We start from the raw sequence: 144,179 nt of genomic DNA, 5'->3' as shown, positions 1-144,179 counted from the left end.
ACTTGCACTAGTGAAAGTATGAACCCTAGGCCTTGTTTCCTAGCATTGCAATACCGTTTACGCTCACTTTTATCGCTTGCTACCTTGCTGTTTTTATATTTTCAGATTACAAAAACCTATATCTACCATCCATATTGCACTTGTATCACCATCTCTTCTCCGAACTAGTGCACCTATACAATTTACCATTGTATTGGGTGTGTTGGGGACACAAGAGACTCTTTGTTATTTGGTTGCAGGGTTGCTTGAGAGAGACCATCTTCATCCTATGCTTCCCACGGATTGATAAACCTTAGGTCATCCACTTGAGGGAAATTTGCTACTGTCCGACAAACCTCTGCACTTGGAGGCCCAACAACGTCTACAAGAAGAAGGTTGCGTAGTAGACATCAAGCAGTTTCTGGCGCCGTTGCCGGGGAGGTGAGTGCTTGAAGGTATATCTTTAGATCTTGCAATCGAATATTTTTGTTTCTTGTTTTCACTAGTTTAGTTTATAAAAGAAAACTACAAAAAAATGGAATTGAGTTTGTCTCATATGCTTCATCTTTTTAATATCTTTCGTGAGTATGATAGAAAGGAAAATTGTGCTAAAGTGTTAGAAGAAGAATGCATTAAAATGTTTGGCACTAAATCTTTGAATGATGAGCATGATTGCAATGTTGTTAGTATGAACTCCTTGAATATCCATAGTACTAGTGATGATTGCACTAGTTATGATGAAAATGTCTCTTATAAACATGTCAATTTTTGTGGAGTGTATTGGGTTTGCAAGTACACACCAAATAGAGAAGATAGATATTGCAAGAGGCATAAGCATTTAGAAACTAAATGGTTGCAAGAAAGGCTAGATGCGTGTGCTGGAAATTTAAACTTTCTTAGCCATACTTGTGAACTTTGCAATGAACAGGGTCATTTAGCTATCCGATGCAAATTGTTTCATGATCTAATCGTGTCCAAAAATTGTGATGACTTGATTTCCCTTGCACATTATAATGAACTCAGTTTGCTTATGGGTTACGAAGAAATGAAACGTATGTTGGAAATATGCCCTAGAGGCAATAATAAATAGGTTATTATTATATTTCCTTGTTCATGATAATCGTTTATTATCCATGCTAGAATTGTATTGATAGGAAACTCAGATACATGTGTGGATACATAGACAACACCATGTCCCTAGTAAGCCTCTAGTTGACTAGCTCGTTGATCAATAGATGGTTACGGTTTCCTGACCATGGACATTGGATGTCGTTGATAACGGGATCACATCATTAGGAGAATGATGTGATGGACAAGACCCCAATCCTAAGCCTAGCACAAGATCGTGTAGTTCGTTTGCTCAGAGATTTTCTAATGTCAAGTATCATTTCCTTAGAGCATGAGATTGTGCAACTCCTGGATACGGTAGGAATGCTTTGGGTGTACCAAACGTCACAACGTAACTGGGTGGCTATAAAGGTGCACTATAGGTATCTCCGAAAGTGTCTGTTGGGTTGGCACGAATCGAGACTGGGATTTGTCACTCCGTGTAAACGGAGAGGTATCTCTGGGCCCACTCGGTAGGACATCATCATAATGTGCACAATGTGACCAAGGAGTTGATCACGGGATGATATGTTACGGAACGAGTAAAGAGACTTGCCGGTAACGAGATTGAACAAGGTATTGGGATACCGACGATCGAATCTCGGGCAAGTAACATACCGATAGACAAAGGGAATTGTATACGGGATTGATTGAATCCTCGACATCGTGGTTCATCCGATGAGATCATCGAGGAGCATGTGGGAGCCAACATGGGTATCCAGATCCCGCTATTGGTTATTGACCGGAGAGTCGTCTCGGTCATGTCTGCGTGTCTCCCGAACCCGTAGGGTCTACACACTTAAGGTTCGGTGACGCTAGGGTTGTAGAGATATTAGTATGCGGTAACCCGAAAGTTGTTCGGAGTCCCGGATGAGATCCCGGACGTCACGAGGAGTTCCGGAATGGTCCGGAGGTAAAGATTTATATATGGGAAGTCTTATTTTGGTCGTCGGAAAAGTTTCGCACTTTATCGGTATTGTACCGGGAGTGCCGAAAGGGGTCCGGGGGTCCACCGAGGGGGTCCACCAGCCCTGGGGGGCCACATGGGCTGTAGGGGTACGCCTTGGCCTATATGGGCCAAGGGCACCAGCCCCAAGAGGCCCATGCGCCAAGAGATAAGAAAAAAAGGAGAGTCCTAAAGGGGGAAGGCACCTCCAAGGTGCCTTGGGGGGGAAGGACTCCTCCCTGGCCGCACCCTTCCTTGGAGGAAGGGCCAAGGCTGCGCCCCCCCCCCCTCTCCCTTGGCCCTATATATAGTGGGGGGAAGGGAGGGCAGCAATACCTAAGCCCTGGCGCCTCCCTCTCCCTCCCGTGACACCTCTTCCTCCCCGCTTGCACTTGGCGAAGCCCTGCCGGGATCCCGCTACTTCCACCACCACGCCGTCGTGCTGCTGGATCTCCATCAACCTCTCCTCCCCCCTTGCTGGATCAAGAAGGAGGAGACGTCGCTGCTCCGTACGTGTGTTGAACGCGGAGGTGCCGTCCGTTCGGCGCTAGGATCATCGGTGATTTGGATCACGACGAGTATGACTCCATCAACCCCGTTCTCTTGAACGCTTCCGCTCGCGATCTACAAGGGTATGTAGATGCACTCCTTCCCTCTCGTTGCTAGTAAACTCCATAGATTGATCTTGGTGATGCGTAGAAAATTTTGAATTTCTGCTACGTTCCCCAACAGTGGTATCAGAGCTAGGTCTATGCGTAGTTTCTATGCACGAGTAGAACACAAAGCAGTTGTGGGCTTAGATGTTGCCAATTCTTCTTGCCGCTACTAGTCTTATCTTGTTTCGGCGGCATTGTGGGATGAAGCGGCCCGGACCGACCTTACACGTACGCTTACGTGAGACAGGTTCCACCGACTGACATGCACCAGTTGCATAAGGTGGCTAGCGGGTGTCTGTCTCTCCCACTTTAGTCGGAACGGATTCGATGAAAAGGGTCCTTATGAAGGGTAAATAGAAATTGGCATATCACGTTGTGGTTTTTGCGTAGGTAAGAAACGTTCTTGCTAGAAACCCATAGCAGCCACGTAAAACATGCAACAACAATTAGAGGACGTCTAACTTGTCTTTGCAGGGTATGCTATGTGATGTGATATGGCCAAAAGGATGTGATGAATGATATATGTGATGTATGAGATTGATCATGTTCTTGTAATATGAATCACGACTTGCATGTCGATGAGTATGACAACCGGCAGGAGCCATAGGAGTTGTCTTTATTTTTTTGTATGACCTGCGTATCATTGAATAACGCCATGTAAATTACTTTACTTTATTGCTAAGCGCGTTAGCCATAGAAGTAGAAGTAATCGTTGGCGTGACAACTTCATGAAGACACAATGATGGAGATCATGATGATGGAGATCATGGTGTCATGCCGGTGACAAAGATGATCATGGTGCCCCGAAGATGGAGATCAAAGGAGCAAAATGATATTGGCCATATCATGTCACTATTTGATTGCATGTGATGTTTATCATGTTTACATCTTATTTGCTTAGTACGACGGTAGTAAGTAAGATGATCCCTCACTAAAATTTCAAGAGACGTGTTCCCCCTAACTGTGCACCGTTGCGAAGGTTCGTTGTTTCGAAGCACCACGTGATGATCGGGTGTGATAGATTCTAACGTTCGAATACAACGGGTGTTGTCGAGCCTAGCATGTACAGACATGGCCTCGGAACACATGCGAAACACTTAGGTTGACTTGACGAGCCTAGCATGTACAGACATGGCCTCGGAACACAAGAGACCGAAAGGTCGAACATGAGTCGTATAGTAGATACGATCAACATGGAGATGTTCACCGATGATGACTAGTCCGTCTCACGTGATGATCGGACACGGCCTAGTTTGACTCGGATCATGTATCACTTAGATGACTAGAGGGATGTCTATCTGAGTGGGAGTTCAATAATCAGATGAACTTCATTATCATGAACATAGTCAAAAGGTCTTTGCAAATTATGTCATGCGCTTTAGTTCTACTGGTTAAGATATGTTCCTAGAGAAAATTTAGTTGAAAGTTGGTAGTAGCAATTATGCGGACTGGGTCCGTAAACTGAGGATTGTCCTCATTGCTGCACAGAAGGCTTGTGTCCTTAATGCACCGCTCGGTGTGCTGAACCTCAGCGTCGTCTGTAGATGTTGCGAAACATCTGACATACACGTTTTGATAACTACGTGATAGTTCAGTGCGTAATGCTAACGGTTTAGAATTGTGGCACCAAAGACGTTTTGAAACGTCGCAGAACATATGAGATGTTCCGAAGACTGAAATTGGGATTTCAGACTAGTGCCCACGTCAAGAGGTATGAGACCTCTGACATGTTTCTTAAGCCTGCAGACTAAGGGAGAAAAGCTCAATCGTTGAGCATGTGCTCAGATTGTCTGAGTACCACAATCGCTTGAATCTAGTGGGAGTTAATCTTCCAGATGAGATAGTGATGGTTCTCCATAGTCACTGCCACCAAGCTATTAGAGCTTCGTGATGAACTATAACATATCAGGGATAGATATGATGATCCTTGAGCAGCTCGCGATGTTTGACACCGCGAAAGTAGAAATCAAGTAGGAGCATCAATTGTTGATGGTTAGTAAAACCACGAGTTTCAAGAAGGGCAAGGGAAGAAGGGATACTTCATGAAACAGCAAATCATTTGCTGCTCTAGCGAAGAATCCCAAGGTTAAACCCAAACCCGAGACTAAGTGCTCCTGTAATGAGGGGAACGGTCACTGAAGCAGGACTACCCTAGATACTTGGTAGATGAGAAGGCAGGCAAGGTCGACAGAGGTATATTGGATATACATTTTATGAATGTGTACTTTACTAGTACTCCTAGCAGCACCAGGGTATTAGATACCGGTTCGGTCGCTAAGTGTTAGTAACTCGAAATAAAAGCTGCAGAATAAACGGAGACTAGCTAAAGGTGAGATGACGATATGTGTTGGAAGTGTTTCCAAGGTTGATGTGATCAAGCGTCGCATGCTCCCTCTACCATCGAGATTGGTGTTAAACCTAAATAATTGTTATTTGGTGTTTGCGTTGAGCATAAACATGATTGGATTATGTTTATCGCAATACGGTTATTCATTTAAGGAGAATAATGGTTACTCTGTTTATTTGAATAATACCTTCAATGGTCTTGCACCTAAAATGAATCTCGATCGCAGTGATACACATGTTCGTGCCAAAAGATATAAATAGTAATGATAGTACCACATACTTGTGGCACTGCCATTTGAGTCATATTGGTATAGAACACATGAAGAAGCTCCATGTAGATGGATCTTTGGACTCACTCGTTTTTGAAAAGATTGAGACATGCGAACCATGTCTATTGGTATATATGCATGAAGAAACTCCATGCAGATGGATCGTTTGGACTCACTTGATTTTGAATCACTTGAGACATGCAAATCATACCACATGGGCAAGATGACAGAAAGGCCTCATTTTCAGTAAGATGGAACAAGAGAGCAACTTGTTGGAAGTAATACATTTTGATGTATGCAGTCCAATGAGTGCTGAGGCATGCATTGGATATCGTTATGTTCTTACTTCGCAGATGATTTGAGTAGATGCTGAGGATATTTACTTGATGAAACACAAGTCTGAATTATTGAAAGGTTCAAGTAATTTCAGAGTGAAGTTGAAGATCGTCGTGACAAGAGGATAAAATGTCTATGATATGATCATAGAGATATCTGAGTTACGAGTTTGGCACACAATTAAGACATTGTGGAAAGTGTTTCACAATTAATACCGCCTGGAACACCACAGTGTGATGGTGTGTCCGAACATCATAACTGCACCCTATTGGATATGGTGCATACCATGATGTCTCTTATCGAATTACCACTATCGTTTATGGGTTAGGCATTAGAGATAACCGCATTCACTTTAAAAGGGGCACCGCGCAATTCCGTTGAGACGACACCGTTTAGAGAAACCTAAGTTGTCGTTTCTTAAAAGTTTGGGGCTGCGATGCTTATGTGGAAAAGTTTCAGGCTGATAAGCTCGAACCCAAAGCGGATAAATGCATCTTCATAGAATACCCAAAACAGTTGGGTATACCTCCTATTTCAGATCTGGAAGCAAAAGTAATTGCTTCTAGAAACGAGTCCTTTCTCGAGGAAAAGTTTCTCTCGAAAGAATTGAGTGGGAGGATGGTGGAGACTTGATAAGGTTATTGAACCGTCACTTCAACTAGTGTGTAGCAGGGCACAGGAAGTTGTTCCTGTGGCACCTACACCAATTGAAGTGGAAGCTTATGATAGTGATCATGAAACTTCGGATCAAGTCACTACCAAACCTCGTAGGTCGACAAGGATATGTACTACTCCTGAGTGGTACGGTAATCCTGTCTTAGATATCATGTTGTTAGACAATACTGAACCTACGAGCTATGGAGAAGCGATGGTGGGCCCATATTCCGACAAATGGTTAGAAGCCATGAAATCCGAGATAGGATCTATGTATCAGAACAAAGCATGGACTTTGGTGAACTTGCCCGATGATCGGCAAGCCATTGAGATAAATGGATCTTTAAGAAGAAGACGGACGTGGACGGTAATGTTACCGTCTATGAAGCTCGACTTGTGGCAAAGAGTATTTTCACAAATTAAAGGAGTTGACTACGATGAGATTTTCTCATCCGTAGCGATGCTTAAGTCCGTCGGAATCATGTTAGCATTAGCTGCATTTATGAAATCTGGCAGATGGATGTCAAAACAAGTTTCCTTACCAGTTTTCGTAAGGAAAGGTTGTATGTGATACAATAGGAAAGGTTTTGTCGATCCTAAGGATGCTAAAAGGTATGCTAGCTCCAGCGATCCTTCCATGGACTAGAGCAGGCATCTCGGAGTCAGAATATAAGCTTTGATGGAGTGATCAAAGTTTTTGGGTTTATACAAAGTTTGTTAGAAACTTGTATTTACAATAAAGTGAGTGGGAGCGCTGCAACATTTCTGATAAGTATATGAATGACATATTGTTGATCCGAAATGATGTAAAATTTCTGGAAAGCATAAAGGGTTGTTTGAAAGGAGTTTTTCAAAGGAAGACCTGGATAAAGCTGCTTACATATTGGGCATCAAGATCTATAGAGATAGATCAAGACGCCCGATGATACTTTCAAAGAACGCACACCTTGACATGGTTTTGAAAGAGTTCAAAATAGATCAGCAAAGAAGGAGTTCTTGGCTGTGTTACAAGGAGTGAGTATTGAGTAAGACTCAAGACCTGACCACAGCAGAAGAGAGAGAAAGGACGAAGGTCGTCCCCTATGCTTCAGACGTAGGCTCTACAGTATGCTATGCTGTGTACCGCACATGAAGTGTGCCTTGCCATGAGTTGGTCAAGGGGTACAATAGTGATCCGGGAATGGATCACATGACAGCGGTCGAACTTATCCTTAGTATCTAGTGGACTAAGGAATTTTCTCGATTATGGAGGTGAAAAGGAGTTCGTCGTAAAGGGTTACGTCGATGCGAACTTTGACACTAATCTGGATGACTCTGAGTAGTAAACCGGATTCGTATAGTAGAGCAATTATTTGAAATGGCTCCAAATAGCGTGTGGTAGCATCCACAAGATGACATAGATATTCGTAAAGCACACACAGATCTGAAAAGTTCAGACCTGTTGACTAATAACCTCTCTCACAAGCATAACATGATCAAACCAGAACACATTGAGTGTTAATCACATAGTGATGTGAACTAGATTGTTGACTCTAGTGAACTCTTTGATGTTGGTCACATGGTGATGTGACCTATGAGTGTTAATCACATGGGGATGTGAACTAGATTATTGACTCTAGTGCAAGTGGGAGACTGTTGGAAATATGCCCTAGAGGCAATAATAAATAGGTTATTATTATATTTCCTTGTTCATGATAATCGTTTATTATCCATGCTAGAATTGTATTGATAGGAAACTCAGATACATGTGTGGATACATAGACAACACCATGTCCCTAGTAAGCCTCTAGTTGACTAGCTCGTTGATCAATAGATGGTTACGGTTTCCTGACCATGGACATTGGATGTCGTTGATAACGGGATCACATCATTAGGACAATGATGTGATGGACAAGACCCCAATCCTAAGCCTAGCACAAGATCGTGTAGTTCGTTTGCTCAGAGCTTTTCTAATGTCAAGTATCATTTCCTTAGACCATGAGATTGTGCAACTCCCGGATACCGTAGGAATGCTTTGGGTGTACCAAACGTCACAACGTAACTGGGTGGCTATAAAGGTGCACTACAGGTATCTCCGAAAGTGTCTGTTGGGTTGGCACGAATCGAGACTGGGATTTGTCACTCCGTGTAAACGGAGAGGTATCTCTGGGCCCACTCGGTAGGACATCATCATAATGTGCACAATGTGACCAAGGAGTTGATCACGGGATGATGTGCTACAGAACGAGTAAAGAGACTTGCCGGTAACGAGATTGAACAAGGTATCGGGATACCGACGATCGAATCTCGGGCAAGTAACATACCGATAGACAAAGGGAATTGTATACGGGATTGATTGAATCCTCGACATCGTGGTTCATCCGATGAGATCATCGAGGAGCATGTGGGAGCCAACATGGGTATCCAGATCCCGCTGTTGGTTATTGACCGGAGAGTCGTCTCGGTCATGTCTGCGTGTCTCCCGAACCCATAGGGTCTACACACTTAAGGTTCGGTGATGCTAGGGTTGTAGAGATATTAGTATGCGGTAACCCGAAAGTTGTTCGGAGTCCCGGATGAGATCCCGGACGTCACGAGGAGTTCCGGAATGGTCCGGAGGTAAAGATTTATATATGGGAAGTCTTATTTTGGTCGCCGGAAAAGTTTCGCACTTTATCGGTATTGTACCGGGAGTGCCGAAAGGGGTCCGGGGGTCCACCAGCCCCGGGGGGCCACATGGGCTGTAGGGGTGCGCCTTGGCCTATATGGGCCAAGGGCACCAGCCCCAAGAGGCCCATGCGCCAAGAGATAAGAAAAAAAGGAGAGTCCTAAAGGGGGAAGGCACCTCCGAGGTGCCTTGGGGGGGAAGGACTCCTCCCTGGCCGCACCCTTCCTTGGAGGAAGGGCCAAGGCTGCGCCCCCCCTCTCCCTTGGCCCTATATATAGTAGGGGGAAGGGAGGACAGCAATACCTAAGCCCTGGCGCCTCCCTCTCCCTCCCGTGACACCTCTTCCTCCCCGCTTGCGCTTGGCGAAGCCCTGGCGGGATCCCGCTACTTCCACCACCACGCCGTCGTGCTGCTGGATCTCCATCAACCTCTCCTCCCCCCTTGCTGGATCAAGAAGGAGGAGACGTCGCTGCTCCGTACGTGTGTTGAACGCGGAGGTGCCGTCCGTTCGGCGCTAGGATCATCGGTGATTTGGATCACGACGAGTACGATTCCATCAACCCCGTTCTCTTGAACGCTTCCGCTCGCGATCTACAAGGGTATGTAGATGCACTCCTTCCCTCTCGTTGTTAGTAAACTCCATAGATTGATCTTGGTGATGCGTAGAAAATTTTGAATTTCTGCTACGTTCCCCAACAACGTATAACTAAGCATCTTCCAGAATTTGCCCGTTATAAACTTCTTGGTTTTGATCTAGAGGAAATCTATATGTATTGTGCGGTGAATTGCATTGAAAATCCTTATATTGCCAATTACATAAAGAAAATAAAGCAAATAGAAGATGAAGAGAATACTCATGAAAGGGAAGAGACTTCCCAATATCCCCCTATTATTTCTTATGATGAATCAGGTAACGAGGAGGAGCCTTCTATTCAACCAATCTCGTTAATAAGGAGCTCCAAAAATAGGATTGAACCCACACATGATGTGGTGAAGAAGAAGAAAAGAAAAAGGAAGAGAGGTAAAAAGGTATCCCTCCCAAATAATGTTGCTCCTATTATTGTTTTGCCTCATGAAAATGAATCAAAAATAATTGTGGAAGATGATGCACTTGATGATGATCTCGCTATGCCTATTGCTTGTTGTGATGATTATGATTGGGAAGATAATGATACTTCTTATGATCTTGAAAATCTTTTTGGCACTTGCTTGGAAGAATATGATAATTGCTATACTATTGGTGTTATCCATACTATTAATGATGAGAGTGATTATGCTTATGATATGAAAAGGCCCAAGCTTGGGGATGCTATGTTTAATGAAGATGATGTTTTTGAGAATATATTTTCTGCAATTAATGTTTGTCCCAAGCTTGGGGATTCTACGTTTAATGAAGATGATATTTTTAGTCTCCCAAGTTTTGATATGCAAATTTATAATAATGATAACATGCCTCCTACTTATGATGATTATATTGATGAACGTGGGTTTGGAAGAGTGTCAACTTTAGGAAGTTATGATCCCACTATTTTGGAGGATGTTGAATCTTATAATATTTATGAAATTGGATTTGGAGAGGTCGTGACTTTATTTAGTGATGATTCCACTATCTCGGAAGAGGTTTCAATCGATTATGATGAGAACAAAGTTGCTACTTTGATGATTATTGTGATGAAACTTATGCTATAAAAAGTAGTGATGATTATATTTATAAAACTTGTCATGATTATGATTACCCTTTTTCCTGAACATTACTCTTTTAATGTTGAAACAATTTATAGTATTCAAGTCTCTTATGATACTGCCATTATCCCGAATGAGAAGAATTTTGCTTATATGAAGAGTAGTAAATTTTCTATGCTTGTAGATCATGAAAAGAATGCTTTAGGTGCTGGTTATATTGTTGAATTCATTCATGATGCTACTGAAAAATATTATGAGGGAGGAATATATGCTTGTAGGAATTGCAATAATATCAAGTTTCCTCTCTATGTGCTTAAAATTTTAAAGTTATGCGTGTTTTACCTTCCTATGCAAGTTGATTCTTGTTCCCATAAGTTGTTTGCTCACAAAATCCCTATGCATAGTAAGTGGGTTAGGATTAAATGCGCTAGTCATATGCTTCATGATGCTCCCATTATATTTCAATTCTTATCTCTTATGTGAGCATCATTGTCATCATCATGCCTAGCTAGAAAAGGCATTAAAGAAAAGCGCTTGTTGGGAGGCAACCCAATTTTATTTTACTTTCTTGATTTTTGGTTCTGTTTAGGAATAAATAATCCATCTAGCTTCTGGTTATATGTGTTTTCATGTTTTAATTAGTGTTTGTGCCAAGTAGAACCTTTGGGAAGACTTGGGTGAAGTCTTTATGATCATGCTGTAAAAAACAGAAACTTTAGCGCTCACGAGATTAGCTTCAACTTTTTACTGGAGAGTGCTATTTAGTTGATTCTTTTTGAAGATGATTACTAGAAAAATTCCTAAGTTCCACAAATTTATTTTAGAATTTTTGTAGTTCCAGAAGTTTGCGTTAGTTAGAGATTACTACAGACTGTTCTGTTTTTGACAGATTCTGTTTTTCGTGTGTTCTTTGCTTATTTTGTTGAATCTATGGCTAGTAAAATAGTTTATAAACCATAGAGAAGTTGGAATACATTAGTTTAAACACCAATATAAATAAAGAATGAGTTCATTACAGTAGCTTGAAGTGGTGTTTTTTCTTTCGCTAACGATGCTTACGAGTTTTCTGTTGAGTTTTGTGTTGTGAAGTTTTCAAGATTTGGGTAAAGATTCGATGGACTATGGAATAAGGAGTGGCAAGAGCCTAAGCTTGGGGATGCCCAAGGCACCCCAAGGTAATATTCAAGGACAACCAAGAGCCTAAGCTTGGGGATGCCCCGGATGGCATCCCCTCTTTCGTCTTCGTTCATTGGTAACTTTACTTGGAGCTATATTTTTATTCACCACATGATATGTGTTTTGCTTGGAGCGTCATTTTATTTTCTTTTGATTTGCTTGATGTATGAAAAAAATACCAAGATCTGAAATTCTTAAATGAGAGAGAGTCTTGACATAGTTACATAATTATTCAACTACTCTTTGATCTTCACTTATATCTTTTGGAGTAGTTTGTCATTTGCTCTAGTGCTTCACTTATATCTTTTAGAATACAATGGTAGTTTTATTTTGAAGAAATAGATGAACTCTCGTGCTTCACTTATATTATTTTGGGAGTCCTAAACAGCATGGTAATTTGCTTTGGTTATGAATTTAGTCCTAATATGATGGGCATCCAAGATGGGTATAATAAAAACTTTCATATAAAGTGCATTGAATACTATGAGAAGATTGATTCCTTATGATTGTTTTGAGATATGAAGATGGTGATATTAGAGTCATGCTAGTTGAGTCGTTGTGAATTTGAGAAATAATTGTGTTAAAGTTTGTGATTCCCGTAGCATGCACGTATGGTGAACCGTTATGTGATGAAGTCGGAGCATGATTTATTTATTGATTGTCTTCCTTATGAGTGGCGGTCGGGCACGAGCGATGGTCTTTTCCTACCAATCTATCCCCCTAGGAGCATGCGCGTAATACTTTGCTTTGATAACTTGTAGATTTTTGCAATAAGTATGTGAGTTCTTTATGACTAATGTTGAGTCCATGGATTATACGCACTCTCATCCTTCCACCATTGCTAGCCTCTCTAATACCGCGCACCTTTCGCCGGTATCATACACCTACCATATATCTTCCTCAAAACAGCCACCATACCTACCTATCATGGCATTTCCATAGCCATTCCGAGATATATTGCCATGCAACTTACCACCGTTCGGTTTATTATGACACGCTTCATCATTGTCATATTGCTTTGCATGATCATGTAGATGACATCGTATTTGTGGCAAAGCCACCGTTCATAATTCTTTCATACATGTCACTCATGAGTCATTGCACATCCCGGTACACCGCCGGAGGCATTCATATAGAGTCATATTTTGTTCTAAGTATCGAGTTGTAATTATTGAGTTGTAAGTAAATAAAAGTGTGATGATCATCATTATTAGAGCATTGTCCCAGTGAGGAAAGGATGATGGAGACTATGATTCCCCCACAAGTCGGGATGAGACTCCGGACGAAAAATAAAAAAAGAGAAAAAAGAGGCCAAAAAAAAGAGAAAGTCCAAAAAAAACACAAAAAAAAGAGAGAAAAAGAGAGAAGGGACAATGCTACTCTCCTTTTACCACAATTGTGTTTCAAAGTAGCACCATGATCTTAAATGTTAGAGAGTCTCCTATGTTGTCACTTTCATATACTAGTGGGAATCTTTCATTATAGAACTTGGCTTGTATATTCCAATGATGCGCTTCCTCAAAATGCCCTAGGTCTTCGTGAGCAAGCAAGTTGGATGCACACCAACTTAGTTTCTTTTTGAGCTTTCATACACTTATAGCTCTAGTGCATCCATTGCATGGCAATCCCTACTCACTCACATTGATATCTATTGATGGGCATCTCCATAGCCCGTTGATACGCCTAGTTGATGTGAGACTATCTTCTCCCTTTTTGTCTTCTCCACAACCACCATTCTATTCCACATATAGTGCTATGTCCATGGCTCACGCTCATGTATTGCGTGAAGATTGAAAAAGTTTGAGAACATCAAAAGTATGAAACAATTGCTTGGCTTGTCATCGGGCTTGTGCATGATTTAAATATTTTGTGTGATGAAGATAGAGCATAGCCAGACTATATGATTTTGTAGGGATAGCTTGCTTTGGCCATGTTATTTTGAGAAGACATGATTGCTTTGTTAGTATGCTTGAAGTATTATTGTTTTCATGTCAATATTAAACTTTTGTTTTGAATCTTATGGATCTGAATATTCTTGCCCCAATAAAGAAGATTACATGGATAAATATGTTAGGTAGCATTCCACATCAAAAATTCTGTTTTTATCATTTACCTACTCGAGGACGAGCAGGAATTAAGCTTGGGGATGCTGATACGTCTACAACGTATTTATAATTTTTGATTGTTCCATGCTATTATATTATCTGTTTTGGATGCTTATGGGCCTTATTATGAAATTTTATATTACTTTTTGGGACTAAACTATTGACCCAGATCCCAGTGCCAGTTCTTGTTTTTTCCCTTGTTTCAGTGTTTCGAAGAAAAGGAATATCAAACGGAGCCGAAACGGAATGAACCCTTCTGGAGAAGTTATTTTTTGGAAGGAAAGCAACCTGATAGACTTGGAGTGCACGTCAGGAAAGAAACGAGGGAGCCACGAGGTAGGGGGGCGCGCCCTCCACCCTCGTGGGCCCCTCGTGGCTCCCCTGACGTACTTCTTCCTCCTATATATACCCATATACCCTAAAACCTTCGGGGAACATATAGATCGGGAGTTCCGCCGCCGCAAGCCTCTGTAGCCACCAAAAACCAATCGGGACCCTGTTCCGGCACCCTGCCAGAGGGGGGATCCCTCACCGGTGGCCATCTTCATCATCCCGGCGCTCTCCATGACGAGGAGGGAGTAGTTCACCCTCGGGGCTGAGGGTATGTACCAGTAGCTATGTGTTTGATCTCTCTCTCTCGTGTTCTTGATTTGGCACGATCTTGATGTATCGCGAGCTTTGCTATTATAGTTGGATTTTATGTTGCTTCTCCCCCTCTACTCTCTTGTAATGGATTGAGTTTTCCCTTTGAAGTAATCTTATCGGATTGAGTCTTTAATGATTTGAGAGCACTTGATGTATGTCTTGCCGTGCGTATCTGTGGTGACAATGGGATATCACGTGATTCACTTGATGTATGTTTTGGTGATCAACTTGCGGGTTCCGCCCATGAACCTATGCATAGGGGTTGGCACACGTTTTCGTCTTGATTCTCCGGTAGAAACTTTGGGCCACTCTTTGAGGTTCTATGTGTTGGTTGAATAGATGAATCTAAGATTGTGTGATGCATATCGTATAATCATACCCACGGATACTTGAGGTGACATTGGAGTATCTAGGTGACATTAGGGTTTTGGTTGATTTGTGTCTTAAGGTGTTATTCTAGTACGAACTCTAGGGCTGTTTGTGGCACTTATAGGAATAGCCCAACGGATTGATTGGAAAGAATAACTTTGAGGTGGTTTCGTACCCTACCATAATCTCTTCGTTTGTTCTCCTCTATTAGTGACTTTGGAGTGACTCTTTGTTGCATGTTGAGGGATAGTTATATGATCCAATTATGTTATTATTGTTGAGAGAACTTGTACTAGTGAAAGTATGAACCCTAGGCCTTGTTTGCTAGCATTGCAATACCGTTTACGCTCACTTTTATCGCTTGCTACCTTGCTGTTTTTATATTTTCAGATTACAAAAACCTATATCTACCATCCATATTGCACTTGTATCACCATCTCTTCGCCGAACTAGTGCACCTATACAATTTACCATTGTATTGGGTGTGTTGGGGACACAAGAGACTCTTTGTTATTTGGTTGCAGGGTTGCTTGAGAGAGACCATCTTCATCCTACGCCTCCCACGGATTGATAAACCTTAGGTCATCCACTTGAGGGAAATTTGCTACTGTCCTAAAAACCTCTGCACTTGGAGGCCCAACAACGTCTACAAGAAGAAGTTTGCGTAGTAGACATCACGTAGCTTGTATGATTTCGCCTTTATATGTTGCAACTCCTTGAACATATCGGCACCTCCTTTCTTCTGGTGGAAATGAATGATTCAAGAACATTCGATGTATTCGTGAACATTTTGTGCAGTTCCCATTGAAATCAAGCTGGGCACCCCTGTTTGCATAAATACAAAAAAGTGATTAGTATAAAGCAACCCGTACTATGAATTGACACTTTAAACAGTCAACCTACATGATCCATGCAGAGCACACATTTAAAAAAATTGAACTCACCGGAAGGAATCGCAAAACAACATTGTACTGGCCATCACAACAACAAAGATGGAGATCCGTGAGTCCTTCTAAGCTGAAGTTAGTTTGTTCTTGTGGGCAATAATGTAAACATCCTTCAACTGCTCCCTTCTTAAGAAGAGAGGCTTGGCTTCTTTATCCTGGCATAATCGGAACTAGGCACTTCACGTACTCCGTATTCTTGTTCAGAGGAGGATGATGATGTTGTGCAAAGACAAGAGGACAACTAAATGCTAGCATCCCTGTTTGCTCGAAAAAAAAGGAAAGGAAATATTTAAAACAACACAGATGAAGCACTTCTCAAGGATAGTACCACTTTCTCATAACAGTATCTAAACAGTAGCACAACACCAATAGAGATGACAAAGCTCAATCATATGGATGAAATCCGTGGGTGAGTACCAACCTTTGTCAGGAGGCTTATTGTGTAGAGCATACAGATCAAGCACTTCTCCGGAACCATCTGTTGTTATCTACTGTGGTTGCCATGCTTACTATATACTCCTCGATTAGTTTAATGTTTCCAACAACTTCTTGTGCAGTTCCAGTAAAATATATGGTATCTTCAAAGATGATCCCTATTTGCACAAGTAGAGATAATTACATATTACATTAAGAGTGGCATCAAATCAGTGGCAAAACAATTGCTCGTTCCAGCCATAGCAATAAATTAAGATGCAAAACTATATCATTACTTGTGTCATCACAGTTCCAGTGCTTCATTACAGCACCGGGAGTTGATTTTTGTTTTTCTTCTGCTTGTTCTTCCCCTTCATCACTTGGTTCAATAACAGACAAGCTTCGCCTTCAATGTAAGATTTGGCATGTCAATTAGGGACACAAGTACATCACTAAACAACGACGTTAATTTTCAGATGAAAGTAGCAAATTACAGGCCAACAGTTGTGAAATATCCTTATCTTACCTCAATGGGATATTACGGTGCACATACAGATTGGAAGTCTTGTCTCCATTTGTGCAGTTCCCTAAAATCAAGCAACATTAGCATACAAGTAGCACAACATATGAAAGCACACTGCACAATCATGTGAAAGAAGGCTAGTACTGACCTCTCATGACGCGGAATTCAAACAACTCACAAGAAGAAGATCTGAACCAAATTTGCCAACCCGGATAGGAAGTAAGATCTCCTCTTGTGCAGTTCCACTAAGATCAAGCAATCAAGCAACGTTGTCGGTGTGACATTTTAGTTGAACTGCACAAAACACTCTTAAAACAAAAGTGTTTTGTACAATGCAACAAAAGGTCACAATAGCAACGAGGTGAAGTAGATAACCCTGTTTACACAGAGGTGCAAAGGAAACAACTAGTTGACAATACCGGTGGATGACACAGAAGCCAACAAAAAGAAGCATCTAACTTATCTAAATGGGAAAGAAAGCAAGACAGTAGCATTTCTCAAACTGTGGCATTGATTAATATTAACAGAGAGATTATATTAACAATAAAATTCGTTAAACATGTAATTTGCTTTTAACTATGGCATTGCATCAATTTTCCAGCGGCATTATTAGAGGGTGTTTGTTTACAGGGACATTTTGGTGTAGGGACTAAAAGAAGTCCGTGTTAGTCCCATCTAAACCAAACAGGAGGGACTTTTAGGGACTAAAGAAAGAAGACCCCGAGGGAGAGTCTTTTTGGGACTTTTTCCAACAGTTGCCCCTGCCCCGCATCGCAGCTTGTCTCTATTAGTTCATTACTAGGGGTAACATGGTCTTTTAGCATGTCATTTAATAACCTCTAGTCCATGTTTAGTCCCTGGAACCAAGCAGGTAGGGACTAGGGAGTTTTTAACCAAACAGTGCCTTAGATTAACAACCGCTAAAGACTTGCACGGGACAGTGGATGCACCATCACCATGTGCATCTACCGATGTATGAAGGGGTGATGCACAGTCTGTTGCAACAAAGAACAAAAACAACCAAGGAGCATATTTGTGTTGGTCCCAGTTTTGTTATCTTTAGACACCTTTCCCTATGTGAGCGCAGCAAATCTAGTCCCGCTCAAACTCTACATCATTGTCCCCCAAAACAAAAGATCAGTTCGTTACAGATGTGCGTACTGCGTTTGTCATTGTTTCCCCTTTTTGACCAACGTAGGTGCTGGATAGCCAGTCTGTACTAGTACTTTCCCCCCTTCCTTTCCTCTTTGAACCACGTCCTAGATTCATGCTATACAACTTTCCCCACTACTTTCCTGTTTGATCCAACACCTAGATTCGAGTGCAGAAGTGGAAAAAGCCCACATGCAGCTAGAGCAATGCATGTGGAATAAGTAAATTATACCTTAAGGTTCTTGGGGTGTGGTTTGGTGGGTGACCGGAGGCCGTTCGGCCCACACTATGTACGGCGGCGAGGAAGAAGGGGTCAGAGGCCCTCCCGCGCCGCCGCTGGGTGAAAGAGAACAGCTGCGCTGGTAGTGGATTCCCTCCCTTGCCGACGGCGGCAGCGTTAAGCCTCCTTCCCTTTCCGGCGGACGGATCCTGACGGCACTTTGACCAGCAGTGAGGGGAGAGAGAGAGGCCAACGAAGTCTTGTTTAGATCTGGAGAGGGTGAGAGAGTGTGAAGATATCAAACCCTAGAAAACAAGCGCCGAGGCTGTATCGTGTATATATATACTGGAGAGAGAGTGTGAAGAGTGCAAACCCTAGAAAACAAGCACCGAGGCTACAGCGTATACATGATGAGGTGATTATACGGTCACTATGAGATCGTATAGCTCCGTATCCATCTGTTTTGACCAGTCAAAGAATACTCCTGGCACCGCCCCAGATCACTTTCTCTCTCTATCATGCGGGGCCTACCTGTCATTGGGTGGAAGAAAGAAGTCGAACAAAAACAAAATTATGCTCATCTGTAGTTATCGAACCGGAGACCTCAAGTTTGATGAGCGAACAGGCTAACCAGCTACACCACCCCCACGTTATGTTTAACGAGAGGAAAATAACCTTTAATACATTCCTGCATTCGTGTGACAAGCATGCCGTGTTTTTTTTGTGTGGGAGTCATTGGGATTTAAATCATAATCGTGTCATGTGGCTTTGGTGGTAAGGTCTTTTGGGATTTAAAGCAGTGTTGGTAGTACAGAAATAATGCAGCCTTAGTCACCTTACTTTTCTCCACGTAGTACGTTGGGTGCCACCAGTCAGAGGGTGAAACAAACAAATGAATAAGAAAAATTAAAAGCGTCAGCGGTGTATCTTACCTCACACATCTCGCTAATGCTCGTGAACACTGTTCAATTGATCCCTCTGTTCGCTAACGTACTATTTTAAGTGAATCCTTATTATAACATGCACACAATTTTGGGCACTTGTATTCGACCTAAGTCAGTGTGCCACCGTATCTCGTACTACTCCCTCCGTCTAGGTGTAATAAGTCACATTAGAAGGTGCAGCGGGACCAAGGTGCAAGCAGATTTTTTTTCGAAACAAGGTGCAATTAGATTGGAGGAGAGGAGAAACTTGACCAGTCCTTCCTCCAATCAAAGCCCTGATTTTTGTCTCTAAACGCAACAATTAATCACAACAACTAAGAGATGACGTTTTAGCTACCATGAAGGGCCACGTATTAACTCGCATGCATCAACGCGTAGTTGCGCTCCATGCATTGGGTTTACGAGGGAGATAACAACGCAGAGTAAGGAGCGTTTGGTTACATTGCTAGGTTGGTCATAGTGGTGAGTAACTTGGACTAGTAACATGCATATGTTACTAGTCTATGTTACTACTTTCATAGTAGGTAGTAACATATGGATGGTAGCATGCAAGTCTTCATTAATTGAGATATAGGACTGCTGGATGTCCCACACTTTCGGCGAAAGGAGGTACTACTAGATTACAATTTTCTCCATTCTCAACGGAGGAGTGCGAGAGCAGTGAAAACACGCATGCTCAGTGATTACATGGCCCACCTCACACTATCAACATATTTTTCGGACACCGTGCGACACATAACTCTTTACATAGTACTAGTATAGTACGTACTATAATTTATCAGCAAGATAAATTTGTACAATGCGATGAAGCTTCCAGCTTCTGTTTCATGTATCTTGCGTCCAAGGTTGCCCGTTGCAACATTTCATCAAATACAAAGGAGACTAACATGCATGCTATTGCATCTCAATGATTGACAGATCATAGCCAATATGTACTCCCTCTGTTCCAAAATAAGTGTCTCAACTTTATGCAAACTTTAGTACAAAGTTGTACTACTACTAAAGTTGACACTTATTTTGGAACAGAGACAATTAAAGAAAAAAACGATCCATGCAGTCCCTAGCCCTTGAACCGTAAACCCTAACCAGGCTTTAATTGCAGGCAACATTGGAGCTTCCGAAGAAATTAAGTTTGCAACCCTTTGACCATCGGATCATTTTGTGCAGTTTCACCAAATCGAGATGAGCATCCCTGTGGCAAAGTAATTGAAGAAGCGCAATTAGAATAAGATTACTGGGACTAGTTGATGAGACATAAACTCATCACAAATACAGTACGTAGAAGCCAGTAGAGGTATGTGCGGGGCAAAGAAGTAGAGAAATATCCACATGGAGTGATGTGGGCAGCTGGAGCAGTGGTGCAAGCCGGCTGTAAAGGGAGTTGTACCTGAGGGATGTCAAGACGTAGCTCAACCTAGAGGAGGGCGGCGGGAGGAGGAAACTGCCCACGTCGCGGCAGTGAGCAATGGACGAAGGCAACCTCACCAGCTTTATGATAGAGAACGGCGGGGAACCTTGATCGGGACGTGCCGACAGTGTGTTTTCACCGTTGGCGACGACGACCGTATCTACACTAAGCATCCACCCCTTGCCCCGGTGGACGTGATCCTCCGGGATGTTAGAGATGTGGCCACAGTCGTTTGTGCGAGAGAGTGTGAAGACTGAAGAGAGCAACCCCAGCAAGCAACCGTGTAGGCTCGTCCTGCCTATGTATATAGTGGAGCGGTTTCCTTTTATCTCCATATGAACCTATTTATATTGCGTACGTGCCACTGAAGAAAAAAAACTTTATTTATAAATGGCGCGGCACCTACTACTCGTTCTCCTATAAACCTTGCGCTTGGCATCTCCAAAATACTCCATTAACCTTGCGATTGGCTCTTCGCCTCTTCGGGAAGTCGAGCAATAATGGTACTGCAGTATATATCGTTCTGGCTATATGAGACCGAATGAATTGCTGCTCGTCCACCACGTGGGCAAGGGTCGAGGGGCGAGCGAGAGTGTGTACTATTACGTCCGTTTCAATATGGACTACATACGGAGCAAAATGAGTGAATCTGCACTCTAAAATACGTCTATATACATCAGTGTTTGGAGTATGTACTAGTAGTTCATATTGAAATCTACTAAAGGACATATATTCCAAACAATATGATAATCTCTCTAACCAAGGTAGGGACGAGGAGTAAACGGAGGGAGTAGTAAAATTTTCTCCTCGTCCTGCGAGCCACCGCGCGCGTGGGTGAGGGAGCGGGCGTAAGGCGTACTAAGCAAGCTTCTCTTCATTCTGCGAGTTGACGGGACACATCAAAAGTACTCCATTGTATAGAGCCTTGCCTCTAAGGTAGGCCCCACATGGTTTGCCTCTTTTTTAACATAATGCGTCAAGTCGCAATGTGTTTGTTCACCCGTGGTAGACGATCCTCCATCAAGTGGACAACCAGTACACGTGTCATATTACCACATGGGTTGCCTTTTCATACAGAAATGAGCTCCACCATGCGCGTGGGTGAGGGAGCGGGCGTAAGGCGTACTAAGCAAGCTTCTCTTCATTTTGCGAGTTGACGGGACACATCAAAAGTACTCCAGAGTATAGAGCCTTGCCTCTAAGGTAGGCCCCACATGGTTTGCCTCTTTTTTAACATAATGCGTCAAGTCGCAATGTGTTTGTTCACCCGTGGTAGACGATCCTCCATCAAGTGGACAACCAGTACACGTGTCAAATTACCACATGGGCTGCCTTTTCATACAGAAATGAGCTCCACCGTGTACCCGCGCGGGTGTGGTTGGGAAAGAGACGGGAGTACGTGCGCCGTGCGTGCACCTCTTCTCTTCGTGCACATCCCCCACCTACGTGGGTGTGTGTGAGAGAGATACAAACCTAGACAGATGACGTGTGCGTTCGTTAGTGTTTTTTGTTTTGTGGGGGGGGTGATTTCGTGAATGTATTTGTGGGAATATGTGTCGATGACATCTCAAACAAAATTTTGCATGCAATGTGTGTGAAATAGAGGCATATCCATATCATATAGAGATGGCCAGAGAGGGCGATCCACTAGAAGAGAGGGAGGGGTCATAGATATCGATAGAGTCGAAGAGAGGATCAAGTGGGTGGGTGTGAGATGGATGAAGAGAGCCATCGAAATTGTGTGTGTGCAAGTCAAAGACATAGGGCGACTGACCTACCAGAACGTCAGAGGGCACATGGCAAGTTTGTGTGTGGCAGGGAGACATGACTAGAGCGCTCGATGTATCGGTGTGTGTGGGGGGGAGGGGGGAGGCAGAGGCCTAACTAAAGAGGAAGAACAACTCGTATATGTGTTGAGAAGGAGAGACCCAGCTATGTTTTGAGGGAGATGAGTCGACATCCATACATAACTGAAGGACGGGAAATAGGTTCGGATAGAGAGAGAGGAGAGAGGGAGGGAGAGGGGTAGAGTGCTGGATGGGTGATGGAGTTGCTTCTCGAAGATGGTGGGAGAGGCCTACTAGACAAACTGAGGGTAGAACTGCAATTTATCAATAAGAGTGGGGTTGTGTTTCTGTGTGTGCCTGTGCGTGATAGATCTGTCGGGACGCATGCATGGATGATGAAGGGGAACCATGTGTTTGCTAAGAAAACATAACTAGATCGGTAGATCAATTGTTGTTTGTCGGAGGAAGGGAGAGACATAACTAATGAGGTAGATCGATCGACGCGTGGGGAAAAACGAGTTATAAGGACCTACCTAGCTATATGTATAATGGGAGATCGGTCGGTGTACATCCATTTGTTAGAGGCAAATAAGGCCCAACGAGACGGATAGACAGAGAGAATGGAGCTAGGAGGTGGTGCGAGAGGCCGAGCTACTAGCTAGATAGGGGGAGGAGTGTGCGGTTGTGAGATCGATGAAAAGAGGGGTGAGAGTTTACATGTGTGTGGGACCGTATGAGTGACACGAGGCATGGACACAGAAAGGAGGAGATGGAAGGTGCGTGTGTACGTATGTTGTAGGCAGACGCTGGGAGGTTTATCGATCGGTGTGTGTCGGAAAGGAGTTGTGGAGACTGTGGGAGAACGACCTAAAGAAAAAAAAATGAATGTGCGTGATGGATAGAATGTTGAGGGAGGGGGAGGGCGAGGAGGGTGTGTGCATGCATGAGAGAAAGTTAGTGCTAGCTACAAAGGTTAGAGGATTGTGTGGGTGTAAGAGACTAACAAAGATCATAATTTGGTATGAAAGTGGATTCATATATTTGAATAGGAGATCATAGTGTTATAAACATATGCATGCATGAATATAGCGGTGATACATGTGCTGTGGTTTTGCACATGTTATACCATAATGTGATAATGCATGGCGTTTGCAACTCACAGCTAAATGTCGAACAATCTAAACCATACTATATATCGAACAATCTCACATTTTATTTGAATTTGTGATAATGTGTGCGTTTGCAGCTTACAACTAAATATCGAACAATCTAAACAATACTATATATCGAACAATCTCACATTTTATTTGAATTTGTGGTAATGTGTGGTGTTTGCAACTCACATCTAAATACTTGTAGGCGTAGGGGGCGGGGCCCCATACATTATGTGATAAACACATTATACATATGAGACATGGTTTAGATTATGAAGATCTAGCTAGAGCTTGAAATGTACTGTGATTTGAAATCAACATAAAGTGGATTCAAAAAATCGAGTTCGAGGTTCATATAGTACACATAGTTCATATCTAACTCGAGAGTAATCATGTGGTGTGCTGTGAAGATAATACACAAACGATGGTTTAAGTTGACAATAATGATGATTGTAGATCTTATTAAAATAGAGAAACGAATTCAAATGATTTGACTTCACAACAATCATTATTGTAGATCTTATTCAAATAGAGAAACGAATTCAAATTTAGTTCATATTGAAGCGGTAGTATATACGTTTGGAATGCACTAAAATGATCATTTGAGTAGCAGCTTGCATGCATTATACACGTAGCGAAATATTTTAATTGAACATAACATGAATTCAAAGTTTTGAATGACATTTGTAGTGTGAATTGATTTGGTACAGTACATGGGACTAGACTCTCTTGTGTGCTGCGAATTGATTTCTTTTTGTTTTTTCGTCGACGGAAGTGCGAATTGATTTGGTACAGTACACGTTGGGCTTGTCCGGAAATTTCAACCCGCGTCTTGTTACCCCGAAATATTTAAGATATATCTTTGTCTCGTTGTGCTCCCACAACTCCCTCCATCTCAACCCGCGCCTTGCTATTCCAAAATTACAACGCGAGCGAAAACTCCCACCTCCTGTGAAATCCCGACACGCGAAATGCCCGTGATACCCCTGAACCAAAAGAACCGTCTAGCTCAAATCGGTGGGGGTAATTTCATAACTTACCCCACATTTCGGACAACCGCGTCCCTAAGCCATGGTTCCCCACTCCCATCCCATCCGCCCACCCATTCGTACACTGAGGCCGCAAAAACCCGAGAAGCCCCACACCCTCCTCCGTCCGCCACCCAGCCGGAGCATCTTCCCCGACGACGTCGTCCACAGCAACACCTCGACGTCCCTCATCCACCGTACCGGATGAGGACCCGTCGCCGATCTCGTCGTCCTGCCGGTTCAGCCACCCCGTCCTCCACCTCCAAGGAGCTGCCCCGACGTTCCCCTCGTCTTTCGTGCAACCTCCATTCCCACATCGCCGTCTTCACCTGCACCACTGGAAGAGCATCATCATCACCGTTTCCTCAGATGAAGCTGAGGCCTAATCGGCGCCACCAAAGAGGTTGTAGACTAATCGCCGCATTTTCTTCTTGATTCGATCTCATGGTGCTGCCGGCGCTCGGTCCCGAGCCTCCACGGCGCGGCTCCGTCCACGGTGGCGTCGCCGGCCACTTCCTCCACGGCATCGCTCCCTCAGCGGCGACGTCCACATCAGTAGGAGCTGCTGCTTCTTTAGCTCTCACTCACGCTGCTGCTCTCCTCTTGCTCTCGGTCCCCTGGTTGGTCTGCTCTTGCTATTGCTCTTGCTCTTGCTTGCGATGCTGCTCCAATTTAGCTACACTTCAGTTGACTGAATCGACTTTTGGGTCAGTCGATTTTCAGGGGGTGGGGGGCTCGCTGGAGTTAAGGAAGAACCAGCCCCAGCGGGGAGGGGCTCGCCGGAGAGGTACCCCACTATCTATCTTAGGGTTCAGGGTGGGGGCGGTGGTCGCCGACGGTGGTGGGGCGATGGCGTGGGGATCGCCAGAGAAAAAGCTCGGCACGGGGGGGCCTAGAGGGATGGCCGGGGCGGCGGCGGACCGGCGGTGGTGAGTGGTTTCGGCGCGGGCGAGGCGGCGCACCGCCCGCCGCGGGCAGATGGGGCGGCTTTTTGGGCGGTGGTGGCTGGCGGCTCAGGGTAGCCTCACCTGATGCTGCTACACGACCAGCTGCCCCGGCTCTCACACGCGTTGCTACTGCTTTTCTGCTACTAGCTACTGCGTTCAGTTTCGACAGTAAAATTCAGTTTCGACAGTAAAATTTAGTTTCGACAGCAAAATTTAGTTTCGACAGTTAAGTTCAGTTTCGACAGTTAAATTCAGTTTTGGCAGTTAAGTTCAGAGATGAGCGGCTGATGTATTTTACATCTAGCACTTTGTCGTTATGTATTTTACGTAATCTATTGGAGATGCTATTAGAATTCCACTCAGGTTAACGCTGTCTCTCCCGTCTTGCTTCAGCCTCGGCGTTGTACAACTCACCGGAGCTGCTCCAACGACGAAACCCTCCATCACAGCGGAGCAGTAACCCGGGCTCCATCTCAAGATGCCTAAGATCTTCTTCCCCTCCTCCGACCGAGCAACCCAATCACACCGAGATCGACATGGCTTCGCCAAAGAGGTTGTATACTTGTTGCATCTCTTTTTTACTCTACATGTTATATATATTGTCCACTGAGCACACGCCGTAACATGAAATACGATTAGTTTCTCCTACTATATGACAAGCAGTGAGGTACCAGACAACTTAGCTATCCGTGATGCACTCTCTTGAACGCCATCATTATTTATCTCTACGTGTTTGAGCTGTGCATTTGTCGATGGGCCTGGGAGTTGAGCTAGTAGGGCAGTGGCCTGGGTCCAAAGTAGTAGAAGTAGGCAAGTAGCACAAAAACATTTTTTTGAGTGTAGCTTTTCCTTGCTCAAGCCTGCCTACTAGAATCGCCAGTGCTTGAAAGGAAAAGTGAAGGAAAAACATAGGAATTGGAAAGTTTCCTATGGTACTACTATTCATGCATTTGGTTCAAAGGAATGGAGCAAAGGAAAACTATAGGATTTGTTCCTTTAGTGTCTCCTTGAAAGAAAAACTGTACGGATTTTAATTTCCACTTGTCCTCCTCTTCAAATTCCTATTCATGAAGCACAAGACTAAGAGATAGTAGCATAATAGCATTATAACCGTACATTTTCTTGTGGTTTGACTTAATCTCACCATGCTTCTTTGCATCCTGTGATCTTCCAATTCTTGTGAAACAAACACCCAGATTGGCAGAAATCCTGTGTTTTTAAATTCTCTGTTTTGCACGTGCATTCCGATCCTATTACTGTGTATTTCCTATCCCTGTGTTGTTAGAATCCTCCAATTCAAACGAGCCCTTACAGAATTACTTCTCTTACAGATAGTTGTCAAATAAAACCTTGTGTGGTTTGTCCCGCTCCTGCTGCGTCGTCGTCCTCCCAAGCTCAGCTGCTCCAACGACAGAAGGGTCCAGCACAGCAAGGATCCGGCCTCCAGACTGTCTTTCACCGCCTCAGATCTTCTTCCCCACCGCCGGCAGCCATGACAACTGCATTACCATCATCAGCCGAGCAGATGACCTCAAGGACTACAGGGTCCGCTAGAGAGGTCCCACTTTTCGTGTCTGCTTACGTTATGCATCGCTTAATATTACATGCTACTTTATCGTCCTGTTCATCGATTAGAATCTGAGTCAACTCCAAACTAATGGTCAAACTTGAGTTTTTAAATGGTTGTGGGGTATGTATCAGGGCCGCAATCAATAGTATCTATCTACTATCTGGTTAATCTCTGGTGTCTACTATGAGTTTCATGTTGGGTGGGAAACAAACAGTAAAGAAGCAATTATCTGTATTTTTTAACCAAAGCCATTATCTGCCTGCTATCATTGGTTTTGGGTCTATCCACAGGTTGCTACCATCACTCTGGATTTCTGCATGCACTCCTTACGTAATCTCACTATATTTTATTCCTATGCATGTCAGTTATTGTACACAATGGAACTGAACATGTAGAGCAAAAGAGACGAACCTTGTGTGGCAATAAAATTTCATGCAGACATCGCTCCATGGTAGGCTCAAAGGCAGTCCCCCCTCCACCCATTTCGGATTGTAATCGAGAGGAAGATATCTGTTCTGAGGGGGATTCAGAAGGAGAAGACCACTCCTATTTACCCCCTGAGGTCTTCGCTCTAACTTGGCATGCTGATGTTGGTTATATCATGCATATGGTGCCTTGCATTTCTTACTTTATACATCAAATATGTCAACTGCTTAGTATAGACATGCTTTGTGTGAAAGCCATCTGTTTAGTTTATTCATCGTTTATGTGAATTATGCAACGCCATCTTGTTTAGCTAGGCATCATATATGTGAATTTTGCAATGCCATCCTGCTTAGCCAGTCATCTTATATGTGAATTATATCAGGCCATCCTTTTTTTCCGTTACGTATTACATTTGTCAACAATGTTAGTACATTCAACTACTCTTCGTGTGCATCAGCCATTTGACACGGTGATGGAAAATTCTGGAGTGAAAACAAGGTCTTAAGAGCAGACTATGCTATCTGACGAAGCGCATATCTCGCTGGTTACGGATAGTTCCTCAAAGGAGGATTCAAAGACAGATGACCAGTCCTATCCCCCCCCGAGGTGTATGCTCTAACTTGGCAGGGTTATGTTTCTCATATCGTGCGTATGGTGTCTTGCATTGCTATGTCATTTGATTAGTTTAGACATGCTTTGTGTGAATGCCACCTGTTTAGTGTCTAATCACCATATATGTGAATTATGCATTGCCATCTTGTTGCAAGACATTATATATGTGAATTATGCAATGCTATCTTGTTGCAAAGGCATTATATATGTGAATTATGAAATGCCATGCTGTTGAGCCAATCATCATGTATGTGAATTATATCATGCTATCATTTTTTTGTATTACGTGTTCCATTTTTCGACAACGTTTGTATATTCAACTACTCTTCCTGTGCATCATCCATTTGAAGCGGTGATGGAAGTATTTGGAGTGGAAACAAGGTATTCAGAGTAGACAATGCTACCTGCTGAAGCAGACATCTTGCTGGATACAGAGAGCTCCTCAGAGGAGGATTCAGAGACTGATGACCAGTCCTATTTCCCCCCTGAGGTCTATGCTCAAACTTGGCAAGGTTATATTACCCATGTCATGCATGTTGTCTTGCATTGCTTAGTTTTTACATCATATATGGATTGCCATCTGCTTACTTGCTTACTATATAAATCATATATTTGAATTATATCATGCCATCATGTTTACATACACATCATCTATCTGAATTATGGCATGGCAACCCATTTAATAAAGACATCATATAGTTATATCATCTCATCTTGTTTAGTGTTTATAGTCATCATATTTTGAATTATGTCATTCTATCCGGGAATTATATCATGCTATCATGTTTCCATAGGCGGCATGCATGTGAATTATGGCATGCCAACTTATTTAATAAACACATTATATAGTTATATCATGTCATCTTGTTTACATAGTCATCATATTTTGAACTATGTATTTCCATCTTTTTTAGTTAGCCATCATAATGTGAAATTGTGTCATGTTATCCTGTTTAGTTAGCCATCATATATGTGAAATTGTGTCATGCTATCCTGTTTGGTTAGACAACATAAATGTGAATTATTTCATGCCCTCTTTTATTCCCCACTATCCATTGCACCTGTCTATCATAAAATGTCGGTACATTCAATTACTTTTGTTGTTCATCAGCCATTTGAATTGGAGAGGGTGATGGCAGTATCTAAGGGAGTAACAACACGGTCTTCAGAAAAGATAGTGCTACCAGTTGATGTAGATAGAACCACGGTTTTACTTGCCCAAGAACCAGCCCCACCACACTTAACCCAGACTCTCGCAGATTGTACCCCTACCCAGTTGGACAGAGAACCAGCTGCACCCCTTCTAACCCCAACCCCAGCAGATAGTAACCCAGTTCTAGTTGACACAACACCATCTCCACCACAAAGCACCCAAACACGAGTAGTTAGTAAGGGAACTGCAGTGCCCAAAGCACGAGGACCACCACTCCGAATCCCAACTCAACGCTTAAAGGAGAAGAAGAATTGTTCTCAGGTCAGGCTCTGTAGCTATGGTTCATACTCCTTTGCTCTTGCATCACTGTATTTACTCAGACCAACTATTTTCAAATTTGAAGGATGGAATTGAAACTCCAATGGAACAACAGGTATGTTTTAAACCTATTTCTTTAACTGGTTTGCTGTTGTAACTTGCTCTATGTTGATTTCAGTTTCAATTGAATAAACAGTTATGTTCTCATGTCATGCACATTACAAGTGTTGTTATTGCTCTATAGTTTCCCACACTTATATTCTGTCTATTCTGCTTTGTCTTGAACAAATATTATTTGAACTGTGTCTCTATCTTGATTTGGCAACAAAAACTAGAATGATATAGACCATAAAGTGACCATGGTACATAGATATATGTTTGTTTCATGCTGTTATCTTGTGCACTTTACTACTGAACTGATTTACCAAAATGAGTTTCATAAACAACATGGTAAACCTGTGATGTGTCTGCTTGTTTCTCTTTTAGAATGCGGACAAAATATTGGAGAACAGTACCCCGTAATGCAATGGTGAAGGAAGTAATGCAGATAAGGTTCAAGATAGTGAGACATCCCTGTTGGTCTCCAAGAAAGCTAATAAAAACTACCTTGACAACAGTGAGAGAACCCAAAAGTCCTATCTTGATGTAGTGTTTGAGTTACTGGCCACTACTGCTGGCACAAGCTCTTCGAACTTGCTGTCTGAATCAGTTCATGTTCTTGAGTCTCAGCTTCAAGTTGAAAGACATCGATCAGATGTGTTGCGACAGGAAGCTGAAGAACTGCGGAAGTCCCTGCAGAATTCAGATGCATACTTTTTGGTGCAACAGCAAGCGCTGGAGGATTTAAGCACCAAACAAGAGAAAGTTAATAAGCTTGCTAAGCATCTTGCCAGCATTATGGGTACCCAGGATATTGTTTCTAGAGATGTTCTGAAGTGGTTTCAGTTCTGGACTTGTTTTGCTGCGGCGTTTATTTGCACTGGTCGCCAACTTTGACAACCAGTGTATATGATATGCTGCTTTGTTCCCTATATTTGCATTGGTGGCGAACTTTGATGCCCAGTGGATGTAATATGTGTAATAGTCGTGATAGCCTAGCGTAAGTTGCTTGCTTATTTATTTCCTTGTTGTCTTGTTTATTTGTTTGCTTTTAGTCAGTGTTGTTCTTTTTCCGCGGTTTGCTAGTGGCCGCAATAACCTATTTTTTTAAAACTAGGCCACAATAACCATGGGCTACATATTTACTGTAGTGACACTGGGCCTTCTACGGGCCATAGAAACAATGGGCCTTCTACGGGCCATATCATCAATGGGCCTTCTACGGGTTGTATCATCAATGGTCCTTCTACGGGTCGTATGATAGATTGCCCAAACATGGGCCAATAACACACAGCATTATGGTCGTAAACGGGCTAGAGTTGGAATCGTCCGTTCATGGGCCAACCATAACGGGCCATCGTTAATCGGCCGTATTTGATGACGTTATGAAAACGGCCCAACGTATTAACGGGCCACAAACAGGCCGACTGTAACCACGGGCTGAATTTGGCCCACTAGCAGAAAATGACAGTAACGGGCCGTAAGTAACCGAATGCTGGAAATGAGCCCAAGAATAAATGGGCCCTGAGAAGGCCAAAAGATAACATGGGCTGGAAACAGCCCAACGGTATAATGGGCCGTTAATGGGTATAAAGTGATACACTGTTCATTACGGGCTAGCTTCACCTCGGGCCGTTAATGGGCCATGTGTTACAAAGGGCCTCATATGGGCCGAACGACTTCATGGGCTATACATGGGCCGGAAGTTAAAACAGGCTGGAATCATATTGGACGGCCCAGATGACGCTACTAGGCCTAATTCGGATAGGTCGTAACGGGCCCTGGGTTAGCGGGCTGTAAATGGGCTATATGCGAACAGGCCGTTAACAGGCTTTCCGTGGGCCGGCCCGCCACCTTTTGACCAAGTCAAACGGGCCGGCCTTTTCACAGGAATGGGCCTCTGTTGGGCTCTGCCACGTGTCTATGTATCATAGGCGCCTTCGGTCCAATGAGTGGATGACATCTGTCCCAACGGTGAGCCGACACGTGTTTCCTCCAGCCAATGATGATTTTACACATGGAAAATCCCCATTGGTCGGGGCTGTTAATGGGTTATCGAATCCAAAACCCGACCCGATAGTGTAACGGCGAGCCATTATGGTGGATGCCACGTGTCGGTCACCCTTGACAAAAGCACTTCTATGACGCATGATTTATTGTCATGGAAGTGGACAGTTCCGTGATGATATTTTTGGTAATGTCATGGAACACTTCTACGACAGCACAGGTATGACTATCTTGATTCTGTCATAAAATTGTCATGGATGTACATGCATGACAGAAAACGTGACCTACTATGACAAACACGTATCATCACGGAAGTGTTTTTTTTTGTAGTGTATCTCACGAGCGAAGCACAAATTGTAGCATAGTAATCAAACAACCAAACGACGAAAGTAGCAAGAGTAGCAAATGAAACCAACCAATAAAAAGCAAAACACACTCTCTCTCTCTCTCTCTCGAAGCCTATGATCTATACACTTTCTCCCCCTTTGGCAATAAGTTACCAAAAAGTTCGAAAACATATAGTGTTATATGACACTCTGGGCACGATCTCCGGGAGCTGCTGAAGAGGTCTTCTGGCTTGTTGCTCCGGTGTGCGTAGATGGCGTGGAGAGGAGGGCATCTGCAAATGCCTTGGCAGAAGTCTGTGGAGCCGGAGGAGTTGACACTTGAGGTACAACTGTGGCGGTGGCTGCAGGTGCTGAAGTGGTAGTCCTGGAGTCTCTAGCAACCAGCACAGCTGATGATCTTTGTGCCCTTGGCACTCTCTGGAATGTGTTTGTCGTGGGTCTATCATCCCTGTCCTCAGCATCCTCTTGAAGCTTCTCCACAATGGTCTGTATCTCAGTGACCTTCACATCTAGGTCATAGAATTTTGTCTCAGTGATCCTCTCAAGACTTTCCTGATTTTGAGTCAAGGTGGCCAAGCTCTTCTCGATTATCACGGTGGACTCAAGCAGATAATTGAGTTGATCTTGCTTGGTCTTGAGATTTGCAATTGAAGCATCTAGGGAACTTGCTGCCTTTGCTGCTTTTGCAGCCTTTGCTTTCTCTATCTTCTCCTAGGCATGTGCACAAGTAGGATGTGAAGCATCCATGACAACCTCATTGTCCTAAAAGTCTGGCCTCAGCGGAAGGTGCTCTCTGTCCAGTAGATATGTCCCAGTTCCCATGAGGGGCATATCCACAAGATCTCTTCTGGTCTGCAGCTATTCTCTTCACAGTCTCTACAATCAAGCTCATCACCTTGAATTTCTGTGGAACATCAAACAAGTGAAGCAAGTTGATGGAGTGACCCTGACTTGGGCAATAGGGTGTGCCTCAATATGGTATTCATGGTGGTCAAACCAGCAAGCAAGTAATATATAGAGCCAAACTTATGTGTGTCCAATGCTGCATCTGGGATTGGCTTGTACATGTTAGCCATGGAGTTGTGAACCTTTCTAGGCTTACTGTACACATCAAGATCATCTTCAGTGTCCTTTGGGGCATTGATCAACTTGTCCCATTATAAGATTGTTGACTGATATTTGGTTCCTTCTGTAATCCATCTGGGTAGAAGTGAGATGTGGAGTAGAACTGCATTATCATCTCATCATTCCACTTTGTCAACTTCTGTCCCACAAATGCATCAACACCATTCATCCTGAAGCTCTCATGCACATGAGGAAAGTAGTCTTCATTGGAGTCAATGTACTTCCAGTCAACCCATTTCATGTCACACACAATGGGCTTCTAGTCCAATAGGACAGTCTCATAGAAGTCTTGTTGTTCCTTGGTGTGAAAGCGATAATCCACAGCAGTTGTCCTCCTGGTGGCATAAGGATCAGTCTTCCTCCATAGTCTCAGACCTGCATCCTTTCTTAACTTCATATTCTCTGGCACAGGATAATCATCATTGTGGTTAGGGATCTTGGGCTTGAGCTTTCTCAACACTAGTGGCTCTTCCTCTTCTTGAACTTCAGGCACTGGGGCCTTGTTCTTTTCAGCAGCTGAGATGTTCCTTGTTGATCTCTTTGGTGCCGTTGGCTTGGGGGGTTGAGCTTGAGCTAAAGGCTTGGGGGCAGACTTGGGCTTAGAAGGAGCAGCCCCAGTCTTGATGGCATCCCCCATCAGCTTCTGAGTTTTGGCAGGAGGTGCAGCAGGCTCTTCCTCCTCATCATCGTCATCTTCTTCCATCATGGAAGGTTTTCCAAGAGCCTTAGCAGTAGTAGTTCTTGCCCTCTTCTTCTTTTTACCACCTCCTGCAGCCTCATCATCAGACTGTTCCAAAGTGAACTTCATTGTTTCTTCAGTTGGCACTTTTTTGGGTTTGGACATAGGATTCCTCTTTGCAGGAGCCTTCTTGGGAAGGCCTGGCTTTGTGGCAGCAGCAGCAGCATACTCCTTCTTGAGTACTTTCTTCTTGGAGGTCACTCCCTCCTCAACCACAAAATCTTCATCCTTAGACAAATTGCTGGGAGTGCTCCTGCTCCTCTCATCATAGCTACTAGAGGGACTAGTGCCCTCACTGAGGTTGAGCTACTCTTCAGACCTATTCTAACTGCCACTGCCCTCTGACATAGCTGCAACTGACCCTGTGAATAGTTGGGTATAGATAGAGTAGATGAGCATCACAAAGTACAGCTTATTTTTGCAAAAATTGAGACAAAAACTCAACTTTAGTTTTCTGCAGAAAGCATTTCCGAGCTACCGATTTGACAAACTCGGTGACACCGAAGCACTAACAGAGTCTAAACATACAGTTTTGGTCAGACCGAAATGCCGTTTAGTGACTCCGAGATGCTAGGGTTTCACAGAGAAAGTGATTTCGGTGGCATCGAGGTGAAAACCTAGATGAACTTACTAATCTCAGTGATACTGAATTTGGAAGGTCGGTCTGACCAAAAATCATTAAAAGGTTTTCGAAGTTAATCCCTTGACGGATCGGTGGCTTCGAGTGCTCCTCACCCGAAGGGTCCGAAAGTGACTTGTTCAAACTTTGTGACGTAGCATGAATAGAGTTCGAGACGAGAAAAGGCATAGATAGCTAGAGGGAGTACTTAGGCATTCTTGTTCATCCATTTGGCAAAAGAAAACCAAACAATCAAAACAACAAATGGATGTCCTCGAATGGAGAAAATTATGCAACCAACATGCTCACACAATAAGATAGCAAATAAATCATGTGACAAAGCATGCACATACGCTCTAGCATCTATCAAGCAATTGGCGATGACTAGGTCATCTATATATGAGTATATTGACTGAGGAGTCAAATGAGAACATTTGATCGTAGGTCATACTCATCATTTAAGCACAAGTGGGGTTACCACTTTTACATAAAGCATTGTTGTGTTCACATCATTAGAGTTGCTTTAGCTTAATTTTAGAGTAAAGCTCCCCCTAGATGTGATATCCCCCCTTAGAGGGATGAACTAACCTTGGGTTTTGTCGATGATGACTCCATGTAGGTGTTGAAGATGTGGATGCTCAATGTTGATGTAGATCATTTGGAGCAATCCAGTGGAGTGTTGCACTTTCAATATCTACACGGGTTAGTCCCACAAGGAACATACAAGGATATCCATAGACACTACTAGGGAAAAGCCTAGCAGTAGCGCCGGTTTTAGGTATAGCAGTGGCGCGGGTCACCGTGCTACTGATACGGTGCTACAGCTAAAGTCTAGCAGTAGCGTGTGTTTACCCGCGCTACTGCTATACCTACTTAGCAGCAGCGCTTTTGGTAGAAAGCGCTACTGGTAGTTACTAGCAGCGCACCTATCTACCAGCGCTACTACTATTGTTACGTATTTCTTTTTTGTTATATGTCTTATTCATACACCATTATACAAGTTTTTATACAATATCAATTTAGAGATTGTTTTTACATCATAATGAGTTATTACATCATTGGGTGAAAGAACCGTGGATTAGTTTCAAGTGCATGGATCCAAAGTAACCAATGGTCACTTTGGATCCATCGGTTTGAAACTAATCCGCGGTTCTTTCACCCAATGACATAATAACTTATCATCATCATAATATCATTAACAACTTATCATCATAATATATCATTGTCATATAACTCATCATCATCATCATTTTCGTCCATGAGACATCATATAACAACTTGGTCACTAGTTATAATAACAACTCCTCCTCATCATCATAATAGTACTCATAATCACTACTCCTACTCAGCATCACCATCAATTCTAAGACATTGTAGCACATAATAAAAGCTTCTCATCATCACCATAGTCATATATAATCAACACTAACTAATTGTTCTTAATACCTAGGACCTACTCCTCTCTCCTAGGTAAAATACCACAAAATAGATAAACCGGTCCTTCTCCATAATGGAGAATGGACATAAACCTATCTCCAACTTGTGGCTTGCGCACATTCATTTTGTCTCCAATTAGTTGCGTGTGCGCATTCATCACTCTGCTCCATTCTTTGATTTTGAGCCTTCCATCATTTGAAGAAATCGAGTATGCAGTATGGTAAGCCTTCGAAGGAGTTGGTCGTAAGCTAACCATATGCATATCACCTTCGGTAAATAGCATGTCAGGCACAACCTGCTTCGGGAGCCTCTGTTCAAAAATGTAATAGGAACATATATAGTTAGCAATGTAGTTTACTTAAGACTAATGTATGCAATGAAGTTACCATCATTAACAAAATCTTACCAAGTTTTTGGCAATGAAGTTACCATCAAGCAATTTATGGACTAGTGGCACGTATCTAGTATAATTTCGGCTGATAGAATGATTGGTTTTGAAGGCCTCAACATCTTCTATGAATGAGACAAGATAACCTTTCTCCTCACAATTAAGCTTGGAGTCATAGCCGTAGTATGTGTTGTCTACTACCTTTCGAGTATTTCTTGAAGATAAGAAATAAGTTGACAATTATAAATAAATAAGTTTAGTACCAACGAACACCAAATATTTTAAATTAACAACATAAATAACTGAACTTAACAAATTAGTTTGACAAACTCACATCTCGGCAAAATTGGAGGCATATCCACATCCACCCAGATGTCGATATTATCATCATCATCATCATAATCTTCGGGACGAATATCAAATCTTATTTGCATTCCCTCCTCAAATCCACATGCCTTGCAGAAAGCTTCCCAATTAGAGCAACCGAAATGGGAGTGATTGACCGCATTGTACAGCTTAACCAGAAACTCATAACCATGTTTAGTTCTTAAGTGAGCCCTCCTCGTCTCCACATTCTCAAAGTCATCTAAACCTAAACCAAGCTTCTCAAATACATATGGTCTAGCATGGCACGAGATGTACTAATCGAATTGAAAAAAATCCAGAAATTACATGTTGAACAAAAGAAGCACAAGTGATGATATTAATTACGATGAAATGCTTGTCGTTGCGTACCGTACAAACATCAAAGGTCTCTTCCAGCTTCACGGTGAAAAACCTATCATTTTGCAGGTGAGTAAACCTGTCGCACAAACCCCGGTCATCGTAGCAGTACCGGCACTCCGGGATCCCATCGTCATCAGACATCTCCTGTGTTCAAAATTCAAAGATTCTAACTCGGCCGCAAAACCCAAAATGGCGTAGAATGCTCTTTCCGGCATTTCCAACACACTCGATATTTCCTATATTACAGCACAAGCCATGCCAAAATTCAATAAAAAATCCGGCATCACCTTTGCTAAAAAAGGACATATCGAGCGCCTGAAATTTGCCGAAACGGAAATTAATCAACACTCCGGCAAAACATAGGCCACTTATCGATGGTCATTGCATTTTAATGGTTGAAAATATGAACAAAAACATTTCAAAATATCTTATAATAATCCTAACATAACTAAATTTGCCAATATATGTCTCTCTCTAAACTAGTTTTATTAAGCACTTACTAAATAAACTAGTTTTATTAACTACTTACTAAATAAACTAGTTCTGTTAAGAACTTACTATAAATAAACTAGTTCTATTAAGCACTTACTAAATAAACTAGTTCTATTAAGCACTTAATATAAATAAACTAGTTATATTAATCACTTACTAAATAAACTATTTCTATTAAACACTTGCTAAAAATTCTACTACCCTAGTTCTAACCTAAATTTTCTTACTTATATTTTATTCAAAACACCTAAAATATTCTATTAGAAAACCTACATTCTACAATGTCTACATTCTAAAATCTATATTTAAATTACCTACAATTTGCAAGAATAGAGACAAGGGAGGGAGGGAGGGTATGAACGAGGGAGGAAGGAGGGGTAGGAAGGAGGGAGGGAGGAGGGGGAGGAAGGAGGGAGGAGGCGGGAAGGAGGGGGAGAGAGGAGGGAGGTAGGAGGAGCTACCTCGCTGGTGGTGACGGTGGGGTGGGGGGCGACGGCGGTGGGATGGAGGAGGGAGGGGATGGAGGAGGAAGCTAGGGAGGGAAGGGGCGATGGCGGCGGGATGGAGGTGGGAGGGGATGTAGGAGGGAGGGAGGGGGCGACGGCGGCATCACACTACAAAAAAATACACTTCCGTGATGATACGTGTTTGTCACAGTAGGTCACGTTTTCTGTCATGGATGTACATCCATGACAAATTTATGACAGAATCAAGATAGTCATACCTGTGCTATCGTAGAAGTGTTCCATGACATTACCAAAATTATCACCACGGAAGTGTCCACTTCCATGACGATAAATCATGCGTCACAGAAGTGCTTTCGTCAAGGGTGACCGACACGTGGCATCCACCGTAACGGAACGTCGTTAAGCTATCGGGTCCGGTTTTGGATCTGATAACCCATTAACAGCCTCAACCAATGGGGATTTTCCACGTGTAAAATCATCATTGGCTGGAGGAAACACGTGTCGACTCACCATTGGGACAGATGTCATCCACTCATTGGACCCAAATCGCATATGATACGTCGACACGTGGCACGACCCAACAGTGGCCCATACAATTTAAATGGACCGGCCCAACTAAAGGCCCACAAGATATTGCGGACCATAATGGGACGGCCCAGCTAAAGGCCCACAAGATTTTAGGGGCCATAATGGGCCCGCCTAGGTAAAGGCCCACAAGATTTTTGCGCGCCATAATGGGCTGGCCCAGGTGAAGGCCCGCAAGGTTTTTGTGAACCATAATGGGCCGGCCCAGCTAAAGGCCCACGAGATTTCACCGGCATTAATGGGCCGGCCTAGCTTTAGGCCCACAAGATTTTGAGGACCCTAGTAGGCCGGCCCATTAACTGGCTGCCATGTTTTGGGCCAAATGTCGGCCCATATTTGATCCGGTCCATTAATGGCCTGCCACGTTCCGGGCCTAATAATGGCCCATATGAGATCTGACCCATTAAAAGCCTACCATGTTCCGGGCCTAATAATGGCCCATATGAGATCCGACCCGTTAAAAGCCTACCACGTTCTGGGCCAAATTACGGCCCAGATCAGTTCCGGCCCTTTAAGAGGCTTTGGGCTAAATTATGGCCCATATCAGATTCGGCCCGTCAACTGAACGCTACGCTTTTGGGCCCATTTGCTAAAGGCCCATTTAGTAATTCGGCCTGATATTAGTTTCGGCCTGTTAAGGGCCCGTTTAACATTTTGGCCCTATATTAATTCCGGCCTGTTAAAAGCCCGTCATATAGTTGGGCCTAACTACGGCACGGTTTGCATCCGGCCTGCTCGCAGCCGATAATCTGATTGGGCCAAACAAGGACCGAGACAATTTTGGCGTGTTATAAGCCCATGATTTGATTGGCACATTCATGGGCCGGGGTCTATTTCGGCCTGCTGCCGGCCCGTGAGCTGTTCGGCACGTTTCAGGCCCAACCTACTTTTCAGCCTCCTAAAGGCCCATTGAGTTTGCTTGGGAAAATAGGGCCGGCGATTTACTCAGCCTATTAAAGGCCCGAATCTACTAGTGTGTCAGTTTACATTTAGGCCTGTTAATGGACCAAGATGACGGGGCCCATGATGCGGATCATACATGGTGATTTGCACGACGGCCCGATTATGTACCGTAATTTTATGGTTTGGCCGGTTTACTACGAAGACAGGATATATATACAGTAAAATAACTGCAGCATCGTGAATAAAAAAAGCCTAGACTATACAATAAAGAAATTACGGCATATTATATCCACTGGGCATCAAAGTTCGCCACTATGATAATAAAGCACAAGCAGACAGCAGATTACATACACTGGGCATCAAAGATCGCCACCAGTGCAACTAAACACGCCGACAAAATAATATACAAAACCGACAGCCCTTCAATAGAGTTCAAGAAAGGATAGCCCTGCTCGGGAGCTGCAGCGCAAGCAGCTAAGCAAGCTGGTGAGACTGCACTTGTTTGACACTTATATCCTCCTCACTCTGAAAGATAAACAAGCAGACAGATGACAGGTTTTGCACATACAAGTATCAGTGCTGACAATTCATCACATTTCTTACTGACGAATAAAGTGACACAGTTTAAAATAGCATTAACACAATATGGTATTGTTCAGGTCAAGACATGGCAGGAAATGACATTGTGAAGGAGTTGGCAGCTTCACGACACCACTGGATTACAGATCAAGAACTCATAAGTATCAATGGTTAGTGTGCTGTCAATTTATCCCATTTCAGATTGGCAAAATAAGATCACTTGCTCTGTATAGTTTAATTTACATGGTATGAAGAAGGAACTTGGTTGTACAACTGAAAACATAAATTGAGAAGGACAAACTTTTGTTTATGAACTAGAGTACATAATAAACTTTAAACATGCAATTTGATGCAAACACCAAAAATAAACAGCTGTTGCAGTCATGCCTAACCAAATATACACAACAAAGTTTGAAGGCTTGAGAAGGACAAACTTACATTATTGGTGAAGGCAAGCTGTCCATGCTGATGGGGGGGCAATTCAAGAAGTTTACCGCGGAATCTTCTTCATAAGCATTGCCTTTATTCTACATTTTGTTAAGAGTAAATATAGATGTGACAATATAAGAAAAAATGGAGAATATTTCAGATAAGATGAAGAGTGATGCTACATAACCAAGTAGCTATAAATGTAAGTAAAGCGATACAGGAAAAAGGTACAGCCAAGAGCAATGCAAAGCTAAACTTCTTCAGTACCATCGGTGTTATCCAACCTTATGGTAAGAGTAAATATAGATCTTATGTGTAGAAAATGGAGGGCAAAGGAAAATAAGCTGCAGAGTGATGGTACATGAACAACTACCTGTCAATATAAGTACACTGATAAAGGACAGCAGGTACTTACAAGAACAATGCAGAGCTAAAAAATTCATTGGCATTGGATATATGCTACACTAATGTAACCATTCATACAGATCAGATAATTTGGAGCGAACAATCGATAAGCAAGCTATCATGCATACTGCTGTCACATAATGAACCAGGTATGTATGCAAGTATAGTGATACAGGACAACAGGTACTAACAAGAGCAAAGCAGCGGGCAGCATATTTGCGATATCATGTCGTTCTTTTCAAACCGGAATTCTTTTTCGAGCAGATTTCCTGCAAAAAAGATCCGTAAGGCACATGCGAAAAAGTAGAAGTTCAAATTGTCATGCGATATCATAGACAGTACGTCATCCTCGGAACGAGACCAGTGCATAACAAGTTTTTTCCATTCAATGTCTTCTAAATTTAGCACAGGAGACTTCACCAGAAATTCGTTTATAGACTTGCCATCAAAGTGTGATTTCCTCAGGTAACACCAATACTGCTGCAATGCTTCCTTGAAAAGCGCAAGCAAGCTTTGCTCGTCATGACTATCCAGATTGACCCTCGCCTACTTACAACAATGTAATGTAAATCATTGATGTGTTCAATCAGCAAAAAACAGGAAAATAATCACCATGAATAATAGCACTTACACGTAAGTGGGACAGGAAGATGTGAAAATGGTGTTTGTCTTCACTATAATCTTCCAATGATGGGAATATATGCACGTAGTCCCTAACAACATTGAAAGCATTGTCTTTTAAACTGGGAATAACTGGAATGGGGTTCCAATCTGCAGGAATTGGCCGTCTATGCAGTTGGGATAGGTCTTCGGCCGGTGGACTTGCTGTACTTTTTGTTGGAGTGGGATTTTTTCGTGGTACGGCTGGTGCTATGGCAACTGAAATCGGCATACCTTTTGCTGGAGTGCAGGTCCTGTGTGGTGGGGCTAGTGGTGTGGCCAGTGAAGTATGGGTATAGTCTGCTGGAGTTGGTCCTACGTTTTGTGTCACTGGTTGTACAACCAATATAAGTGGGGTGCTGTCTGATTTCTCCGGCACAACCACGTTTTTCAACGACTTTGCTGGTGCTCCTTCAGGTTCGGCAATCACCCTCTTCCTTTTTGATGTCTGATGCACAAGAACAACATTTGAGTGGAAAAACATGGTATGATGACAGATGGAATATGTATTGATAATGGATGGGCATGGCATCTCGACATATATGCAGGGCCGGTGCTGAGATTTCGGGGGACCCGGGGCGAAAATAAAACATGGGCCCTAGGGGCCGGTGTGAAACTAAAACCTGGGCCCCTTAATGTATATGTACAAAAATAGTCATTATATGTAAATATATTGATATCCTATGGCAAAGTTACAAAGCCACACAACATACAAGATGAACTAATATAATCTTTCTAATTATTATGGCATACTCACAAATCAATAATTTTTTAGGATAGTCTATCCTTAGGTAATGTACAATCATTTGATTTTTTTTACGGGTAACAATCATTTGATTATCAATGGTCATGTTGTAACAATGAACTAAAAGTGTGTCTGAAAAATGTTGACAACAAATTTTGGGGACATGACCAAAGGAAAACCTATGATTGAAGTGCTCAGACAAGAAAATGAGGCAAGTGATGCAGAAAAAATCATTATGAATATTTGGACCTATGTTATCCAAGACATGTATAAAAGTCAGATGTTCTTATGCAAAAAATGAGTCAACCATGAGTAAGTTACTACTGCTAGTACAACGCTCACTTGCGCTGGTTAATACCAACTTGACAGTAAACGGTACAGTAAACAATAGACACCGAATACATTAATCTAGCTAGCTAGATATTTGAAGATAAATTGTAGTCTTACCTTCCGTCAGTCAGCTGGGCAACCACCGAACCAGGCAGCGGCAGCAGCGACTACAGGCAGAAGCTTTGCCATGCGAGGCCACCTGTCTGCGCAGATGACAACAACAAGACCATCGCAAGTTCATAATCCTGATGCCAGCGCGACGGGTGGAAAGCCGAAGGACGCACGCAAGGAAAGATAGGTAATCGCTGTAGCAGCACGAGGAACAGAAGAGGAAGAACGGACCAGCGATCATGCTGCAGCGGCGGCATCGTGAATAGTCAGAGGAGGGAATATGCCCTAATTAATCGCGACCTAATTTTCAACGTGGCCTCGGACGTGCGACCTCTCAGCAGCTGCGCTAATACAGAGCACTTTGGCCCAAGCCCAGTACAGAGGACGACATCCTGGGGGCTCCCTCGGACTCGGGGGCCCGGGGCGGCCGCCCCCCTGCCCCCCTCAGGGCCGGGCCTGCATATATGATGAGTAAACTAAGCAGATGGCGGTGCAACAAAGTAGAAGAAATGCAAGACAACATATGCAAGATACGCGCAATCAATAAAACCTTGCCAAATTAGAGCAGGCACCTTGATGGGTGAACATGACAGGCCATCTGCCTTTGACTCCTCGAGGTTAGAATAGTCATTAGGATCATATTCTGAACAAGAATCTACAGGTGGGGAGCGTATGAGTTTCATTGCATCCAGAATGGCACTCAATGCCTTGGTGCCAATTTTGTAAGTCATTGCAGTTTTCCACAATATTCTTTTGATGCGCGGATTCTGATATTCACTGTAATTACGTATAATATCTGAGAACAATGAAAATATAAATAGTTGTGAGATTATCTTTATAATGCAGAGGATATTCTAATATAGGGGCGCCCCTGTAAACACTTGTGTGCTATCACTGGATTCTGATGAGAGAGCTCATGTGTGCTGTAATATGGTGCATGCACTTATATAATCTGGCACAATTACACAAAAAAATAGGCTCCAGAAGTAAGGATAGTTGGCAGATGATAGGTTCAAAATATATTGTATAGAGAGTTTATTGCCAAACCATGATAACAAGAGCACACAGCAACTAGGCAGATCATAGTGTACATAAAAGGGGTACACCATAACCACGATATATAAATCGCGAAAGTGGAACTGGCTTGAAAATACGGTGTTGTACTGCCGCTAGTAATTGAAAGCCTATCGATCAAGTACATGCCAGCTCTATCCTTCAGGGTAGTTTGCATTGCCCTATGTTTAATTACCAGAACGATGCGTGTTATCAAACCATCTTAGGGCTAGTGCACTGTCTTGTGTGGGCGGTACTTGCTAGTACTTTTGTTTGATAGTGAATCACGCGAACCCTCTCCGAGTTATGGAAACAGATGTATCCTCACCAGCTTTTGATGTAATATATGGCATGCTTACATGTAAGTTTGAACTGTTTATCATAACAGCAGGGCTTATTTGATGATTCTTGGTGTTAGTAGGCTAGCTACTGTGCGAGCTATAGTACTTGCAAAACACTCACCGAAGAGAAATGTTGGGGCTAATGAGCTCGTGGTACGCTTATACTGATTCGTCGTCGATCGGCCAATAGCCCAAGCTCCTAAAATTGTAGGCTTAGCGATCGATCGGACAATAGTCGACATGGATACATTCAGGCCTCATTTGGTTCATAGGTTAGGAAAATCGTAGCAAAAGTACAAAGACGTACAACACAAAATCATAGCAGTACAGAGACGTCCCTCCGTTTCAAAATAGATAAGTCAACTTTGTACTACTAACTTTGAAACGGACGGAGTACAGATCCTAGGCGGGCTAGTTTGGCCTAGTGGGTTTTAGTGATATGACGTGGTACAGTGCCGTCCAGTCTTCGCGTGTGGTAGCAGTACTGCGGGTAGAGTAAGTTTTCTTGAAGAAGCGGAATTCAACGAACTCATGATGGTTCCTTCGTCCGACTAACTTACAGTGGGAAAGGTTGAGCCTGCGCTACGGCCGGGGTGGACCAGGATAATTTTGTGCATGGCAGGTGGACCAGGATGGTCGACGTCCCACATGTCGGCGAATGAAAGTATTCTTTCCGATATAGTGGACGAGCAACGAGTATTCATTGTTTATTTTTGATGAAACCTATTGTCTCCACTGTTACGACGGAGGAGAGTGAAACAAGGCAGCCCAGTGAACTTGGCATGTGCACCACTCCCTCCTTCCTCATGTAATACTACCATAGTGTTGACTATAAGGTTACAACTTTTTCTCACTTTCTCTCTATCTATTTCCTCTCAAATGTTTTTTACCTTTCTTTTTTTAGACACAATTGTTTTTTATGCCTCTTTTTTTAGAATTAGTTTTTTTATACCTAGGAGCACGTGTAGAGACGAGCTCCTGCAGATCCCACTCCTTGACTTTGTCAATGCCTCTCTCTCCTCCACATAAGCGGGCTTGTCGAGAAGACAAGAGATGATCTCTTAGCACAATATGTTTCACCATGTTTTTAGGAATAACTAGTTATTGAAGATAAGGCTAAGTGATGATCCATTGTACACGTGTTTTTTGTCATCTCTAAATTACATGCAAAACTTATGATAAGACTATCTTATCAACCATTGTACATGCCCTTTATAGCCCAGAATTTTACTGGTAGTACTTGCTATGAATGCGGGCAGCTGGCCTCTGAGGGGGAGCGCGCGCGGGGAGGTGGTGGGGTGGGGGAGGGGTTCTGGTGGGCCAGGGCGGTAAGAAGCGGGCTTGGAAGCAGTGCAGACTCCCGCATGGCCCACCTCACATTATCACCACATATTTCTTGGAGTCCGTGCATGGCGGGCGGGCGATCTCTTCTCCCTCCCCCGTCTCTCTCCTCTCAGCCGACGCCCGCCGAGCGATTAGATTTCGGCTATCGACGGTTTATTCAATTGCAGTCCCACATGTCAGTGAAAATGCAACACAACGCGTGTCCCCTCTGGTGAGCGGCGTGCGAGCCGGACTGTCGAGGGTGCGACGTAAATGCGACGCGTACGAGTTGTAAGTGTGCCGCCTTTTCCTTTTGAACTTGCAAAGCGTAACATTTTCGTGCGATCAATTGATAGAAATCCAGAACAAAATGACGAGGGCGCGGTGCTTTCCCGCGCGTTAGGCGGGCTAATTTGAGTGATATGACGTGCTACAGTGCCGTCCACTTGCTCCATTTTTCTGTAAGCAAGAGTCTACACTCTTACATGGGAGGAGTACGAAACATGGCGGATCTGATTTTGATCGAGGGATAACTGTTCTCTGCGAAATAATGGAGCACTGTTAGCGATTATAGCATGATAGTTAGGGCATCTCCAGCGCTGGCCCTTCAAATTTACACCGGCATCTGTCCGAGGACACTGGTGGATGCCATCCAATGCTGCCCGCATACCTTTCGACAACTATATGAACTAACCGGACGAAATTCGTGCAAACAAAGCAAATTTCAAATTGACCAGATGAAATTCATTACATTTCGAGAACTTTTCCTATAAACTGGACGAAATTCATTACATATTTCGCACAAACCATACTAAAACCTACTGTAAACCTAATCTAAATGAACGTCGGGCCCCGACCACCATGTACGGCCCTGAACCCGAGAAAGTCGGCCATTGCCTTTGCCTCCTCCTTATCCGCCTCGATAACCTCCTCCTCCGGAGCACAAGGTTATGTAGATTTCCGCCTCCACGTCGCCGTCAAGCGGCTAATCGGCCGCCGATTTTTATCCCACCAAGCTTGGCGTCAACTGAGTGGAGGAGCGGTGGCCTTCCTGGGACCAGAGCGGTGGCGACCTACCGTGTACTACTCTTCCTTGCTGCCAGTTGCGCCCGCGCATGCACGCCGGCTTCGTGGTCGTCGCGGCGGAGGGCGGCTGGGGGGGAGCCGGCGATCTCCTTCGTCTTCTTCTGCGAGAGTATGTCCAAGAGAGCTTTGGAGCGCGCCCGGAGCAGAGCCACCGATGTCCTTCGTCTGCTCCTGCGATAGTACGTCCAAGAGAGCTTTGGAGTGCCCGGAGGCCATGGTTGGAGTGGTGCCAATAGAAGGAAGGGACCGGAGGAGAATGAGTGTGGGTATTTGTCTATGGCTGGGAGTTGGGGCTCAAGTTAATATAGCGGGCGAATGGCAATGAGCCGCGGCAGATGGATGGACGGCTGGCACCGGAGTAGGTTCATCGGTAGCCGTGGTGTAACGCGGAGCAATCGCTTGCACCGGGATGCCGCGCGGGTGGCGCTCTCTCAGCCGTCGCACTGCTGCAATGCTGGCGCCAGTGAGAGGATCGCATCGGGCGTGAATGCGGACGCTGCTTCAGTGACTTAACTGCATGTGCTTTGTCTCACTGACATGTGGGCCCAACGGGCATCAGGCCCGCATGTCAGTGACACACCAACTGCACCTGTAGTTAAGGCCGGTGAATGCGGCATTGACGTTCTGGAGAGATGGTGATCGTTTCAGGCGGGAAGCGCGCGCTAGCGATGGAAGGGGTTTCGGTAGGCCAGGGCGGTCAGACGCTTGCATGGTGGTAAAATGTGAACTCATGGATGACGAGCCTTTGAAGCGTATGCGGCACGTATTGACAACCAGGCGTCCATGCAACCGCTCTTGTCACCAGCTAGCATTCGACGACCACCATTAGACACCACACAACCATACATAACTTACGAATAATGGACGAATCGATCAGACACACACTCGTGTGCAGTGGCACTATGATTGGTTGCTCACGATGGTACATACTCCGCACCATAGTACCCTCTCTAGCTAGGTTGTTTTATAGATTGTCATTGTGATGGACGATATACATGAGCAAGGCGCCGAGTCACGAGTATGACCGTTGGTGTTGATCCAGGTGAATACATGCTCGGTGTTCGCGGAGGCCTCCAGCAAACATCTAAACAGTAATGTCACATACGCATAATTTGGGTTTTTATTTCTTTCTCCACTGACAGGTAGGCCCACATAGATAGATAGATAAAGAACACGAGCTGATGAGGCGCATGCAGACTATTTGACTGGTCAACCAGACAAATACGGAGCTATACGCTGAGCCAGTGACCGTATAATCACCATATCTCGTATACAATGATCAAAGTGAGCTATCAAGACAAGTTCAATGACCGCCAATGCATTTTACTCGGTAATAAATGACCAGGATTGAAGGGGAATCCAAATTTCCTTCGTCTTCTGTCCTTGAGCTCTTGACAAACCAATGCACTTTACGGTTGTCCGGCCACTCCACCCCAGAGCTGTCACCAAGCGTCGTTCATGCCACCGTGCCGCCCACTAACCAGTAAGGAAGCGATGGCATCCCGCCGCGCCGAGTTCCTCGCCGCCCATGACCGCACACAGAATGGTAGGCCAGCGGTGGCATCCCGCCGTGTCGTGTTCATCGTCGCTCGCGACCTCACACCTATGTGGGCGGAATTTGAAGCTGCCAAGGCCGAATGGGCGGTAGAGCAAGAGGCGGCCAAAGCCGCACAGAGGGAGCAGAAAAGTCAGAAAGCACTCAAGAAAAGAGAGGCCCGCCGCCGCAAGAAAGAAGAGGACGCACGCGCTGCTGCGGAGAGGTCGGCGGAGATCCAAGCACGGTGGGGTGTCGCCGACAAAGCCGGGAAGGAGGACGACGGCGTCTGGCCAGCATGTGATAAGTAGTAGTACTAGTAGTTAGTGTGTGTGTCTCTGTCGCCTGTACGTTTGTTTAATTAATTACGAGCATGTAACAGTACTACTAGTTACTACTGTAGTTTTTAGAGCAAATTACCAGTACATTAGGCTAGACTCAATGGAAAAATTCCTATCCTATGCATCAAATGGCATATCTTTCTCTATAGGAATTGAGATGCATGTCATCTCACTTCCTATGATTTTCATATTCCTATGAACAATACAAAGTGCGACCCGGAGAGAAAGACACGTCTAGTTGGAAGGTCTCGGGGCATACACGTAAACAAATATAAAACCTAATATGTGCCTCCAATTAATATAGTAGTGGTAGAGTACTTAGTCACGTACTCCATAACATCACCGGGCATTGCACGTACAACATTTAGTGGTAGTAAGAGACAAATGCCTATATGCCACACATGTTCATACTATTTGTGCCTTTCTACTTCACTTACCGAGCTACATTACACAGGTTCGCACGTCCACTCCTGGGTACATGTCCGTCTCGTAGTTCCAGTCCCATGTGTTCTTCATATAGATGGAACGATCCTTGCATGACACGTGCACCTTGATGCTAGATGTGTCGCGTGTTGGCAAAAGGATGAACAAAGCTCACGTAAAAAAATAGAGTGGAAGAACATAGATTCCCGATGACCGAGAAGGAGCAAGGAACCTCGGGGTGGAGCGTGTGCACTCATAATATTTTATATTATTCAGCGATATAAAATCAACCAATCATCTCCACAGTGGACTGGAAGAGTACGAAACACGGCAGCCCAGTGTAGTTACATCATACTAGTACATGGCTAACCCACGCTATCACCATATTTCTTAGCTTCCGTGCGACACCTATCTCTAGTAATCCAGCAGCCCGTATCGCTTCTCCCTCCTCGTCTCTCTCAAAGGCCCTGTTTGGATACTCTAACTCAGTTAAAGGTTAGAGTTAGATTCTAATCCTGAACTAACCCTGAAGTAACTCTAGCGAAAGAGGTGTTTGGATGACAGGGTTAGATGGAGCGCGGATACGGCGAGGTGCCTTCATGGGCGGTGCGAGAGGGAGGGAGGGAGAGAGAGGACGAGAAGCTTCGAGGAAGTGGGGAGGGATCTGCTGCGGGGAGAGCGAGAGAAAATTGTGTTTTTTAGTGTCGCGAGAAGAACTAACCCAAATAAGCACCTCTTGGGTGGGTTAGAATTTTTTTGGGTTAGTTGAGTTCAAACTAACCCAAACTAACTCTAACATGTGGATCCAAACAGTAACCCAAACTAACCCTCCTGTTTGGATATTTTTGGGTTAGTTGAGTTCAAACTAACCCAAACTAACCCTCCTGTTTGGATATTTTTGGGTTAGTTGAGTTCAAATCGCACAGCCCGACCTTTCCAGCAGTAAGTAAGTTGAATCCGCTACTCCCTCACCCTCCTCGCCTCTCTGTCAAACCGCCTACGCGAAAACTGCCGCGCGTACTGCCCGGAAAAGCCCCGCCCTCAACTTTTAACTACGCGAAAATAGTTCGAGCTTGTTCATTCTATATAAATACTAGTACTGTATGTTTATTCACCTGTGGGGTTGTTCAATGAATGGAGGGCCGGGGAGCACAAGTGAACAATACTACTACTAGTAGTAGTAAGTAGGAGTCGTACAGGTAGTCACCTTAAATAGAGAGTTTCTTTTCTTTAATACCACGTACACAAATTGAAACGCTTGTTGTGGAGAGAAAAAGATAATCACTCCACTATATATGTACGCAGGGGCCTGAGCGCTTGCTTTACTAGGGTTGCTCTCTTCATTCTCTCATCCTCTCCAGATATAAACAAGACAGCGGTAGCGACATTTTCTCTCTGCTCACCGCTGGTCGCAGATCCGGCCGGATCCCTTTGGCTGGTGTGTGAAGAGGACTAGGTGCATCATTCACGCGGTCATCGCCGTTGAGGGAGGAAACCCACAGCTGCCGGACGGGCCCGATCCTCTGCCCGTGTCGTTCTCTCCGACATAGCGCCGGCTCGGGAGGTCCTCCGACCCTTCTTCCTCCCTGTCGTATTGTCCGCAGATCCGACCTGCCGCCGCCGACATCCCGACGACCCTCAGGTATAAGTTCTTTGAAAGCGGCCTTGCTCTACTGCCCCAGCTCCCCATGTGTCTGCATGTGCATCTTTTTCTACTCCCATCAGCTCTTCCAAAGCCACCTAAATTTTTAGTATTATTAGAGGTAAAGCTACTTCATGCATTCGAATCTAGGGCTTTGTTCAAACAACGAAGAAAGGGGGGAAAGTTGTAGCATGAATCTAGGACTTGATTCAAAGAGGAAATAATATGGTGAAAGTAGTAGAGACCGGATACCCAACCGGTCTCTTGGTTGAAAAGGGAAATAATGGGAAAATGCAGTACAAACTGGATAAGGAACAGATCTATTATTGGTTGAAAAAAGGATAGAAAGTGGCGGCTGGTGGACAAGTCAACAGAGTATGTCCAGGATTAGATTTGTTTCCCTCACATAGTAAAAGGTCTCCAGGATTAGAATTGTTGCCCTCACATAGTAAAAGGTCTCAGGATTAGATTTGCTGCCCTCACATAGTAAAAGGTCTCTAGGATTAGATTTGCTGCCCTCACATAGTAAAAGGTCTCCAGAAGTAGATTTGCTGCCCTCACATAGTACAAGGTCTCCAGGATTAGGTTTGCTGCCCTCACATAGTAAAAGGTCTCCAGGATTAGATTTGCTGCCCTCACATAGCATGAACAAACTCTGCATCACCACTTTATGCCTCCTTGTAGGTACATTGTGCTGATGCGTCCACTGTCGCATGTCCTTATACCAACTTTTTGATGTTGTTAATGTACGAGCACATGTAAAATGAAGCGATCACACCGTTACCTTAAGGACATGTCTAACCAGTGTTATTGTTAATCTAATGCCTCCAGTGATATGATGCAATTAAACTGTGTTACAAATGGTACTCCTGCTGTTTTCCCCAGTATGATAAGTAAGTTGCTTCTTTACACTGCTGAGTGTCCTGGTGCCCCCCACGGTCCCGTGCCCTTAAACCAACTCTTTAGCTGTTGTTGATTTGCTGTATTTGGTAAACAAGCAATGCCACCATTAAAGTAATCCCATATTTGACGAATGTCATTGTTGATCGTAATGCTTCCGGTAACATGAAGCATTGCCGACGTTTTAAAATTTCTACTGTCCTTGCGTGATTTCCATGAACATAATTAAGATGTTTCTTTTCATTTCGTCTATGTTTCCTATCTTCTTATTGACCAGCAACTGTTTACTTTCTATCTTTTTGTGCAGATAGGGATATCCATTTCACCTTGTTGCTATTGTGACCTTTTGGTGAACTGCACAAAACACTTTTTTGGAATGAGTGTCTTGTGCAGTTCAACTAAAATGTCATGTGGGCAACATCTCTCAATTTTGGTGGAACTGCACAAAATGGTGATTGGAGTTTCCAAACTTTCTGTCAAATTCTGCTGGTAATCTCGTGCAACATTTTATTAGCCTTTGCAAGATGAGCCGTAGCTGAATGATGCAATCTTTGCTTCATTTCAGGTGAACTGCAGAAAAAGTGGCATGAATTGAATCATCGAGTGGAGCTGCAGGTTGACTTCCACTAGTGCCAGTATTATAGTAATCATGCTCTTTATTATCTGCGATGTGCAAACAAGAATACTCAACTACAGATGTTGTGACGGTCAAGAGCATTCGCCAAGTTCTTCGATTGTATGACATGGCTAGCCAAGATGGATTTAATCCCGATATTCACTTTATCAAAAGGCTCTAATGGGTTGGTTCTGAATCTTGCAAGCTGGGAATCAATGAGATGTGTAGGCATCTTTGTTGTACTTATTATTTGAATCTTATTTGTTGGTTCTGAATCTTGCAAGATGGGAATCAATGAGATGTGTAGGCATCTTTGTTGTACTTACTATTTGGATCTTATCTGTTGGTTCTGAATCTTGCAAGCTGGGAATCAATGAGATGTGTAGGCATCTTTGTTGTACTTATTATTTGGATCTTATTTGTTGGTTCTGAATCTTGCAAGCTGGGAAACACGGCATGATTATGCAGAGGACAACAACCATAACAAATAGTTCAAACTTGGTAGTATTATCTTTGTGAAAGTGCGACAAATGTGATGGTCGTGTGTGTCCTGAGAATAATAATTCTAATTGTTGTGCGTGTTGATCCTGTGGCACTGATAGAACGAGCTAACGCATTGCTTGTTTTAAGTATAAATTTCTATTAAAGCTAATTAAATTTAACTAAAGTGACCACTAACTCCTGTTATTACAGTACCAATACAGACCCGCTCGTGAACCGACGTGTGGCCGGAGTAGGTTTCTTAATGGAGGTGTTTGAATGCGCCGAGGGTGCATCTTCTGCCGGGCGTGCAACGGACGAGGGAGGGGTAGTAACTGTTGTCGCCTGTACACACTCAGTTTGCTGTTGAATCCAGTTCCCCAAGAGCTGAAAAACGAACTGCTGCCGCCGCCTACATACTCGTCCACTTGAAGAGACTCCAATGGCGATCCGAGGGGTGAGCCTGCTGGATATGGACTTCAGCAAGGAGTTCCCCTTTGAGTTCGTCGTTCAGTCCTATGGCTGCACCAAGTTGAATGTGATGTACACCAATGATCCGGACTCGGTGAAGCTCTGCCTCGCCGAGTTCAAGCAGTACCTACAGGACGAGAAAGCACAAGGTTGCAGGACTAGACCTTGTGCCCATCCATTCGTCTCCTGACAGGGACCAGCGGATCGCCGTCGTCCAGGTATGTGTGCGGGACGAGGTTCTCATCTACCACTTCTATAGGGCCATCAGAGGTTCTGGAGCATTCGCCTGTTTCATCGGCAGCGCCGACTGCACCTTCGCTACGGTGGAGAGAAGGAAGAACGCGACAATTCGGCCATCTGGTGCAACAAGATTGTCGACATCCAGAAGCAATACAAGATCATCAGCAACGGGCAGGAGAAGGACTCCGTGGTTGACCTCGCCGAGACCATCATTGACCCCTGATACGCCAACATGAAAGAAGACAACGATACCAAGGACCTGAACACGTGGGAGGTACCTCTGAATCTAGCCTACATAACCTACGCGGCCAAGGACGCATACGCATGCTACGACATGTACAGGCAAATCTTGGACATGAGGGCGTGTCTGCTTCCCGTAACCGACGAGTACACGGACAGCCGCAGCGTCATGATCAAGCGTGCCAGGAAGGTCTAGATGTTGTACTTTATCTATTTATAAGCACCTTTATCATCTGAGTGTTTCATGCATTAGCCTAAGTGTCGTAATTATCTATTTTGTCCGAAATATTTCTTTTAAGAACCCATTAACCTGTTTGCTTTTTTAGTGGCTATTTGCTTATGTATGTAACTAGTTCACTTGTCCGTTAAAAAAACTAGTTCACTCGGCTGCCGTGCTTTGAATCTCCTTCCTCCCAACATATTCCCCTCCTCAGGTGGACCCAGCAAGTCTCGTACACAGACATATGGGACCAACCACCTATCCCTTTGTATTTCTTTATTTTGTTCAATCTTTCGTCCTCTTCCTATACAGCTCAGTTCTATTTTTTGTTTTCATTAATCCTATATCTGAATTTTCTCCCACTTTCTTTTTCGATGTAAACTGAGTTTTCTCCCAGTACTTTTCCCTAGAACCAACTCAACTGTCCCACGTCTAGCCTAAAAAATAATAATACCCCACGTACTATTAACTCATCAAATTTAAATGATATTTTATTTCGTAAGTTGGAAGTTCTTACAAAATAATAATAATAATTGTTTATATATAACTTGGCAAGTTAACTCCTAGTGATTGCGTACATAAGCTTGCAAAGATTTTACTGACCAATGCAGTAATAGATGTGCAATCATGTGTTTATGTTTTCATAACATTTCTCCGTCTAGCCCAACATGATATTTTCACCCAGCCCAGCAAGTCCGCGGATTTCGAGAAAAATGCAAATGGGCTTTTAATTCTACCATATATATAAACGGGCTGCATAGATGCTACATCATTGTTTCACCCAGCCCACCAAATGGACTAAAAAAACAAATGGACTGGCTGACATGTGGGCCAGTAGGTCGAAGCCTAAGAAGGCGTTGGATTTACATCCCACGGTCGGCATTCTTCTTCAATTTCTTGTCTTCTTCCCCCAGCGCTGCCGGGACCGCCTGCTCCAGCCTTCGACGTCCAGCGGCATTGTTTTGCGCTCCTCAGCGAAACGCTACCCCGCCGACGGCCAGGCCATCCCTCCACTCCGCACCTCCTGCTATTCTCTGCCGAGTGTAGGCCCACCCCGCACCCGAACCAGTCAAGTTTCCCACTCCTCTCCGTCTACGACTCCACTGGCGCGTCTTCCCCATCTCCGGGTCGTTCCAGTCTGGGGCCTCGCCATCGTCCACCGCCTCGGTGCCCTCAGCGCGGCGTGGTCAACATACGAGAGTCATCCGAAGAGGACTGTACGTGGAGAGCATGATGGCTGGTACCCACGAGGTCCATGGTCGCACGCTAGGAAAGTTCCTCCTTATTACGCACTGTACGTGGGAAGGGCTTCTATATTTCACGAAAAAACGTTCCCCCCGCTGACAGGTCGGACCCACTAGCTATATATTCGCACGCAAGGAAGTGCCTCCTTATTACGCACAAAAAATGAATACCCCCCTGCTAGCTGGGACCCACCATAGTGGGTGGCTGACTTGTGGGCCTGCTAAGTTGACGGGGACGGAGGGCTTTGTCAACTTAGTCAATATGAACGATTCTAGCTCCAGTGACCGTACGATGTCCATCCAACGGCCATAGTGCTTCTTCAACCTCTGGTCTTCTTGCTCTAGCCGCCCAAAGCAGCGCCGGTCGTGCCGCGTGCTCCTGCCACCCGTGGCCAGCTGTGATGCCGCGGAGGCCTCACCGCCCCTACTACTCCCACCGTTGGCCAGGGCATCCCTCTACTCACTCACACCCCCTGTTATTCTGCGGCGACGGCAGCCTCACGCCGCAGCCGAACCAGTGAACCCTCGTACCCCTCTACGCGTGGGCATCCACTGTCGCGTCTTCCCCGGATCCGCGTCGTCCCCTTCCTAGGCCTCGCCGTCGTCCACCGCCTTGGTGCTCTCGGCGCGGCGTGGTCAATGTGGTCAACGACCGACTTCCATCGGAAGAGTACTGTACGTGGAGAGGCTGACAGCTGGGTCCACGGCCACAGCCCAGTTTTTTTGTGATTTGCCAAGTAAGTCGCTTTGTCAGGCCTGTTGGGCTGCAAATATTTCAAGACGAGGAGAGCTTCATTCGGATGGCCGAGAAAATGGCCTATCAGTAATGAGAAATGGGATTTACATTTTTAAAACACATGAAACCGGCAATTAGTTTCAAATTTCTTTTTTTTCATTTCAAGATTTTAAATTGCATTAATTTTTATGCATGGACAATTTGTTGGATTTTATATTGATATACATTTATTTTAAAATCAGTTTGAATGTGACTCGAAATTTTGGGATTAAAAACAGTTCGGACCACACCGAAATATGCAAAATTTCGTATAATGTTTTAACCGTGGCCACAATATGGGCTGTAATGCTAACAAAATGAATATGGGCTCCAAGAAAACCTTAAGAATTGGCAAATGGGCTGTAAATTATTAGAAATGATGGCAGATGGGTTGTATGCTGTTTTCCAAAGATTTGAGGCTTTCCTAAAAAAAGGTTGACGCACAAGCAGTGACTGTTGGATGTCCATCCAACGGCCGTCGTGCTTCTTCAATCTCTGCTCTTCCTGCTCCAGCCGCTCAAACAAGCGCCAGCGGGACTGCCGGCTCCCTCCTTCCCGCGGCCGGCTATGCTGCCGCGCAGGCCTCACCGCCCTATCGTGCTCCCATCGCTGGCCTAGCCATCCCTCTACTCACCCACACCTGTTGTTATTCTCCGGCGACGGCCGACGAACCAGTAAACCCTCGTATAGTCGTACTCCCCTCCGCGTGGGAAACAACTGCCGAGTCTTCCATGCCTCCATTTCGTTCCCTTCCTAGGCCTCGTCGTCGTCCACCACCCTGGTGCTCTCGGCACGGCCCGGTCAATGTGGTCAACGACCGACATGCATTTGAAGTGGACTGTACATGGAGAGGCCGACAGTTGGGTCCACGGCTGCACGCAAGGAAATGCCTCCTTATTACGCGCAAAATAATGATTCCTCTACCTGACATCAGGGACCCACCGAAAGGGCCTCTGTATTTCGCGAAAAAAAACATTACCACCACTGACAGCTCGGACCCACCAGCTATATCTTCGCACGCAAGGAAGTGCCTCCTTATTACGCACAGAATAAATGAATACTCCCCCTGTTAGCTGGGACCCAGTATAGTGGCAGGCTGACTTGTGGGCCTACTAAGTTGACGGGGACGGAGTGCTTTGTCAACTTAGTCAATATGAACGATTCTAGCTCCAGTGACCGTACGATGTCCATCCAACGGCCGTAGTGCTTCTTCAACCTCTGGTCTTCTTGCTCCAGCCACCCAAACCAGCGTCGGTCGTGCCTCGTGCTCCTGCCTCCCGTGGCCGGCTATGCTGCCGCGGAGGCCTCACCGCCCCCTACTATTCCCACCGCTGGCCAGGCCATCCCTCTACTCACCCACACCCCCTGTTATTCTGCGGCGATGGCAGCCTCACACCGCAGCGAACCAGTGAACCCTCGTACTCCTCTACGCGTGGGCATCCACTGCCGCATCTTCCCCGGCTCCGCGTCGTCCCCTTCTTAGGCCTCGCCGTCATCCACCGCCCTGGTGCTCTCGGCGCGGCGTGGTCAACATGGTCAAGGAACGGCTTCCATCGGACGTGGACTGTACGTGGAGAGGCTGACAGCTGGATCCACGGCCGCAGCAAGGAAGTGCCTCCTTATTACGTGCAAAATAATTATTCCTCCACCTGACAGCGGGGACCCACCGGACGGGCCACCGTATTTCATGAAAAAAAACGTTTCCCCCTGACTGTTGGGACCCACCAGCTACATCTTCGCACGCAAGGAAGTGCGTCCGGGCAAAAAAATGATTCGGCCCCCCTAACTGCTGGGACCCACCAGCTACATCTTCGCAGGCAAGGAAGTGCCTGACAATCAAGACCCACCTGGTCGAAGCGTATGTAGCGTTGTCATTCTGGTCGCGAACGTGTACGTACATACTGGTCGATGTAGATGCGCGCACGTGTCGTAGTAGAGGCGCGCATGTAGCATGTACACGTACGTACAGTGGCCAGTGTGCAAGAAAGAAAATACGGCCACGTACGTACATACAGGCAGGGTCTCGAACGCCTACTCGTGCATACATACGGCCAGGGCTTATGTACATGGCTGGGTCGGAACGGAGAAACAACGTCGTCGTCGTGTCCATGGGGAGGCAACGGAATGCGTCGTGTTCATCGGGAGGCAACGGAATGCGTGGGAGCCAACCGGCTTGGACGGAACAGCCGATGGAAACGAGGCCTGGCGTACCGCAGAACAGAGGAAACGGCCTTGTGTTCGACCGGCCATGTTTGAAACGGGATGCTGTTCATCGGGAGGGGTCTGGCGTACTGCAAAACGGAGGAAACGGACCTCCTACGGTCGAAACAGGGGTCCTGTTGATCGGAAGGGGTGTGGCGTACCGCAAAACGGAGGAAACGGACTTGTGTTGGAGCGCTACGGTCGAAACGGGGGTCATGTTCATCGGGAGGGGTGTGGCATACCGCAAAACGGGACTCCACGGGATACTGTTCATCTCCACCGTCGACCCCCTCCAACCTCCACGGGCTACTGTTCATCCACCATCGACCTCCTCCAGCCTCCACCTGCGACTGTTCATCCACGGGCTCCTGTTCAACTAGCCTCCACCGCGCGCAACTCCACCGGCTACTGTTCAACCAGCCCTCTCCACGGGCTCCTATTCAACCACCCCTCCACGGGCTACTGTTCATCATGCCCTCCACCGTCTACTGTTCATCCTGTCGTCCATGGGGTGGTCCTGTTCATCCAGCCCTCCACGGGGTCCTGTTCATCCAGCCCCAACCGGCTCGATCGATCGGGGTACTGTTCATCCAGAGGCAACACCACGGGGTCTTGTTCATCCACCCCCATCGGGAACTGTTCATCCAACCCCCCCCCCCCCCGCAACACTCACTGTTCATCCAGAGGCAGCATCAATCGGCTTCAGTTAGCAACAGTAGCGAAGGAATCGCTCGACCGGGTTCAGTTAACAGCCATCGATCGATCGCTCGGGTTCAGTAACGCGTAGCCTGCAGTGCAATCGCTCGGGTTCAGTTAGAGCCCAACGCCTCGCACACACGCGCGTACGTATGAGAGAAACGCGCATCGCTCGGCCCCCGACCACCCACCATAACCGGGGACTCCCCGATATTTTCCGCGCCCTCGCTTCTACCACGGTTTTTTCCATCATGGACGGCCCAAAGAATGTCATGCAGCTGCGTCTCCGGCCCGCCCAGGACGAAAAGTCCATTTTCTATCATGATTTTTTGTCATAGAAGTAGGACCCCACCACATCTATGATGATACCGTGTTTTGTCACAATTATCGTCATAGAAGTGTCATAAGTATGACAGAAAAGATTTTCGTTCGGCCCAAAATGTCACAGATGTGTCTTTTTTTTGTAGTGTCAGCTGGCGGCAATGCGGCGGCGGCGGACGATGGGGTGCGGGGGAGAGTGAGTGGAGTGGAGAGGGGAGAGTGAGGGGCTGCCAGGCCGGGTGGAGAAGATAGAGTGGCTTTAGCAGTAGCGCTTTTAGTAAACAGGCGCTACTGCTATAACTACTTTGGTCGCAAGCTTGTGGTAATTATAGTAGTAGCGTTGTTTACTACTGACGCGCTACTACTATGTGTATGTCTGTAGCGCGTTCTTTCGACGCGCACTACTGCTAAGTAGCAGCAGCGCCTTATTTTATCGCGCTACTGGTAAGACTCTGTGTATAAGTTTTTCCCTAGTAGTGAGACATAGAGTGAAACACACATGTGATGATGTCCATGAAAGCATTAGGTTCCCTTGTCCCTTGTCTTACCAACAAGAGGGTTTGTGATAGAGGCGAGGTCCCGATCTTTCAATGAGATGATAACTATCGATTTGGTGGATACGACTTTGACGATCCGACTACAAATGTGCACGATGTTGCGCCTTAGCAATTGCTAAACCAATCTCCCGAGGTTACTGACGGTGCCGGAAGCACGATCAGCCTGACCACGAAGGTCTATTCCTGCACGCAATCGAAGAACAAGCAAGAATATGATAATGGAATTTGAATGTTGCGAATATAGATTTAGTATTGATACAGGTGGGTATCCGAAAGCGGTCTTGGTCTGGTCGTTGGACACAAACGAAGTACACGAAGTTGCGTTGGCTAACTTTTAACTAAACAAATCCCAAGGAAAAAGTTGCTAGATGGATCTACTTATATAGGAGCAAGGGTCGTGGCTAAGGAGGTGGGAGGGCGTCCCAAGACAGGTTAAAATGAAATCTAGGTCGTACAAGGCTCATGGGCCCAAGTGGAGGTGATGCAACACCTTCGGACTTGTAGTTTGACCCGGATTCTGCTGCAGCGTCAGATTGTTTCGTCGTTATCTCTACGCTCCGGACGAATTTGAAGGTGAATCCAATTGGTTTGGAAAGAGCACAAAATCTACTTTCCAACAAAAAAAGAATCACCCAATTCAGAGTCCATATGAAAGAGTTCTTGGCGTTTTGAGTTAGGTATGTCTGTGCGGTCTGAATCTGAATCTAGAACGTGAGAGACTTGGACTCTATCTTCTCTTTGCCCAAAAGTGACGTGAAAGGACTTTTTTAACAACACCTAAACTTCTCTTTTTCCCTTATCTTCATATGTGGATTGTACAAATGTCCCATACACCTGCAATTAGACATGGCACAAAATTTTGTGAAGTATTTTTGTCCTGGACGACATAAATAAATTGTTGCATAGTTTGCATTAGAAATCACCTCACAAATATACATGTATGCAATATTTTTGGTGGTATCCAAGGTAGTCATGTCCTCATAATCCTCCCCTTCTTGAAAACAAAGCTGTCCTCGGCGTTGCTTAATCTGAAATGTGGCTAACAAAAGAGAAAATGCGTACATGTTGTACATGCATATGTCATCCATTTTTACTTCCCTTGGTTTTGCACATATGACACATGTATACATGAGTAACTTTCATAGTTCCTAAAATCTGAAGCCAAACTATTATCACAAGAAGTAGAAGGCATGAAAATACTGCAACTCAGTTTGCACATATAAGTGAAGCTCTTATTCATTTCAAAAGGTTGAAAATGTTCATCATTAAACCATCCCAACATTGGTGAATAAACCTTACTTGCATCAAATTTACATTCTACAACATGCTTAAATAAGCAAACATGCAATAATTCATTGGTCATAAAATCATCACCAAGATTATAGGTCATATCAAAATGATTAAACATTGGTTATTTTGCATCAACAGTTAATTCAATGGGTGCACTCAAAATTGTTGGTATTTCAGCTGTTTGATCACATGACACATTCATGACAGTAACACAATTCTCTAAAATAGGTGGTGTGTTCAAATCAATAGGTAACTCAACACATGATGTATTCAAGTTAACTAGGCATGCATCATTCTCATGTGAAAGTGGAAAATCTGTACCTTTGTCATTACCTCTTATGATCAACTCCGGTGATGTAGGCACTCTCGATGGTGATGTGTCACATGGTGGAGATGATATAGTCCTCACAACAACGGATGTGGTTGTCATCGTACGCCTAGTAGTTGAAGAAACATTTGTATCAACACTTGCAATGTGCACCTTGCGCTTGTTCTCCTCGTGTGCAACACGTCGTTTTATTTCTATTCAGCTTTGCAAGCAAGACTAAACAAATGGTCCATAAGATAACACTCTTTATGAATTAGTATCTCCTGAATATCACGGTTTAATCCTCCCCAAAATCTATCAATAAAATCTTCTTCACTTTCTTCTAAAAATGAGTGCAACAAGGTAGTTTGTAAATCATCATAATATTTTGTTACGGTGTCACTACCTTGTTTTAAATGTTGTAGTTTTTAAATCATGCCACGAGTATAATAAACATCTACGAATCTATATCTCATGACATGTTTTAAACCATCCCAAGTAGTAGGTATATAATCAGGGTTTAACCGACAGTATTCACTCCACCAAACTGAAGCATAACCAGTGAATGAACCAACCGCGACCTTCACTTTTTTACAATCAGCAAAATTATGGGAAGCAAATATATTATTTATGTTGAACTCCCACGCAATATATGAAGCTGGTCTAAAACGGCCATTAAATTGTGGCATGGAAACAGTAACCTGATTGTGTGCATTCTGATGTTGTTGCTCCTCTTGTGACGCTTTTTGTATTTTCTTAGGTGGTGGAAAATCTCCCACGATCGATGAAGCCCAAGAACTAACAACTCCGGAACCTATCATAGTTAGTAGAAAACAAGAAACAAAACCCGAGAATAATGTTCCTATGAACTACTAGGATGTGGTGGTAAAACGCTCATACTATTGCAAATATCAATATCTTACAAGTTCTTACAATTCATCATGTGGTGACAGGCAACCAGCGGTGTCAAATAACTCCGAAGATTGAGTAAAGCGATTCCAAGGGGAACATACGTATACACGGTGTAGAAATATGTGGAGCTTGGAAGGCTTAAATATTTGGTAGCAAAAGATTAGCAATAATCAATTGAGAGATGCAATGTTAAATAAACGCTCAACGACGGTACTGTGCTGGTCCTAGGCAAGACCGGACTAGAGACGCGAGCCTAGAACACTAATGAGGTCACGACGTAGCACAACTAGTATCAATAGGATATCAAGTAGCTTTGGACTGCAAGATATAAGTGAAGATCACAATAGCGGTAAAGATAATGATGTGAAACAACAGCCAAGCAGGATATATCAACAACTTTCTCTCCAACTTTTCTCTAAAAAAGTTTGTTCCAATTTTCTAATAATTTTTCTCAAGAATGGCACTGACTCAAGCTTTCAAACGCAAAAAGGATCACTCAATTCTGAGTTGATATGAGGAGTCAAAAAATTCTAAAACTGGCCTAAGAAACTGGAATAAGCTATGTTCGCGAACTTCGGAGGGCAAAAAAGACATATTTAGAAGCCGATTTTGAGGTGCCAAATATTGATTTAGCTTCTGCAACTATTTAGATGCGGCTCGTCGCTAGCTTTCGTTTGAGCACTCGCGGAGCCAAAACGGACTTCGTATGAGGAAGTTATGCCTGTTTTACTGAACAGTGCACAAAACAGATTCCAATCCGAATTCAACTACGAGATTGAGTCTAGATAAATCCGAATTTTGTTTTTTTTCTTCTCTCTTTCTTTTCTCACACTTTTTTCTTTTTCTTTCTCTTTTTTCTTTGACTTTTTCTTTACTTTTTTCCTCTTTTTTCTCTGTCTTTTTTTTCTCTCTCCCTCTTTCCAAAACAAACTAGATAAGATGCGGATTGGATCAAGCGAAGATGTGAACAATCTCAACTATGATTACGACAATGAACGGTGGGTAACACGTGGTGGAAATTGATGGATGGGTGGTGGACGGCAGAAAAACTCTAAACGAACTAGACACTAAGACCAACAACTCGACACGACGATGCAACCGATAATTCAATAATGCAAACAATGAAAAGAAAATTGCAAAGGGTCAGACTGGCTTGGACAAAGGATGAATAGATCTAACTTTTTTTGTGGCCTTTTCTTGGAGAATAGGTAAGAAAATAAATCTAATCTAGGGAAAACAAAAAATTCTCACCCAGCAACCTGAAAACTGATACCACTTGATAGAGGCGAGGGTCCCGATCTTTCGATGAGATGATAACTATCGAGTTGGTGGATACGACTTTGACGATCCGACTACAAACGTGCACGACATTGCGCCTTAGCAATCGCTAAACCAATCTCTCGAGGTTACAGACGATGCCGGAAGCACGATCAGCCTGACCATGAAGGTCTATTCCTGCACGCAATCAAAAAACAAGCAAGAATATGATAATGCAATCTGAATATTGCGAATATAGATGAAGTATTGATAAAGGTGGGGATCCGAAAGCGGTCTTGGTCTGGTCGCTGGACACAAACGAAGTACACGAAGGTGCGTTGGCTAACTTTTAACTAAACAAATCCCAAGGAAAAAGCTACTAGATGGATCTACATATATAGGAGCAAGGGGTGGCGGCCAAGGAAGTGGGAGGTCGTCCCAAGGCAGCCTAAAATTAAATCTAGGTCATACAAGGCTCATGGGCCCAAGTGGAGGTGATGCAACACCTTTGGACTTGTAGTTTGAATCGGATTCTGCTGCAGCGTCAGATTGTTTCATCGTTATCTCAACGCTCCGGACGAATTTGAAGGTGAATCCAATTGGGTTGGAAAGAGCACGAAATCTAGTTTCCAACAAGAAAAGAATCACCCAATTCGGAGTCTGTATGAAAGAGTTCTTTGCGTTTTGAGTCAGGTATATCTGTGCAGTCCGAATCTGAATCCAGAACATGAGAGACTTGGACTCTATCTTCTCTTCGCTCAAAAGTGACGTGAGAGGACTTTTTGAACAGCACCTAAACTTCTCTTTTTCTCTTATCTTCATATGTGGATTGTACAAATATCCCATACACCTGAAATTAGACATGGCACAAAATTCTGTGAAGTATTTTTGTCCTGGATGACATAAATAAATTGATGCATAGTTTGCATTAAAAATCACCTCACAAATATACATGTATGCAATATTTTTGGTCGTATCCAAGGTAGTCATGTCCTCATCAGTTTTTGACTCCATGAACTAGTGCAAGATATGAAAGTTGATTGCACTTGTTCTTGCCAAAAAGAATGTGAGTGAAGTATGTTGGCGGAGTCACCCTCAAGAACTTTCTAGTTCTTCTTCTCTGGGACCCAAATCAACTTGATGGGAATCCTTGGAGTTGTAGTCATACTTGATGTAGTGGATTTTGATGTAGTCTTGGGAACCCACTTGACCATGGCCTTAGGAGCTTCTTCAAATGATTCAATCTCTTCTTGAAGCTTGTCCTTGCCTTTTAGCTTGTGGTCTTGTGGTGGAAGATCATCTTGAGCTTGTGTTCCCTTGAAAAAAGTGAGGTCATACTTCTCTTGTTGAGGAACAAACTTCGTCTTGGGATATTGATCTTCTTCCCACTCAACACCATTGGCATTGAACTTTTGTTCGAAACCACCACCTTGATTCTTCCGGTGCCTTCCTTGCTTGCGTACGATTTCCTCAAATTGCTTACTTCCGGCAAGGCTCTTGTAAACACCTTTCTCTATAATTCCCTTCAATAAGCTATTTTTTTGCTCAAGTGTGACTTGGCTAAGAGAATCATTAGTGGAATCAAGAGAACTACTAGAAGCAACAATATTGGATTTAACATGATTATTGTTACTACTATAGGAAGAATCCTTCTTGTTCTTATTGCTAGATTTTACTTGTGGCATATAAGTAGACAAGAGTAAACGTTTGGCAATGTAAGAAGAACTCTTCTTTCGAAGATCACCATTGATTGCTTTTAGGAACTCATGCTCTTGCTCTAAATTTAGCTTCTCGAAGCATAGCTTCTCATGAGTTCTTAGAAACTCTCTATGATCCTTTAGAGTAGTTTCATGGGATAACTTAAGAGTGTTTAGTTCTTTATTTAGACGCTCATTCTCCTTCTTATCATTGTTATTCATTTCATCTTGATTAGGATGATTAATAGCAAGTTCATCATAGTTTTCATCACTAGTGTTGTCAACAAGTAAATCATCATCACCTAGCAAATCATCTTCATCACTATTGAAATCAACATACTCGTGGTGTGATACCTTAGGGCCTTTAGCCATGAAGCATCTTCCAATTCCTTCATTTGGTGAGTCAGATATGTCATAGGAGTTGGATAACACAAGTGCAAGACTGGCAACACCTTTATCTTTAGTATATTCAGACTCGGAGTGATAGCTTCTCTCGGAGTAGTTGTTAGAGTCGGAACCGGATACCCATTCACCTATGTGAGCTTGATGTCTTCGTCTTGTGTAGCTCTTTGATGACTTGTCCTTCCTTTTTCCGAATCCTTGCTTCTACGAGAGGGTCTTCGTTCAGAATGATCATCTCCACTCCTTCTCTCTCTTGGTGGTCATTCATCTCTTTTACTTCTCCTCTTAGGTGAATCTTCTCTTTTCTTGTAGGGAGCCGTACACTCATTGGAGTAGTGTCCATGTCTTCCACAATTGTAGCAATTACGATCCCGACTAGAAGATCTTTTGTCAATGTAGGATCTTGAATTGGAGCTTCTTTCTTTTCTTCTATTCTTGTGGAATTTGTTAAAGTTCTTCACCATTAAGCTAAATTCTTCATTGAGGACTTGTTTCTCACTTGATGTTGTAGTAGAATCACTTGAAGCTTTATAAGCACCACTAGACTTGTTGTGGAGCTCTTCCTTATCCTTGAGTGACATCTCATGAGCAATAATTCTACCAATGACTTCCGTGGGCTTGAGATCTTTATAGTTGGGCATCATTTGGATCAAGGTGCACACGGTATCATATTTTCCATCCAATGCTCTTAGGATCTTCTTGATGATGAATTTGTCGGTCATCTCTTCGCTTCCTAAGACAGCAATCTCATCTGTGATGAGAGCAAGCCAAGAGTACATCTCAGCAACTCCTTCACCATCCTTCATCTTGAACTTATCAAGTTGACTTTGAAGCACATCCAATTTGGATTCCTTGACGGACTCGGTACCTTCGTGCATATCAACCGAAGTATTCCAAATTTCGTTTGCATTCTCAAGGTGGTTGATTTTGTTGAATTCTTCGGGGCACAATCCATTGAAGAGAATATCGCAAGCTTGGGCATTGTATTGCAACATCTTCATTTCTTCCACGGACGCTTCACGATCCGATTCTTTACCATCCTCGAAGAAATCACCTTGCAAGCCAATGCCCACAATAGCCCAAACGGCGGGGTTATGACCAAGAATATGCATTTTCATCTTATGCTTCCAACTAGCAAAATTAGTACCATCAAAGTAAGGACCTCTACGATGATAATTTCCCTCGCTAGACGCCATACTCTCCTAGGTTGTGAAACCAAGGCTATGATCACCAAAGCTATGGGAATCAAGGCAAATGGAGACCGGAGCCCTGATATCACTTGTAGGATCGAAAGTAGGTCTAGAAGGGGGGTGATTAGACTACTTGACCAAATAAAAATATAACATTTTCCCAAATTTTGTTTTTGGCAGATTTTAGTAACTTAGCACAAGTCAAGCAATCAACCTACACATGCAATTATAAGAGTGTAGCAGCGGGAAGTAAAGCATTGCATATGAAGGGAAAGGGAAGGGTTTGGAGAGTGCAAACGCAATGATGACACGGAGATTTTTGGCGTGGTTCCAATTGTTGGAAATATGCCCTAGAGGCAATAATAAATAGGTTATTATTATATTTCCTTATTCATGATAATCGTTTATTATCCATGCTAGAATTGTATTGATAGGAAACTCAGATACATGTGTGGATACATAGACAACACCATGTCCCTAGTAAGCCTCTAGTTGACTAGCTCGTTGATCAATAGATGGTTACGGTTTCCTGACCATGGACATTGGATGTCGTTGATAACGGGATGACATCATTAGGAGAATGATGTGATGGACAAGACCCAATCCTAAGCCTAGCACAAGATCGTGTAGTTCGTTTGCTCAGAGCTTTTCTAATGTCTAGTATCATTTCCTTAGACCATGAGATTGTGCAACTCCCGGATACCGTAGGAATGCTTTGGGTGTACCAAACGTCACAACGTAACTGGGTGGCTATAAAGGTGCACTACAGGTATCTCCGAAAGTGTCTGTTGGGTTGGCACGAATCGAGACTGGGATTTGTCACTCCGTGTAAACGGAGAGGTATCTCTGGGCCCACTCGGTAGGACATCATCATAATGTGCACAATGTGACCAAGGATTTGATCACGGGATGATGTGAGTTACGGAACGAGTAAAGAGACTTGCCGGTAACGAGATTGAACAAGGTATAGGGATACCGATGATCGAATCTCGGGCAAGTAACATACCGTTGACAAAGGGAATTGTATACGGGATTGATTGAATCCCCGACATCGTGGTTCATCCGATGAGATCATCGTGGAACATGTGGGAGCCAACATGGGTATCCAGATCCCGCTGTTGGTTATTGACCGGAGAACGTCTCGGTCATGTCTGCATGGTTCCCGAACCCGTAGGGTCTACACACTTAAGGTTCGATGACGCTAGGGTTATAGGGAAAGTATGTACGTGGTTACCGAATGTTGTTCGGAGTCCCGGATGAGATCCCGGACGTCACGAGGAGTTCCGGAATGGTCCGGAGGTAAAGATTTATATATGGGAAGTCCTGTTTTGGTCACCGGAAAAGTTTCGGGTGTTATCGGTAATGTACCGGGACCACCGGGAGGGTCCCGGGGGTCCACCAAGTGGGGCCACCAGCCCCAGAAGGCTGCGTGGGCCAAGTGTGGGAGGGGACCAGCCCCAGGTGGGCTGGTGCGCCCCCCCCCCCCCCCCACCAAGGCCCAAGGCGCATGGGAGAGTGGGAGGGGGCAAACCCTAGGTCCAGATGGGCCTTAAGGCCCACCCTAGTGGCGCCCCCCCTTCTCCTCCCCTTGGCCGCACCCTAGATGGGTTTGGGGGCTGCCGCCACCCCTGGGAGGGAACCCTAGATGGGGGCGCAGCCCCTCCCCTTCCCCTATATATACTGGAGGTATTTGGGGCTGCCAGACACGTGAGAACACCTCTCTCTTGGCGCAGCCCTTCCCCTCTCCCTTCTCCTCTCCTATGGTGCTTGGCGAAGCCCTGCAGGATTGCCATGCTCCTCCATCACCACCACGCCGTCGTGCTGCTGCTGGACGGAGTCTTCCCCAACCTCTCCCTCTCTCCTTGCTGGATCAAGGCGTGGGAGACGTCACCGGGCTGCACGTGTGTTGAACGCGGAGGCACCGTTCTTCGGTGCTTAGATCGGAATCAACCGCGATCTGAATCGCTACGAGTACGACTCCCTCATCCGCGTTCTTGCAACGCTTCCGCATCGCGATCTACAAGGGTATGTAGATGCACTCCCCTTCCCCTCGTTGCTAGATTACTCCATAGATTGATCTTGGTGATGCGTAGAAAATTTTGAATTTCTGCTACGTTCCCCAACACCAATAGGTGGTGCTATCGTACGTCCACGTTGATGGAGACTTCAACCCATGAAGGGTAACGGCTGCGCGAGTCCACGAAGGGCTCCACCCATGAAAGGTCCACGAAGAAGCAACCTTGTCTATCCCACCATGGACATTGCCCATGAAGGACTTGCCTGACTCGGGTAGATCTTCACGAAGTAGGCGATCTCCTTGCCCTTACAAACTTATTGGTTCAACTCCACAATCCTGTCGGAGGCTCCCAAGCGAGACCTAACCAATCTAGGAGATACCACTCTCCAAAAGGTAATAGATGGTGTGTTGATGATGAACTCCTTGCTCTTGTGCTTCAAATGATAGTATCTCCAACACTCAACTCTCTCTTACTGATTTGGATATGGTGGAAAGATGATTTGAGTGGAAAGAAACTTGGGAAAGGCTAGCAATCAAGATTCTTGTGGTTGGATTGGAATGTCTTGATCTCAACACATGACTAGGTGGTTCTCTCTCAGAAAATGCAGGCTGGAAGTGTAGGCACGTTCTGATGACTCTCTCACATATGGAGGAGGGGTGGAGGGGTATATATAGCCTCCACACAAAATCCAACTGTTACACACATTTGACCCAACTCGGCCAGACCGAATAAAAGAACTCGATGAGACCGATTTAGTTCAAAATGTGAACGTTAGTAATCTTGGTGGGACCGACTGGAACAACTCGGTGGGACCGATGTGCTAGGGTTAAGGCAAAACCTCATCTCAGTGAAGCCGATTGCTTGAACTCAGAGGCCAAGTTCAGCAAAGATCAAACAGAGAGTTGGTCAAGCAAACTCGGTGGGACCGATTGCACATTTCGGTGAGACCGAAATAATTGCAACAGGCAACAGAGAGTTTGCAGGGCCATCTCGGTGAGACCGAGATCCGTATCAGTGTGACTGAGGAGTTAGGGTTTGTGGCAGTGGCTAGGTCAAGTGAACTCGGTGGCGTCGGATAGATCATTTCGGTGGGGCCGAGTTTGACTTTGAGTTTTGGACATATTTGGAAATGAGAAAGTGGTTGAGGGCTTTGGAGCAATATCACTAAGCACTTTGAGCAAGTAGACCATTAAGCAACACCTCATCCCCTTTTAATAATATTGGCTTTCCTGTGGACTCAATGTGATCTTGGATCACTAAAATGTAAATGAAGAGTCTTGAGATTTTGCCAATATGTGTCCTTAGTATTTTGAGGGGTCCGCATCTCTAGTCCATGCCATGCCAATCATTGAACTTTCTGAAATATTTAACTTGAATGGATATTAGTTCAATGAGCTATATGTTCTTATGAATTAGCAAAACCACCCGGGGATTAGTTGCACTGTCAGCGGCACGACGCAATCGCTGGCAGCAGAGAGCACCACGGCCTCCCACAGGCGCGCCAGGTACGCCGCCTCCTCGTCCTCCGCCTTTTGCCGCTCGTCCTCCTGGTCCTCGTCGCGCACGACGAGGGGCGGCGGCAGGCAGCCAGCCCGCACGTCGCGGATGCCGCGCCGACGCTGCTCCTCATGCTCGAGCGCGAACCAGACCTCCCAATCGGGAGAGTCGGATGCATGGACGGGGTTGAGGCGATACTCCGGCGTCAGCTGCCGCCGCCGGCGCTGCACCTCCACCGTGTGTGCCCGCGCCGACCGCGGCACCACCGGCACTGGGATCCTCTCCGGATCCAAGTGCCAAGCATGTGGCAGCGTGACATCGGGATACGAAAGGGGGATGCAGTGCTCCCAGTGCCACTTTGCCTGGTGCATTGGGACGCTAATCCGCTGCCGAGGCTGGCGGAAAGACGTCGGCGGAGGCATGAGGAGCGTGTGCGAAGGGGCGGCGGGGGCCTTGCCCTTGTTCTTGCCGGAGAAGAAGCCCATTGTGGCTAGGGTTGACGCCTACGGGGGAGCAGAGGGGTGGCTAGATGGGGACGGGCTTCTGGAAGAGGATGAGGACGCCCCCCCCCCCCCCTCCCTCGCCGCCGCATGCTCGGACTAAAAAAGGCCGTCGGCCGTCGCTGACTCGTGGGCCCATGGTCGGCGGTCGTCATTAATAAAGACATGGGAGGTAGTTGGCCGGCCGCCATGTGAGGACGCGGCGGACACCGAAAGGACGCGCGGCGCGTCCGTGCCTATGCATTTCAGCCGCAAATTTGGGCTGAAAATGAGTCCGCACGAACGCGAAATGGACGCCTTTTGAAAATGAGTCGACGTGTTAGGCCATCACTTTTAATAAGGAAATTCTCAGGTTTCAGTTCGAGCACGGAGTTGATTTTGCCCACAACAAGAGGAAGAACAGCGCGCCAAGGGAAAGCAAAGGTTCCGATACATTTTATTTTGAGCCCCGTGACTTTGTTTTCCTTTTGACCAGCTGCTAGAATACGATTGTCCCAGCCTCTGAATTGCCAGAAAAGCAAGAACAATGCAGATCCTCAGATGAACAAGACCCGGCTAAAAAGAACAAGACCCGGCTAAAAAGCTGTAGAAATTGGCAGGTAGTGGAACTTCTTTTGTTGCTAGTTAGTTTCTGTGTTTACTAGCCAAACGCCCATTGTATTACAATGGGAGAAAAGAATTATAATTTTTGGTGACATGACCACATTTTGCTACATCAACGAGATACACCCGCGACAACCTCCATTCAGCTCATCGGCGCGACCACGCAGGCGGGAATATCGGCGGCTGCCCACCCACAAGGCCACAACGCCGAAGTAGGGGGCTATTTGCCTGTTCGGCAATGGACTCCAACAACAAGGTGATGACTTGTTGTGTCATCTTGCACAATATGATCATTGAGAGCGATCAGGGAGAGCCAGTGTTTGACACTGAACCATATTACAGGCAGGGTCCTCTTGCAACTGTTGATCAAGAGCTTACCTTCATCTTCATTTTGATGGAAGATAAAACTTAACAGGCATTGCTAACTTCTGTGCATGTGAAAGAATGTGTATGTAGAACAACAGGAAAAACTATGCTCTGGGATGAACATTTTATCCAGCACATACGATTAGTATGTTGAATGTAGTGCTGATGATTGGTACCTAGCAGCTAAAAGACTATTTCAAACAAAAGATTGTTTGATGTGATTCCACCAGCTGTGGAGGTACCTACACGACAGCTTCCAGTTAACGTCTGTTCCACAAAGAGGACACATGATGATTATTTAGTGAAAGCTTATAAGGAAGTTCTGCCAATCAACAAGAGTCTAGCACCAGGTGGAATCCTTGTATTTTTCACTGGATAAGGAGAAGCCGATTATTTATTGAGAAGCTGCAAAGAGCATCCAAGCGACAAATTGGTAAGAAGCCTGAAATGGTTCGAGACGAGTATGGTTCAGGACCAGAAATAGACGAGAAGGCATATATGGTATTGATAGAACTGAACCTGAGTACCGAGACAACATGTTTTCCTTGTATGGGGAAGATGTAATGGATGATGAGCTAAATGTTGATTCCTCTGATGCTGAAACAAGAGTGAGATGGATATTGACAGTGATGAGGAGGATTCCGTTGCTCATGAAACTGCAGAAGATGGACTGATGTTATCATTGTTGAAAGGGGATGAGAGTTCATCTGTACTGAAGGCATCCTTTTAAGCTATATCAGGAATATCAGGGTAACCGGAAACTGCTGAGGAATCGAGCAATGATACAGTTGCAGAAAATTCAGGCCTTCAGTTTCTTGTTTCAGTACATGTAGAGAGCCTACACCTGTTTCATATGCTAGGCTCAGGCCTCAGGCTCTGTTTTTTTACGACTGTATGCAATGCTACCAGCTTCGCGTCAGCTTAGAGTCTTTCACGATATTCCCGATGGGTAAAGATTAGTTATTGTGGTGACTAATGTTGCAGAAACATCTTTAACAATTCCTGGCATAACACATGTGCTATGGATAAGCAAGGCGTCAGCATCCCAACGTGCTGGGAGAGCTGAAAGAACTGGCCCTGGGCGCTGCTACTGGCTGTACTTGCTTCATACGGTAAAGCTTATTTATTTCCTGAATTGACTGAACCAGAGATCAAGAAAACGCAAGTTGATGGCACTGCACAGCTCAAGTTTATGGAAATTGGTAAGGTAATGTGCTTAAATTGTCTTCTTTTTTCGAACCATGCAAGAGAACTGCATGTGACAATATAGAAAAAAAAGAGATACAAAGTCATAGAGTACAATGACGACCCAACAACAACAAAACAGGTTGCAAGCTTTCCTTTACCTAGCTACGCGGCCTAACAAGGAAAGTGTGGTTGAATCTGAGCGTTGCTTGAAGACATTGAAAGCACTTCACAACCAAGATAACGTTACATCAATGGAAAAGGCTATGGCACAATACCTTCTGACAATAATTAAAATGCTGAAGAGTCATTAAGGCTGTGCCAGATCCAACCTCATATTGGGATACACAACTGCTTCATCAGCTTTGAGCTATACCACTTTTCAAATTCAGGGCGACACTGGTAGAGAAACAAGTGAAGATGGTTCTGATCCAGAAGATAAGGATCGACATGAAAGGAAGAGACAGAAGAAGCTCAATGCCATGGTTCGAGAGGCACAGAAATAGGTTTTCGCACTGACGTTTGAACCGTTTCCCTTGCTTTGCGGTCATTTGAGTGTTGAAGAAATCCAGTGGAATTCTGTAGAGACTACTCACTTCACCTGAAAACAATGGAAGAGGTGTCGACGTTGAAAAAGCAACTTGTTCGACTAATATTTCACCATAGCAAATTCCGTGATGGATTTTCTTGGTATTTTGGAGTTTCTGAGGATGTTGAACAGGCCTGGAGGATGAAACCAAAAAAAAAAAAGTCAATGCTGAATGAGAGGAACTTCTGCGGCAAGGAATATGTGTTGGGTGGGCTGATAGGGTTGAAAAGAAGATCGACACTTCTTTTGGATTGTCAAAAGATAATCGAAAGGCTCGAGCTGCATGTTATCAATCTTGTGCTCTCAATGTTATAACATATTTAAACCAATCATCTTCTGTTGCCTCAATTCCACCAGAGTTTGTAGTTTACTCTGTATTACTATGAGTCCCAGCATGACCAGCACGTTAGTCCCATCTTTTCTCGACATAATCAGGAGCCTCCACTGCAGATTGTAGTGTACCCATCAGAGATGCCACCAGTCGGTTGCAGACTAGCAGGTATTTGCGTGGGCTTTGCTTAAAGGGGATGTCTTGCCATGCCTAAGGATGGTTCAAATGTTCCTGGCTCCGTCACCATCTGTTTGTCCCAGCCAAAGAAGAGTTGGAGATTGACAAAAATTAATAGACAACCGGGCGGCATTAAGAGATGCATGGATCCAGATTTTCTTTATCCTGAGATTCAGGCGTGGTTCCAGGATAAATATCTGAGACAGTTTGGAGCAATATGTGCACCAACAATTTTGCTTCCCAAAGAGGTTAAAGAGAGTTAAAAGGGTAGTCGATTCAAACAGGTTATGTTGCAATTGCTTGACAACTATGCTTATTTCTGGTGGAACAACACATGTTTGGTAGTGAAATAGATATGAAGTACTAACAGGGAAGCATTTGCTGTAATGAAAAAGTAAGGTTGAGATAGCTATCATGAAAAGTACTCCCTCCATCCCATAATATAAGAGCGTTTTTTACACTAGTGTAAAAAACGCTCTTAGAGACAGAGGGAGTATAACAGAGTAGCTAGGATATATTGCCGTTGAAGGCTTTAGCTAGCGCAGATGTTTGTATTTGATGTAAACTATATTTATTGATTCATTGCATCACCACCATGATGATATACTTCCTCCGTTCCTAAATATAAGTCTTTTTAGAGATTTCACTATGGACTACATACGAATTAAAATGAGTGAATCTATAATCTAAAATATGTCTATATACATCCGTATGTAGTTTGTAGTGGAATCCCTAAAAAGACTTATATTTAGGAACGGAGGGAGTAGTTATTTGTGCGCCTGCTCTTTTTAGTCAGCATATAAAGATATGCCAATTGTTGTTGTCTGATGGATCAATTTTGCGCCTGCTCTTTGTAGTCAGCATATACAAACAGAGGGGGGGTGGAGTGAAGCACTAACTCACAGGAGCCCAGCTTGGGCCTGCTGGCTGGCTGGCTGCTGCATGCCGCGCCGACGGACCTGTGGCGCCTTGCCTCCATCAAGCTCCGCTACCCGGCCGCACGGCACCGGGACTTTCTGTTTGTTCTTATAACAAATTCATGTCTGAGTCCTGACCAGACTGAATTGATGTGCCGTGAAGAGTTTCAGAGTATCTTTAATAGCACAAATAATAGAGTACCCTGCAAATAATATCAGGATAATACACGAGAGTTATTGTCTCAATAGTTAACACAAGCACGTACAAGCATTAGATTCTGTTTACCTACGGTGTTGCATCTTCTGTGTACTTCATTGCTTACCATACTGTTGCAAATGTAATTTTCATTAATCTGGAACACACAAGGAATTCTTGATACTTAAGTCCACCACTATATAGGACTTCGACATTTTGTGTCCCCAAATCTGTTATATTGTTTCTAAATTCATTTGTGATACACAAGACATCAGTGTGCATTGTGTTCGTGCATCAAAAGGTCGTTAAATTATTTGTCTGGCGGCTGCAGACCGCACTGCCTGCCTAGAGATCTCACGCAATATTGAAGGATTGTGAATATTAGTGTGCATTTGGGAAATGATTATTCCATTTGAGCTAAGAAATTGGTGGATTTTGAATATTATCCGAATTCACTAGGGATCATTTAATACTGCAAAAAATTGCTATGATAACAGCCACAAGAAGAGAAATGTGATGATCATGTGAAATACCACTTTTTCTGGCCAATTGTTCCAACAGAAGGACCTTTGACGATCTATGTTGCAGCTTTCAGTACCTAAACATAGTTTGGTTCATGATCGGGGCAGTGGTCAAGGGTGGTATGCTCGCCCTATCCGATGAGAAGAAGACATAATACCTTGAAAAACAAGCAAAGGCCCATCATACAAAGATAAGTGCAGCTCGGTAATTTGCACCATATACTTTGGGTCAGTTGAGAGTGCCCATTTTAAAGATGTACAGAACTAACAAACAAAACAGCAAAAGATCACCCATGCACTTTGTCTCATCTTACTGTATTAATACTGCTATTTAGCCCAACCGTGTCATTCTCAACATACTCTCTCTGTAACTTGTAAAAACGTCTTATATTAAATTATAGAGGGAGTATTATTCTATGTTGGCAGGAGGGCGGCCGGCGGTTGCAGCACAGTGCATAACCGTTGATATATCTCTGTGGTTCTCGAGGAGTACAATGCAGTTGCTAACGGTGATTCTTGCAGGGAAAAATGTTCAGATGTAAGACTATATGGACAGTATGCAACCAAATCAGAACTAGTGGCACCTATTGTGTGACGACTGTATTGGGAAAGAACTTCAAGAAGGAACTATGTAGTACAAAGAAGTTTTGCTCAGGCAAAACTGAACCGCCCAATATATTTCTATCTCTTTATTCTCTTCCTCAAATTTTAGAACAAAGCAAAACAAGCCTACACCCGATTCTTCATGTAGCTGGAGCCATTCTACATGTACTATATGCATTATCAGCTCTTGATTTCTGCCGCACACATTCGAAACCAGCTAACTGATATCCTGAGAATACACGCCATGGAGATGCCGATCTTGATTTACACAATACTGACCTTTCGCCTTTTAACCTTTTAGCTTGGAAGTAGTAGTTTCTTTAGTTGCCTTAGCCAGGGTAGATGACAGGGCAACCTCTTCATCCCTTTTATGCACTGGAGCAAGGCTCTCTTCAAATAAACTGAATCTTGAACCAGGGATGAAGCATGGAACAGAGGTGTGTGTCTCAGTGACCGAAAGAATGCCCTCTAGAACCTGACAGCTAGGATCATAGGTGTAAACCTTTTTATGAAACTTTTCATAAACCCAGTGCTTGCTAGTAGCAATGACAATCTTCTTCCCTGACCTGCAATTGCCAAGAGAACCAATAACTCTCACAGCCTGTGGCTCGCCTAATTCTCTTCTAATGTGCCCGAACAAATCGATTCGATGATTCAGCGTCCAATCACCAGAGCCGTAATCCAGTAGCCCCCAAATCTCCAGGGCACTACCATGAGGGGTTCCGTTGCGAAGGTTCCGGACAATACACACCTGGTCATCCATCACGACCAGATGCTCTCCTTCTGACTGGGACCAGGGGCGCACGTGCTCTCTTGATCCCCAGAACGGTGGTGAACGGATGGATCCGAAGGTCTCCTCTGCGACGGAAAACAATATGATGGCAGCTCTTGGCCTTCTGATGAGAAGAGAAGGACTGATCAACCAGTGCAGGAATCCGTTGGCAAACACAGGTTGTATTTTGCTCATCATAGCATGACCAACTGCAGAATGTGCAAACTTGGACCACCTGAAGGGTACTCCTCCAGCTGCAGGCCTCCAGCAATCAGCCCCTGGTGTGTACACTTCACACCTGAGGATGTCCTCGTGAGCAAGCCCATTGATCAACCTCACTACCTTGTACTCCCTTGTCCGGGCATCAAATCCCAACCCAGCAGTAAAATCACGTGCACGATCACAGTAAGGTGGCAGACGTGCGACTGCCCGTGTGGCTGCATTGCAAACATAGTAAGCTAGCGCGGCGGCATCATATAGAAGGGTGAGGCCACAGCATGGTGAGGGCGTCAGTACTTCCACAGAGTCAGGACGTGCAGAGTCAATGGTGAAGAGTAAATCATCTCTCGGGCCTGACGGTGAGTATGAGCATACTGTGGCGGAGTCCAGTTTTTCTGTGGGTGAGACCACCAGTAGCTTTGGTGCTGGTGGCAGCACCTTACAGGTTGCCATGTGGAGGCTGCAGAAATCCTTGGAGGAGAGGAGTGCAGCCCAAGAGCGGCAAACGGCCCGAAAGCGGAGAATGGATTTGACAGGGAGACGAAGTAGCACCTCCAACATCATGTCATCAGGAAGCAACCGTGCACAAAGAGCTAGAAGGGCCTTCTTCCTCTTGCTGCTTGGGAACGCCTCTGCCGTAATCTTCCCAGCCTCGCCACAGGATGGGATGGCACTCTTTCTCTTGCTGCCACCCATCATTTCACTACCAACTTCTGTTGCGTCCAATCGATATTACTAATTCAGCAAGATGTTCTGCAGTGAAATACACACATGGGAACAATTTGAGTGTTAGTACACTGAACCTCGACGCATTTTAATTTTTTTGGAAAAGGTAAGCAGAATTTAATCCCAAACTTTGTTTAAATAATAAACTGACTGCTATTAGTCCTATATTAGCTGAGAGGGCAATAGGCACCAAAAGAAGTTGCAGGACTCGCCTGCATCTTGGACAGAACAGATATGTGTTTCTTTTGAAGCGAAGAGGCAAGATCGAACCAATTATGATTTTTACCTTGAAAAGAATAAAATGACTGCTCTTAGTGACACTATCTGAAAACAGTAACAGCAGAAGTTTGAGGGTAATAGACAGCGAAATACATCTGAAGATGCCCCCCGCAGTATGTACAATGCTAGTACTAAAATAGAAGGGATCAGATCGACCTTGAGCTAAGACAGATCTAGCTGATTTCATCATTACAAGAAAGTAAGACGAGAGCAGAAGGAGATCCGTGTGACAAGAAGATGAATTAAGGCATCGAACAGATCCGAGCGAGGTAGGGGTTTCTTACCAAGCGAATCCACTGGACGGCGCCCGCGACGAATCCGCGAAGCTTGGAGGATTGGTTATTACGGCGGCTCGGCGGAAGGAAGACTCGATTTTTCTGCCGGGAGAGACGGAGAGATACCGAGGGGAAGGGGATTATTTAGGTTGGAATTGGATACGAACCGGTGAGACTGAGTGGCGAGAGACTTGAAGGTCTGTCGGAAGTGGAACGTCCGATTTCTGTAGTCTGTCGGCATGCCCTTACAGGCGTCCGATTTGACATCAAAGATTGGCATCGTATATATACCCTCCCCGTTGTCGTTAATTACATTATTAGTCGGGATTGGGGTAATTAGTTACAACTTGCTTTTTTCTTTCAAATTACTAGAGCTCCCGCGTTGCCGCGGGAAATGGTTATAATATTTTTTGATGAGACTAGCAAAGAGCCCGTGCGGTACAACGTGAGAGAAAATAACACACACTTTTAACCTTTTCTTTTGCGGGAACACACACTCTTAACCTGATAATAACAATGACTCAAGACCCTAATGGGTCCACGTCCTTTATTTTCACATGACATCATATTTATGTTGCCGACGGTAGCCTCAATGCTCACACAACGAAAACACGTTTGAATGTGGTCAGTCCTAAGGCGTCTCTCTCTCCCTTGCTCTCTCTCTCTCTCTCGCGCACGCACACGCACACTCATTCAGAATAATATGAGGAATATGTTTTTTTCCCGTGAGGTTTTCAGAGGTGTGCATGTGTGGTTATCGATGTTTTTTTCTCTCAAATTGGTTTTAATGGGTGTTTTTTGCAATTCGAATCGCCGCTGGTACGAAAGAAAATGGATCATGCACTATATATTAATTTTGCACCAAAAACAATATTTTATAAATATTTAACAGCTAAAAATAACATCATATTTAGATTCTACACATTTTCTAATCAAATTTCATATATAACATGTTAAAATCGGAGTTACGGTTTTAAAGATACGTACTTTTTTTGATAAACTACGGACTGATTAACCAAAAAGTCAGGGGTTTTTTTGTTAAAACGAAAAAACGATTCAGCTGAGTTAAATACGAATCGTGGGTTGATTAGTATAAAACGCGGGGGTTTTGTGTAAAACATGGAGAAAAAAACGATTCGTTCTCACTTAAAGATGGATTGCCGGTTAATGGATAAGGCGGTGGGTTTTCTGCAATAAGATACGATGGACAACCAGAAACACTCTGTGCTTTATTATTAGGGAAAGATAAGACATGACGGACGACTAGAAGCACTCTATATTTTATTATTATTAGGAAAAGATTTAAATATGAACGTGTTGTTTTGGCTCTAGGGAGCATATGCTCCCTAATGACCAGTAAAATTTTAATATATAGTAAATGAAATTTAAAATATCTGATTATTTTTACAGATGTATATATATGTTAGTGTAGCAAGTGTGCTTGACAATTTTCATGCGATATGGGATAGCAGTATTACATCGGTGAAGAAACTAAATTAAGTGTAACATTTGAAGGTAATATTTGGCATTTAATTTTTCTTTCGCATAGGTCAAAATGCTTAGGCTTTTCCGTGAAAATATGTAGGTCATTTGGGTGTGACAATGAACATGTTAACATTTTTTTTATTTGCAAATAACATAATAGGCACGCATGAGCGCGTGCTCCCAAGAGCCAAATTAAATATCCGGGAAACAAGTCATTAGTCCACAAGATGCGTTTCAGGCGAGACTTCAAAACACACCGTCCCGGTCGACACTGACCAGTGACTCACATGTTTTGCATTGAAACATGCACGTTTGTTTCCAACACTGTTGCTGCGAAACTGGCTTGTATGGAAAAAGAATAAGGAAATATATTAATATCACGAAGATACTAATTACACTCGAACTCGGCGCCAACAAGATACGGAAAGACATCAAAGACACACATAACCAAAAACAAAAATAAAAAAAGAGAAATATAAAAAACAAAGACCCCGTCGCAGTGACGAAACACTCGCAACAACAACAATCTAACCATCACCAAAGACAACACCCAAACAGCAGAAGAGGATCTTCAAAAGTGGTGCCTCCAAGAAGAAAACAATGCACAAGCATTGTCGTCCCCCGATCAAGGATCTTGAGTTTTCACCCTGGAAAGAGTCCGAGATCCCAAAAACAATGCCTTCGTAAGACCATTGCTAGGTACAACCAATGAAAGCCAAACCTTGAACTTTCACCCTGAAGATCGCGGCTCGATACTCGAATAGCACCCCCAAAAATGTTGTCCATCTGTGTTGCCGCACCCTCCTGCCAAGGCCGCCGCTGCAAGTCCTCAACACCCGACACACAGGAAAAAGCCTATGCCGCCATTCTTCAAAGCAACCAAAACTGCTCTCCTCCATTACAAGTCTCCGATCGCAATCACCATGACTTTCGTCACCACTGTCAAAGCCATGAAAATCTATACTTAGACATGTCCCATGGCACCGCCAAGACAGTGAAGCTTCGCACCACACCCTTGTTGGGAAAAGTTGCATGGAAAACAAAAATTTTCTACGCACACGCAATGATCTATCCATGGAGATGCATAGCAATGAGGGGGAGAGTGTGTCTACGTACCCTCGTAGACCGTAAGCAAAAGCGTTTCTCAATGCGGTTGATGTAGTCGAACTTCTTCGTGCTTCAACCGATCAAGTACCGAACGCACGACACCTCCGCGTTTTGCACACGTTTAGCTCGGTGACGACCCTCTCCTTCTTGATCCAGCAAGACGTCGAGGTAGTAGATGAGTTCCGTCAGCACGACGTCATGCTGACGGTGATGGTGAGGTGGTCCTCGCAGGGCTTCAACTAAGCACTACGAAAATATGACCGAGGGTGTAAACGGTGGAGGGGGACGCCGCACACGATTAGGCAATTGTCTAGTGTGTGCTAGGGGCGCCCCCCCCCCCCCACACACACATATATATATAGGTGGGAGGGGGAGGGGAGAGCCCTGGAGGCGCCCCAAATAGGACCGAATCCTACTTGGGTTCCTCCTTGGCCGGCGCCCCCTTCGTTATTTACCGGAGGGGGAAGGAAAGAGGAGGGGGAGAAATGGAAGGGGGAGGCCTAATCCCCCCTTTCCTTTCTCTTCCCCTCTTTCCTTCTCCCTTTGGTTCGGCCCATATGGGGGGCGCACCAGCCACGTGGCTGGTGCGTTTCCCCTCTTGGCCCATAAGGCCCATGTCGAGACTCCTCTATGCATAGAATATCGTCCTATATATCAATTACCTCTCGACCATTTCAAGACTCCTCGTCATTGACCGTGATCTCATCCGGAACTCCGAACAACATTCGGTCACCAAATCACGTAACTCATATAATACAATATCGTCATTGAACGTTAAGCGTGCGGACCCTACGGGTTCGAGAACTATGTAGACATGACCGAGACACCTCTCCGGTCAATAACCAATATCGGAACCTGGATGCCCATATTGTCTCCTACATATTCTACAAAGATCTTTATCGGTCGAACCGTTATGACAACATACATAATTCCCTTTGTCCGTTGGTATGTTACTTGCCCGAGATTCGATCGTCGGTATCTTCATACCTAGTTCAATCTCATTATCGGCAAGTCTCTTTACTCGTTCTGTAATACATCACCTTGTGACTAAACTCCTTAGTCATTTGCTTGCAAGCTTATGATGTGTATTACCGAGAGGGCCCAGAGATACCTCTCCGATACTCGGAGTGACAAATCCTAATCTCGATCTATGCCAACTCAACAAACACCCTCGGAGATACCTGTAGAGCATCTTTATAATCACCCAGTTACGTTGTGATGTTTGATAGCACACAAGGTATTCCTTCGGTAGCGTGCCGACGGTGATCACATCGACCTTGGAACCATTCCCGACGCGCATCGTCACCTCGTCCTTAGCCAATTTTCGTTTAATCCGTAGCTCCTGTTTCGAGTTACAAATATGACCAACCGAACCAGTATCAAATACCCAGACACTACTACGAGCATTAGTAAGGTACACATCAATAACATGTATAGAAAATATACCTTTGTTCACTTTGCCATCCTTCTTATCCGCCAAATACTTGGGGCAGTTCCACTTCCAGTGACCATTCCCTTTGCAGTAGAAGCACTCAGTTTCAGGCTTGGTCCAGCTTTGGGTTTCTTCCCGGGAGTGGCAACTTGCTTGCCATTCTTCTTGAAGTTCCCTTTCTTTCCCTTGCCCTTTTTCTTGAAACTAGTGGTCTTGTTAACCATGAACACTTGATGCTCCTTCTTGATTCCTTTGTGGTTTTGTTATGTCGGATTGAATCTTTTGGATGTGAGAGCACTTGATGTATGTCTTGCGATGGGATATCCTTGGTGAAAATGGGATGTTCTATTGATTCACTTGATGTATGTTTCAGTTATCAATTTGCGGATTCCCGTGGTGACATTGGGGTAATCTATGCATAGGGGTTGATACACGTTTTCATATTCCTTTCTCCGATAGAAATCTTGGGGTACTCTTTGAAGTTCTTTGTGTTGGATTGAATATTATGAATCTGGAATTGTGTGATGCATGTCGTATAATTAACCCGCGGATACTTGTGGTGACATTGGAGTATCTAGGTGATATTAGTGTTGATTGATGCGTGTCATATGGTGTTATTTTAGTACGAACTCTAGAGCTGTTTGTGACACTTATAGGAATAGCTCAATGGATTGATCGGAAAGAATAACTTTGAGGTGGTTTCGTACCATACAAACAATTTCATCTTATATTCTTTGCTATAGGAACTTTGGAGTGATTCTTTGTTGCACGTTGAGGGATTATTATATGATCCAAAAAAATCATTATTGAGAGATCTTGCACTAGTGAAAGTATGAACCCTAGGCCTTGTTTTCAAGCATTGCAATACCGTTTTCGCTCGCTTTTGTTACTAGTTACCTTGTTGTTTTTATATTTTCAGATTACAAAAACCTATGTTTACCATCCATATTACACTTGTATCACTATCTCTTCGCCGAACTAGTGCATCTATACAATATACCATTGTATTGGGTGTGTTGGGGACACAAGAGACTCTTTGTTATCTGGTTGTAGGGTTGTTTGAGAGAGACCGTCTTCATCCTACGCCTCCCACGAATTGATAAACCTTAGGTCATTTACTTGAGGTAAATTTGCTACTATCCTACAAAACTCTGCGCTTGGAGGCCCAACATGAGTCTACAAGAAGAAAGGTTGCGTAGTAGACATCAAGCTCTTTTATGGCGTTGTTGCCGGGGAGGTGGGTGCTTGAAGGTATATCTTTAGATCTTACAGTTGAACCTTTTAGTTTCTTGTTTATCACTAGTTTGGTTTATAAAAAAACTAAAAATGGAATTAAGGTTGCCTCATATTATTCATCTTTATCATGTCATTTTTTAAAATGATGGAAAGGAAAATTGTGCTCAGTGGTTAGAAGAAGAATTCAATAGAATATTTGGCATGAAAAATGATGAGCATGATTGCAATGTTGTTGGTATGAATTCTTTGAATATCCATAATGCTAATGATATGCAAAGCCATAAGCTTGGGGATGCTATGTTTGATGATGATGATATTTTTAGTCCCCCAAGTTTTGATGAGAATATTTGTTATGATGATAGCATGCCTCCTATTTCTGATGATTATATTATTCAAAGTGGGTTTGGAAGAGTGTCAACTCTAGGTACTAATGATCTCACTATTTTGGAGGGTGTTGAATCTTATTGTAATAATTATAAAACTAGATTTGGAGAGGTCATGACTTTATTTAATGATGATACCACTATTTTGGAAGAGATTTCAATTGATTTTTACAACAAATTTGCTATCTATGATGATTATGGTGATGACATGTATGATATAAAGAATAATGATAACCATGAAATTTTTCATCATGATTTTAGTGCTAAAATTGATTATGTAAATCAATTAACCAATGTTCTTTATTCTAGGTTGTAATGTATATCACTAATCAATTTGTTTATACTAAATTTAAATTAAGTGATGTAATAAAAGTTATCTTTCAAATGATTTGTGACAATTTCACAAATCATATAGTGCACATGTACATATTTGTATTTTTGTGCACATTTTGTATTATTTAGTTTCACTAAATATTATGTTAGAGGTTTCTAAAGAGTAAAGTATGACTGATATTTTATTAGTGACATTGTAATCAACGGGTGCAAATATTTCAGCCATTTCAATATTCGCATAGTCATCATCTTTTCGTAGCCACATCCCATGTGGGGAATCATGCTTGGGTCGGTCGAAACAAATATGAGACCAGGACCGGAATAAAGTTTTATATCAAATTTTTATACTTGTTTGTTTTTATCATAGTATAATATTATTAATATATTTTATTTTTTTAGTTGCTATATTTAACCACATAATTTGTTTTGTATAGTTAACCAATATTCTTTGTTCTTATTGCAATGTATATCACTAACCAATATGTTTATATTTAATTTAAATTAAGTAAAAGTTATTTGTTAATTAATTTGTGTCAATTTCAAAAACTATATAGTGCACATGTACATATTTGAATGCATGTGCACATGCTGATATATAATTTAGCTTTAGTAAATATAATGATACATGTTTCCAAATAAGAAGATACAACTAATATGTTATTAGTGATTTCTAGTGTATTATTCGGTGTGCATATTTATAGAACCTTGTAGAGTATAAGTTGTACATTTTGCAAATGAATTGCAAGGTAGATTGAGTAATAAATTTATTACATGCATGATATTGAAATAGCACCAAAAATTGACGTACGTAAACATATCACTAATTCAGTTATGATTACATTCAATTTGTTTATTTAATATACTCATCTAGACGTTTAATTTCCTATGGTGTATATAAGAGCTCATGCCAGTTTCTAAACTAAAAGGTTATGTACGGATTACACATAGAACTGTATTTTGCGTAGATTTCAGTACAACCGCCAGGACGTCCATCGGAGATGAGAATAGCAGGCTAACTAAGCTCATTGTCTATCAGATTCACAAATCACCTATTATATTAGGTTTTACTTTGATGTGATGCAGATTTGGTCCTACAAAATTAAAATTTTATTCTACACATATGCAATAATCTTTTGGACTTAATAGTATAGTGGTTAGTATTATATTTAATAATATTTGGGGCTCTCCTCCTCTTGGGGCCCCGGGCGGTTGCCGTCTCTTTGCCCGACCTAGGGGCCGGCCCTGGTCGTGTCAGTCATTACTTCACTCGAGTTGAGGATGTTTTTGGTCATGGAGGCATTATTCCTGGGAAATCACAATATTTTGATATGTAAGGACTATGGATGGTCAAGATTGTTCATGAGGCGCCATGTCTACTGAGGAGGGCAAACATGTTCCCAGAACCGCAGTTCTACTCACCATAGATGTTGTTTTGTCAGCTAGGGCAGCTTAGACCTCTAGAAACTATTGATGACTAGTGAATGTTAATGATTTGTAGACTATATTGAATGTTGAACGATGACTATTGAATGATGAATATTGAACTTGAAGGATTAATGTTTGTTGTAGCATTTTTTTGACTAGGCTATATTGAATGATCATTGATGACTATCTTATGATGAATGATTTGTTGTAGTATTTACAATTTACCAGTTCATAACTGCATTTGGTGAGATGGAATGTTGAACCAAATGTTGTGGTAAATCTATTTGCATATTTGGAATCAAAGTCCTATTGTGGCAGTTGATGTAGTATTCTGCATTGATGGCTCAACAAAACCACCGATGACCGCACATTAGTCTTCAAAATCTGAAATTGCTGAACTGCAAAAGGAGTTGTATATATATGAACGAGATGAAACAAATCTAGAATAACCTTCAAATTCAGAAAGAAAACACAAACACACAGGGGACTCTACTACAACAAGCTCGACACGGCCCTAGGCATCAATCAACATGCGACGCCAGAGATAAATCACTAGAGTCACGGAAAGGAGGAATTAGTATGCGCCACTTCGACAATCCAGATGTTAACCCATCCATTCCCATGATTCCATCCAAACAAGCACTACACTAGGATAAAAACCAGGAGGCGATCTATAAGCCGCAATGCGGTGACTCTTTTACTAGGAGATCAAAGAACTTGTTGTAATTGTCACATCCATAAACTAAAGACAGGCTATTACATTACATGGTCTTAATAATTAATATACTTGTAATAACCATCTGTACAAAACCCAAGGGATGGATGCATGCATATGTACTACTACCTCTCTGTAAAATTTTATAAGATGTTCTATGTCAGCACTTTAGTGACCTTAAACATCTTATAAAAACTTACAGAGGGAGTACTTATCCTCTGGCTCAAAGAAATGCTCCAACTCATCTGCTTCGCACTTGGAAGCATCAGAACATGCCAAGAATTACACACTGACAGACATTGTCATGGCAACTCCAGCTACCTAGTATTGTAGCATTGTCGAATCCTTCCAAGATCCATGTAACTGTTAGGGAGAAGGGAGCAGCAGCAGCAATGTCGTTTCTCTGCTGATTCATGTTGTGGGTGTGGACGTATAACACTAACACATGCTGGTTGGCTGATTGAATCACTTGATGTGGAGCGCCTCCAATGGCCGACCCAGCAGGGACAGCACCGTGGCGGCGATGTGCCTCGGCGTCAGGCCGGCCTCCTCCATCTGGTCCTCCGCGGCGCCGTGGTCAATGTACCGGTCCGGCAGGAACATCGATCTCAGCTGCAACAAACAAATCTAACCATCAGTGACCGACCCTGAAAAGTTCCAAGCAGGAATGTTTCCGTCTTCTTCCGAAAGAAACGCTATTCTATTCGCCAAAAAAGTACCACTGTCTAGACCCTTCGTTTTTTTAGTCTGCATATAAGATGTAGTTAAAGTCAAACTTTATAAAGTTTAACCAACTTTATAGAAGAAAATATCAATATCTACAATACTAAAACTATATGGTATGAAAATTAATTTCATGATACATCTAACAATATTGATTTCATATTATGGATCTTAATATTTTTTCTATAAACTTATTAGTCAAAGTTAACAAAGTTTGACTTTGACAAAATCTTATATGCAGATTAAAAAGAAACGGAGGGGGTACTATTCTTACCTTGAGCGGGCCGTCGAGGATGCCGCTGAGGCTGAGGTAGTGCGCCACGTGGGAGCCGAAGCCTCCGATGGAGCCCTCCTCGGCGGTGATGAGGATCTCGTGCTCGGCGGCGAGGTCACGGATGAGCTCCGTGTCCAGCGGCTTGCAGAAGCGGGCGTCGGCGACGGTTATGAACACGCCGTGCTCCTTCAGCAGCTCCGCCGCCTTCAGGCAGGCCTGCACCATCGTGCCGTATCCTAGCAGCGCCACCCTGTTGCCTCCGACGAGCACCCTCCCCTTGCCTACCTGCATGGGGGTGCCTCTGTTGTCGAGAGGCAGCACGGCGCCCACGCCGTTGCCGCGGGGGAAGCGGAAGCAGCTTGGGCGGTCGTCGATGGCGCTGGCGGTGGCGACCATGTGCATGAGCTCGGCCTCGTCGGCGGGCGCCATGACCACCATGTTCGGCAGGCAGGCCATGTATGTCACGTCGAACGCGCCGCAGTGCGTGGGGCCGTCCGCGCCGACGAGGCCAGCCCTGTCCAGGGCGAAGCGCACCGGCAGGCGCTGCAGATCCACGTCGTGCACCACCTGGTCGTATCCGCGCTGCAGGAACGAGGAGTAGATGGCGCAGAACGGCTTCATCCCCTCGGCGGCGAGCCCCGCCGCGAAGGTCACGGCGTGCTGCTCCGCGATGCCCACGTCGAAGCACCGCTCCGGGAACCGCTTCTGGAAGTAGTTGAGCCCCGTGCCGCCGCCCATGGCCGCGTGGATCGCCACCACCTTGTCGTCCACCTCCGCCTCCCGGATCAGTGACTCGGCGAAGTACTGCGTGTACGACAGCGTCGGGCTCTTGGTCTTGAACTGCTTCCCCGTCGTCGGGTCAAACTTGACCACGCCGTGCATCTTGTCCGCGGCGGCCTCCGCCGGCAGGTACCCCTTCCCCTTCTCCGTCACGATGTGGACGAGCACGGGCCCAGAAGCCGGCATGGACTTGACCTTCTCGAAGATGGTGATGAGGTCCTCGAGGTTGTGACCGTCGACGGGGCCGATGTAGTAGAGCCCGAGCTCCTCGAAGAGCGATGAGCCCGGGGCGCTCATCATGCCGCGCGCGTACTCATCCACTTTGGCTGCCACCTCGTGCGTCGAGCCGCCAATCTGCTTGGTGACGGTCTTGGCGGCCTCCCGTAGCCGCCGGAGCTTGGTGCTGGATTGGAGCTTGGTGAGAGCCTTGCTCAACGCGCCCACTGGCTTGGCCGGACCGTCGAGGGTGGCCGTCGGGAGGGAGACCTGCTTGTTATCATTGAGGACCACTATCATGTTGGAGTCGAGGTAGCCGGAGTTGTTCATGGCCTCGTAGGCCTGCCCGGCGGTCATGGCGCCGTCTCCGATGACGGAGATGACGTGGTTCTTTTTGCCCTGGAGGTCACGCGCGACGGCCATCCCGAGCGCCGCGGAGATACTCGTGGAGCTGTGTCCGGCGCCGAATGCGTCGTGCGCGCTCTCGTCGCGCTTGGGGAACCCAGCGAGGCCAGAGGTCTTCCGCATGGTGTGCATCCGTGACCGGCGCCCCGTGAGGATCTTGTGCGGGTACGACTGGTGGCCGACGTCCCAGATGATCTTGTCCTCCGGCGTGTCGAACACGTGGTGCAGCGCCACCGACAGCTCCACCACCCCCAGGCTTGAGCTGAGGTGGCCGCCGGTCTTGGACACCGTGTTCACGATCTCCGCCCGGAGTTCCGCAGACAGCTGCTCCAAGTCCTGCATGCCGCGTCAACCCAGATTAATTCCTAAGTCTTAGTCACTAAGACTTCGTTGATGCTATATCCGTAAGATGTTATATTGAGATCCATGAAAAAAAAATTATCAGTTTTTTCTTTCTCTTTCTTACGTGTTATGTCACTTGACCGATTCTTGGTTAAATCTCAGTCGACTGAGACCTAACCACACTCTAATTTGTTTAGCTAACTGCATGCTGTTATCAATCAGACGATCACGCAGACATAGGCAGCCAGAGATAGCTGGAGGAGAATATACGCACCGTGGTGGAGAGGTTTTTCATGTGGACGGGGTAGTTGATGGTGTCGAGCAGCGGCGTCGCCGGCTTCTTGCCGGAGTAGTCGATCTTCCAGGCGCCCGTCGTCGGCTCCTTCCTCATCGCCAGTTTCCCGTCGCCGGCGCCGGCGCTGCTAGCCGCGGCCGCAGCGCTCGCACGCAATTGGAACTGCAAACATACGACATCATAATCACCCCGTCAGCAACACATCCAGATACTCCGGCGAGCCGGCACGGGAGACGTAACCCGAAGGCAAACGGCCGCATGCGAAAGTCGTTAACAGGCAAGAGATCGAAGCCATTTTCCCGGCGATCAATCGGCCGTACGCACCTGCCGCCGACAAGAAGCGTGAGTAATGGCCGGGGCCGTGTGGAACGCGGAAGGCAACGATGCTTGGAGCGCCATTGGAGAAGAGAGACACCGTGGACGTGCACGCACACGGCGCAGCTACTCGTTGCAGCTTGTGATGAACTGTTTCGGGTACAGGTGAAAGCTCAGCCGGTAGAGGCGATGGGAGGGAGGAGAAGATGAGGTGACACAGGGGTAGGAGCTGCTGATTAAATAGAGACAACATGTTGTAATCTCAAGCACAGCTCCGCCACATATTTTTCTAAACAAGCGACGGTATTGGACTGGAGCAAGAGGATTCTTTTCCCCATGTTTATGGAAACAAACGTGCATGGTTGAACGCAAAACATGTGAATCACTGGTCACTGCCGATCGGGACTGTGTGTTTGGAAGTTTGATAGCGGGAATCACATGTTGTGGACTAATGACTTTTTCCTTCCGACGTCAAACTTTCACTCTCTTTTTCTACCGTTACAGAAGAAGACCAGGAAGAGCCACGAGGGAGAACCGGTCATCAATCCCTTCATCCGCGCGGGCTAGTCATTTTGGAACACCCTATTGTGTAAATCAGAATATGTACACACTGAAAATATTAAGAAATTAAGAAATTCGCCTATCAAATGTTACTATTGAAAAGCACTATTACCCGTTTGCGCAAAATAGCATAAACAGAGTATTAGTTAAGGTTTAATTTTGCTATTTGCAAAAAAAAGGTTTAATTTCACAAAAAAAAGGTGTAATTAAGGTTTAGGTCATCTCTCGGTTGGTATGTGAATCCAATATATTGCAAAAGCTTTAAATCCTATCATAGCTAATCTTTTCAAGAGGGACGTAAGTATAAAAAACAATTCAAATCATTGTCATGACATCATAAAAATTAGTTATGAAGAAATTAAATGGTTACAGTCGTACTTGACCACTTGCATCACACACAGGGCGAAACAGCACTAAACGACACACACACACAGTCACCTATCACTTCCAACTTGAGTCAGACAATCCTACCCCAAATAATAGAGCACGATATAATTAAATTGTATGTAAAACGTGAGTCTGCAAGACGCAGAACAGAGCCAACAAATTTTTGTTTTCTTTGAATGGATCGCAACAAGATTTCAAAGGAAAAGTGCAATAACAGTAGTATTTGAACCGTTACAAAAAAAAAATATGTTAAGACTAACATGAAAACATTTGATGACATGCCTTTTTGAGCACATATACCTCACTTGTCGTCTTAGGGCATCTTCAACGCTGACCCTCAAACCGCCCGCAACCGTTCGGATCGCGCGGTCCGGACGTGTTGTGTCATCCAACACGGTCCTGCATCGGTTCGCAGGATGATCCAAACGCACTTTCTCCCGCAAACCAATGACAATCTAGGGAGGGGGAGCTTTGCGGGCATCCGGACAGCCGCCACAACCGCTTCTGGCCACCCTGGCCCACCCAAAACCCTCCCGCCTCGCCTGCGCGCCAGCTGCTCGCGTTCATGTTGTTGTAGAGCAGCTGGTCCACATTGAAGCCGGTCCAGAGCGGACACAACCTTTCACTGGCTCCAGCATTGAAGCGGCGCATCTGTCGAGGGCACCTCCGGCGACGCGTGCATGGTGTCCGCCCCTGTTCAATGCCGGAGACGCGTTACTGGATGGGACAGGGCGGATATCTACCACGCACATTCAATGCCCCGTTCGTCCGTATGATGCCATCAAGCAGGCTCACCGCCCGAGAAACCCACTCCGACGCCGCGCATTGACGCATCCAGACGTCTGGCCTCACCAGAATCCGCTATTTCAAGGCGGTCACACCCGGCTAACTCCACGCCGCAACACAAGCTGCTCCACATCCTCCTCCTTTGCAGCACATCTGCCATGACTGCAGGCGGCAACACTCTGTGGGAGAGCCTTTCGATGGAGATGAAGCACGAGTGCGGCCACCTGGCAGAGCCGCCGTGCCAGGCAGATTGAGGTCGACATGCCGGCTAGCTTGTCCGAGGTCTCTAACGACGGGGACGACCCCATAATGGAGATGAGCTCCGAAGACACCGCATCGGAACCTATGCATGTGCAAGCCGGCTTCACCATGAAGCTGGCGCAGGCGCACTACAACAACGCCATGGCGGAGGTGCAGCTTGTGTCGGCGCCTATGTCGGCATTCCAGCAGTCGCAGGAGGAGCAACTGTACAACATGTTCCTCCTAGAGCAGCACCGACTGGCCAAATCGATGGTGAGAGCGCTGATGCCACCATTTCCATTGTGGACCTCACGTCCACCGGCGGCGGACAAGGCGAGGACTCCTCCAAGAATGAGTAGGGCATGGGGGCGGCAGGGCCTTGTATCCCATGTGGGCCGGTCTGTCTCCTGTGTTCTACTCTTCCTCGCCGAAAACCGCAGCTTCACTTTATCGGTCTTATCGCCCGTGCTCATGGAGACGACGGATGGAGGATGTGGTCTCAAGAAGGGCACAACAAGGGCTTGCACGCCGGCAGCTGCCGTAGGATTGGTTTAGGGTCGGAACATTTTTTTTCTTCTAAATGTAACGAAAATCCGCCGTGTTTGCATGAATGTCGTTCAGTTTATATGAAATCCGCTTGTTTGCACGAATTTCGTCCAGTTAGTTCACAAAGTTGTTGAAACGTATGCGGGTAGTATTGGATGGCGGCCTCCGGCACCAGGGTACGCTGGATCTGAAGTGAGCAGCAGCATGACCTTGCTGCAGGGAGGAGAAGAAGAAGAAGGAGAAGAAATATTATCCGTAGAAGTCGCTGCAGGGAGACTGATCCCAAAGTGAACTAGGGAAGGCTGGTGTTTTGCTCTCAGGCGGATGGGAGACGAGAAGGTGCTGGACATATGTGGGGAGCCAAATTTGATGCATTGAATTGATGGCTGTTGTACCTGGTGTACGGTCTTGTCAATCCAAAACCAGCCTGCTCTTCGCTGTCCAAACAAAAAACTGGAAACCTTCCCAAAAATAAAAACTGCAAACCAAATCGAATAAATTATAATTAAGATCGCAAAATATTAAGAGACACAGCGGGCCTATTAGCTCAGCTGGTTAGAGCGTCGTGCTAATAACGCGAAGGTCGCAGGTTCGAGACCTGCATGGGCCATTTCTTTTTTTCTTCTCGCTCTTGAAATTGCATAAAAAAAAGAGAAAAAATACATTGGCTTCGCCCGGGTTCGAACCGGAGACCTTCAGTGTGTTAGACTGACGTGATAACCAACTACACCACGAAACCATGATGACATTTGTTCGAGTCAAAATTTAACAAACCAAAGCGATCTAACTACACCACGAAGCCATTTATATTCTTTTACAATTTATTTCAAAACTTTAGCAGGAGATCCTTCAGTGTGTTAAACTGACATGATAACCAACTACATCACGAAACCTTCATGTCCTTTTGATCCACCTGACTTACATTATATCTTTTTTGGCGTTCACTAAGGAGGCAAGCGTGCAGCAGATTGAGATTCTATAGCAAAACACGGAACAAAGTGTGCAATATTCAACAATGACTCACATTAAATAAATTTTCATTTGTGTTTCTAATCGATGAAAAGTATCTCCTGATATATCGGGCATGCATAGACAAGGTCTGCCCACAACATCTCCAATGCCTCAAGCGTGTTCGGATCGAGAGATGAGGGTGGAAGGGCTAGGACATATTAATAGCGATTGAGAAATATTTCTTAAATATACTCAACAGAATGATCATGTCTTCATGTATTTTTCTGTGCAACTCATGCCAAGACCTCATATGCCTTGGTGTCTTTGGTTTCAATGACAAGGCTAGATGAGTTAGGACAATTCAACCTTTTTGTATGTTTGGTAGTACAGCACGATAGCAAGTTGCAACTCATCGTCTTGGAAGTACCAAGGTGCACTTCATCAAGTTGGGAGCTTTGGTTTGGTGGCAGTAGGAAGTCCACCAAGTTAGAAACATCAATGTGTGGTATAAGGATTCATCGAATTACAAATAGGAAGTTTGTAATTCGTTGAGTTGGAAGCTTCAAGCCCAGCAGAAGAAAGTTGCAACCCATCAAGTTGGAAGCTCGAACTTGAGAAAGTGATGAAGCTACCAAATAATAGTACATATTACGACTGTTTCAAACAGTATCACAAGGGGGTGGTGGCGCAGTTGGCTAGCGCGTAGGTCTCATAGCTAAAGTGAGTGATCCTGAGGTCGAGAGTTCGAGCCTCTCTCACCCCAACATTTTTTTTTATCTCAGCCGTTCCTGAATTTATTCCACCGACTAGTGGTTTTTCTCCGTGCTGCTGAGCCTGAGACTGCTAAAGGTGTGCCAATATACATGTATCCATCAGCACCAGAATGCTGATCTTCCTGCACAGTCTCCTGATCCTGGATCTGCAGGGCTCTCTCCCTCGCCGCGCCGCCATGCTCCGGGCTCATCACCCATGGCCACACCGGCAATCCTGCTCTGCTGAGATTACGTTGAGGTTGATTGAGCATTTCTTTCCTTGGCGTTTGTTTGCTGTGGATGTTCCCTCTGTAACTCAACTCGCTTTTACGTTCAGTCTGTAAAACACAGACGACTGGGAGCGAGCCCAACGTCATACCAATAAAACTAACAAACCGCTCGCTGTTAAAACACAATCATGTCGAGTAGAACAATCCTAAAACCTTATGCTTAATAGAGAAGCACACATCGATTAATACCCGATACAATAGGAGAGAAAGGCCACACGCTGAGGGAACTAAAATGGCTTTCAACTAGGAGAATGAGCACTACAATCCACACTTTATCTGTTTCGAAAAAAAAAACTATCCACACTTTACGCAGACAATTAGTATCTGCGAGTACAAGTGGCAGGTACATGCATATCTTGCTCGTCGCCTGCCTTAGGTCTCTCTGCACAAGCAAAAGTGAAGGGCAAATTTGTTATGTGTAACTTTTCCCGACAAAGCATACAGTTAGGGAGTTCACGGAATTAAGCAAGGATTTTATCAGGAGCATGAAAGCAGATACGAGTACTGATCCAAACTTGTTATGCATCGTATTGGCCCACTCAAGGTGATGAATGGTCATGTTGACTAGATTTGAGGTAGGCAATCATCTCTAGAGCAGCTAGCACATTTGAGTAAATCTGGTAAGGAAAGCAGAAAATACTTCCTTGAAGACAGTGGAAACCATGTCTACAAAAGAGAGGCCATAGCGCATCTTCAACACCGACCCATAAATTTACTCCCGCATCCGTCTGCGAACACGAATACGTAAATCGGTCATCCGATTCTATTCTGTATATGTCCGTCAGTAAATGGCAATTTAAAATTCTAATAAAGTCCGATGCATAATGCGCACCAGATCACACCAGTGCCGGATCATGTCCGATAACAACCAAAGAGAGACAAGTATGCTTAAATTTTCACATGCCCGATCAGAAAAGAATACGAGTCCAATAGCTCGTGCCGAAAATTAAATTTTTTTGCCCTACCAGACCGGTAATCCAAGCATCCACGCTCAAGGTGCCGTCGCCGGCGCGTAGGCAGCCTCTGCCTCCGCCTCCTTCTCTGTCGCCTCCTCCCCATCCTTGTCCGCCGCCTCCAACTTAACTTTCTGCCGCTGCAACATTTTATAGCGGACGACTCGCACGATCATTCTTGCGTCCGCATCCAAAGAGTCCAAATTCAAGGACAACATCTTGGCTCCTCCACATCAGTTGCAATCTTCACTCTTTATTCTTCGAGCATCGCCTTATTCTCCTCGAGTATGGCCTTCTTCTCTTCGATCATGGCCCTCTTCTCTTCGAGCTTGAACTTCTTCTCGATCGCCTCCATCAACACTTTGAACCTATCCGCCCTTTTTATCTCCTCGTTGTCCGAGCACTTGACATTTGACTCCTCCTTCTTGGTCAAGATGTCCTCGAACATGTTCGTCATCTTGGTCGCCGCACCTTCTCGCTTCGTCCTCTCCTACTCTCACTTCTTTGCCTGGAACACTTTTCTAACCTTCTTGGGCGGTTCTATCGTTGGGTCGGTTGGGTCAATGGTTTCTTCCTCGGTGGCTTGGGCGGCGGTCATGGCTATGAATGTGTTCCACTTCGATTGTCCATTCAACTTCAACAAACAATGCATGACGGTGAAGTTTTTCTTCTCCAACTTCTTGAACACCGTAAACGCACGAGAAGGCTACACATTAAAACATTGTCAAGAATGCATATCTGGCAAGTGATCAACAAAAATATGCATATCCAGCTACAAAACTATGCATATTCGGCAAGTGATCAACAAAACTATGCATATTCGGCTACAAAATTATGCATATCCGGCTACTGATCGACAAAACTATGCATATCCGGCTACAAAAATATACATATCTGGCTACTGATCAACAAAATTATGCATATCCGGCTACCGATCAACAAAACTATGCATATTCGGCTACAAAACTATGTATATCCGGCTACTGATCAACAAAACTATGCATATCCGGCCAAATGAACTTACTTGCTTGGTGATTTGTGCACCACTACGACACCGTGCGATGAGATGCGCCAAGCGCCCCCAACATACACGTGATTAGGGTTTGACTGACAGTCATGCACGATGAATTGCGAAAGCATCGACAAACTGAAACTGTCAACACTGAATCTATCTGCTGTCTGTCTTCTTCAACTGTGATGACGCACGTCAACTTCAGCTCAGATGAACTAGGTTGCCTAAAAAACGTGCTCTATCAGACTCCATTTCTCTAACTAGTTTTTGTGGTCACAGAAAACACCGCAATTCACAGCGGGCGAGCTCTATAGAGATCTTTATTTTTTTCAGCGGAAGTACTATTTCCACAGCTTAAAAGTATATATAAACATAGACATATGCTTGTAGTATAGACGTACAAAACCATGTGACACATGTGGTGAGAGATCCAAACTATTTGAGAAAAAAAAAAATAGACGTGCAAAATTTCATGAACACATATATCCATACGTGATGTACACAAAAAGGCAAATACGTAGATTAAAATATGATTTTTCTTTGTTGTATTTGGGCCATTTTTTTTGTGGCATACAAATAATCAAATTACTTGATGAAGCTTTACGCATACACCATACTTGAAGAACATACATTTGTATTTATAGATTTTTTTTTTGACATTTTTTAGAACGTTTAGCCCGTCTTTTGCAACGCCGCACTCGATGCAACCCATCCTATATTGTCATCCATGTTCGCGGGAGCCAACCACCTGAACTTTCACCTCGCCTTTTCTTCGTGCATGCCCCCTTGAGGTCCGGCCGACCCCCGCCCTGCGGCCTGCGACCATCGCACCACCGCCACCACCTTCCTTGCCAGCTGATCGCACCACCGTCGGCTGCAGACGCCTCCGCCGCTCGCTCCACCGTCACCGCCTCCCCTGCCAGCTGATCGCACCACCGTCGGCTGCAGACGCCTCCGCCGCTCGACGTTTAAAGAAGGAAATATGAGGCGTGATACGGACGCCGATTTTTTTTTACAAACCCTCCATCGGGAACGTTTACAACTAATAGAAGTAGGTCGGTGTGTGGTCTCATTCTTCCTGCCAATTGAAAAGACGAAAACAAGCATGTTCTACATTCATGTAGGTAGTATTACTCTGTAAAGATGGGAAGACACAGAAAACATTCAAACAGGCCTATTAGCTCAGCTGGTTAGAGCGTCGTGCTAATAACGCGAAGGTCGCAGGTTCGAGACCTGCATGGGCCATTACTCTTATTTTTTATCGCTCTTGAAATTGCATAAAAAAAAGAGAAAAAATACATTGGTTTCGCCCGGGTTCGAACCGGAGACCTTCAGTGTGTTAGACTGACGTGATAACCAACTACACCACGAAACCTTTGTGCTGCAATTATCCACGAAGGTTATATAGACAGGGGGTTATTGCTTACTGTGGCGCCCACTGGATTGGGTAGACAGACCAGTGTCATGTCAGATTGAGATCCCACAACAAGAAAACGAACAAGTGTGATATTACATTAAAAAAACTTAAGAATTTCATCTACATTAAGCAATGGCTACTGGAATGGATTTTTGATGCTTCAGACTTCCACTCTATGGTGCTAACAGTTGCAGCAGTATGACATACTTGGGAGGACAGGAACAATATAAGAAATGGAGAGAACATTCCTTATCTTGTTCAAGTGGTGGGGAAAATTAAAGCATACGCTGACTTCATATTGGCGAACAATTTCAGATCGGCTGTGCCAACAGTCGTGAGAACCTGGCATCAAATCCCAAAATGGTCTCTGCCACCGGAAGGGTCAGTTCTGATCAATGTTTTTTTTTTTAGAAAAGGAGGGCGACCCCCGGTCTCTGCATCTGGACGATGCATACGGCCATTTTATTAATTATTGACACAAGACCTTACAGAGTCATACAACAATAAGTCTAAAGCCACCAAACTAAGCAACATCTGTCGCTATCCCTATCCAGTTGATGTAGGGGCGCTGAAAGTCTTGGCCTAATACCAAACAGTCCTCGCAGCCAAACCTAACATCTAAGACTCGAGGTCCCAACCAGGACGCCTGCCGGGTATGGGCACCCATCAGTCTGGCGTGCTTCTCAACCAGGACGCCTGCCGGGTACGAGGCCGCCGCAGCCACCTGCCACCAATCCATATATAGAGTTGTACTGCTGCATCAACCTTGCCCGGTCTAACTGCCGCCGACGCCACCACGACGCAGGCAGCGTCACCCTCCTGCGCGAGTCCTTCTCCGCTCATCAGGCGCCGAGTCTCCACTGCGCCACGCCGCCGAGATCCGCCGTCATCAATGGAGCAGAGGAAACACCGCTCCTCCTCTTGTCCCCTCCAACCGGCACTTGCTCCAAAATGATGCCTCCATGAGGGAGAACGATATCGAAGGCACCGTCATCGTCCGATTCGGTATACCCAGATCTAGGGTTTCCCCCGGAACTTCCCGATCAGGTTGATGTGACCTGCAACGACGATGCCTCCAGAAGAGAACGACGTCTGAGACGCCGCCATCGTCCGCCAAGACCGCAGTCAGGCGCGATTTTCACCGGAAGCCACGTCTTCCCGACCTCATGGCTGGTTGGAACCGAGCGGAACCTCACCACGAAGACGTATGTCGCCGTCGGTACTCCGGCGGAGATCCGGCATCTCCTCACCGGTCCCTCCACGCGCCGCCGGTCGGCGGAAGGCCTCCCTGCGACGGATCCAAACGGGGCGTTGGATCCGCAGTGACCGCCATCACCATCACGACCAGGACAGCCCACCCCGCCGGATGGGGCGCTGCCACCGCCGCCGTCCATGCAGGGCCGCCGCTCCGCTGGCGATGGTGCTTCGGCCCCCGCCGCACAGCCCGGATTCGCCGTCCTAGCTGCCGCCGTTGGATCGCACGAGAGGAGCCGCCCCCGCCGCCTCAGCTGGGATTCGCCGCATCCACCCGCCCAGAAATCTTCGGCACCGGGCCCGCCGCCACCGCGGCCCACGCCGGCGGCAGCGGCGGCAAGAAGGTGCTGGCGGCGCTAGGGTTTCGGGGCCCCTGGCGCCGCCTGGGGGGAGGCGACGCGAGGGGGAGGGGGAGGCGCGGGGCTATGGACAACGATCAATGTAGATGTTGCAATCTTCTCTGAATCAAAATGCATGGGTATTGGTGTTTTAATTCAGAATCTCTTGGTGGGTCTGGTACTAGCTGCTTGCAGACGATATGTGGACCGAGATGAAAATCCATAACTAGGGGAAGCTATTGCAATGCGTCATGCGCTGTTATTTGCGGCGGAAGCTGGGTTCCCAAAGATTGTGGTGGTATCTGATTGTTTGACCTTGGTTACCAAAGTAAAGACTAAAGAGCAACATGGTTGATAGATCTCATATACGCGATTTCAGAAGAATTCCCAAGGACAGAAGAAACACATGAAATGGAAAAATAGAATGTTATGAACGAATACAAACGTTTGTTTCGAACTTTAATCACATTGGGGTGGTGGCGCAGTTGGCTAGCGCGTAGGTCTCATAGCTAAAGCGAGTGATCCTGAGGTCGAGAGTTCGAGCCTCTCTCACCCCAACAATTTTTGTCTTTTCTTTTTCCTCAGCCGCTCCCGAATTACATATTCCACTGACTATTGATTTGTTGTTTGGCCATAATACGAGCTTGATTGTTTCATCAAGCCCAGCTGCCATGAAAACCGGAGCAGCAACGGCCGGTCCAAGCGTTTTGTAGGAAGCACTCATATCTGTATCTTTTTGTGTACACGCCTACAAAAAACCTACTGTAGCATCTATTTCCGGGGCCATCACATTCAGGAACTACTTCAGTATGCCAACACAGACAACTGGGAGCGAGTCCAACAGCATGCCGATACTGACGAATCAACATCTCGCTATTTCAAAGCGCCTCCTGAAGTCGACGTCGAGGATCAAACACTTTGGACCCCCGTTACATCGATCACTGATCAATGTACCTCATGCTCGCCTAACTAGAACAATCCTGATACCTCAGGGTTGATAAAACGGCAAACCACACACTGCAGGAAACTACAAAGGACTCCTTAACATGCAACCATGACAAGTAGAACAATCATAAAACCCTATGGTTAATAGATAAGCATGCATCCATTATTATCTGATACAGTAGGAGAAAAGCCACACACTGAGGGAACTAAAATGGCTTTCAGCTAGGAACATACAGCACACCACAACAGCGCAGGTACCGTTGTTCACTACAATCCGCTTCTATGCAGAAAATTCTTTGCGAGTACAAGTGACAGGTACATGCATATCTTGCTTATGCTCATCACCTGCGCCTTAGGTCTCCGCATATGCTCGTTACCTGCGCCTTAGGTCTCTCTGCACAAGAAAAAGAGGAGGGGGAATTTGTTATGTGGAACTTTTCCTGACAAATCATACTATTAGGAGCTCTCAGATTTAAGCAAGGATTTTATTGCGTATGCTATCAGAAGCAAGAAAGCAGATACGGAGTACTGATTCTTGTGTTTACTTGTAATATCCAAAGTTGTTATCCATCATATAGGCCTACTCAACTTGATGAATAATGCTGTTAACTAGATATGTGGTAGGCAATGTCTCATGAGCAACATGGAGTAAATTTGGTAAAGAAAGCTACTTCCTAGAGGAAAGTAGAAGTCATGTCTACAAAAGAGAGGGCTTACCCTCGGACCGCGGTCTGTGACTGGTGTTGATCTGCTCCCTGTATTATCTGCCTGCTGAATCATCTGCGGGCTATCATGCTTGTAGAACGCTTGCAAAGTTCTAACCATAAAAGGACGGACAATGTTCACCTCCATTGCAGAGAGATTTTTGAGCTGTCGAAATGCAGAAAAAAAGCGCAAGGCCATGAGCAAGAGATCAAGCGCATTAACTAGAGCCCAAAATTAGTCTCAGATTGCTGTATCACAAGTAATAAACAATGTGTAGTAATACTGTAACAAAAAGGTATGCTACAAGTAAAGCAGTATGCCAGGCTCATTCAAAATTCAGAACCCCTCATAATTTTGTAACCGATAATCATATTATCAACATTTGTATATTCATAGAACCCCTGGATGCATTCAAATTTTGAACAAGTGTATTGTTGACTAAATCCATGGGAAATAAGAAGGTTAACCTATAGATACATTTATAAGATCACTTCAAGAGAAAACACCAGAAATATTAATGTAATGGAGAAAAAAGACGGCATATTACACATCTCCATAATAGCTATAACAGCAGAATTTTAGGAGCCAATGGCTGGAAGTGGAGGACAAAAGGATACCTTCACAGCATGAGTACGGCCAGATATTGTCTCTAATCCAGTTTCGACCTTATGGAACCTGACATCTCTGATATCCTCAATCAAAGATCTCACCTGTATCAGAACTTCAAGTAAGAATCTTTTAAGACATCAAAGCAAACTAGACAGTAAAGATTTCCTTCAAAATTCTTCATAACTCACCAAGTATGCATCTGTGATGTCATCACGAGCACTGTACAAATAAACAATAAAGTTAGGCTATACATGTTGCTTAATGAGCAGGATTCTGTAGGTTCATATTACAGAAGAAAAACAATCAGAAAGTCGCTTGGTATGCTTACTGATCAAACAGAAGCTTAGATATTTCAATATAGTGGAATGGTAATGGTTGAAATTCTCTAGGTGACTCTCTTTCTGCGTCCAACACCTGTGTTAAGCGTTCTAGCAACAAAGGGGTGAAAATAGGCAGTTCAGTATATATCAGATATAAGGAGTACAGATGGTGCAACTGAAGGACAAATGGGCAGAAAAGAAGTGCACACTGGTTGCATACATCGCTAACAAAGTTAAAAGGCACAGAGCTCCCATGTATGATTTATCATGTATGCATCAGCATGTAGCATACAATCCTATAAGCTACGATACAGGTATGACACGACGTGAAGCTACTAAAACAAGCAAGCGAGCGAGCACTTACCAACAGTCATCCATTCAGGTGCACGTATGGTGCACTTGCCACGCCTCTTGAGCGCCACAGCGAGCCACAGAGGGACCTTGCTTGGAATTTGTGGGAAGAAGGGTCCGAAATCCCCCTACATGATGGAGGTGAGTACAATGTTAGCCAAAACTGAACCATGTGAGTAGCACCACTTGGCACTTTGGATATTGCTTGGTCTGTTGCCAAAATTTCGGTTGCCTGAGGATTATTTGATGTTCCCTTCACAATTGTTTTGCCAATTTTTTGGCCAATACAGGGTGGAGGAATCTCTCCATAAAATTGGCAACTGACATTTGAGGGCCAGAAACCAAACGTACCCTAGACATGAGTACATGACTAAACTCTAAAATTGGCCCAGCTCTCAAGAATTCCTACATAACACTACAGTCACCAAAGCTTCAAAGTGTTCTAATCACTAGACAGCGAATGGCCGGAGAAAATCCCGGAGAAATGGAGGCGCGGTGAACATAACGAGTGAACTAGGAGAACACTGACAAGCAAGAAATCAGTAAGTTCAGAGCACGCACGCAGATCATGTTCAGGGCCTCCATCCGGATGTTGGGGACGATCTCCACGATCTCGTCCTCCGCCACGAACTCCACCTGCACCAACCAACCAACCAGCCGCCATCACAAACGGGGCCAGCAGCGGGGGAACAGGCCCTCCTAGGTCGACAAGGATGCATACATATACGGATGGACGCGGGGGTCGATTACCTCGGAGGGCGAGAAGAGGGAGAGATGCGGGTCGGACTGCCCCGCCATGGCGATTTGGGGGCGGATCTAGATGGTGCGCCGGGTGCCTCGAAGCCCGATGGCCGAAGACCGGGACGGACTGGAGACGGCGGGAACGCGACGCGCCGGCGAGGAAGAACCGGAATGGCGGCGGCGCCGCCGCACGTGAGGGGTGGGAGGCGGGGAGTGTAGGGGTGGAAGTGGGAGTGGGATTGGGATTGGGGCGCCGGCGGTGACGCTGTCGCTAGGGCGGCACCGCGGGAGCTCTAATTTTTCCTCGAAAAAAATAGCTTTTCCTTTTTAGCTAAAATATAAATGGGATTATTCTAACAAAACTTCAGAGCACGTTTCACTTACAAAATTATTTTATTTTTATACAGAGTTATACTAAAGTTGTGTCAATTAATTTGGATCGGTTGAAAATACTATATTTTACTTCAATCCAAACTTCTATTATTTTATATAAATTGAAAAGGCGTTCATAATGTCAAGTCGCGTCAGCGGCTCGTTTTCACTGTGATAGTGGTCATTCAGTGGTTTAAAGGCCTTGATATAATTTTTGTTATGTTTAAAATGTTTTTTTCTTCAAATGAATTTTGATAATAGATTTAGATATTTAAAAAAGGAAGGTTCACACTAAACCATTACAAAAGGTCTAGCTGGTTTGACAGCAGAAATTCGTAAAAAATAAAGTACAACCATCTACCCTAGTTTCTTGCCTTGTACTCCCTCTATAAACTAATATAAGAGCGTTTAGATTACTAAAGTAGTGATCTAAACACTCTTATATTAGTTTACGGAGGGAGTAGTTTTTATCTTTCCTTTTCACGAGACGAGTTTTTATCTTTCCTTTAAATTGAGGAGAGGCTCCTCATTATAGCATTTTTCTTCGATAAAAGATAGGTTTTATTAATTCATAATGTCACATCAAGAGAATATAAAGCACCATGGATCCAGGATATGTACAAATTAGAATGCACATAATCAGCACTAACCCTTGTGCACACACAAAACAAAAAAAGTGGCATCTGAATGTCCCGTCGAAGCAAACTCAAGCCTATATCAATAACCATTAACATCAACCATCACATAAATTCGCAAAGGGCACACACCTTCCAGCTATGCCAGACCACATGGTTGCTTCGCTATCCGCAAAGTCGTTGGATTTCTCACGAGGGCACGCCAAGTTTTAAGTTCTAGTTTCTGAAAGGTTGTGATTTTGTTGTTCATTCATGTCAAGTTTCAACGGTTGAAACTTGATGAAGTTTCTAAAACTTTTCAAAATGTATTTAACAGTGGTTTTATTTCAAATCCCTCATCACAAGGAACGTGAGATGAAACATAATTTAGATTTTGGTTCAAAAGATATAAAAGATTCAAACTCCAAAGCCAAAAAATGGGGTCGGTGCCCTCGTTCTTGTGTGCCACAAATCACCTTCCTCAACCACCACCGATGACAACACCCAGACTATGAAAAAATTGCTTCAATAACGACACCTCCAAGAAAGGAACACCGTGGAAGTGCCGATGTCGCCAGATCCAACAAGGTCTTGGGTTTTCACCACTAAAAAGAGGAGCACCGAGATGACTACTAGCTCTACTAGTGAACATAGTCTGAGGTGGCCAGGAGCAGTCGCCGCGGTCTCGAATCCGACGAAGATCAAATCTCCACGGATGTCCGCGACGTAGTTCAAGCTCCCAAATCTAACCTGATGGCCAGGGGCGTAGCTATCGATCTGCTCCAGATGGCCAAGCGTGTTGGCCCGCAATGCGTGTTGGGAACGTAGTAATTTCAAAAAAATTCCTACGCACACGCAAGATCATGGTGATGCATAGCAACGAGAGGGGAGAGTGTTGTCCACGTACCCTTGTAGACCGAAAGCGGAAGCATTAGCACAACGCGGTTGATGTAGTCGTACGTCTTCACGATCCGACCGATCCAAGTACCGAACGTACGGCACCTCCGAGTTCAGCACACGTTCAGCTCGATGACGTCCCGCGAACTCCGATCCAGCAGAGCTTCACGGGAGAGTTCCGTCAGCACGACGGCGTGATGACGGTGATGATGTTGCTACGGACGCAGGGCTTTGCCTAAGCACCGCTACGATATGACCGAGGTGGAATATGGTGGAGGGGGGGCACCGCACATGGCTGGGAGAGATCAACAGATCAACTTGTGTGTTTAGAGGTGCCCCCTGCCCCCGTATATAAAGGAGCAAGGGGGGAGAGGCGGCCGGCCAAGGAGGGCGCGCCAAGGGGGGAGTCCTACGCCCACCGGGAGTAGGACTCCTCCTTTCCTTGTTGGAGTAGGAGAAGGGAAGGAAGGGAGAGAGGAGGAGAAGGAAAAAGGGGGGCGTCGCCCCCTCCTTGTCCAATTCGGACTAGAGGGGGAGGGGGCGCGCTGCTGCCCTGGCCGCCCCTCCTCTTCTCCCACTAAGGCCCATTAGGCCCAATATACTCCCGGGGGGGTTCCGGTAACCCCCCGGTACTCCGGTAAATGTCCGAAACCTCCCGAAACACTTCCGGTGTCCGAACATAGTCATCCAATATATCGATCTTTACGTCTTGACCATTTCGAGACTCCTCGTCATGTCCGTGATCATATCCGGGACTCCGAACTACCTTCGGTACATCAAAACACAAAAGCTCATAATACCGATCGTCACCAAACTTTAAGCGTGCGAACCCTACGGGTTCGAGAACTATGCAGACATGACCGAGACACGTCTCCGGTCAATAACTAATAGCGGAACCTGGATGCTCATATTGGCTCCCACATATTCTACGAAGATATTTATCGGTCAAACCGCATAACGACATACGTTGTTCCCTTTGTCATCAGTATGTTACTTGCCCGAGATTCGATCGTCGGTATCTCAATACCTAGTTCAATCTCATTACCGGCAAGTCTCTTTACTCGTTCCGTAATGCATCATCCCGCAACTAACTCATTAGTCACATTGCTTGCAAGGCTTATAGGGATGTGCATTACCGAGAGGGCCCAGAGATACCTCTCCGACAATCGGAGTGACAAATCCTAATCTCAAAGTACGCCAACTCAACAAGTACCTTCGGAGACACCTGTAGAGCACCTTTATAATCACCCAGTTACGTTGTGATGTTTGGTAGCACACAAAGTGTTCCTCCGGTAAACGGGAGTTGCATAATCTCATAGTCATAGGAACATGTATAAGTCATGAAGAAAGCAATAGCAACATACTAAACGATCAAGTGCTAAGCTAACGGAATGGGTCAAGTCAATCACATCATTCTCCTAATGATGTGATCCCGTTAATCAAATGACAACTCATGTCCATGGCTAGGAAACTCAACCATCTTCGATTAATGAGCTAGTCAAGTAGAGGCATACTAGTGACACTATGTTTGTCTATGTATTCACACATATATTATGTTTCCGGTTAATACAATTCTAGCATGAATAATAAACATTTATCATGATATGAGAAAATGTTGGACCGCCGGCGCGAACACGGTGGTCTCTGACCAGGACCAGGAACCAATTCGAATTTGGATCTTAATAACTCTATTATTGCCTCTAGGGCATATTTCCTTCGGTCTCCCACTTGCCCTAGAGTCAATAATCTAGATTACACAGTAATGATTCTAACACCCATGGAGTTTTGGTGTTGATCATGTTTTTCTCGTGGAAGAGGCTTAGTCAACGGGTCTGCAACATTCAGATCCATATGTATCTTGCAAATCTCTATGTCTCCCACCTGGACTTGGTCCCGGATGGAATTGAAGCGTCTCTTGATGTGCTTGGTTCTCTTGTGAAATCTGGATTCCTTTGCCAAGGCAATTGCACCAGTATTGTCACAGAAGATTTTCATTGGACCTGATGCACTAGGTATGACGCCTAGATCGGATATGAACTCCTTCATCCAGACTCCTTCATTTGCTGCTTCCGAAGCAGCTATGTACTCCGCTTCACACGTAGATCCCGCCACGACGCTTTGTTTAGAACTGCACCAACTGACAACTCCACCGTTCAATGTAAACATGTATCCGGTTTGCGATTTAGAATCGTCTGGATCAGTGTCAAAGCTTGCATCGACGTAACCATTTACGACTATCTCTTTGTCACCTCCATAAACGAGAAACATATCCTTAGTCCTTTTCAGGTATTTTAGGATGTTCTTGACCGCCGTCCAGTGATCCACTCCTGGATTACTTTGGTACCTCCCTGCTAAGCTAATAGCAAGGCACACATCAGGTCTGGTACACAGCATTGCATACATGATACAGCCTATAGCTGAAGCAGAGGGAACATCTTTCATTTTCTCTCTATCTTTTGCAGTGGTCGGGCATTGAGTCTGACTCAACTTCACACCTTGTAACACGGGCAAGAACCCTTTCTTTACTTGATCCATTTTGAAATTTTTCAAAACTTTGTCAAGGTATGTGCTTTGTGAAAGTCCTATCAAGCGTCTTGATCTATCTCTATAGATCTTGATGCCCAATATGTAAGCAGCTTCACCGAGGTCTTTCATTGAAAAACTCTTATTCAAGTATCCTTTTATGCTATCCAGAAATTCTATATCATTTCCAATCAGTAATATGTCATCCACATATAATATTAGAAATGCTACAGAGCTCCCACTCACTTTCTTGTAAATACAGGCTTCTCCAAAAGTTTGTATAAAACCATATGCTTTGATCACACTATCAAAACGTTTATTCCAACTCCGAGAGGCTTGCACCAGTCCATAAATGGAACGCTGGAGCTTGCACACTTTGTTAGCTCCCTTTGGATCGACAAAACCTTCCGGTTGCATCATATACAACTCTTCTTCCAGAAATCCATTCAGGAATGCAGTTTTGACATCCATTTGCCAAATTTCATAATCATAAAATGCGGCAATTGCAAACATGATTCGGAGAGACTTAAGAATCGCTACGGGTGAGAAAGTCTCATCGTAGTCAACTCCTTGAACTTGTCGAAAACCTTTTGCAACAAGTCGAGCTTTGTAGACAGTAACATTACCGTCAGCGTCAGTCTTCTTCTTGAAGATCCATTTATTCTCTATGGCTTGCCGATCATCGGGCAAGTCAACCAAAGTCCACACTTTGTTCTCATACATGGATCCCATCTCAGATTTCATGGCCTCAAGCCATTTTGCAGAATCTGCGCTCACCATCGCTTCTTCATAGTTCGTAGGTTCGCCTTGGTCAAGTAACATGACCTCCAGAATAGGATTACCGTACCACTCTGGTGCGGATCTTACTCTGGTTGACCTACGAGGTTTGGTAGTAACTTGATCTGAAGTTATATGATCATCATCATTAGCTTCCTCACTAATTGTTGTAGGAGTCACAGAAACAGATTTCTGTGATGAAAACTTTCCAATAAGGGAGCAGGTACAGTTACCTCATCAAGTTCTACTTTCCTCCCACTCACTTCTTTCGAGAGAAACTCCTTCTCTAGAAATGATCCATTCTTAGCAACGAATGTCTTGCCTTCGGATCTGTGATAGAAGGTGTACCCAAGAGTTTCCTTTGGGTATCCTATGAAGACACATTTCTCCGATTTGGGTTCGAGCTTATCAGGTTGAAGCTTTTTCACATAAGCATCGCAGCCCCAAACTTTAAGAAATGACAACTTTGGTTTCTTGCCAAACCACAGCTCATAAGGCGTCGTCTCAACGGATTTCGATGGTGCCCTATTTAACGTGAATGCAGCCGTCTCTAAAGCATAACCCCAAAACGATAGCGGTAAATCAGTAAGAGGCATCATAGATCGCACCATATCAAGTAAAGTACGATTACGATGTTCGGACACACCATTACGCTCTGGTGTTCCGGGTGGCGTGAGTTGCGAAACTATTCCGCATTATTTCAAATGTAGACCAAACTCGTAACTCAAATATTCTCCTCCACGATCAGATCGTAGAAACTTTATTTTCTTGTTACGATGATTTTCCACTTCACTCTTAAATTCTTTGAACTTTTCAAATGTTTCAGACTTATGTTTCATTAAGTAGATATACCCATATCTGCTCAAATCATCTGTGAAGGTGAGAAAATAACGATACCCGCCGCGAGCCTCAATATTCATCGGACCACATACATCAGTATGTATGATCTCCAACAAATCCGTTGCTCGCTCCATTGTTCCGGAGAACGACGTTTTAGTCATCTTGCCCATAAGGCATGGTTCGCAAGTACCAAGTGATTCATAATCAAGTGATTCCAAAAGTCCATCAGTATGGAGTTTCTTCATGCGCTTAACACCAATATGACCCAAATGGCAGTGCCACAAATAAGTTGCACTATCATTATCAACTCTGCATCTTTTGGCTTCAACATTATGAATATGTGTATCACTACTATCGAGATTCAACAAAAATAGACCACTCTTCAAGGGTGCATGACCATAAAAGATATTACTCATATAAATAGAACAACCATTATTCTCATATTTAAATGAATAACCGTCTCACATCAAATAAGATCCAGATATAATGTTCATGCTCAACGCTGGCACCAAATAACAATTATTTAGGTCTAAAACTAATCCCGAAGGTAGATGTAAAGGTAGCGTGCCGACGGCGATCACATCGATTTTGGAACCATTTCCCACGTGCATCGTCAACTCGTCCTTAGCCAGTCTTCGCTTAATCCGTAGTCCCTGTTTCGAGTTGCAAATATTAGCAACATAACCAGTATCAAATACCCAGGTGCTACTACGAGCTCTAGTAAGGTACACATAAATAACATGTATATCACATATACCTTTGTTTACCTTGCCATCCTTCTTATCCGCCAAATACTTGGGGCAGTTCCGCTTCCAGTGACCAGTTTGCTTGCAGTAGAAGCACTCAGTCTCAGGCTTAGGTCCAGACTTGGGTTTCTTCTCTTGAGCAACAACTTGTTTGCCGTTCTTCTTGAAGTTCCCCTTGCTACCTCTTGAGCACCGCGTTGGTTTTCCCTTGAAGAGGAAATGGTGATGCAGTAAAGTAGCGTAAGTATTTCCCTCAGTTTTTGAGAACCAAGGTATCAATCCAGTAGGAGGCCACGCCTAAGTCCCTCGCACCTACACAAACAAATATAAACCTCGCAACCAATGCAATAAAGGGGTTGTCAATCCCTTCACGCTCACTTACGAAAGTGAGATCTGATAGATATGATAAGATAATATTTTTGGTATTTTTATAATAAAGATGCAAAGTAAAATAAAAGGCAATAAAAATAGCTAAGTGTTGGATGATTAATATGATGGAAAATAGACCCGGGGGCCATAGGTTTCACTAGTGGCTTCTCCCAAGAGCATAAGTATTACGGTGGGTGAACAAATTACTGTTGAACAATTGATAGAATTGAGCATAGTTATGAGAATATCTAGGTATGATCATGTATATAGGCATCACGCCCGTGACAAGTAGACCGACTCCTGCCTGCATCTACTACTATTACTCCACACATCGACCGCTATCCAGCATGCATCTAGAGTATTAAGTTCAAAAGAACAGAGTAACGCTTTAAGTAAGATGACATGATGTAGAGGGATAAACTCATACAATATGATATAAACCCATCTTGTTATCCTCGATGGCAACAATACAATACGTGCCTTGCTGCCCCTGCTGTCACTGGGAAAGGACACCGCAAGATTGAACCCAAAGCTAAGCACTTCTCCCATTGCAAGAAAGATCAATCTAGTAGGCCAAACCAGACTGATAATTCGAAGAGACTTGCAAAGATAACCAATCACACATAAAAGAATTCAGAGGAGATTCAAATATTGTTCATAGATAAACTTGATCATAAACCCACAATTCATTGGTCTCAACAAACACACCGCAAAAGAAGATTACATTGAATAGATCTCCACGAGAATCATGGAGAACTTTGTATTGAGATCCAAAAAGAGAGAAGAAGCCATCTAGCTAATAACTATGGACCCGAAGGTCTGAGGTAAACTACTCACACATCATCGGAGAGGCTATGGTGTTGATGTAGAAGCCCTCCGTGATCAATGCCCCCTCCGGCACGACGCCGGAAAAGGCCCCAAGATGGGATCTCACGGGTACAGAAGGTTGCGGCGGTGGAATTAGGTTTTCGTGGATGCTTCTGTTGGTTTGGGGGTACGTAGGTATATATAGGAGGAAGAAGTACGTCGGTGGAGCAACGTGGGCCCCATGAGGGTGGAGGGCGCGCCGGGGGGGGGGGGGGGGTAGGCACGCCCCCCTGACTCGTGCTCTCCTGGTTGATGTCTTGACGTGGACTCCAAGTCCTCTGGATCACGTTTGTTCCGAAAATCACGTTCCCGAAGGTTTCTTTCCGTTTGGACTCCGTTTGATATTCTTTTTCTGCGAAACTCTGAAATAGGCAAAAAACAGCAATTTGGGCTGGGCCTCCGGTTAATAGGTTAGTCCCAAAATAATATAAAAGTGTATAACAAAGCCCATTAATCATCCAAAACATAATATAATATAGCATGAAGCAATCGAAAATTATAGATACGTTGGAGACGTATCAAGCATCCCCAAGCTTAATTCCTGCTCGTCCTCGAGTAGGTAAATGATAAAAACAGATTTTTTGATGCGGAATGCTACTTGGCAAAAAAATTAATAATGTAACCCTCTTAATTGTGGTATGAATATTCAGATCCGAAAGATTCAAGATAAAAGTTTAATATTGACATAAAAGTAATAATACTTCAAGCATACTAACTAAGCAATTATGTCTTCTCAAAATAACATGGACAAAGAAAGTTCATCCCTACAAAATCATATAGTTTAGTGATGCTCCATTTTCGTCACACAAGAATGCCCTCATCATGCACAACCCCGATGACAAGCCAAGCAATTGTTTCATACTTTAGTAATCTCAAACATTTTCAACCTTCACGCAATACATGAGCGTGAGCCATGGATATAGCACTATGGGTGGAATAGAATATAATGATGGGGGTTATATGGAGAAGACAAAAAAAGGAGAAAGTCTCACATCAACGCGGCTAATCAACGGGCTATGGAGATGCCCATCGATTGATGTTAATGCAAAGAGTAGGGATTGCCATGCAACAGATGCACTAGAGCTATAAATGCATGAAAGCTCAACAAAACGAAACTAAGTGGGTGTGCATCCAACTTGCTTGCTCACGAAGACCTAGGGCATTTGAGGAAGCCCATTGTTGGAATATAGAAGCCAAGTTCTATAATGAAAAATTCCCACTAGTATATGAAAGTGACAAAACAAGAGACTCTCTATCATGAAAATCATGGTGCTACTTTGAAGCACAACTGTGGAAAAAAGGATAGTAGCATTGTCCCTTTTTATTTTCTTTTTTTGGGCCTTCCCTTTTTTTTATTTTGCCTTTCTTCTCTTTTTTTGGGACAATGCTCTATGAATGATGATCATCACACTTCTATTTATTTACAACTCAATGATTACAACTCGATACTAGAACAAGGTATGACTCTATATGAATGCCTCCGTCGGTATACCGGGATAGGCAATGAATCAAGAGTGACATGTATGAAAAATTATGAACGGTGGCTTTGCCACAAATACGATGTCAATTACATGATCATGCAAAGCAATATGACAATGACGAACGTGTCATGATAAACGGAACGGTGGAAAGTTGCATGGGAATATATCTCGGAATGGCTATGGGAATGCCATAATAGGTAGGTATGGTGGCTGTTTTGAGGAAGATATAAGGAGGTTTATGTGTGACAGAGCGTATCATATCACGGGGTTTGGATGCACCGGCGAAGTTTGCACCAACTCTCAATGTGAGAAAGGGCAATGCACGGTACCGAAGAGGCTAGCAATGATGGAAGGGTAAGAGTGCGTATAATCCATGGACTCAACATTAGTCATAAAGAACTCACATACTTATTGCAAAAATCTACAAGTCATCAAAAACCAAGCACTACACGCATGCTCCTAGGGGGATAGATTGGTAGGAAAAGACCATCGCTCGTCCCCGACCGCCACTCATAAGGAAGACAATCAAAGAACACCTCATGTTTCAAATTTGTTGCATAACGTTTACCATACGTGCATGCTACGGGACTTGCAAACTTCAACACAAGTATTTCTCAATTCCACAACTACTCAACTAGCACAACTTTAATATCACTACCTCCATATCTCAAAACAATCATCAAGCATCAAACTTCTCCTAGCATTCATCACACTCATAAGAAAGTTTTTACTAGTCTTTAATACCTAGCATATTAGGATTAATTTCCCAATTTAAGCAAATTACCATGCTGTTTAAGACTCTCATAATAATATAAGTGAAGCATGAGAGAATAATAGTTTCTATAAAACAAAACCACCGCCGTGTTCTAAAAGATATAAGTGAAGCACTAGAGCAAAAACTATATAGCTCAAAAGATAAGCGAAGCGCATAGAGTATTCTAATAAATTCCGAATCATGTGTGTCTCTCTCAAAAGGTGTGTACAGAAAAGATGATTGTGGTAAACTAAAAATCAAATACTCAAGTCATACAAGAAGCTCCAAGCAAAACACATATCATGTGGTGAATAAAAATATAGCTCCAAGTAAAGTTACCGATGGAAGTAGACGAAAGAGGGGATGCCTTCCGGGGCATCCCCAAGCTTTGGCTTTTTGGTGTCCTTAGATTATCTTGGGTGCCATGGGCATCCCCAAGCTTAGGCTCTTGCCACTCCTGGTTCCATAATCCATCAAGTAAAACTTGAAAACTTCACAACACAAAACTTAACAGAAAATCTCGTGAGCTCCGTTAGCGAAAGAAAACAAAACACCACTTCAAGGTACTGTAATGAACTCATTATTTATTTATATGGGTGTTAAACCTACTGTATTCCAACTTCTATATGGTTTATAAACTATTTTATTAGCCATAGATTCATCAAAATAAGCAAACAACACACGAAAAACAGAATCTGTCAAAAACAGAATAGTCTGTAGTAATCTGTAACTAACGCAAACTTCTGGAACTCAAAAAAATCTACCAAAATAGGACGACCTAGACAATTTGTTTATTGATCTTATGCAATTGGAATCAATATTTTATCACGTTCTGGTTATTTTTAACAATTGTTTTCGTGAACAGAAAGTTTCTGGAATTTTCAGCAAGATCAAATAACTATCATCCAAGAAGATCATATAGGTTTAACTTGGCACAAACACTAATTAAAACATAAAAACAAATCTAACCAGAGGCTAGATCAAAGATTTATTCCTAAACAGAAGCAAAAAGCAAAAAAACTAAAATAAAATTGGGTTGCCTCACAACAAGCGGTATCATTTAACGCCCCTAGCTAGGCATTGATAATTTTAATGATGCTCACATGAAAGACAAGAATTGAAGCGCAAAGAGAGCATCATAACACATGTGACAAACACATCTAAGTCTAACATACTTCCTATGCATAGGCAAATTATAAGCAAACAAAATTTCAAGGCAAGCAAAAACTAGCATATGCAAGGAAGAAGAAAGTGACGATAGTAATCTCAACATGAAGAGAGGTAATTTAGTAACATAAAAACTTCTACAACCATATTTTCCTCTCTCATAATAATTACATGTAGGATCATAAGAAAATTCAACAATATAGCTATCACATAACATATTCTCAACACGATCCACATGCATGCAAAGTTGACACTCTTCCAAAATAGTGGGATTAACATTAACTAAAGTCATGACCTCTCCAAACTCACTTTTATAAAAAAAAATCATAAGATTGAACATTCTCCAAATATGTGGGATCTAAAGTTGACACTCTTCCAAACCCACTTTCAATAATATTGCAAACACTATTATCAATCTCATATTCATCATGGGGCTTAAATAAATTTTCAAGATCATAAGAAGAACTATCACCCCAATCATGATCATTGCAACAAGTAGAGGACATAGCAAAACTAGCATCCCCAAGCTTAGGGTTTTGCATATTTTTAGCACAATTGACATCAATAGAATTTATAGTAAAATCATTGCAATCATGCTTTTTATTCAAAGATCTATCGTGAATCGCTTCATAAAGTACTTCATCATAATTTTTAGATTCACGAATTTCAAGCAAAACCTCATAAAGATAATCTAGTGCACTCAATTCACTAGCAATAGGTTCATGATAATTGGATCTCTTAAAGAGATTAGCAAGTGGATGAGGATCCATAAACTTTTAGCAAGCGAAGATGCAAGCAAAAAGAAGGTACATGGTAACACAAGCAAACAAAAGATCGAACGGAAGAAGGGCGACTAGAACGGCAAAGGTGAAGTGGGGGAGAGGAAAACGAGAGGCAAATGGCAAATAATGTAATGCGAGGGATAAGAGTTTGTGATGGGTACTTGGTATGTTGACTATTGCGTAGACTCCCCGGCAACGGCGCCAGAAATCCTTCTTGCTACCTCTTGAGCACTGCGTTGGTTTTCCCTTGAAGAGGAAAGGGTGATGCAGTAAAGTAGCGTAAGTATTTCCCTCAGTTTTTGAGAACCAAGGTATCAATCCAGTAGGAGGCCACGCCCAAGTCCCTCGCACCTACACAAAAAAAATACAAACCTCGCAACCAACACAATAAAGGGGTTGTCAATCCCTTCACAGTCACTTACGAAAGTGAGATCTGGTAGATATGATAAGATAATGTTTTTGGTATTTTTATAAAAAAGATGCAAAGTAAAATAAAAGGCAATAAAAATAGCTAAGTGTTGGAAGATTAATATGATGGAAAATAGACCCGGGGGCCATAGGTTTCACTAGTGGCCTCTCTCAAGAGCATAAGTATTACGGTGGGTGAACAAATTACTGTTGAACAATTGATAGAATTGAGCATAGTTATGAGAATATCTAGGTATGATCATGTATATAGGCATCACGCCCGTGACAAGTAGACCGACTCCTGCCTGCATCTACTACCATTACTCCACACATCGACCGCTATCCAGCATGCATCTAGAGTATTAAGTTCAAAAGAACAGAGTAACGCTTTAAGTAAGATGACATGATGTAGAGGGATAAACTCATGCAATATGATATAAACCCCATCTTGTTATCCTCGATGGCAACAATACAATACGTGCCTTGCTGCCCCTGCTGTCACTGGGAAAGGACACCGCAAGATTGAACCCAAAGCTAAGCACTTCTCCCATTGCAAGAAAGATCAATCTAGTAGGCCAAACCAAACTGATAATTCGAAGAGACTTGCAAAGATAACCAATCATACATAAAAGAATTCAGAGGAGATTCAAATATTGTTCATAGATAAACTTGATCATAAACCCACAATTCATCGGTCTCAACAAACACACCGCAAAAGAAGATTACATCGAATAGATCTCCACGAGAATCGTGGAGAACTTTGTATTGAGATCCAAAAAGAGAGAAGAAGCCATCTAGCTAATAACTATGGACCCGAAGGTCTTAGGTAAACTACTCACACATCAACGGAGAGGCTATGGTGTTGATGTAGAAGCCCTCCGTGATCAATGCCCCCTCCGGCAGGACGCCGGAAAAGGCCCCAAGATGGGATCTCACGGGTACAGAAGGTTGCGGCAGTGGAATTAGGTTTTCGTGGATGCTTCTGTTGGTTTGGGGGTACGTAGGTATATATAGGAGGAAGAAGTACGTCGGTGGAGCAACATGGGCCCCATGAGGGTGGAGGGCGCGCCCAGGGGGGATAGGCGCGCCCCCCTGCCTCGTGCTCTCCTGGTTGATGTCTTGACGTGGACTCCAAGTCCTCTGGATCACGTTTGTTTCGAAAATCACGTTCCCGAAGGTTTCAGTCCGTTTGGACTCCGTTTGATATTCTTTTTCTGCGAAACTCTGAAATAGGCAAAAAACAGCAATTTGGGCTGGGCCTCCGGTTAATAGGTTAGCCCCAAAAATAATATAAAAGTGTATAACAAAGCCCGTTAATCATCTAAAACAGAATATAATATAGTATGAAGCAATCAAAAATTATAGATACGTTGGAGACGTATCACCCCTTCTTCTTCCCTTTACCCTTTTTCTTGAAACTGGTGGTCTTGTTGACCATCAACACTTGATGCTCCTTCTTGATTTCTACCTCCGCAGCCTTTAGCATTGCGAAGAGCTCGGGAATTGTCTTATCCATCCCTTGCATATTATAGTTCATCACGAAGCTCTTGTAGCTTGGTGGCAGTGATTGAAGAATTCTGTCAATGACACTATCATCCGGAAGATTAACTCCCAGTTGAATCAAGTGATTGTTATACCCAGACATTTTGAGTATATGTTCACTGACAGAACTATTCTCCTCAATCTTGCAGCTGTAGAACTTATTGGAGACTTCATATCTCTCAATCCGGGCATTTGCTTGAAATATTAGCTTCAACTCCTGGAACATCTCATATGCTCAATGACGTTCAAAACGTCGTTGAAGTCCTGGTTCTAAGCCGTAAAGCATGGCACACTGAACTATCGAGTAGTCATCAACTTTGCTCTGCCAGACGTTCTTAACGTCGTCAGTTGCATCTGCAGCAGGCCTGGCACCCAGCGGTGCTTCCAGGACGTAATTCTTCTGTGCAGCAATGAGGATAATCCTCAAGTTACGGACCCAGTCCGTGTAATTGCTACCATCATCTTTCAACTTTGCTTTCTCAAGGAACGCATTAAAATTCAATGGAACAACAGCAAGGGCCATCTATCTACAACAACATAGACAAGCAAAATACTATCAGGTACTAAGTTCATGACAAATTTAAGTTCAATTAATCATATTACTTAAGAACTCCCACTTAGATAGACATCCCTCTAATCATCTAAGTGATCACGTGATCCAAATCAACTAAACCATGTCCGATCATCACGTGAGATGGAGTAGTTTTCAATGGTGAACATCACTATGTGTTGATCATATCTACTATATGATTCACGCTCGACCTTTCGGTCTCAGTGTTCCGAGGCCATATCTGCATATGCTAGGCTCGTCAAGTTTAACCCGAGTATTCTGCGTGTGCAAAACTGGCTTGCACCCGTTGTAGATGAACGTAGAGCTTATCACACCCGATCATCACGTGGTGTCTCGGCACGAAAAACTTTAGCAATGGTGCATACTCATGGAGAACACTTTTATCTTGAAATTTAGTGAGAGATCATCTTATAATGCTACCGTCAATCAAAGCAAAATAAGATGCATAAAGGATAAACATCACATGCAATCAATATAAGTGATATGATATGGCCATCATCATCTTGTGCTTGTGATCTCCATCTCCGAAGCACCGTCATGATCACCATCGTCACCGGCGCGACACCTTGATCTCCATCGTAGCATCGTTGTCGTCTCGCCAACTATTGCTTCTACGACTATCGCTACCGCTTAGTGATAAAGTAAAGCAATTACAGGGCGATTGCATTGCATACAATAAAGCGACAACCATATGGCTCCTGCCAGTTGCCGATAACTCGGTTACAAAACATGATCATCTCATACAATAAAATATAGCATCATGCCTTGACCATATCACATCACAACATGCCCTGCAAAAACAAGTTAGACGTCCTCTACTTTGTTGTTGCAAGTTTTACGTGGCTGCTACAGGATGAGCAAGAACCGTTCTTACCTACGCATCAAAACTAGAACGATAGTTCGTCAAGTTAGTGTTGTTTTAACCTTCTCAAGGACCGGGCGTAGCCACACTCGGTTCAACTAAAGTTGGAGAAACTGACACCTGCCAGCCACCTATGTGCAAAGCACGTCGGTAGAACCAGTCTCGCGTAAGCGTACGCGTAATGTCGGTCCGGACTGCTTCATCCAACAATACCGCCGAACCAAAGTATGACATGCTGGTAAGCAGTATGACTTGTATCGCCCACAACTCACTTCTGGTCTACTCATGCATATAACATCTACGCATAAAACTTGGCTCGGATGCTACTGTTGGGGAACGTAGTAATTTCAAAAAAATTCCTACGCACACGCAAGATCATGGTGATGCATAGCAACGAGAGGGGAGAGTGTTGTCCACGTAACCTTGTAGACCGAAAGCGGAAGCGTTAGCACAACGCGGTTGATGTAGTTGTACGTCTTCACGATCCGACCGATCCAAGTACCGAAGTACGGCACCTCCGAGTTCAGCACATGTTCAGCTCGATGACGTCCCGCGAACTCCGATCCAGCAGAGCTTCACGGGAGAGTTCCGTCAGCACGACGGCGTGATGAAGGTGATGATGTTGCTACCGACGCAGGGCTTCGCCTAAGCACCGCTACGATATGACCGAGGTGGAATATGGTGGAGGGGGGCACCGCACACGGGCGGGAGAGATCAACAGATCAACTTGTGTGTTTAGAGGTGCCCCCTGCCCCCGTATATAAAGGAGCAAGGGGGGAGAGGCGGCCGGCCAAGGAGGGCGTGCCAAGGGGGGAGTCCTACCCCCACCGGGAGTAGGACTCCTCCTTTACTTGTTGGAGTAGGAGAAGGGAAGGAAGGGAGAGAGGAGGAGAAGGAAAAAGGGGGGCGCCGCCCCCCCTCCTTGTCCAATTCGGACTAGAGGGGGAGGGGGCGCGCTGCTGCCCTGGCCGCCCTCCTCTTCTCCCACTAAGGCCCATTAGGCCCAATATACTCCCGGGGGGGGGGGGGGGGGGCGGTTCCGGTAACCCCCCGGTACTCCGGTAAATGTCCGAAACCTCCTGAAACACTTCCGGTGTCCGAACATAGTCATCCAATATATCGATCTTTACGTCTTGACCATTTCGACACTCCTCGTCATGTCTGTGGTCATATCCGGGACTCCGAACTACCTTCAGTACATCAAAACACAAAAGCTCATAATACCGATCGTCACCAAACTTTAAGCGTGCGGACCCTACGGGTTCGAGAACTATGCAGACATGACCGAGACACGTCTCCGGTCAATAACTAATAGCGTAACCTGGATGCTCATATTGGCTCCCACATATTCTACGAAGATATTTATCGGTCAAACCACATAACGACATACGTTGTTCCCTTTGTCATCGGTATGTTACTTGCCCGAGATTCGATCGTCGGTATCTCAATACCTAGTTCAATCTCGTTACCGGCAAGTCTCTTTACTCGTTCCATAATGCATCATCCCGCAACTAACTCATTAGTCACATTGCTTGCAAGGCTTATAGGGATGTGCATTACCGAGAGGGCCCAGAGATACCTCTCCGGCAATCGGAGTGACAAATCCTAATCTCGAAATACGCCAACTCACCAAGTACCTTCGGAGACACCTGTAGAGCACCTTTATAATCACCCAGTTACGTTGTGATGTTTGGTAGCACACAAAGTGTTCCTCCGGTAAACGGGAGTTGCATAATCTCATAGTTATAGGAACATGTATAAGTCATGAAGAAAGCAATAGCAACATACTAAACGATCAAGTGCTAAGCTAACGGAATGGGTCAAGTCAATCACATCATTCTCCTAATGATGTGATCCCGTTAATCAAATGACAACTCATGTCCATGGCTAGGAAACTCAACCATCTTCGACTAACGAGCTAGTCAAGTAGAGGCATACTAGTGACACTATGTTTGTCTATGTATTCACACATATATTATGTTTCCGGTTAATACAATTCTAGCATGAATAATAAACATTTATCATGATATGAGGAAATAAATAATAACTTTATTATTGCCTCTAGGGAATATTTCCTTCAGTGCGAAGCCGCCGAACACGAAGAGCTGTCCGGGGAGAAAGGTCTCGCCTTGGACAACATCGTCGCTGATGATTGAAGGGGCCATCAAACTTTAAGGGACGGTACAGTAGAACTCTCAATGAAAGCACCAATGCCGGTGTCAAAAGCGGCGGATCTCGGGTAGGGGGTCCCGAACTGTGCGTCTAAGGTCGATGGTAATAGGAGACAGGGGACACAATGTTTACCCAGGTTCGGGCCCTCTCTATGCAGGTAATACCCTACTTCCTGCTTGATTGATCTTGATGAATATGAGTATTACAAGAGTTGATCTACCACGAGATCGCAATGGCTAAACCCTAGAAGTCTAGCCTGTATGACTATGGTTATCTGTCTCTCCTCCGGACTAAGCTCTCCGGTTTATATAGACACCGGAGAGATCTAGGGTTACATGAGGTCGGTTACAGAGAAAGGAATCTTCATGTTTGGCCGCCAAGCTTGCCTTCCACGCCAAGGAGAGTCCTATCCGGACATGGGTGCAGTCTTCGATCTTCGTTTCTTCACGGCCCATCAGTCCGGCCCATGGCTAGCTAACAGGCCGGACGCCCGAGGACCCCTTAGTCGAGGACTCCCTCACCCGGGAGATAGAAGTATTTGGGATGTGATTTGGAAAGCAAACATCCCGGGAAAGATAAAAATCTTCGGATGGAGAGTGGCAACCCAGACCCTAGCGACAAAACATAGCACTTTTAGAAGGACAATAGTTAAGGAAAATGTCTATGACATATGTGGTATGGAGAGGGAGGATGAATTCCATGCTGTGATTTCATGCGCCAGAAGTAAGGCCCTCAGAGGTGCCATGAGGGGTTCGTGGGATCTCCCAAAAGAACCAGCTTTTCAGAATACTGGTACTGATTGGTTGCAAATGCTCCTGATCCCACTTCCCGAGGAGGTCAGAAACCAGATTCTGATGGTCCTCTGGAAGGCTTGGCAACTTAGAAACAATGTGATACATGGGGATGGAAAGGAGACAGTTTCGGGTGCGGTGCAACAATTAGTTAGACTGGGAGATGATCTGGCAGTTGTCGCGCTTGCAAATGACACCTCAGAAAGGAAACAACACATGGCATTGTACGCTGACAGGATATGCAGGCCAAGCCGCCCAGTCCCCAATTATTGGGTAGCACCACCGGCGGGCATGGCGAAGCTGAAGTGTGATGTTGCCTTCCTGTCAGAGACTGGAGACGCTTGGGGGGGGGGGGGGGGGGGGGGGGGGGGGGGAGCAGTTGCTCGGGATCACCGTGGTTTCGTTTTCCTTTCCACTGGGCGCCGTCTCGAGCAATGTGCGTCAGTGGAGGAGGCTGAAACTTCAGCGATTCAGCTTGGCCTGACAGAACTATCGATGTTTTACAGAGGACCAATAATTGTCGAAGTTGACTGCAACACAGTTGGGCGGGAACTACTGAACGAGGGGACATGCAGATCGGCATGGTCCGCTGTGCTGTTGAACATAAAAATGATGCTACCCACCTTCCCCAGTGTGGAGGTCAGTGTCGTCAGGCGCACTCAGAACAAATTGGCGCATGAGATTGCAGCGGTGGCCAGAGCTTCATGCGATCATATGCTGATAGCCAACGTGCATGTAAACGTCAGGCAGACTATGGTATCTGAGCTCATCACTACCAACGCATGACTTGTATGCTTGGTTCTCAAAAAAAAAGTCTGAGCAAACTACAAATAATGACTCCAACAAATTATGGTGTGGAACACCACATTGCCACGTCCAACCAGTAAAGGTCACTTAGAGTTTTCACTAAGGAGCTCGAGGCCTTGTGCTCAATAGCACAACCAAACTTTATTCACCAAGTATTGCCACCCCCACCGGCATCAACAATCTTAGCCACCAAGATCCCACTCAATGAGCCATCCAGCATCCCCAATTATTCGACAGTGATTTGACGCAGGATGCGTACAAAGACTGTTAGTACCGCCAAGAACCCACCATGGTGCCATTTGGCAAAACCCCGCTCCATCTTCACAAGTCATATGACGACGGGTCATGACAGGTTGCCGAGCACGCACGCAGACAGAACAGGCAGAGAAACCTCGCATGACCCTATCACCCGCCGTCCGTCGCCATGTGCGACACTCACATCATCTAACTGTCATCGCATACCTCATGTCCTCCGCCATCATGCACATAGCCGAGCAACCATGTGCCACACCCGCACCATTGCCGCACACCTTGTGTTCATCACCGAACGTGGCATGCTCATCGCCTCGGCCCCCATAACCGAGGCGACAAACCGCCACCACCGACGGTTGGATCACACGGGCTCTCCGCCGCCATCTACCAGTAACCAGTGCATGTGACATCGAACACTGACGCCAACAACAATACCCCTGCAGCTATGATCCAAGGTAGACAGCTGCGAGCCATCGACCGAGGGAGAAGAGCTGCAGAGGGCCCGAGCCGGACGACAGTGCCGCCCGACAGGTGAAGGCCACTGACCACCCAACAAATTGTGACCGCCGGCCACCACCAAGAGGGGTCATTGGATTCCTAATTGCTCTAGCCGAAAGATTTTAACCGCTCGTGGAACTATTTTTTTTTCTTTGAAAAGTTGATGATCTAATTGACCTAGTTCTAGCCAGTGGGATTTAGATTTGGAAAAGCAAACGTTCTGGCATATATATTAATGTACTCCTTGCAAGACCACCGCCCACGTAATGACATGGATGATTTCTTGGGATGGATCTTGACTAAAAATGACACCTTTTCAGTCCACATAAATAGAGTGAACCTATGCCGCTCCGATCCCATGAGGTTTCCCGTGTTCTTCTTTTGAGCGATCATCAAATAAAAACGTGAGCTTCATAGCACGTAAAACAGAGTTCGTCTTCTTTCTTTTTCTTTTTTTGTTGTGGGGAAACGTAAAACAGAGTTCCGGTACAGAGGGAACGGCCACAGCAAACGAACGAGCAGGATTGCAGCGGGTGGCACCTTGCGAGGATTGGAGAGCGAGCGAGTCTCCAAGTCGAAGCTACGCGAGTTCCTGCTCTTCCACGCAATCCACAGGATCAGCAGAACATCCCCCGATACGCGCGCGCAGGTCGAGGCGGCCAAGGGGAGCGACGAGCAGTCGAGCGCAAGCAGCATGGAGCCAAGGCGCACCCTCCTGGTCCTGGGATCCGTCCTAGCACGCGGCGATGCCCAGGGCGAGCTGAAAGGACCAGAGACGCGCTCGTTCGTCATGGCCATGGGTGCTGCACATTGCATGCTTCCCGTCCTCCGTCAGTGTCCTGCACGACCGGGCGGATGAACAATGCGAGCTGTGAGTTGTGAAATTTACACGTTCCATCGATTTTTCGTTGATGAAACAATGACTGCATCAGCAGCACGGAGAAAAACCACTAGTCGGTGGAATAATAAATTCAGGAATGGCCGAGGGAAAAAAAGGCTGGGGTGAGAGAGGCTCGAACTCTCGACCTCAGGATCACTCGCTTTAGCTATGAGACCTACGCGCTAGCCAACTGCGCCACCACCCCAATGTGACTGAAAATCGGAACAACTACTTCTATTCCATGGGGACATTCTATTTTTCCAATTTATGTGTTTGTTTTCTCCTTGGGAGTTCTTCCTCTCAAATCTTCTATATCTAAGTAGGGGCACCCCACTAGCTTATTTTCCTGGCTCCTCATGAAGCCACATCACCCAAATTCTTCCAGCCGTTTCTTCTATATCTAAATAGGGGTACCCCACTAGCTTATTTTCCTGGCTCCTCATGAAGCCACATCATCCGAATTCTTCCAGCCGTTGATACAGTATAGCCTAGCAGTCTGTAGCCGTTCGATCGGGAATTGATGAAATTTACGAAGAGTTGCCACCGCTAAGTGAAAATAACGTTTCGTTCGTCCGAGTTAATTGCAGAGAAGTACCACAATTGGGGCATTGGAAGCAGATTGGTACCAAGATTGGTAATTTTTACGTGTCAGTACCAAGATTGGGGCGAGCCGTTGCAAAAAAGACTAAAAGTGCGTTTTGTACGTATTGACAGAAAAGCTGACCGGTTGGGCCCGCCCGTCAGGCGCCACGCTGGCCAGTCCGCGCGTGCCCGCGCGCTGACTAGGACGAGGCCGGCTCGCACCGTTTAGGTCTCGCTGGTGCGACCGAGCCAGACCCCGACCCCGCTCTGCCCTCTTCCTTCTCCTCGCACCCTCGCCGGCGGCTGCCTCCCCGCCCGCCCCGCCGCCCGCCACACCACGCCGCCGTAGCCATGGATCGAACTGCTTAGGCGTTGTCACCTCCCCCGTGGCTGCTCCTCCCTCGCGCCCTCCTCTCCCCCGCGGCTGCTGTGCCTCCCTAGGCGACGATGGCCTCGGCGACTCTGGCAGGCGGCGATGGCCGGGGCGATGCGAGCGGCGGCGGCCTCCCCCGCTTAGGCCTCGATGGCAGTGGCGGCTACTCCAGCTCGGAGTACAGTAGCGAGGACGAAGATTTTGCGGAGCCAACGTTGTCGATGGAGCAGAGGCTGCGGATGGCGCGAATTTGGGTGGCCAACCCTAGCACCGGCCATCACTGGACTCATGGCTTCGGTGGTGTTCTGTAAGTGCTCCACTGTTCCATTCTTGCTCACTGAAATTGGGGATTAGGGTTAGGGTTTACTGCCTGCATGTTTAGCACTCTAATTGCTAGTCCTAACTAGAGCAGAGAAGTATAGTGGATTACATGAGTCCTAACTAGTCCAAATGGATTACATTGTTATTTCTTAGTCCAAATTGTCAGAGCAGCATTATGTGTTACCTAACTGGAGCAGAGCAGAGCAGCATTAGTGGATTACATTGTTATTTCTTAGTCCAAATTGTCAGAGCAGCATTAGGTGTTACCTAGCTAGAGCAGAGCAGAGCAGAGAAGCATAGTGGATTAAATGAGTCCTAACTAGAGTACAGCACCATTAGTGGACAATTCTGTTAACTACTTATCTGAAAATACAAAACATTAGTTTGCTGTGAGTTAAGTACCCACTCTGTAATTAGGGTTGCATTGAGATAGTTGTTTACATTGTTTGATTTTGTAGTAATTGTTTAGTTTATTCATATTGCAAGGGTAAATAAAAGCTTTGTTTATATGTTAACATAAACAAAGCTTTGTTTATATGTTAACTTGTTTATATGTTAACTTAAACAAAGCTTTGTTTATATGTTAGCCTATCTGTTAAGCAAAATTGTTTATTAACCAATTTTGTCTGTTATTTCATTTTGCAGTTTGTATGATGACATTTTGGATGTTAGGTTCCATTTTGATGCTTCAGAAATGTTTGAGCTGAAGCTCTGCAGTTCAGATGTAACATACCTGAATATGATTGCAGTGATGGAAACCCAAGGATTTAGTGAATATGATATGCTGTTTCACATTGAGAATCCAGATTTAGGGGAGAAAGGATTGGAGATGGTAGAGAGTAATGCTGAGTTGCAACTAGTAAAGAGGCAGGTTGAGGAGTGTAGGGTTATAAATTTGCTAGTGAGGGCATGTCCACCTCCTTGCAGCCAGTTTGAGAGGCAAGAATTGTCCACTGTTGTGTATGAAGAGTCTGTATTATATGATCTCAGTGAGCCACCCATCTATGCTGTTGATGAAGAAGGAGTTGCCTTTGAAATTCAGAGTAGCAGCTGCAGTGTAGCTCATGGTACTGGTGTTTGCACACAAGAGAGCAAGAATGTAAAAGGAAAACTGAAATCTGTTTTGGAAATAGAAGAAGAAGAGGGATATGATGGCAGTGGTGGTTCTGATTTTGAAGGTGAAGATGACAGTGATGTAAACCCTTTTTATATGGGTGATGCTGGTGATATAGAAATGTATGAGGGAAAGAAACAGAGAGAGTATGATGAAATAGAAGAGGAAGAAACAAATGATGAAGAATCTGAGGAGGAAGAAGTGGTGCATTATGAGGGTGACACAGAGGTTGAGGAACCTTTTCAAATGGATGAAGATGACAAAGTTGTTTCACAGGATGAAGAAACTGTAATTGTACATGAAGAGAAGAAGAAGAAGAAACAGAAGCTTCCAGTTAGGAAAGGGCCTACAACAAGGACACATTCAAGTGTAGTTCAAGAGGAGGAACCTGATTTCAAACCTTCATCTGATGAAGAAGAGAAAGGATTGTTGAAGGAGGCTGATGATGATGGTTATGAGCCATTGTCATTTGTGCTGCCAAAGAAAAGGAAGAGCAGGGCAAAGCAGAGGCCTCCTAAAAAATGGTACAATGAGAAAATGGAGGCACCACATGAGCAATTATGTCTAAAGATGTGTTTCTTGGATCAACATCAATTCAGAGAGGCTTTGTTGAACTTACACATCACTCAAGGCAGAAACTTCAGATATCATAGGAACTCAGATCAAAGAATAATTGTAGAATGCAACCAAAAACATTGCAACTTCTTTATGGTGGCAGCAGTTATAAAAGGTGAAACTACTTTTGTAATTAAGAAGATGAGAATTAAGCACACTTGCCCTATTAGTACAGAGACAACAAGGGTAAGTGCCAAGTGGCTTGCACAGAAGTATGAGTCACTGTTCAGATCTGATCTAACAACTGGCATTCAGACTTTGATTGATGCCTGCATGGAGAAGTATGGTGTGGATGCCTCCGCGGGCTACCGTCGACCTCCTCCAGCCTCCACGGGCTCCTGTTCATCCAGCCTTCACCGCGCGCTACTCCACCGGCTACTGTTCAACCACCCCTCCACGGGAACCCCTCCACCGTCTACTGTTCATCCAGCCCTCCACACCACGGGGTCCTGTTCAACCACCCCTCCACCGTCTACTGTTCATCCAGCCCTCCACCACACCACGGGGTCCTGTTCATCCAGAGGCAACGCCACCGCTCACTGTTCATCCACCCCCCCCCCCCCCCGCAACGCTCACTGTTCATCCAATCGATCGGCTTCAGCTAGCAGCAGTAGCGAAGGAATCGCTCGATCGGGTTCAGTTAACAGCCATCGATCGATCGCTCGGGTTCAGTAACGCATAGCCTGCAGTGAAATCGCTCGGGTTCAGTTAGAGCCCAACGCCTCGCTCGGGTTCAGTTAGAGCCAACGCCTCGCACACACGCGCGTATGTGTACGAGAGAAACGCGCATCGCTCGGCCCCCGACCTCCCATCGTAACCGGGAACTCCCCGAAATTTTCCTCCCCCTCGCTTCTACCACGGTTTTTTCCGTCATGGACGGCCCAAAGAATGTCATGCAGCTGCGTCTCCGGCCCGCCCAGGACAAAAAACCCATTTTCTGTCATGATTTTTTGTCATAGAAGTAGGAGCCCACCACATCTATGATGATACCGGGTTTTGTCACAATTATCGTCATAGAAGTGTCATATGTATGACAGAAATTATTTTTGTTCGGCCCAAAATGTCACGGATGTGTCTTTTTTTTTGTAGTGTTTGGCGAGGCACCGGATGTCCGGGGCTGGCGCCGGATGTCCGGCCGCTGATGCTGTTCGCCGTCTGTTGGTGCAGCTCCTTGGCAGCTGCACAGGCGCCGGATGTCCGGCCTCTGGCCCGGATGTCCAGCCGCTGTAGCTTCAGCAGCTCCATCTTCTTCCGTCGTCGCTTCCAGGCTTCCCTCGCGGATGGTGTAGTTGTTCCTTGGCGCTTGCACTCCTCCTCAACATCCGTGAAGCTCTGACAATACCTATGCATGCACACGGGAGAAGTGTCAAGTAGTATACCATCCTCAAAGGGGTCAAGTGAGCACGTGTAAAGGAGATGATTCACCTTTGTGTATGTGAAGTAGATGTCGCACGTGTCACTCGCCAAACGGACTCTTGACATGGTGATGTCCATAGGATGCTCCGCATCATCTCCCTTCCCTTGGGAAAGATCCGACCTCGGATCGAAAACCAAATCACCATGGGAAAGAGATGGCTTCGCCGTGTAGAAGTGGACGTTCACCAAGTACTTGTCATCTTGAAGCTCGAAATGGGCACTCTCCAATGTCGTACCGTCTTGTGATTCCTTCAAATGGAGTAAGGACAACAAACACTTGGAAAAACAAATGTGGTTAGCGTTAGTGCAAAACCAAGCATTCAAGAGGTGATTCACCAAACAAGTGTCGTCATCATGCAAAGCATATGGTGTGACAAAGGATTGAGACATGGCATGTAAGTATATCAATCGAGCACAAGCAAAGATATCATGGGGACAAGCATGTAAATTGGAGGTAGAGATGCAAATATGTGTGTCAAGAGAATAAGCATCTACCTCAAGTTCATAGCAAGCATGGGCAAAGCACTCAATGAAAGGTCTATGGTAGGCATAGGAATCATTCACAACACCTAAGAAGATGAGATGTCTAAACACATGGGTTAAGTGCAAGACAATCCAAGCATAATGTGCATAGGGTGTAGTGAACATAGTGTGGCACTCAACACAATAGAAAGAGCAATTGTTCATCATGTGTGAGGCAATCAAGTCAATCATGTGACAAGCAATGGGACATGGCATATGTGAAGTGATGACATTGTTGCAACCAAACATATCAGAGGAGCAAGTAATCCAAGAATCGGATGCAACCCACAAGGCATATATATCATGATGCATGGAACGTTGAAAATGACAAGTCAAAGCAAGATCTCTAACATGTGCGCAATCAAATGGTCCAAGATGACCAATAAGTCTCATGGCGCAAGCAACACAAGTAGTATGATCCGTCATATCCATTCTCAAGAAAGATGTCACCTTGAAGGCGTGTCCTTGTGCGTCCTGCACAATGCCAAAGTGCAAGCAAAAGCGATGTAGAATCGTCGTGGTAGAAGGTGGTTCGCTCTCAAGAGCTCGAATGGTCAACTCACGTGACGTGGAAGTCGACACAAAGTCCAAGTATCCCACACATGCACACAACAAAAGAAAGAACGTATGCGCATGGTAGATAAACACATCATCCATCATGATGGTTCTCTTCTCTTGCACATAACCATTAGAAGCACAAGTGCATGAATAATATGATGCAACAATGGCAATATTCATGGCACTAGGTATATGGTGCAAAGAGGTAAGACAAGCATGCTTCACAAGAAATATGTCAAAATCTCCTAATATATGTGAGAACGCTATGGGGGCAAACTCATAAGCAAGACTAATAGCATTGTTGCACTCAATACATGGCAAATCATCTAGCATGAGGGAGGCAACATATGGAGAGATGTGACAAGAAGCAATAACAATAATGTGCAAAGCATGTAGATAGTTGTCATCAACCGCATGAAGTGAGCAAGTATAAATCATTGGTGATGCAACAAGGCAAGCAATAGTAATCAAGTCGTGCAAACTAGTGGAGCGAAGATGCAACACACTAGGGGAAATCATGGCAATCATGTCATGTGAGCAAATAATAGGCATAGACAAGGCACATGACATTTCGCAAGTACGAACACAAAGCAAGATCATAGTATCATCATAGGCATGGGGCACAAAGCAAACATGGCAATAAGAAGTGATATCTCCACCAAGCTTGCAAATACACATACATGTACTAGAATCAATCATCATGTGTAATGCAAAGCATGGGTCACAAATGCATGGCAAAGGCATAGGAATGGGCATATCATGCAAAGTGAACATTGCAAGATGGGCATAGAATATGTATTGGACAATAACCCATTGCCAAGTGAGGGTCATGTAGAAGAAATGCGCGAAGTATTTGCGCGAAGAGAGCGGTGGGAAAGGCAATCCATGGGATCCCAAGTCATCATTGCTCTCTAGAGCTCGTTTTGTCAACTCGTGGGATTGCGAGGTTGACAAGTATCCATGGGTACCTACACAAAAGAGACACAAACAAAAGAAATTGTGTGTGTGGTAAATGTACACATCATCCATCATGATGTGTATGTGCATGTGTGAGTAAGCACAAGGTAAGCATCGCTCAAAGAAATTTGATGCATGGTATAAGAACATGTCATCCATCATGAAAGAATAGTTGTTATGTATAACACGATGGGGATGCAAATTGAGCATGCTAGTATATGGCACATCAATAGCATGTTTATTCATGGGAAGCATATTGTGCACACAAGTATTGGGATCATGCAATGGATAGGATGAATCAAAATCTCCTAAAATGTATGAGGAAACTATGGGGGTCTCCTCATGAGCAATATTGGAAACATCATATGGAGAAAATGGACAACATCCAAAACAACGCATATCCGAAGCTAGTTGGTCATGGCATGGCATATGAGATAAATGATGTGAAGGAAGCATATCAATATCATCACAAGAAAAACAAATGCCAATAACCATGGGCTTGTCATCTATGCCATATGTGCAAATTGGGTTAATTTTAATGGCATATGCATAGTCACTATGAAGAGATTGCAAATATGACATATGATTGATCTCATGCATAGCATATGACAAGTCAAGCGGGTTGTCAAACATGGTGTGACCTAAAGAATTGTCACAAGAAATCCTATGTAACATGGCATCACAACTAATAGACTCCACATGGCAATCATCAAACTCATCATAAATGGGTAAATCATCGCATGGGGAAATCATACTAGCATGAAGCATGGTAATAGGTCGATCAACATCATGCAAGCAATCAATGTCAAGAATGTCCACTAGTGGGACTAGAGCATCACCTTCACCTATGTTACCTTGTTCATTCCACTCAAGTGGTGTAGGTGAGGTGTGAAAGACCAAATGGTGGTCATCTTCATCGTGATGGAACCATGTGGGGGGTGCATCATATTCCACCATGGCCATCATCTTGTCCAAAGGCAGGACGTAGTCGTCGTGAATCGGCGCGTCATTATATATGGGACCTAGCACCAAATGAGAAGACACAATAGAGGTAGAGGTTAAGTCGTTAGAGTTCAAAATCTCCTCACTCTCTCTATGTGGTGGTTCACTCACTCCCTCAAAGTAGGTGCACTCAATCTCACGTATGGTGGAGTCACTCATCTCACTCAAGTGGTGGGGGTTGTGGCTCTCCTCACATGGGAATTGGGGCAACTCATCATATATGTGGCTAGTGGTGAAGTCACTCTCACTCTCAATATGGTGGCACAAGTCACTCAAGTCATCATACGTCGCCGTGGTCGAAGTGAAATACTCAACCATCTCATCGCCGTCACCATGGATGAAGGCCGAAGATGGCACATCATCACTATCCTCCATGACTGAAGGGAAAATCCCATGCTCGATCATCTCGTCATCGTCGCCGTGGATGAAGGCCGAAGATGGCACATCATCACTATCGCCTCCTAAGATGGAAGCATCATCCTTGCTCGTCACCAAGTCGCTCGCCTCCAAAGCGTGGTCCTTGAAGGTCTCCATAGTCGTACTCGTCGCTGCACCATCTTGAAAAAGAGTCGTGGAGGACTCGGCATCATCAATGCCACAAAGAGGGATGGCGGTGAAGTCGAACTTGGGAGCATCGTCTTGGAGCTCATCGGGCTTGGACATCTTGGTGGTACTAGCCTCATGCTCGTCATATTTGAGTTTGGTCTTCGAGAAGTGTGCTTGGGGTGGAGAAGCCTTGGCCTTCATGAGTTCTTGTTCCGCCTTGAGAGCACCAATGTAGTTGTCGTCGAGCGACTTGTAGTTCTCGAGGAAGATAGTCTTGGAGATGTCGTTGTTCAATCCCATCATGAAGTGGAACTTCATTGACATGGGATCGTCCACGCCGGCTCGTCGCAAGGCTTTCTTCATCTCCTTGAAGTACTCGTCGATGGACTTGGATCCTTGGATGGTGTTCTCCAATTGGCGTAGAAGTTGTTCCGTGTAGGTTGGAGGCACGAACTCTCGCCGCAAAGCTTTCATCGTCTTGGGCCAACTCATGTCGTAGCTCTCCGAAGGTGTGTGAAACTACCATGTCGAGGCGTAGTCGTGGAAGTTTCTTGTGGCGCACTTCACTTGATCTCCGGGAGGAACTTGATGTAGCTTGAGGTAGTCGTCCATTAGGTGCTCCCACTCGAGATACTCCTCGGGTTCTTGAGTCCCATAGAAAGGAATCTCATGGTCGGTGTCGAGGTCGTAGTAGCTCGTGGAGGTCGCGGACTTGAGCTTGGGGAGCTTCTCTTGAGCGTAGTCTTGAGGTGCTTGTTGGCGAAGATGCCGTATATCCGAAAGTGAAGATGCCTTGAAGTCACTTGGCGAAGATGCCAAGGGAGATGGTGAAGTCGTTGAGCGGTTGTTGGTGTTGAGCTCTTGACCTTCACGTTCTTGTCGGTGGTGGTGTCGATGCCGACGTGATCTTGCCAGAGATGGTAGCTCGGAAGCATGTGCTCTTGAGCGTCTTCTCGAAGATGAGGAAGATCGCTTGTAGGACTTGATGAGTGCTTTGATCTCCTCCATTTGAGCGTTCATCTTGGCGTCGTTGGAGTTGTTTGTGGCATCGAACTCGTTGTTGTTGTAGACCGAGGGTGAAATACCTTGCCTATCCATCACAAGACTCGAGTAGAGGTGAGTAGGAAATGAGATAAACAATACCAAGTTACCTTTTCCCAAAGTTGAGGATGTATCCCGTTTCACTCAATGTGAGATGAAAGAATAGTGGAATTGGTACCGGACTTGTTCACTCACACCTACAAACTAAAGCTTATGGAGTGGCTCGGTGAGGATAGTGGCACAAAAATTTGATGCAAAATGTTAGCAAGAGTCAATAATGTTGAAAGAGATTCACAAATTCACAAGCGAAACAAGTAGACCAATAGCAATGAATGGCACACGGAAACGCACACACGGATAGATAAATGGGGTCGTGCAACCAAGGAATGAGCACAAAATGTGGAATCCACGGAAAACGCTCGTGTTGCACAACTCAAGAGAGATGCTAGCACGATTGCTCAATAGGCGGATACGACACTTGTGCACAACCTATAAGATGCAAAATGGATAAACTTTCTATCCCAAGTATGCTATGTATGTATGGTTCCCGGTGTTTCTCACACGATGATCCAAGATGATCAAGTATGATACCATATGATATATTGTGATGCTATGCCTATTGCTTACAAGCTCTTTGTTCACTCTTTTTCTTTGCTTAAAAGCTTATTCTCTTTTTTTTTGTATGGCCACTTTGCGAAATGCACAAACCAAGATAGCAATTGTGTATATGCGGGAACAATCTTGTGACACAAGATATGATATGATGATACCAATATGATATGGTATGTATGCAATGGGAGCTATGATCACTAATGTGCACAAGTAACGTTGCCGGCAATACTCAAATGGCTAGTCTCGATAGGCAAGTAACGCAAAATGGGCTAGGGGTTATCAATGCAATTGCATGGGAATATACAATGGAGGGACACCACGATACCAAGATGATATGGAGGTTACCGTCCAAGGCGATGATGAGTGGCGGTGTTCTTGATGTAGATACCAAGATGATGGAGACTCGTCCCTAAGTAGCCGAAACACCTTAGGAAACGGAAAAACCGCGAACTCAAAATCTCAAGGACACAAGTCAAACGGTGGTAGTGGAAAGCGGTGGTGGTTTTGCGGAAGCTCAATGGGATTGCGGGAATGCATGATGGGGTTGTGAGACGCAATGCGGAAGTCGCGGGTAAGGTGGTGAACTATACACGGTGTCAGAGTTGGAAGCATGGTCCCTAAGTAGCCGAAATACCTTAGGAGACACAACTCACAACACAAACAAAATTGGGTTAGGTTGGGTTGGCGGAAGTGTATGGTGGGCAAGCCTATGCGGAAGTTATGGTGGTGGTTGATGAAGAAGCAGTCATCCCTAAGTAGCCTAAACACTTTAGGAGACTCAAATCACAACTCAAACAACCACTAATGCTATAAGGAACGAAATGGGTTAGGTTGCGGAAGTCGGTGGTGGTTATGCGGATGTTGTGGTGGAAGCCCTAGGCAAAGATGCCAAAGTGGTCAAAATTTGATGGAGTCAAATGATGATGGAACCTATCTAGATGGATAGAGGATGTCAATAACTATTCAACGAGCTAAAGAACGCGAAAATCCGACTCCGGATGTGAAAGTTATGGTCAAAACAGTGAAACACGGGAGGCTGATTTCCCAGGGGTCGGACATCCGGGGTTGGGTCCGGATTTCCGGGGGTCAGTGTCCAGAACCGTGCAGATTTGGTGCTCCAGGAGCCGGATGTCCGGCTTGGGGCCCGGATGTCCAGCCTGAGGTCCAGATGTCCGGCCCGACGATTCCAGATCTCGTTTGGGGCAGAAATTTTCGAATTCGGGGCGAAAATGGATGATTCCAAGGGCAAAATTGGAGAGATTTTGTGGATGGAAAGGGGGGAAAAGATGGGGGAAACCTAGATCCACTTGAAACCAAGCAAATCCACGGATCAAAATCAACAAAACATCATCAAACTAACAAATCACAAAAAAAAATTGGGGGCTATTTTTGGTGGGGATTTTCGAATTTAGGACGAAATCAAACAAAACAAGGCTAGAAAACGGTGGGAGGGACTCCAAATACGTGATCAACGTGGCTCATGATACCATATGATATGGGGCTAACCCGGTGTAGGCCGATCTTTCACGATTGGAGTGGGTTCCCTCGAAGAACACGATGAACACGGGGAAGAACGGAGAGAAATCACAAGGGGAAACACTCAAGAACAAGTCCAATCACACATCCACTAGACAATCAAACACACAAGATCCACAAGGTACATGAACAACAAAGGGAAAGATACAAGGTAGCGTTCATCTCAAATCCAAGAGGAGATGAGGTCTTGGTGATATCCCAGGCGGATCTTCCCTTGCGGGGTCTTGGACATATCCCGCAGGATCTTCTCACATGGAGGTCTTGAACTCCATGGGAGTGGTAGTCTCTCTCTCTCCCTCAAGAGTAGAGTGGTACAAGGAGCAAAGCTCTCTATCAATGAGCTATCACTTTGCTAACCCTAACTAGGAGGAGGGGGGGTAGTATATATAGTCTAAGCCACGAAGGGGCAAGTGGGAAAGGGATACATGGGCCTCTGGCCTGACTCTGTGCGCAGACAGGCGCCGGATGTCCGGGCTGGGGGCCGGATGTCCGGGGCTTCACGAGGCGCCGGATGTCCGGGGCTCGGGCCGGATGTCCGGGCTGAAGTGGCCAAACTTCGGGTGCGTTCTGTCGTTCGATGCCGGATTTCCGGGAGAGGCGCCGGATGTCCGGGCTTTCACTACAAAAAAATACACTTCCGTGATGATACGTGTTTGTCACAGTAGGTCGCGTTTTTTTGTCATGCATGTACATCCATGATAAATTTATGACAGAATCAAGATAGTCATACCTGTGCTGTCGTAGAAGTGTTCCATGACATTACCAAAATTATCATCACGGAAGTGTCCACTTCCATGACGATAAATCGCGCGTCACAGAAGTGCTTTCGTCAAGGGTGACCGACACGTGGCATCCACCGTAACGGAACGCCGTTAAGCTATCGGGTCGGGTTTTGGATCCGATAACCCGTTAACAGCCCCGACCAATGGGGATTTTCCATGTGTAAAATCATCATTGGGTGGAGGAAACACGTGTCGGCTCATCGCTGGGACAGATGTCATCCACTCATTGGACAGAAGGCGCCGATGATACGTCGACACGTGGCATGGCCCAACAGTGGCCCATTCCTGTGAAAAGGCCGGCCCGTTTGACTTGGTCAAAAGTTGGCGGGCCGGCCCATGGAAAGCCTGTTAACGGCCTGTTCGCATATAGCCCATTTACAGCCCGCTAACCCAAGGCCCGTTATGCCCTATTCGAATTAGGCCCAGTAGCGTCATCTGGGCCATCCAATATGATTCCAGCCCGTTTTCACTTCTGGCCCATGTATGGCCCATGACGTCTTTTGGCCCATATGAGGCCCTATGTAACTCTTGGCCTATTAACGGCCCGTGCTGAAACTGGCCCGTAATGAACAGTGTATTACTTTACACCCATTAACGGCCCGTGGTGAAACTGGCCCGTAATGAACAGTGTATCACTTTATACCCATTAACAGCCCGTTATTCCGTTGGGCCGTTTCCAGCCCATGTTATCTTTCGGCCTTCTCAGAGCCCATTTATTCTTGGGCTATTTTCCAGCATTCGTTTACTTATGGCCCGTTACTGTCATTTTCTGCTTGTGGGCCAAATTCAGCCAGTCGTTACAATCGGCCCGTTTGTGGTCCGTTAATACGTTGGGCCGTTTTCATAGCGTCATCAAATACTGCCTATTAACAATGGCCCGTTATGGTCGGCCCATGAACGGACGATTCCAACTCTAGCCCGTTTACGGCCAGAATGCGGTCTGTTTGGCCCATGTTTGGCCAATCGATCATACGGCCCGTATAAGGCCCATTGATGATACGACCCGTAGAAGGCCCATTGTTTCTACGGCCCATAGAAGGCCCATTGTTTCTACGGTCCGTAGAAGGCCCACAGTTTCTACGGCCCGTAGAAGGCCCACTGTTTCTACGGCCCGTAGGAGGCCCAGTGTCACTACAGTAAATATTAGCCCATGGTTATTGTGGCCTAGTTTTAAAAAATAGGTTATTGTAGCCACTAGCAAACCGCAGAAAAAGAATTGCACTGACTACAAGCAAACAAATAAACAAGACAACAAGGAAATAAATAAGCAAGCAACTTACACCAGGCTATCACGGCTATTACACATATTACATCCACTGGGCATCAAAGTTCGCCACCAGTGCAAATATAGGGAACACAGCAACATATAAACGCCGCAGCAAAACAAGTCCAGAACTGAAACCACTTCAGAAGAGCTCAAGAAACAATATCCTGGGTACCCATAATGCTGGCAAGATGCTTAGCAAGTTTATTAACTTTCTCTTGTTTGGCGCTTAAGTCCTCCAGCGCTTGCTGTTGCACCAGAAAGTATGCATCTGAATTCTGCAGGGACTTCCTCAGTCCTGCGGCTTCCTGTCGCATAATATCTGATCGATGTCTTTCAACTTGAAGTTGAGACTCAAGAAGCCGAACTGATTCAGGCAACGAGTTCGAAGAGCTGGTGCCAGCAGTGGTAGCCAGTAACTCGAACACTACATCAAGACAGGACTTTGGGGTTGTCTCAGTGTCTTCAATATAGTTTTTATCAGCTTTCTTGGAGACCAACATGGATGTCTCACTATCTTGAACCTTATCTGCATTACTTCCTTTACCATTGCATAATAGGGTACTCTTCTCCAATATTTTATCCGCGTTCTAAAAGAGAAACAAACAAACACATCTCAGGTTTACAATGTAGTATATGAAACTCATTTTGGTAAACCAGTTCAGTAGTAAGGTGGACAGGATAACAGCATGAAACAAACATATATCTATGTAGTATGGTCACTGTATGGTCTATATCATTCTAGTTTATGTTGCCAAATCAAGATAGATACAGTTTGAATCATATCTATTTAAGACAAAGCAGCATAGACAGAATATAAGTGTGGGAAACTACACAGCAATAACAACACTTGTAATGTGCATGGCATGAGAACATAACTGTTTATTCAATTGAAACTAAAATCAACATAGAGCAAGTTACAACAGCAAACAGCCAAACACGTTGAAGAAACAGGTTTAAAACATACCTGTTGCGCCATTGGAGTTTCAATTGCATCCTTCAAATTTGAAATTAGTTGGTATCAGTAAATACAGTGATGCAAGAGCAAAGTAGTATGAACCATAGCTACGGAACCTGACCTGAGAACAATTCTTCTTCTGCTTTAAGCGTTGACTTCGGGTTCGGAGTGGTGGTCCTCGTGATTTGGGCACTGCAGTTGCCTTACTAACTGCTCGTGTTTGGGTGCTCTGTGGTGGAGACGGTGCTGTGTCAACGGGAACTGGGTGTCTATCTGCTGGGGTTGGGGTTAGAAGGGGTGTAGCTGGTTCTCTGTCCAACTGGGTAGGGGCACAATCTGCATGAGTGTGGGTTATGTGTGGTGGGGCTGGTTCTTGGGCAAGTACAACCGTGGTTCTATCTGCATCGACAGGTAGCACGATCTTTTCTGAAGACCGTGTTTTTACTCCCACAGATACCGCCATCACTCCCTCCAATTGAAATGGCTGATAAACAAGAAAAGTAATTGAATGTACAGACATTGTAAGATAGACAGGTGCAATGGATAGTTGGGAAGAAAACAGGGCATGAAATAATTCACATTTATGTTGTCTAAGCAAACAGAATAGCAGGACATAATTTCACATATATGATGGCTAATTAAACAGGATAGCATGACACAATTTCACATGTATGATGGCTAACTAAACAGGATAGAATGACATACTTCAAAATATGATGACTATGTAAACAGGATGACATGATATAACTATACGATGTGTCTATTAAAGTGGTTGGCATGCCATAAATCACAAACATGATGTCGATGGAAACATGATGGCATGATATAATTCACGGATAGAATGACATAATTTAAAATATGATGACTATGTAAATAGGATGAGATGATATAACTATATTATGTCTTTAGAAAATGGGTTGGCATGCCATAATTCAGATACATGCTGTCTATGTAAACATCATGTCATGACATAATTCAAATATATGATTTATATACTAAGGAAGTGAGCAGAGGGCAATCGCATATATGATGTGTCAACTAAGGAGATGGCATTCAATATTGTGTATATGATGTAAAACCTAAGCATTGCAATACAACATATGCATTATATGAGTAATATAACCCTGCCAAGTTTGAGCATACACCTCAGGGGGATAATAGGACTGGTCATCTGCCTCTGAATCCTCCTCTGAAGAGCTATCTGTAACCAGCAAGATATCTGCTTCAGCAGGTAGCATTGTTTGCTCTGAAGACCTTGTTTTCACTCCAGATTTCTCCATCACCAATTCAAATGGCTGATGCACAGGAAGAGCAGCTGAATATACAAACATTGTCGACAAAAGCAATGAGAAATACAAAAAAGGATGGCATGATATAATTCACATATATGACGCTTGCCTAAACAGCATGGCATTGCATAATTCACATACATAATGCCTTGCAACAAGATAACATTGCATAATTCACATATATAATGTCTTGCAACAAGATGGCATTGCATAATTCACATATATGGTAATTAGACACTAAACAGGTGGCATTCACACAAAGCATGTCTAAACTAAGCAAATGACATAGCAATGCAAGATACCATACGCACGATATGAGCAACATAACCCTGCCAAGTTAGGGCATGCACCTCGGGGGGGAAATATGACTGGTCATCTGTCTCTGAATCCTCCTTTGAGGAGCTACCGGTAACCAGCAAGACATGCGCTTCGTCAGATAGCATTGTCTGCTCTGAAGACCTTGTTTCCACTCCAGATTTTTCCATGACCGTGCCGAATGGCTGATGCACAGGAAGAGTAATTGAATGTACTAAAATTGTTGACAAATTTAACACGTAATAAATAAATGATGGCATGATATAATTCACATATAAGATGACTGGCTAACCAGGGTGGCATTGCAAAATTCACATATATGATGCCTGGCTAGACAAGATGGCATTGCATGATTCACATATACGATAAAGAAACTGAACAGATGGCATTGACACAAAGCATGTCTAAACTAAGCAGATGACATCTTTAATGTATACAGTAAGCAATGCAAGGCACCATATGCATGATATTACCAACATCAGCATGCCAAGTTAGAGCGAAGACCTCATGGGGTAAATAGGAGTGGTCTTCTCCTTCTGAATCCCCCTCAGAACAGTTATCTTCCTCTTGATTACGATCCGAAATGGGTGGAGGGGGGGGGGCTGCCTTTGCGCCCACCATGGAACGACGTCTACATGAAATTTTATTGCCACGCAAGGCTCGTCTCTTTTGCTCTACATGATCAGTTCCATTGTGTACAATAACTGGCATGCATAGGAATAAAACATAGTGAGATTATGTAAGGAGTGCATGCACAAATCCAGAGTGATGGTAGCAAACTGTGGATAGACCCAAAACCAATGATAGCAGGCAGATAATAGCTTTAGTTAAAAAATACTGATAATGGCTCCTTTAATGTTTGTTTGCACCCAACATGAAACTCATAGTAGACACCGGAGATTAACCAGATAGTACTGATTGCTGCCCCAATATGTACCCCACAACCATTTAAAAACTCAAGTTTCAGCATTAGTTTGGACCTGACTCGGAGTCTAATAGGTGAACATGACGATAATGTAGCATGTCATCATATTAAGCGACGCATAACGTAAGCAGACACGGAAGAGTGCGACCTCTCTTGCGGACCCGTGTAGTCCTCAAGGTCATCTGCTCAGTTGATGATGGTAATGCAGTTGCCGTGGCTACCGGCGGCGGGGAAGAAGATCTGAGGCGGCGAAAGACAGTCTGGAGAGCGGATCCCTGCTGTGGTGAACCCTTCCGTCATTGGAGTAGCTGAGCTGGGGTGGAACACAGCGCCGCAGGAGCAGGACAAACCACACAAGGTTTTCTTTGACACATATCTGTAACAGAAGTAATTGAGTAAGGGCTTGTTTGAATTTGAGGATTCTAACAATGCAGGAATAGGAAATAGACAGGAATAGGATAGGAATGCACGTGCAAAACAGAGAATTTAAAAACACAGGATTTCTGCCAATCTGGGTGTTTGATTCACAACAATTGGAAGATCACGGGATGCAAAAAAGCATGGTGAGATTAAGTCAAACCACAAGAAAATGTACGGTTATAATTCTATTATGCTACTATCTCTTAGTCTTGTGCTTGATGAATAGGAATATGAAAAGGAGGAGAAGTGGAAATTAGAATTCCTACGGTTTTTCTTTCAAGGAGACACTAAAGGAACAAATCCTACAGTTTTCCTTTGCTCCATTCCTTTGCACCAAATTCATGAAAAGTAGTACCATCGGAAACTTTCCAATTCCGATGTTTTTCATTCACTTTTCCTTTCAAGCACTGGCGATTCTAGTAGGCAGGCTTGAGCAAGGAAAATCCTGCACTAAAAAAATGTTTTTGTGCTACTTCTATTACTTTGGACCTAGGCCACTGCCATACTAGCTCAACTCCCAGGCCCATCGACAAATGCACAGCTCAAACGCGCAGAGATAAATAATGATGGCGTTCAAGAGAGTCCATCACGGATAGCTAAGTTGCCTGGTACCTCACTACTTGTCATATAGTAGGATAAAATAATCGTATTTCCTGTTACTACGAGTGCTCAGTGGACAATATATATAACATGTAGAGTAAAAAAGAGATGCAACAAGTGTACAACCTCTTTGGCGAAGCCATGTCGATCTCAGCGTGATTGGGTTGGCCGGTGAGGATGCTCTGGCTGACTTGGCTGTCGGAGGAGGGGAAGAAGATCTTAGGCGTCTGGAGATGGAGCCCGAGGTACTGCTCCGCTGTGATGGAGGGTTTCGTCGTTGGAGCAGCTCCGGTGAGTTGTACGACGCCGAGGCTGAAGCAGGACAAGAGAGACAACGAACAACGTTAACCTGAGTGGAATTCTAATAGCATCTCCAATACATGACGTAAAATACATAACCACAAAGTGCTAGATGTAAAATACATCAGCCGCTCATCTCTGAACTTAACTGTCGAAACTGAATTTAACTGTCAAAACTGAACTTAACTGTCAAAATTGAACTTAACTGTCGAAACTGAATTTTGCTGTCGAAACTGAATTTTGCTGTCGAAACTGAATTTTGCTGTAAAAAATGAACGCACTAGCAAGGTGAGGCTACACGTCGGTCGATTGACTTTTTCATCTCTGGTCAGTCGATTTTGCAGCCGTTGGATACGAAATCAAGGGCCTGCGGTTCATCTTCAACCTCCACCCCCCTGAGCCGCCAGCCACCACCGGCCAAACAGCAGCCCCCCGCCGCCCCGCCCGCCCTGAAAACACTCCCCACCGCCGGTCCGCCGCCGCCCCGGCCATCCCTCTAGGCCCCCCCGTGCCGAGCTTTTTCTCCGGCGATCCCCACGCCACCGCCCCGCCAACGCCCCCCCAACGCCGGCGACCACCGCCCCTATCCTGAACCCTAAGATAGATAGTGGGGTACCTCTCCGGCGAGGCCCCCTCCCACTGCGGCTGGTTCTTCCTTCACCCCGGCGAGCCCCCCACCCCCTGAAAATCGACTGACCCAAAAGTCGACTCAGTTGACTGAAGTGTAGCTCAATCGGAGCAGCATCGCAAGAAAGAGCAAGAGCGAGAGCAGCAGCGCGAGCAAGAGCAATAGCAAGAGCAAACCAGGCAGGGGACCGAGAGCAAGAGCAGAGCAGCAGCGCGAGCGAGAGCTAAAGCAGCAGTAGCTCCTACTGATGTGGACGTCGCCGCCGAGGGAGCGACGCCGTGGAGGAAGTGGCCGGCGACGCCGCCGTGGATGGAGCCGTGCCGTGTCGGCTCGGGACCGAGCGCTGGCAGCACCATGAGATCGAATCAAGAAGAAAATGCGGCGATTAGTGTACAAGCTCTTTGGTGGCGCCGATTAGGCCGCAGCTTCATCCGAGGAAACGGTGATGATGATGCTCTTCCGGTGGTGCAGGTGAAGACGGCGGTGTGGGAATGGAGGTGGAGCGAAAGACGAGGGAAACGTCGGGGCAGCTCCTTGGAGGTGGAGGACGGGGTGGCTGAACCGGCGGGATGATGAGATCGACGACGGATCCTCATCCGGTACGGTGGATGAGGGACGTCGAGGTGTTGCTGTGGACGACGTCGTCGGGGAAGAGCCTCCGGCTGGGTGGCGGACGGAGCAGGGTGTGGGGTTTCGTAGCGGGTTTTTGCGGCCTCGGTGTACGAATGGGTGGGCGGATGGGATGGCAGTGGGGAACCATGGCTTAGAGACGCGCTTGTCCGAAATGTGGGGTAAGTTATGAAAGTACCCCCACCAATTTGAGGCGGTTCTTTCGGTTCAGGGGTACCACGGGCATTTCGCGTGTCGGGATTTCACAGGAGGTGGGAGTTTTCGCGCGCGTTGTAATTTCGGAATAGCAAGGCGCGGGTTGAGATGGAGGGAGTTGTCGGAGCACAACGAGACAAAGATATATATTAAATATTTCGGGCTAACAAGGCGCGGGTTGAAGAGGCGGGAGTTTCGCAGCACGATAGAAAAAGACGCTAGCTTGAATTTTCGGCATAACAAGGCGCGGCTTGGTATTTCGAAAGAACAAGCTTAACGTGTACCAAAAAAGACAATTTGCACCTCAACACGCACAACACACACACACAAACACCATTTAGACTAGAGTAAGGTACACGTGCTGCGAAACCAGTCTCAAATTCAAATCAGTCTGACCTTGTTCAATGTGTATACATTACAACATGCTCGTTTCCAAACCACACCGCGCAGATCTCCGTTATATTCATGCATGCATGGGTTTCAAACATCAGGATCTCTTATTCAAATATTTGAATTCAACTTTACATTGATTATGACCTCACCTATTCTTTTACACCCACACAATAGTCTTCTCTTTATAATTGTACCACTAACTTTCTCTCGTGCATGCATGCAGACACACTACCAGTCGGCATTATCCATCGCACGCATGCAATCTTTTTCTTCAGATCGGTCTCCCATGAAGGCACACACCCACACACATCCCCCTCTCCATCATATCGGGCATTCTTTATCTCTCACGCGTGCATGTGCAACGATCGATGTTCCTCTATGTATGTGTGTATATAGCTAGGTCTTTCATAGTTTTCCACACAAACCGATCAATCGATATAT

General features: G+C 44.9%; 3 protein-coding genes, 7 non-coding genes and 2 pseudogenes across 11 annotated transcripts; 6 read left to right on the top strand and 6 right to left on the bottom strand.

Annotated features, from left to right (window-relative positions):
* The first annotated feature begins 70,654 nt into the window (after positions 1–70,654).
* LOC109749467 (ATP-dependent RNA helicase DEAH13-like) lies at positions 70,655–72,383 on the top strand (annotated as a pseudogene).
* On the top strand, positions 72,371–74,532 carry LOC123493428 (ATP-dependent RNA helicase DEAH13-like; annotated as a pseudogene).
* A 1,487-nt stretch (positions 74,533–76,019) lies between these two features.
* Positions 76,020–78,497, bottom strand: LOC109749476 (F-box protein At5g49610). Of its 2 annotated transcripts, XM_020308437.4 has the most exons (3): positions 78,258–78,486; positions 77,907–77,980; positions 76,020–77,721 (listed from the first exon to the last, which is right to left on the bottom strand). In XM_020308437.4, exon 3 carries the CDS (start codon positions 77,665–77,667, stop codon positions 76,267–76,269), a length of 1,401 nt encoding a protein of 466 aa, XP_020164026.1. In that variant the 5' UTR covers positions 77,668–77,721; positions 77,907–77,980; positions 78,258–78,486; the 3' UTR covers positions 76,020–76,266. The 2 variants fall into 2 exon arrangements, with proteins under 2 accessions (XP_020164026.1, XP_020164025.1); XM_020308436.4 differs by lacking the exon at positions 77,907–77,980 and having other exon boundaries at positions 78,258–78,497.
* Positions 78,498–86,405: 7,908 nt separating this feature from the next.
* On the bottom strand, positions 86,406–89,922 carry LOC109749471 (probable 1-deoxy-D-xylulose-5-phosphate synthase 2, chloroplastic). Its single transcript, XM_020308431.4, has 4 exons — positions 89,724–89,922; positions 89,379–89,561; positions 87,362–89,098; positions 86,406–86,976 (listed from the first exon to the last, which is right to left on the bottom strand). The coding sequence occupies exons 1-4, from the start codon at positions 89,796–89,798 to the stop codon at positions 86,830–86,832; spliced, it is 2,142 nt and encodes a 713-aa protein (XP_020164020.1). The 5' UTR covers positions 89,799–89,922; the 3' UTR covers positions 86,406–86,829.
* Positions 89,923–92,770: 2,848 nt separating this feature from the next.
* TRNAI-AAU (transfer RNA isoleucine (anticodon AAU)) lies at positions 92,771–92,844 on the top strand. Its single transcript has one exon. It is a non-coding gene; the product is annotated as a tRNA-Ile (tRNA).
* Positions 92,845–92,899: 55 nt separating this feature from the next.
* Positions 92,900–92,973, bottom strand: TRNAV-AAC (transfer RNA valine (anticodon AAC)). The gene has a single exon. It is a non-coding gene; the product is annotated as a tRNA-Val (tRNA).
* Positions 92,974–93,861: 888 nt separating this feature from the next.
* TRNAM-CAU (transfer RNA methionine (anticodon CAU)) lies at positions 93,862–93,948 on the top strand. The gene is given in 2 exon segments: positions 93,862–93,899; positions 93,913–93,948. It is a non-coding gene; the product is annotated as a tRNA-Met (tRNA).
* Positions 93,949–97,363: 3,415 nt separating this feature from the next.
* Positions 97,364–97,437, top strand: TRNAI-AAU (transfer RNA isoleucine (anticodon AAU)). Its single transcript has one exon. It is a non-coding gene; the product is annotated as a tRNA-Ile (tRNA).
* Positions 97,438–97,493: 56 nt separating this feature from the next.
* TRNAV-AAC (transfer RNA valine (anticodon AAC)) lies at positions 97,494–97,567 on the bottom strand. Its single transcript has one exon. It is a non-coding gene; the product is annotated as a tRNA-Val (tRNA).
* Positions 97,568–99,671: 2,104 nt separating this feature from the next.
* TRNAM-CAU (transfer RNA methionine (anticodon CAU)) lies at positions 99,672–99,758 on the top strand. Its single transcript is given in 2 exon segments — positions 99,672–99,709; positions 99,723–99,758. It is a non-coding gene; the product is annotated as a tRNA-Met (tRNA).
* A 505-nt stretch (positions 99,759–100,263) lies between these two features.
* LOC109749468 (DNA replication complex GINS protein PSF2) lies at positions 100,264–103,178 on the bottom strand. Its single transcript, XM_020308427.4, has 8 exons — positions 102,882–103,178; positions 102,693–102,767; positions 102,145–102,259; positions 101,789–101,888; positions 101,649–101,679; positions 101,469–101,561; positions 100,864–101,016; positions 100,264–100,540 (listed from the first exon to the last, which is right to left on the bottom strand). The coding sequence occupies exons 1-8, from the start codon at positions 102,927–102,929 to the stop codon at positions 100,520–100,522; spliced, it is 636 nt and encodes a 211-aa protein (XP_020164016.1). The 5' UTR covers positions 102,930–103,178; the 3' UTR covers positions 100,264–100,519.
* A 20,784-nt stretch (positions 103,179–123,962) lies between these two features.
* TRNAM-CAU (transfer RNA methionine (anticodon CAU)) lies at positions 123,963–124,049 on the bottom strand. Its single transcript is given in 2 exon segments — positions 123,963–123,998; positions 124,012–124,049. It is a non-coding gene; the product is annotated as a tRNA-Met (tRNA).
* Positions 124,050–144,179: the final 20,130 nt, after the last annotated feature.

This window comes from Aegilops tauschii, chromosome 1, assembly GCF_002575655.3.
Source record: "Aegilops tauschii subsp. strangulata cultivar AL8/78 chromosome 1, Aet v6.0, whole genome shotgun sequence".
Classification (NCBI taxonomy): Eukaryota; Viridiplantae; Streptophyta; class Magnoliopsida; order Poales; family Poaceae; genus Aegilops; species Aegilops tauschii.
The sequence above is the reverse complement of the archived record's forward strand: the minus strand, read 5'-3'. Positions and strand labels throughout refer to the sequence as shown.

Bases quoted from the DNA above. Each gene is read 5' to 3' on its own strand.
- LOC109749476 (XM_020308436.4), bottom strand. From the start codon at position 77,667: ATGATGGGTGGCAGCAAGAGAAAGAGTGCCATCCCATCCTGTGGCGAG.
- LOC109749471 (XM_020308431.4), bottom strand. From the start codon at position 89,798: ATGGCGCTCCAAGCATCGTTGCCTTCCGCGTTCCACACGGCCCCGGCC. The intron at 89,562-89,723 runs GTGCGTACGGCC...GTATGTTTGCAG, and splicing joins ACGCTTCTTGTCGGCGGCAG to TTCCAATTGCGTGCGAGCGC. The intron at 89,099-89,378 runs GTGCGTATATTC...CGCGGCATGCAG, and splicing joins TGAAAAACCTCTCCACCACG to GACTTGGAGCAGCTGTCTGC.
- LOC109749468 (XM_020308427.4), bottom strand. From the start codon at position 102,929: ATGGCGGGGCAGTCCGACCCGCATCTCTCCCTCTTCTCGCCCTCCGAG. The intron at 102,768-102,881 runs GTAATCGACCCC...TGGTTGGTGCAG, and splicing joins CCCTCTTCTCGCCCTCCGAG to GTGGAGTTCGTGGCGGAGGA. The intron at 101,680-101,788 runs GTAAGCATACCA...TTATTTGTACAG, and splicing joins TCTAAGCTTCTGTTTGATCA to TGCTCGTGATGACATCACAG.